This window comes from Pinus tabuliformis, chromosome X (assembly GCF_031772625.1).
Source record: "Pinus tabuliformis cultivar Carrire ecotype Pingquan chromosome X, CPIR1, whole genome shotgun sequence".
NCBI classification, from domain to species: domain Eukaryota; kingdom Viridiplantae; phylum Streptophyta; class Pinopsida; order Pinales; family Pinaceae; genus Pinus; species Pinus tabuliformis.
The window spans coordinates 1,702,746,159-1,702,890,337 of record NC_142308.1 but is presented as its reverse complement, the minus strand read 5'-3'; positions in this window follow the sequence as shown (position 1 = coordinate 1,702,890,337).

The following is a 144,179-nucleotide window of genomic DNA, read 5'->3' as shown; positions in this document are numbered from 1 at the left end:
AGAACAACGTCTCTTGAACATATAACGACACTGATGTGATGGATCGGTAGCATTACCCCAAATGTGGATGGTGTGGCGAGGACCATGGTGATGAGACCGGTGAATGAAACAACCCAACCCGATGTGATACGGAGGACAAAGTGTCATGTTCAAGAGCGACTTGCTACCATTAAAGCTGTGAGGTTCTCCCAATTTTTTTTTTTTTTCCCAGTCATTGCTGACCAGTACCTCTTTATTTTTGTTAAGCTTGAGGAGGATAACATATGCTTGTTCTATAACCTGCCCTTCGGGCAAGCCCATCGCTATGTTTTAACGAGCCTAGCGATAGGGAAACTCGTTCTCGTCTAAAGACAAGTTTGTCGCTATTTAATGAATTTAACGAGTCTAACGACAAGGATAACTCGGTCCTTTTCATTTTTAGAGAGTCTGAAAAGGTACATAAAGTCAACTCCAGAATTCCTTTTTCGTCATCTAATCCCTTAAGTCCGAAAAAGTATAAAACAATACAGAAGGGATGAATTTTCGATTGCTTTAACGAGCCGACCAAAACAAGCGCTCGATCTTTTTGTGCAATAATCCCTCAGGTCCAAAAAGATTAAAATCTAGAGGAGGGATAGCTCTTCCGGTCGTTTAACGAGCTGGAAGGCCAAAACTCGGCAAAATTTTCATATTTTACGAGTCAGAAGAAAAGAGCTCAAAGAAGACTCGTCTTTTGAGGAACGAGTGATAAACAGGGATAGCAGCAGATTCCAGGTACAGGTTGGAATATTCCAATCACGGCAGTGTCACAAGGATGGCTAAGTGAAATCACTCTTCGCAGCTGTTCCTCAAAATGGGTAAACAAACATATGGAGATGAACGATTGGCCAAATGAACGGATGGAGGTGAGACTGCAAGAACACGACCAAGGGCTTTAATATGGCTGTCAAAGGTTACATTTACCAAGGTTATTTACCGGTTCATTTTTTCTGGGTGAGCTTGAACTCTAGGGGAAGATTGCTCACAACTTATGTTTATTTTTTAACGAGCATGAACTATGTGCTAAAACTGCTCGGATCTTGCGTTTATTTTTTAACGAGCATGAACTGTGTGCTAAAACTGCTCGATTATACCAGTCTTAATACAAGGAACGCCTCAGGTGAGGTAGCCATATTTAAGGAGCTATACCTCACTAGTTACTCCAATTTGGCAAGTTTTAACTTTTGCCCCACATCCTTTCTTTATGCAAGCTGGAAACGGCTAATTCTACGAGTTTAACGGGTTAGACCTACAGGTTTAAAGGGAGGACCTAAAAATTTAAAAAATAAATAGTCGTCTCGTGCTTGCACTCCAAAAGGTTCGCATGCCCCCAGGTATAAAGTATAATTTCAAGGCTACCCCTCCTCTGTCCCACCTCTGTTTTTCTACTTGTCGTCTTGCTATATTTTTAACGATACTTGTCTTCTCATTATTTTTCAGTGCCGACGGTACTTGTCTTCCCATCAGTTCACTTTTCGATTTTTGCAAGATCGCAACAGATAAAACATTGGCGTTACGGAGGGAGGTTTGCCTCTTACTTATTATCCGAAAAATGGTTTTGTTCGCTGCCGCAAACTAAACTCTTTTTCCGGCGATGTCTATTACTAGGTTACTAAAGATGGTGACCACTTGTTGCAGCAATTTCATCTCTTTCTTTGGAGGCTGCCCCTACTTATCCTTCAAAACATATGTTTTAATGGGTGAGGCTTGCCTTCAAAGATGGTGGCTACTTGCCACCACAAATGGATCTCCTCCCTCGGCATCCTACTTACCTAGACAAGGGGAGCGAGAAGCTGATTATCTCACTCACATAACTTTGACAAAAGAACTTTATCCTAGAACAACCCTTTCTTCCATGCCGGACGGGGTACGGACTAGTCATATTCTTTTGCGGAAATTAACTTTATACCCAAGGTTTTCTCTGCCCAAGGCAGGCCAGGGTGCATGCCCCCTGGGTCCCAGTTCTTTCTTCCGAATCACTTGCATTCATCGGGAAGTAGAACCGGGGGTGGAGGCATTCCTTGAGTGAATAAACCGTTAAGGGATGGTATTTGACTATTTGCGATGTGTGATCCTGGAAATGAAAGTTGGTCTACGAGCTTGACCATTCTTCCTTCGTGCGGAAAACACATAACTCTGAAGAGTGAGGACACTATCGCCTCCATGCAATATATATAGTCTTGTCCAAGGAGTAAGTTATACACCAAGGGTCCCTGGATGACCATGACGTTCATATGAACTGTCTTCCCCTTCAATGTAACGGGAACATTGGGGAGAATCCCTAACGGGCGACTGGTTCCTTTATCAAAACCTGATAGATTTCTCATCTCAGGTAAAAGCGCCGGGGAACCCAGTGCTTTCCAAGCAATAGAGGAAAGGATACTCACAGATGCCCCTTCATCAATGATAGTTCCAGCCATCACCATTCTATAGATTTGGACAATGATTCTGAATGGTATATTGGCTGGTAACCGGGGTCTGCCTAGTTGGTTCCAATCAAAGGACACAACCAGGTTGCTTGGTGGTGGGACCGAATACACGGCCCGATACGACCCTGATGATGTTCCTTCCTGCGATAAAGGAATGGGCGCATTGCCCTGATGCTCATCAGAGTCTGTGTTGATGAAAAGAATCTGGATGGTGTCATCCTTGTTCTCTTCAGTGAGGGTGTCATTTGAAGATGAATCTTCAACGACGGTGTCATTTGAGGATGAAACCTCTGAAGGAAGAACCGGGTCAACTGCCGTTTCGACCTTTAGACTTTCGTCTGGTCTGGATTCAGTAGGTTCATTCTCAATGACCGACACTTTAGCTGACCACTTGATCGGGCCAGCTGGATTTTCAACTATCGAGGGACTTGGCATGAGTTTTTGGTATCCAGGAGGAAGTCGTAATGGTGAAACCAGACGATCTTCCAAAACTCTCTTTGCCTCATCTAAGAATGGACAACGGTGGATGGCGTGATCGCCTTCACACAGTCTGCAGGGTGATCTTGGTCTCCCTCTTTGTCCTTCACTCTCGCTAGTTGACGGAATGCAATCAACATGTCTATCAGAGGTTGATGCTACCGGATTGTGCAACCTGGGGGACCAGTCCCTTAGTATCCGGGGAATACAAGGACAGTCACGGTGGAAGTGGGTCCTTTTGCAAATGACACATGGCGATTTAGGCCTGGTCGGTGTAGTGTGTGGATTTTTGTCAGATGTCTTTTGCTTGCCCCCAGTCGCCTTCTGAGAAGACACAGGGTTTGACATTTTTGTTGAACTGAGCCTTGACTTGTTTCTTATGGGCTTCGTTAGCCAAAGCGGCATCACGACGGGTTTCATCCAACTGGATTAATTCCAAGAAACGAGCCTCTTCTTCCGAAGTTCCGGGGAGGAGATCAATTGCGAGTTTAAGCGACGAAATTTCACACTGGATCGGTAAGACTGCTTCTAGACCGTACACCAATTGGAAAGGTGTGAATCCGGTTGCGTTTCTTACCGAAGTTCGGTAGGCCCACAAGGCTGCATACAGGATTAGGTGCCATCTTCTTTTATGAACTCCGATCATCCTTTGCAACATACACTTCAGGACCTTGTTGATTGCTTCAACTTGTCCGTTGTCTTGTGGATAATACGGAGTAGAGCTGTCGTGAGATAGCCCTAGTTTGGCAGCTAATTAAACCATCATGTGATTGCGGAAATGTGATCCATGATCTGTAACTATAGCCTGGGGTACGCCGAACCTGGCGACTACATGATTGAAAAAGAAAAGGGCAGCTGTTTCACCAGTATTGTCCAATGTAGGCATCGCCTCGGCCCATTTGGTAAAATAGTCAACTGCGACTATAATATACCCATGCCCCCCGGTCGAGGTGGGGTTACATTGCATGAAATCGATGCCCCATTTGGCGAAAGGCCCAACTGCAACTATTGGTTGCAGTGGTGCGGGTGGTCTTCTGGTTTTGCTATCAAATATTTGGCAGGAATGACAACTTCGGACTGCGATTATGCAATCTTTAACATGGTTGGCCAAAAATATCCTACTCTTAATATCCTTTGGGCTGTAGCAAAACCAGATTGATGCCCTCCACACGCACCTGAATGACACTCATTCAGGGCTTTTTCGGCCTCTTCATGGGTGAGACACCTCCTCAGAACTGTATCGATACCACGACGGTAAAGGGTATCACCGACGATCACGTAGTCTTTTGCTTGGTATCGTATACGTTTCTGTTCAGAGTGTGAGGTGTCTGGCAGAAACTTTTGGGTTTGGAGATAGATAATTATATCTCCATACCATTCATCGCTTGCAGATATCAAAAATAAAGTCTCGTTCACGATTGATTCCTTGGAAGTTTCATCGTTGGACGACGATGGGAGATCGCATAATAATTCTGCGAATACCAGAGCTTTCTTTGACTTGGATTTCACAAATTCCAGATCAAACTCTTGAAGAATCGCTATCCATTTGGAATACTTGCCCCCCAACAACTGTCGCGACAGTATATAAGTCATGGGGTTGCAATCTGACAGAATGGTAGTTTTCCTAAAGAGGATATAATGTCGAAATCTCTGTACTGCTTGAACAGCAGCAAGTGCTAGCTTTTCAACGTAAGAATATTTACTTTCTGTATCATTTAAGTTTTTACTTAAATAATATACAGGATGTTCAACTCCACCGACTTCTTGAACTAAAACCATCGCAATGGTTGTATCTGCTGCAGCTAGATACAGGTTAAAATCCCTAAGATAATCTGGGGCGTACATTAATGATGATTTTACTAGAGATTCTTTCAAAGCGTCAAAGGAAGCTTGCGCAACCTGGTCCCAGTCGAAGGGTACATCTTTTTTCAAAAGACGTGTATAACCTTTAGCAAGTTCTGCGTAATTTGGAATGAACCTCCTCAGAAAGTTTGCTTTCCCTTGGAGTTTCTGAATCTGAAGCAAATTCGAAGGTGGAGGCAAATTGATGATTGCCTGAACCTTACAAGGGTCAAGACGAATCCCATCTTTAGAGACTACAAAGCCAAGTAAACGACCAGAACCGACGCAAAACACACACTTGTGTGGGTTGAGTCTTATCTTGTAGTGTCGGCAACGTAGAAATATCGCTCTTAAATGCTGCGGATGATCAGTCCGCTTTCGCGAATGAGCCGGAAGATCGTCGAGATATGGTTGAACAATGCTCTTGATGTCATGGAAGGCATAATTCATAGCCCTCTGAAAAGTCGCCCCTGCATTCTTCAAGCCAAAGGGTAATTTTCGATAAGCGAATGTGCCCCACGGACATATAAATGCAGTCTTTGACTGGTCCTGTGGGCGGATATTAATTTGATTATACCCGGAGAATCCGTCCATAAAGGAAAAGATTTCACATCTGGCGCATTCATCAATTATCTGGTCGATGAAGGGTGTAGGGTAGTTGTCCTTCGGACAAGCTTGATTTACATCTCTATAATCGACGCACACTCGTATTGTTCCTTGTTTTTTCATAACAGGTACAATATTCGATACCTAATCGGTTAGAGGAACCGGGTAGATGAATCCAGCATGGAGAATTTTCTCAACTTCTGCCTTAATGGCAGCGGCTTTCTTAGGGTGAACCTGTCGAAGCCGTTGTCTTACTGGTTTGACATCAGGATACATTTTAATTTCATGTTCAACGATACTCGAGTCGATGCCTGGCATTTTATCATACGACCAAGCAAAGACATCTCTAAATTCGCGAAAGAGAGCGTTATATATTTCCAGTTCTGAAGGGGAACAACCTTTGCCAACATGAATATTCTCTACAATACCTGTTTTGGACGAGATATTTATGGCTATAGTCTCTTCAATATTGGATAAGTTTCGCTCAGAATCCACCGTGTTTACAGTATTTGTTAGGAATTCAAAGACTGAAGGGTGGTAAAGATCTTTCTTAGTATCTTCTTCGTATTCCGGAAGAAGGGAACGATGGTGGTGATCATTCCATGGTGCCCCCTCAATCATCATTGATTGCAAGATTCCTTCGTCAGTCCCATGTACTTTCGACCAAGGATCTAATGGGGTACCATATTCTCTAGATCTATCTACCCAAACGCTCGAAGAGTGCTGATTGGGATTCGCCTCCCAGGCATGAAACATTGATTGCTACAATATTTCAATGGGACTTGGTGGAAAAACCATTGCATGATCCATAGCGGCTTTGCCTTCTGTGTCTTTCAAGGTGGATACCATATTGCATGTTGCTACAAATGGTACATTTCCTATGCAACTAGGAGGTGGTAGCGCGAAAGTTCCCATCATAGTGGGATCTTTCAACAGACCTACTCCAATATCTTGAATTGACCGGTCGCTGCCATGGATCATGGGAACGCTTCCTGTAACTTGTGAACCATTAGGGAGGAAGTTTTGTTGATCGACGACCGTAATCCCTCCTTCAAAGGGGAATGCGATCTTCCTAAAATAAGTCGACACAACAGCTTGCATGGCATAAATCCATGGCCTTCCCAGTAGGATGTTATAGTCAAGATTGCCATCAATGACTTCAACATCTATTTCTACTGTTTTGCCCCCTAGTTCAACTTTCAGGTTACTAAGGATACCGTAAGGGGTATATATCCTTCCGTCGAATGCTTTTAATGTTGTCGATGATCGCGACAAGGTTGGAGATCCTAAAGTTTTCCAGCAACTCATCGACATAATACATGTCGATGCCCCCTCATCAATAATCGTTCGATGAACTGTTTTGTTGAGGGCTTTCACTTGGACGAGGAAAGCTAGTTGAGCTGGTAACTGAGGATCATACCCTTTGTGATCAAAGGATACCAGATTGGAATCTTTAGGATCTACCCCACCAATTGCTGATAACAATGCCTGCCTTTGGGATGGGCAATGTTGTAGTACCTCAAGAGTCGACATAGCAGATGGCGATTGCGCCAAATCTTCCACTATGTTATAATGTTGTGCTGCTCTGGCACGAGGATTAAATGTCGACTTGTGTACTACTCCCTTTGGCGGTTTTATCGTTAATTCATGCGTGATGGGGGGAACAACTTCTGCCGAAGTTGTTGTCGAGCTGCTAGGTTGATCTTTACCTTTATCGTTCGACACCTGTGGATTCCCGTAATCTTTGTTCCTTGTCGAAATCAAAGCATCATTCTGCTGTTTTGAAACCGACAACATAAGCACTTGAGATGGGGAAGCGTTTCCGCTATCAACCAGATTTTGACCTGGGTTAGGAAATGGATCATTTGACACAGTTGAGGTATGAGGACTCTTAAAGAACCTCTTCAGCTCAGCTTTGAATGGGCAATTCTTAGTGGTATGATCCTTCTCATCGCATATTTGACATGGATTAGGTTTCCTATTCCCAGGAGGGTTCGAAGAATTTTTCTTAGGGGATGACTCACCTTGTTTATTCTTCTTCCCTTTGTTTTGTTTCTTCTTGCTTCCTGGTTGATTGGTTTCTTTGCCCTTATCTGTCGATACGGCATTTACTTCCGAAGCAAGAATTTCTTCATGCGCATTTTGATTCGAATCCTTACGGGCCTTCTTTTGATTGGCCCTTTTTGGATTCGTGTTTGCCGTGCCAATCACGCCATCGCCGGCATGAGAGTCATTATTTGATTTAGGAGGAGGAGGGATTGAAAACTCTGGTCTAGGGGCGTCTGGTATTTTGTCATAGAGCGTGCCGGACTGAGTATATACTAAGTCCAAATATTGCGCACGAGCAATAACCTGCTCTTCTGTTACGACTCCCCCCTTCGCCACATCTTCCGTTATGGCCGGAAGTAACGACTTTATAAACCACTCAGCTAAAAGCTGATAAGGAACGTATGTTTTAACCATTCTTCGTCGACGTCGCCACTCATGTATATGATCTGATATATGAGTTGCGGTTGTCTGCTTGAAGTTGGTCAATATCTCTGTTCCCATTTCATACCTTATTGGTAATTGAAAGTGGGTTAAGAATGTCGTGGCAAGGGAGCTAAAATTGTCGAACGAAGCTCTTGGCAGTTCTATATACCATTTCGCCGCTGGACCTGCCAATGTCCTCTGAAAGAGGCGAAGCCTTATCGAATCATCGTTTAAAGTGTTCGACGAACACCATAGATGAAATGTCATCACATGATTCGACGGGTCTTCACCTGGATTTCCATTGAATTTAGGAATGTCGGATGGAAGTTTGTGCGGGATTACTGGCCACCATGGGGCGTAAGCAATTGGATCATTGGTTAACCGATGTAAATCAGGCAACTCTAAAGTCGCCACGAATGGTAACTGTTGATTCAAGTTAGGGGAAGCGTAGCCAGGGTACGATGGAATTGCCTGAACAGTTGGTCTTTGCATACCAGCATAATGGAGTTGATGTTGGTATGATTGATACGGTTGATGGACTTGACCACTATAAAGTGGTTGATTTTGACCATTTTGGATATATGGTTGTCCAGTATTCGCAAAGATTTGCTGTTCAGAACCTTGGTACACTTGTTGGAATTGTGGCTGTTGGTATTGCACTATCCACGGTTGCGATACCATGGGTTGTTGTGCTACACTAACCATTGGACCAAGATGTGGGGTAATTGTACCCGATTGTACTTGTGTCGCCCCACCAGTAGGCGATTGTGGTTGGGCCGTAGGGTCAAGGGGCTGTTGCATGAGAACCTGAGAAATCTGAGGTTGACATACAACAGGCATCGTTTGAACTTGCGACACGGTTACAATAGCCGGTGTAGTTGGGATGTTCGTTACAGGTACACACTGTTGCATAGAATATACAACTCTTGGTGGTTGGGATAGCATAGGTACTCAACTACTTGTTGCAATTCCACCATAACTTGAATAAGGTTGAGAACTCCCGTATGGGTACCCTCCCGGATGGGGTAATGAAAGGGCATACTGCCCCCCATACGGTGGTAATCCTGGAGGACTGGATGGCCTAAATTGATTCCCAAAAGGGTCAATTTGATGAGTCTCACCATAAGAGTTATCAGACATTACTCCGGAACAAACAGGAACAGACCATACTGCCGAGATAGTCCCTTGGTGGACTCCTTCTAGCGATTGAGAGCTAGTTGGGACAGATGGTATGCCGGCGAACATTGTTGGATTTGCAGCAGGTAGTTCTGTCGTCGCCGTGTCATTTGACACAGTCCTAGATGTCGACGGTTGTTCAGACATTTTGAGTCTATCCAATTGATTGCCTAGTGATTCTACAGGAACTTCCACTGGTGATGGACAAACTTCTGTTGTAGCAGGAAATAAAGTGACCCCTACCCCAAAATGAGTTGGAGTGGATACTTGCGGTTCCTCTATAATTTCTTCTATCGCAATCAGACCAGGTGGAAGAGGAAGACCGTCAGGTCCGTAAAATATTTCCGGTGTCGAAGGAGGGGTTGTATCGACAGCGACAAATGTTTGAGGAACAAAACTCTCTGGACCGGTTACAGATGGAACTGGTTCAGTTATACAAGTATTTGCCCCGAGACTAGGATCAGTATTACTGTCCTTCTGTGGCGGTTGAACTTCTTCTATAGAGGCAGGGTTTCCGGAAATGTTTGGAGTAACCAAAATCTCAGATGTTGTTGGAACACTTGTTCTAACTTTTAAAGGAGATTTTGAACTGGTTCGACGAGCTCGCTTTGTCCGGACTGTTTTCGATTCCGGAGACAAAGACGGTTGACTCGCAAGCCTCCGAGAACGACGGATATTCAATTGACTTTCTTCCACGATTGCGGATTACTCGATCAACTAAAATATAAAGGGGAAAATTTGTGTTTCCGATTTGAATGAATTTTATTAGACGCTTTTAAACATAACTTTGCTTTTTCATGTTTTAAGAGTCGAGAAAAAGCTAAAGATGACTCTAGTCTCCTTCGATGTATTAACGAGCCCGAAGTGACAAATGCTCGGTTGGACCTTTTCAGTTATAGAGTTTGAAAAAGGCCAAAAGAAACTGCTCTGGAGATCTAGGCAGAGGGTGTGCCGAACCTTTCGCGAAACCACAGAATACGTTTTACGGTACGGGTGGTCGATCTTTGTGAATGCTGTGTTCACTGCATCGCGATCAGTAGGGCGGCCGACACGGCTTCCTATGGATAAAGGATAAATGCCTATAGGGGTCTCCCAATATATACGCGACGGTACGTGGGAGCACAAGTCCGTATTAGTGCTATCGTCCCTCAGGAGGAATCACCCACCTTCGTAGAGATCGACAGTCACTACGTTTAATGACGCCGGAACACGTCTCTAGCTTAGACCTCTATGTGTTTGCATTATGTTTCAATGCGTTGTTAGGTTCATTCAGTATATTTTAAGTTGATCTTTTTAAAGTTTGCCTTTCAAGGTTCACCACGAGATGTATATGAAAAATTCCTAAATGCAGCCTAAGATGAGAAGCAAGCTTTTTCAAATCTTTTTGACTGATGAAAATCTTAACTACTGAGGGAGAAGAAAGGCATATCTTTTCACACAGTTCATATAGCACAAACTAATGCACTTTCTCCTAAATCATCATGCAAACTTTTTTCAAATGCAAAATGCCCAGTGCATGTATTTTCTTTTCCCTTTCTTAATGTTGATGTATTACAAAAAGAAAGTTGTTATTTAACTTTGATTTCGATTTAAAGCGAAAACCAACAAGCTTGTCCAAAATCAAAAGACACCTTAAGATTTACTTGTTTAATCACTGGAAATACATGAAATCAAACCATAATGACGAAAGTAAAAAAGACTAATCAGCTATGGACAGCAAACAAGCTAACTCTTTAGACCAGCAAAATGCCTAACACAGGTTCGGATCTAAGAGGCCAAAGCAAGACTAGTTCACTTTCGTTATGGGAAATTGTAAATGATGTAAGAAATACAAAAGAACAAGTACAATTTCGTTATATAACAGAGGCGGAATGATGGCAAGTAAGGTTGGTTTCAGAACAGGTACAAGACTGGTAACTGGCTGCAAAATCTATAGTGAAAACAGGCAAGAAAAAGGGAGGAAACCCCAAATGCACAAGGCAAAATTGGGCCAACGTAGGTGCTGCACAGCCAGTCTAGCTCTCAGTGTAGGTAGCCCCTTCGGGACCTGCGTTGCAAAGCAGGTAGCCTGTGTACTACCTGCTTTGGAAAACGAAAGTTGCGTTTTCTCAGTTTCCGGGTCACAATTTTCTCAAAAATTCACAGTTTTTGCTCAAATCAGAAGCTATCAGTCAAGTACACACTAAGGGATGACAAGGAAGATGAAAAGCTATCACTAAGAGCTTACAAGGATCCTTGTAGGTCAGCTCTTAAAATCATGAACCTGCTCAGAAATGAGCTAGAGTAGCTGCCCTCTACTTCGCTTTTGATATAGTCAAAAGCTTTTCGATTTGGTACTCTTTTGTTCAGGAAATGAATAGCAAAATACTACAAACAATAAAACAGATACGATCCCCAGTGGAGTCGCCAGTTTGTTGTAGGGAAAAGTATCCGACTCGGATGACCCTATCCCACTCTAAGGGTGATAGTACCTCAGCAACAACTGTAAAGAAAACTACTTAAGGTTTACTTCTTTATGAAATCAAGAGAGAATGAAGGAATGCACTAACCGTTGCCTTGCGCTTAATGTCGAATCCAAACTCTTCTCTTTGCTGCTTGCTCCCAGCTCCTTGCTCTTTTGTTGGCCCAGCTACAATGAGATCCTGTAAAATAACAAAGAAGGAAACTACAAGAAGCATGCAATCATAACTGATTCAAGGATTAGCATAAATCAAATATACAATTATCACAATACATCATTGAAACAAGTGCATATAGAAGAACCTCAATAGCTTTTATTAATGGAAGAAGTAAAGTTCTGAGAAGGTTACAACCATTGAAGGCCCCAATCCAACAACACCTCTCAGCAGAAAGAATTTCTCCTCTTCACCTCCTTCAAGCAATCACCCAATAGTTCTATGGCGAAACCAACAACATATCATTACTTTGCACAAAATTCCAGCCTCCTGAGCTCATAGGAGAGAGCTCAATATACAGGTGAATTGAGAAAGGATGAGTCAGCTTGCAACTGATGTGTAGCTGCCTTGTGTCCTCTCTCTCTTCAGTTGATCTTCAGTTCTTGAGTCCACTTGGAGAACCTTGCTTCCACTTGGAGAAACAGAGCCTCTGACTCATCACAAGGCGAAATCCCTGATCCAAGTGTCATTTTTGGAAGATTCCAGAGTAATGACTCAGTGTGCCACTTGTCCCATCTCGCTCAGCGCAGGTGGCCTTTGTTCTACCTGCTTTGCAACGTAGGTACACCATGGAGGAGTTGAGTTTCAGCGCAGAAGCCTAGTGGAGCACCTGCTTTGATTTCAGGATTGCTTGTTTTTGAGTGTTTTCAGGTGGAGAACTGATCTGAGAGCTGTTGGTTTGCTGACCTTGTTCCTCTAGGGGTAGGAACATCATGTTTAGGGACTTTGGATCCCTTGGATTATTGACAATTCATGCCTGATGCTGCCAGGCACAAAATTGTCTATAACACGGTGGTTAACGCCATGATCGGTGGTCGACTGAGGCAATCTGCAACATTATTGGTGCTGCCCTTCTTATACTTGATATTCAAATGGAACTGTTGCAGGTATGTAGACCACTTCTGATGGCGATCATTCTGCAATTTCCCTTGGGTCTGTATGAACTGCAGGGGTTGGTGGTCTGTGTGGATGACCGTTTCCTTCCCCAAAATGTAATGCTTCCATTGTCGGCAGGCCTGTACAATGGAATACATCTCTTTATCATAAGTGGGGTACTTCCGGACTGTGTCTGAAAGTGTTTCACTGTGATATGCCACTGGATGTCCATGTTGAGTAAGGACTTCCCCAATAGCATAGTCAGAGGCATTTGTCTCGACCTCAAATGGTTGTTGTAAATCTGGTAACGCAAGCACTGGTGCCGTGCAGAGGCGATCCTTTAGTTCCATGAATGCCTTCTGTTGAGATTCAGACCAAAAGAATTTTGCTTTAGCCCCTCCCTTGGTGACTTTACTCAAGGGCCAAGAAATATGAGAAAACCCTAACACAAACCTGCGGTAGAAGTTGGCAAGACCTAGAAAGCTGCGGAGCTCTGTTAGAGTGGGTGGAGAGGGCCAATCCCGAATGACTTGGATCTTGGCTGGATCGACGTGCACCCCCTGTTCATCAATGATGTATCCCAGATACTGAACCTCAGTCATGCCAAAAGTAAATTTCTCCAAATTGGCACATAGCTTGTGTTGCCGCAGTGTTTGGTGAACCTGTCGGATGTGGTGGAGGTGCTCTTCCCAACTCTGGCTGAAGATCAGAATTCATCCAAGTATACTACTACAAAGGAGTTGGTGAATGGCCGCAAGATGTCATCCATTAGCCTCATAAAGGTTGCAGGAGCATTCGTCAATCCGAAAGGAATGACCAACCATTCGAAGAGGCCCTCCTTGGATTTGAAGGCAGTCTTCCACACATCAGAGGGTTCGATTGGTACCTGGTGATATCCTGACTTCAGATCGATCTTGCTGAAATATTTCGCCCCCTTTAGTTGGTCTAGGAGGTCATCAATCCGCGAGATCGGGTACCTATTACGGACAGTGATCTTGTTCAGCGCCCGATAGTCAATACAGAGTCTCCACGTCCCGTCCTTCTTCTGTACCAACACGATCGGGCTCCCACAGGGCGATGAACTCGGACGGATGTGACCTTTCTGCAGGAGCTCCTGAATCTGCCTCTTGATTTCATCGTTCTCCAGAACGGAGCACCGATAAATTGGTCCATTGGGTAGCGGTGCCCCTGGGGTCAGATCGATGGAGTGCTTGACTTGACAGTGCAGAGGAACCCCTGCCGGGGAGGTGAAGATGTCCTCGTACTCCTCCACAATATTGTCCATCTGTAGTTGTTGTGCAGAGGGACCCCGTCTGGAGGCTGCGGCCACTGTCTTCTTCTTTCCTTAAGGGCGTATCATCAGGAAAACAAATTTCCTGGTTTTGGAAATGATGTTACTGCATTGTTTTGCAGTAATCAAAGAGATGGCGGCAGGTGGTGCTACCTCTGGTATCCTAAACAACTTATTTCGCAATGTAATAATAACAGCACGGGGCCTTGATTCATACACAGCATGTCGCTTCCACAAGTATGGTTGTCCTAGTAATACATCACAAACTTCAAGGGGAGCAATGTCACATAGTACCTCATCCGTGAAGGGCTTGATGTTGTATGGAAGGCGAAACTGCTGGCTCACGCGAAGATCTCGTCCTTGGTGAAGCCACCCAATGGTGTATGGTTGTGGATGTGCGGTGGTCGGTAAGCCCAACCACTTCACGACCTCTGCCGAAATGAGGTTCTTTTGACTCCCGCTATCAACAATGAACTGTATCGGGGAAACCTTTACCCACATCTGGGAGTGGAAGAGTCGCTCCTCCTCCTCTGGATCTTCGGGTTCATTTTTCTGGATCTTTGCGGTAGCAACAGTGGCACTGGGATCCGCATCAATGATCTGCTTCCCTTTTTCATACCCCTTATCGGGTTCTGACTCAGAGTCGGAACATGCATCTGATTCTGAAACCTTTAGCTCAGCCACCAGTGACTGCTTGGCCCGACACTCACTTGTGTTGTGAGTGGAGCTCTTATGGAATTCGCACCATTTTCCAGTGTCCTTTCTCGGCTTCGCGGCGCTATTCTTTGCTTGCAGCTTCGGATGGTTGTCTTGGGCTGTCCCACCTTGGCTTTGTCCTTTGTTCTGTGGTTTAGGGGCACCTTTCCCCTGCTTTGGATTCGTAGATCCAAAGTCTCGCTTCTTTTGTTTAAACTTCTACTCGACCTTGACGGCATATCGGTATGCTGCGCCGAGCGAGGGGATGTTTAGGAATTGTATTTCTTCCTGGATGTACCTGTGCAGGCAGCCACGATATTTGAGTATCAAATGTTGCTCTGAATCCTCGATACCCAACTTTGTGCGAAGGGTATGGAAAAGATTGGTGAACTTCGGCACGTCTTGGTCCCTTCCCTGCCGCAGCGTGGTCCACTTTATGTATTCATCCTCATAGCTTCCAAGAGGGTAGTACTGCTCCTTGATGGCATCCCGGAATGAATCCCAGGTGGGTGCGGCTGAAAATAGTGAGCCAGTACTTTCATCCTTCTGCTCACAGTAGGTTTCCCACCAGTCCTTGACGTGGGGGGCTACTTTGAGAAGAGAAAAAACAATATTTTCCCGACTCGAAAATTCATGAACAGAAAAATAACCCTCTAGCAGATTTAACCATTTATCTACGGCATCTGCGTCTATCTGACCCTCGAATATGGGGATTTCAAAATTAACTTGTACCTTAAAGGGTGTGGCGTTTCCAGAGTAGCTGTTGGAAGCCGATGGGTTGCTTCTGGGTAGCCGCTGAAGGATCTGGGCAAAGCTGTCCATCATCGCGTTCCGTTGTCGCTCGAGGGCTTCTTCGAGCAAGATTTTGATGGGATCTCCTGCCCCCTCATCTTTCTTCTCGTCCGCCATGGGAGGCTGTCGGGATTTGCGAGGCTGGTCTTGCAAAGGTTCAACCAGTTCAAGCCCTAACTCCTTATATCCCGACCTTGTTGGGGACATGCAAAGAAAAACAGAGAAAAAGCAGACCGCTCTGATACCACTGATCCAGATTTAAACAGGAACGCAACAAATTACAAAGATAACCATATACACAAAGATGCAGCGGAAATAATACTTCATTTCATTAATGGAAAATACTGAAATATGCTTACAACCAGAAATGGAAATAAACCAGCTAGGGCGATGGTAGCTTATCTCTGAGAAGAGATGTGATGGCTACATGCCTCTGAACTGTCTTACAATGAGGCTCGAAGGCCTATTTATTGTTGAGAAACAATGAAAAACCCTTAACATTCCAAAACCTAACCCTAGGAGATGAAACGCCAAACTGTGGGCCCCGTTTGGGGTAAATTGGTACATCAACTTCCCGGGGTCGTAACTTTGGCATATGATCTCCGTTTGACGCATACAATAGCTCGTTAGAAAGATCTATCCGAGTACTACCATTGTCGGAACGGGAAACATCGGTCCATTCCATGGACCCATGTTGCCCCCGGATTCCCCAAAAAACGTCGTTTAGGGCCTCAAAACGGCTCCGGAAGTTCAGGACCCGAAAACTGCTAAAAATAGTAAGTTGTGCTACAATTAAGGAAATTGAAAATGCTGAGAAAGACAATGGTGGGGGTCCAAGTGGACTTGGCAGGTGGCCACCAATATCCACCTGGATCAAGGGGGAAGTATTCTTTGAGAGTGGCTTTATTTAATTATCTGTAATCAATGCAAATGCACCATCTCCCATATTTCTTTGGGACTAACACTAATGGAGAGACCCACTGGCTATCAAAAATGGGATAGATAAAATCAGCATCTAAGAGATTTTGTAGTTCTTCCTTTACAACATCTCTTAGAGTTGGTTTCATTCACCTTTGGGGTTGTCGGACAGGTCGTGCTCCATCCTTAATAGAGATATGGTGTGTACAAGTTTCAGGAGGGATGCCTTTCATATCTTCATAACCCCATGCAAAGGCATCGAGATGGTTTCGTAACAAATTCACAAGCTGCTCTCCTTGAGAAGGGTCCAAGTCTAAACTGATATACAAGGATTTACCTAGACTAATCTCGAAAAGAGTAGTTTCAAGCTCAAGAGTACAGAAAGGTGTCGCTAGAGATGGAGGTAGAGAGTCATATCCTTCATGAAAATCTAGACTAAAAATTTGACTCAATGACTTAAAATTAGGCATGGTATCTTGATTGTTTAGGAAGTCTTGAATGTCACCCTACTGTGAGGAATCAACCTTCTGATGTATCACGGAAATAGGTTGGGTCTCCCCATCACTACTGTAGTCTAACCATAAAGTGTCTCAGAGCTCTTGAATAGATCTAGTAGGTGGATATAAAGTGACTCTCTTTCTAGAATCTCCATGGGAAATATACATATCACAAGAATGATATCCAATATAAGCATCAGCCGTAGCAAGCCATGGTCGTCCCAAGATCAAGGGATGCCCTACCACATGATTCTTTGGCTGAAGCACAATGAAATCTGTGGGATATTCCCAAGAATCTAAGGAAATGACCACATCATCAAATACTCCTTCTGGCTTGATTTTAGATCTATCTTCTAGCTCAAAAACATTGGCAGTAGGATGAATATGGACCAATCTAAGTTGAACCATGGTTTTCTTGGTCATAACATTAATGGTTACCCCTAGGTCTATAAGTACATTGGAGATAAGGACATCACCTATCTAAAGAGAGACAACTGGGTTTCTGGGGTCGGTATATTTTTCCATGTTCATACATCTCATCATCAACACTACTGCTCTACCAACAAATTGAATTATTGGTTCCAATCTTCTCCTTCCTGGCTTGTTGAGGTAGAGTTCCCTAATCAGTTTTGTATAGATGGGTATCTCTTTGATAGCTTGGAGCAAGGGTACCTTTATGAAAAATTCCTAGGCTCAGAAGCTAGGCTAGACTCAGGAATGGGGCCTTTCTTCTCCACAACTAACCTCTCTCAATAGGGAGGTCAGTTGGAGGAAGATGACGAGGGCTCAAAATGTATAGGGATAGGCTAAATGGTGTCATCTTTCCCAGAATGCTCAGCAGTTTCCTCCTCTCCTTTCTCATAAATTATCACCATGGGCTGCTTTTGATTTTCTAAGGTTACTACCTTCCCTAATCTCAATTGAATATCGCTAACTCCAAATGGCATGGTCTAAAATCTAGATGAAGAAAGTGGGGTCATAGAATGGATCAGTTGTACTACTTTATTATTGGGGTTGGGTAAAGGTTGAGCAGGCAACTGAGAAGGTCGAAACGATGGAGGTAAAGGTAATGGTGGCATAGGTTGACTCAGCTGAGGCAATGATGGTTGAGGCATTGGGTAAGGTGCATATGTAGGAGGATATGATTGCATCAGTGCATGATAGGAATTATGTGAATGATGTGAATGGTTTGGCCCTCTCCATCCTTGTTGCTAAGATTGGTAGGTTTGTCTATATTGATATTGATTCCCATGTTTCCAATGCGGAGAGTGACCAGTGTTAGGATAGGAATATGAGTGTGCATTATAACCTAAAAAATGTCGTGGAGGTTTAGGAACCATACCTGCACTTACCTGAGGCCAACTTCTTCATGCTCCCGTTGCATGCAATTATTCAGCTTCATGTTGTCCCCCTTAAAATACAGCTTTCAACCTGTTATTACTCATATTTTCCTTGAAGTTGTTAGAAGAAGGAAAGGGGTCTGAGGTAACCACAAACCAACTTTTAAGTACAAAATCTAGCCAATTTGTACTCAGAGAGGGCTCTCTCTTTATAATTTAGCTTTGTTTGAAAGATATTAGGCTAGTTATGAAAGCTTGGGTGGTTTTGATTTTGTTTGGTGGTGGAATTCAAGAGCAAATGGATAGAACAAGGTATTTTAGGCCATTGGGCTATGGAGTCAATAGAGGATGGCTTAACTAGATTAGGTTGATTCAACAAAAGAGGGCTTCACAAGGCAAGATAGCTAAACAAGAGACAAATGATAACTTGAAAGGATGAAATGGTATTGAGAAGGAGGAAGGGAAATTAAGAATCCTTCAACAAAAATCAAGATGAGGGAAAGTGAGTGCTCATTAACAAAAAGCAATTAAGAATTCTTTGTTAAATGATCACAATGGCAAACTAAAAGCAGGGAGAAATTAAGAATTCCATACCTATGATAGCTTGGAAGAAAACATTAAGAATATAAACGATTTTAAAGACAGAATGCAGTAAAGCTTTTTCTGAAATATATTTTTTTGTTTATCATTCAAATATGAAACACATATGAATATTTAAACAACAAAACTGTAAAAACATAAGATATTGAATACTTATTTGTTTCTCGTTTGACACAGGTATCCTGTAAAAGTCCTTTGCTTTATTACTTTGTCCAGCCAGCCATACAAAAGTTGTTCAACAACCTTCTTTTCCAAAATAAAGTGTCGATAGAAATGTCTAAGAATCCACACTCAATACTTCGAATGAGTAAGTACTTATACAAAATTTACATTAAAATATCTCCTAACTAAGAGAGATATATTCTAGGAAAACTAATCATCTTTAACATGAATGTAGAGACAAATGGTCTTGAAAGTAGAAACTGAATGTGAACTACTTGTTTTTTGTCCCTATTTTTGTTGAAGGAGCTAGAGGCAGGTCCTATGAATATGCATATTGTTGTCTTGCTCATAATTCTATGTTGGCTAAATGATTTTAGCTTTTCACTGATACTCTTTTACCTGTGACTAATACTCTTTTACTTATGACTGATACTCTTTACCTGTTTTACCAACTTTCATCCTTTTTTACCAAAATTCACTATGGTAAATCCTTAAATTTTCTTCACTTTTTACCATGCTAAATCATAAGATGTCTATCATATCAATCCACCAACCATCTCTCGGTATTCTTGTCCTTGTCAATTTTCAGAATATTTCATCTGCTTCTGTGTATTTTAAAAAATTTGGTTGCACTGGAAACAAGTGCCTCACTTCATGCTCAATATAAAAAAGGTTCTCCAAACTATCATAGAGAACTCTCCCTGTAGGTAATGCCTTAGGTGCAGATGAAGTGGCAGACGAACTAGCTTGACTATTAGCTAGCGTTTATAATTTGTTGGCATAATCATCTTGCCTCATTAGCTTGTCATTGATGACTAAAGGACTTGGAAGTCCTTTATTCTGTAAGATGCCAAATTTCCTCATAAATTCATCCATGTCTTCCTGCATATTTTGACATTTGCATTCCAGGTTTTGCATTAGAGTCCTTTTGGTCAATACTTTCTTTATTTCAAGGATGGTTCCAGTCCTATCCTCAATATTTAGTTGTTCCAACTGATACCTGTTTCTGCTGTTTAGAAAATTTATTAACCTGATAGCTTCTTCAGGTTTCCCTCCTAGTTCTTCCTTGGTTTTTTCAATCTCTTGAAGAGCAACTTTCACTAAGTCAATTTGTTCAAAAATGATTTGAATTGATGACCAAACATCATTGATTGATTCAATGATGTTGGTCCATAATATCTTTCTGATATCAGTCAAAGGCTTTTCAAATGTAAGATCTTTTTCCAGTGTTTTAACCTGTTGAGTCAAGCCTTTGTTTTTCCTCACCTCTTCAGCAAAATTGAATTTTGACACATCATAATTTTGCTCTAAAGTAATGAATTTCTCTTTTACCTTTTGCAATTCAGTGACCTGGAGCTTCATTTCCTCCATGGATTTGATTAACTCTTTTGTTCTCTGATTAGAGGTTCCCACCTGTGATGTACCTGTACTTGTTACTTCTATAGTCTCCGTTGTTACCAAAGGGACATTTGGTTCTAGAGCAGTTGCCAATGTAGAAGGGACTATTGTAGAAACCACTGGCACTACATTTTGAGGCTGAGAGGTCGACTCACTCTACCTGCTTTGTAGTGTTTTCTCTAATTCTTGTTCTGTTTCTTTTAGTTGCTCATTTAGATTAAGGACTAAGTCCATAAGCTCTTCTTCATTATTCTTCCCAATCACTTCAACAGTTTGTGGGTGCAAATGATGGATTGGAGCGGTGCCGAACTGCAAGTTTGAGGGTGGTGAGCTGGTTGACTTCAATATTCAAGTTGCATGCATGCGCTTTCAGAATAAGGACGAAAAACTGTTTAACTTTGTTTTTAGGCAAAGTCAAGGCTTTTGGTGGGTTCAAGATTTGGACAAATGGAGTCAGCGAGGTGGTGATTTGATGTTTTGTCTTTAGCGAGAGGCGATAAGAAGATTTCATCGCACCGCTAGTGGGAGGTAAGTGGTATTTGGGCGAGACCACGCGATTCCATACACTGTGTGACACGTAGCATATGTACTATTTATGAAACCTCTCTCCATCACATGCTAAATGTCGATCTCGGAGGCTCGTACGATATGCGTGATGACCATCGACTCTGTGGGATCCGATCGGACAGCTGTTGGGGATGTGAAGTGGTGGAAGGTTAATGGAGAGCGGGCCCAATATTAATTAAAGTGTTAATCATATCGGGGGTAAAGCGATTTGTCATCGATTTGTTACTTAATCGTGGGGATTAATTAATCCTCATTATATGGTGGCAGGGTTTGGGTTCTTAATTTACTACATATTAGTTAATTAATCCCATTTTATTGTTTGATTTATGGTTATATTTAACCATTGGGGCGGGATATGTACAAATTTGGGGTTTTTATATAATATAATAATACGGGAGTGGGTAATGTTGTTATATGGGGGAATTATATAATAAACGTTAGTGGTTAATATGACAAAAGTGAATGGTAAAGCGCTAAGTTTAAAACATTTTCATCATACACATTTAAAACTTAGGCTAAGTGAACATGAGGGTTTATGTGGAAAGTGGTTTATTTTCGCCAAGTAAAATAGGATTTTACTTAGGAAAATATTTATTAGGGAAATGAATAACTTATGAAGGGGGGTGAATATTGATGAAAGGGCTTAACCACTTAGGCATTATAAATTATTGGGCCGAGGGTCTGGTCCCTCCAGAAGTCAGAGAAATGCTCTGAGCGCCTTTAACTTTGGTAATTACCTTTAACACTTAGGAAATTAGTGAAGTTTTTAAGGGGAATGAGTAGGGAAGTTAATTATTTTGACTTTGAATGTTGAAGTGCCCTTCCATGTGATATATGCCTTTGCTCAGTGATGAAAGTAAAAGATTTAAACATTTAAACTTATCATTGACCATATATTTATTCTGCAACCATCATCTACTTACCCTACCTACTTTATCCTAGCATTTTCACTTCTTTATTAGGGTGCACTTGGACTGACAAACCCTTATCAAACTTTCTTTTATTTTACATAGTGATATCTATCTAAATCTACACTTATTACATCCAAGGGCTCAGATTAAACTGTTGAGCTCCTTTTTCACTCTACCTATCTACTTATCTGCCAAGATTAAACTGTTTGGTCAGATCTTTATTCTCTATTTCTACAACATGAAATTGAAAATATGAATTAGTCAAGTTTAAACTATTTGACTATTCATGAATTGTGGCATAAGTGACAAGCTACACATAATCTTTATTATACAAAGTACAAAGTAGTGGCATTTAGACTTTCACACTTTCCTAGTCTTTTCTTTTTGTTGGGGTTCATTTTCTTTCCTTTTTTGACCACTTTTTTATTCTTTTCACCCTTTTATTTTTCTTTTAGGGTATACCCTCTTTACATTTTTTAATTTTTTTGGTTTTTTTATTTTTTACAAATGTGGAAAACCTTTGCAACAAGTAAAGGTATGAACATATTTCGAAGCTAAACCAAGTCAATCATGATATATGACACCTATTGGTATAGGGGCATAACACAACCCAGGTAGGGCGGGACATTTTTTTGTAGCGTGGTTATATGCACAAATTGCACTTTTATTATTTTCTTTAATATCTAGAGGACATTCTCTTAGATGATTCTTTCTTCTACATCTTGAACATAAAATAGACAATGTTTCTTGCTCTTCTAAAAGTTTTTACTGAAACTTCAAAGAGTCTATTTGTTTACTAACAATATTCATTATTTCAATTTTCATATTGTCCATTTTGTTTTCTAATCCAATAATCATAGCATTAGTAGATTAGGTTTTCCTGTTTTTATTCCGAATTCCTTTACCGCATCTATATTGGTTCCTAAAGAATTTCTTGGATAAGTCATAGGTCTAATCAAAAGGTTTTTGAGCAATATCCCCTTGTCCTAACAAATTTAGATTATTCCTAGAATCATCAGTAAGCCCAAGTAATAACAAGGTTCTAATAGCACTTAGATCCAATTTGTGCTTTCACCTTTGGAGGATGTACATGAATCTCTCCAAATAGTCCTCTAGCATTTCATCATCATTTTGCACAATGATAAGGATTTCATCTTAGATATCTCTAGTTTTAAAATATACCTGATATTTTGATAAAAACACTTTCTTAATTTGCTCCCAATAATTTAGAGTGTCTCCTCCTAGTCCCATGAACCACCAAAGTGTTGCGTCCTTGAGAATTGCAGGAAAAAACTTTAACTTCTGGGCATCAAATAAGTAATCATAACTTCTACACAAAATATCAAACTCAAATAAGAAAGAGTTAGGATCTTCATGTACCTTACCATAGAAATGAGGAAGAACTGATGGTGAAATATATTTCATTTGTGCTTGTATATTAGGATTCACAATAGGGAACTTGAAAGTAGATTGTTCCTCATTTACCGGATTTTCACCACTTCTTTCTGCATGGTCTTCCATACCTACCATTGTTTTTCTTCGACACGAACCACTCTTAATAGGCTGAGAAGGCTAACTATGGATTCCAACTGTCCCCTTCTTCCCCTTTATGAGTTGTGTCACACCTGAACTACTGCTACTAGAGCCTAGGTGGAATGTTCCTACGTAATGAGTCTGATATTGTTTGGACTTTCTGCCTGCAAAAGAAGGCCCAATATGACTTTTGTTTCAAATTTGTCAGTATTTCTTTGGATCCTAGTGGGCTTCGAACCCCTACTTCTTTTAGGAATTCATTCGAGAAAAAAAGACAAACGAAATTCGAAATAAAAACTGCAAGTTTTAAAAATAAATCGGCACCTATAAACTTCTTCCAACAATTGAAGCACAATGAGGGAAAAAATAATAGTAGACTTACCCCTATTGCAAAAAAAAATTGAAAATTATTACCAATACAAATCGCCTCCCCAGAAACGGAACAAAAATGATGGGTGTGGGAATTGTGCTTGAGCAAACTCCTCAACACTTAATTGTCAACCAGAGTGTTTCGTAAACTTAGAGACGAAGCACAGGAAATACCTCAAATGGTATGAAATTTTCCTATTTCTAATCCTACTTCCTTAAGGAAATGCTTTGTAGAATCAGATAGAAAAAAATTGGAAAGGCAATTAACACCAAGGCAACTCTAGTGCTGGAATGTAAAAGACAATTTGCAAGTAAATCAAGTAAAGAAATTCCAGACAACAGAAACAATCTTAAATGTTGGAATGAAATGCTATGTTCATCTTCAGATGGATGGCAAGCAGTCTGATAAGTGGGCACTTGCAAAATTCTGGCTTCCTTCTAATATTTCTCCCACACAAAAAACCTATCCTTGCACGGTTGTAATTTGCTTGCACTAGTGCAGGTACATTATTTCTGTGTAAGAGTATATTCAATCTTCTTTACTGAAGACTTATGTTTGAGTGAAGGTGGTCTAAGCCTCAGGGCTTGGAGCAATTTTTTCTTGTGTCAAGAGACTTTCTCTTACATCGAAGAAGAGTCCCCTTTACTCAGTTTCCAAATTACTTTCGAAAGCTTAAAGATGTGTTGAAAAGGAATTGGAACTGTAAATGAAATTCTAAAGTAAACTAGCTGCGAAAAAGAAAATACTTCAACTCATTAAACATTGTAAGGGAAATAAACTTCATGAGATAAAAACACTTACAAAAGAATCAATCAATAGCCTAAGTACTTTGCATGTGTCAACCACTTTTGGTACTTCACTGACAATAATGAAATAATTTGCAAGTATAGTATGGTAGTTTAATATAGCTACTTCCAGATCTTTTAGAGATGAAATTTTAATACCAAAAACAGTTACTTGATTAATCAATCCATTCACTTGCGAAATGATGGGAAATAAGATGCAGGAAAGTGATTCATTGTTTGCTGCAAAGAATGAATAAGCCAAGGTGCAAGCAACAACATGCACTGGTGTAGGAAAAAGTTCCTTGCACGATCTGCTTTAGAAATGAATTAAGACAGAAAACAAGAGTAAAGTAAATGAGAAAAAAAAATCTTATAAACAAAAGTAAACACAACTACTATGCAAACCACAGATCCATTCCACACACAGGCTAAAAAAGGTAATTTAATCCAGAACTTAAAGATTAGTGATTAAACTATTACATCACAAAGCTGCAAAGAAATAACCACAACGTCTTTCCAAATGACGAAAGTGAGAGGGGTCAATAAGCTGGGTTGGCTAGGCCCTGGCCAACCATCTCTTTCCCCTTCTAAGGAACAAAAGCGGTCAACACTTCAAATAATACATCAAAGACAAAATTAAAGACTACATGTGCAAACCATAGCAATTACATTACATTACATTACAAAGCAGTCTAGCCCTAGAGCGAGGGAATAACCAGATTACATAAACCAAAATAATAATCGATGGTTTATAACTTCCTATCTAGTATCTACATTATATTTATCCTTCGTCTACAGGCCGTTTACACTAATTACAGATAATTCTTGTTCAGGCCTTTCGGCTGAATAGACTTAGAACACTGAATTACAACTTGGCCAATGGTTATAACATACACGAGCTTCGCTGGGCTGTAATCTATCTTTGGAGAAAAATCCCTGGATGCATGCCACCTGCTTCAATTCATCAGCAGTTAGACTCAGAGTCGAAGATCGAGATCGGTCCTCGTGGAAGATAGCTCTCAGACATCTCGAATAGTGGCGGTGCAGGAATCTTCTTGCACTAGTCAACTCATACATTATTAACACTACGTTCCATGATTACTTGTAGGAAATCAATATGAGTTGCAAGAAATATGTAAATTACACAAAATATATATAAAAGGATTAATAGAATGTTGTAACAGATCTTAATATAAACTATGAGCATGTGTAGGAAAAGGGTAACCATCTTGTACTAGTGCAGGAAAGAAGGGTCTTATATTAACGTAAAATAGAGGTTGATATTGATGGAAATGGGGTAAATGATAGGGCAATTTAGGATACCAACAACCATTGCACAGATTTCTTACATTTGTGGTTGCTGCAAGGGGACACCCTCTTCAAGACATGAGGTTTCTCGTGATCTGGAAGAGTCAAGGAAGAAGGAAAATCAGAATGTTCACCATTTCAGGAGACATGAACCAAGTGTTTCAACTCATGGCTCATGAAGTCAAGGTGCACAAATTGTTCAGGAATTTCATGACATAGGTGAAGGATGCGGGTAGAAAAGTCCTCAACTGATTTGCGAGGCTTCATTCTTAAATGAGAGATTCTTTCATAGACATCTTGGTGGTCACACTCATTGAAGGCTTGATGGAGATCCTTGAATAAAGTGAGAAGGGAATGGATGGAAGGAGGTAGCAAGATAAGACACCACTGATTAGCATGACCTTCAAGGGTGAGGAAGAAGAGTACCCAAACAAGCTCATCACTATCAATTTCATGAGATTCATAGAAATGAAGAAAATCATAAATGTCCTACGTTACAGATGTTATGTCCTCACTGTCAAACTTTAACAAGGAGAAGTGATCGAGAAGCTCATTGGGGATTGATAACTAATTAAGGGATAAATGAGAGAAACATCACAAGAGCATGCATTGTGTATTATTCATTGGGTAAGATATTCAACCCAGATGTACATGCTCAGATTGTCCTCTGGCCCTCCTTCTACCGCCAAAATGTTGACGGTGTTGGAACCGCCAACATTCAGGGGATCACCCTGGTACGAAGTCCCAACTAGACCTCACACCATTTGTTGTGAGAGTCCCATCCGATATGATGCCCCTGTTGCCATTATCTTAAATATTTTCCTCAACTCTTACTTGTCAGCACAGGAGAGTGGTTTGATTTGTCTTTCGAGTAGTGAGGTTTGCGTGCCCAGTGATTATAAATGTTGCTTGTGCCAATGGTTCTTTCACCATAGAGGGAGAGGGTGGGAGTGAGTCCCAAGTCGGTTGGGAGTAGTCCCAACTCTTCTAGGAGCACACAACATAATGAGACATGCAAAAATTATAATGGAACAATCAACATGGATGTGACAGTCACAACACACACAAGGGAAGTGTTAGGTGTAGGAATTGCACTTGAGCAAACTCCTCAACACTTAGTTGTCAACCTGGGGGTTTCGTAAACTTAGAGATGAAGCACAGGCAATGCCATAAATGGTATGAACATTTCCTATTTCTAATCCTACTTCTTAAATGAAATGCTTTGTAGAACCAGATAGAAAACAATTGGAAAGGCAATTAACACCAAGGCAACTCTAGTGCTAGAATGTAAAAGACAATTTGCAAGTAAATCAATTAAAGAAATTCCACACAACAGAAATAATATTAAATGCAGAAAGAAATTCTATGTTCATCGTCAGATGGATGGTAAGAAGTCTGGAAAGTGGGCCCTTGCAGAATTATGGCTTCCTTCTAATATTTCTCCCACACAAACAACCTATCATTGCATGGTTGCAATCTGCTTGCACTAGTGTAGGTACAGTATTTCTGTGTAAGAATATATTCAATATTCCTTACTGAAGACTTATGTCTGAGTAAAGGATCTCTAAGCCTCAGGGCTTGGAGCACTTTGTTTCTGTGTCAAGAGACTTGCTCTTGTACCAAAGCAGAGTCCCCTTTACTCAGTTCCCTAATTACTTTCGAAAGCCAAAAGATGTGCTGAAAAGGAATTGCAACTATAAATGGAATTTTGAAGTAATATAGCTGCGAAAAAGAAAATGCTTCAACTCATTAAACTTCGTAAGGGAAATAAACTTCATGAGATAAAAACACTTACAAAAGAATCAATCAATAGCCTAAGTACTTTGCACGTGTCAACCAGTGTTGGCACTTCACCCACAATAATGATATTCTTTGCAAGTGTAATATGGTAGTTTCATATAACTGCATCCAGATCTTTTAGAGATGAAATTTTAATACCAAAAATAGTTACTTGATTAATCAATCCATTCACTTGCGAAATAATGGGAAATAAGATGCAGGTAAGTGATTCATTGTTTGCTGCAACGAATGACTACTCCGAGGTGCAAGCAACAACATGCACTGATGCAGGAAAGAGTTCCTTGCACGATCTGCTTCGAAATGAATTAAGACATAAAACAAGAGTAAAGTAAATGCGTGAAAGATATCTTATAGGAAAAATTAAACACAATTACTTTGCAAACAATGGATCTGTTCCAAACATAGGCTACAAAAGATAATTTAATCCAGAACTTAAAGATTAGCGATTAAACTATTACATCACATAGCTGCAAAGAAATAACTGCACCAACTTTCCAAATGTCAAAAGAAAGAGGGGTCAATGAGATGGGTTGACCAGGCCCTAGCCAGCTAGCTCGTTCCCCTTCTAAGGAACAAAAGGGATCAACACTCCAAATAATACATCAAAGATGAACTTAAACACTATGTGTGCAAACCATAACAATTCTCTTGTATTACTTGATTCAAAAAACTAAATTACAGAGTAGTCCAGCCCTAGAGCGAGGCGATAACTAGATTACATAAATCAAATAATAACCGATGGTTCGCTAGCTTCCTATCTATGACCTACGTCATATATATCCTTCAGCTGTAGGCCGTTTACACTAATTATAGATAATTTTCGTTCAGGCCTCTCGGCTGAACAGAGTTAGAAAACTGAATTACAAACTTGGCCAATGGTTATAACACACACAAGTTTCACTCGGCTATAATCTATCTTTGGAGAAAAATCCCTGGATGCGTGCCACCTAGTTCAGTTCATCAGCAGTTAGACTCAGAGTTGGAGATCGAGACCCGTCCTCATGGAAGATAGCTCTCGGAAATCTCGAACAGTGGTGGTGCAAGAATCTTCCTGCATTAGTCAACTCATACATTATTAACACTACGTTCCATGATTACTTCTATGAAATCAATATGAGTTGCAAGAAATATGTAAATAACATGAAATATATATAAAAGTATTAATAAAGTGTTGTAACAAATATTAATATAAACTATGAGCATGTGTAGGAAGAGGGTAACCATCTTGTACTAGTGTAGGAAAGAAGGGTCTTATATTAAGGTAAAATAGAGGTTGATATTGATGGAAATTTGATAAAAAAATAGGGCAATTTTGGATACCAACATCCTCCCATCCCTAGTTTGTTGTGTGTCCTCACACAACATTTTACCTCTGCAAAAAAACCTTCAAAAAATTGAGTGGCCGCTCCTTAGTTCTGCACTTCAATGTTTACTCCTATCTTTACTATATTTGGCTTCTTGTATCGGGCTTTTCACAGCTGCTTAGTTACCTTCTTCAGGCGTCTATAGCATCTGGAAGCCCATTATTTTCACACCTTTCCCTGCTGCTTATGGTTTTTTACTTCTGCCAGTAATTTCACCTCACTCTGTTTCTGCCAACTCTGCTCTTTCTTGACTTGGTTTCTTCCAAGTCATACACTTGTTGCTCCAAGTCCACTATTCTGCTATTAAGGAAGAGAGTGGACAGTGTTGTACTGAGATCTTTGGGTGTGAATGCATTTTTTGCCACGGACTCAACATCAAGGTCAAGACTATCAAAGGTCTTCCTTAAGACATCGTTGAGGGTTTCTATTTTCTGGGTTTTTCAGTCACTAAGGGTTTGGATACCCTCACCAATCTCTGTGCCAAGGGTTTCAGTACCCTATGCACCTAATTCCTTCGGGCTCTTAACAGCTTGCTCTCCCAGTTTCTCAGGGAATTCCACACACTGTCATTCCAAATCAATAGGGGTTTCGATTCCCCATTCTTCTACCACCATAGGCACTTCAGTACCCTGTCCTTCGAACACTGCATCACCTTCAACGCCTTGATCTTCAGAAATCGCAGGGTCTCCACTACCTTGATATTCACAATCCGCAAGGTCTTCAATGCCCTAGCCTTTAAAAACCATAGGGTCTTCAATGTCGTCGTCCTCGAAATCATTAAGGGTCTCCACATCCGATTCACTAAAATTGTGAGGAGGCTCTTCATGTTGTTCTTCTTTGTCCTCCTCTACTTGGACTTAGTCGGTGTTTAGTGTCGACATTGTTTTCCTACTCCTTAGCCTGCTAACAAACATTGACAACAACATGTCATCTTTTGCATTCTCCTCATCCTCGACGGTCTATGCTACTGTGTCTGTGAGCACCGAGAGATTATCCACTGTGGGGGGAGACTTGGGGTGAGTCATCAATTACAATTTGAGAACCCTTGGCCGACAACTTTCCTCCTCGCTAAGTTCCTAACTTTCCTTTTCTTTGCTACAGGTGGAGTGTTTTCAACGACCCTCTTCTCTACTTGCACTGGTGAGCCTTTACTTTGCTGCTTGGCATGATACAATGTCTCTGCCATTCTCTTTTTACTTGCACTTGTGCTAGCAGGTTCTTCTGCACCCCTTGCTTGGAATCCTTTCATAAACGCGTCCTATACTATTCCCTTTTTCTCTAACTTCTTCTTGACCAGCATCGTAACGAGTCCATGATGGCAGCGTTTGGTTGCAACCTGGCTTGCACTTATGCTCTACACTCTTTTCGCCATCCTTTCGAGGCTCCTCAGCAAGAAGTTAGGGAAATTAATCAGTTTCCATGCCTTGAAATGTGACAACAATTGAAGGTGGTATATGAATTCCAAGGTATAGTGTCCTTCGTCTATGACAAACTTTTGTAATATAAGCAGTAAATCTCACCATTTCTTGACCATGGCGATCTGTGGCAGTCCCTTTTTCCAATCAACCTCAATCTTCTTATCAACCATGAACAGCTACCAATGCTTCTTTGTCAACAACTCTTTCTTAAACCAGCACTCACCTGTAAGTGGAAAGCATGTGGCCTATGAAATGAACTCTTCAGTGATTTTAAATTTTAAGGAATCGACCCTAACTCAGCCTTCCTTGAACGTTCTTGCAAACTATAGCACTACGCCCATATTGAATCCATCAAATTTTTGGAGAAATGGGAGGAACCCATATTCCTTCAAGTGGAATATTGTTCGCGTATTCGGTGGTTTGTTCAATCTCTTGTAGCGACAGTGGTTCACTCCTCACGGGTGCCATTTCGAACCTCTTCCACTTCACTGATCACACCCTCAAAACAATTTCAGGGTAACTCTAACATTCAACGAGAATTCTATGCTGAAGGTTCCCCACCTTTGTAGACCTACTTACCAGACTATGATGGAATAGTCCCTTCAACTTTGGGTGTAGATTCCTGTCAGTTCATTATAGGTGAATCATGATGATTGCATGCAATGGTGGTATAGGTGGTGGTGATACAATGAATAGAATGATTGGATCACAGGTAGGTTATTGATGGTCAGGTAGTGCAGAATGATTGCAAAGAGGGTGAGTGCTAGTTATCGGACGGAGTACCCTTCCACAGTCAACATCATAATTCAATCAGACTATTTTTCAGAATTTATTAAGAAATATTAGATTTCAGCCTTACACATATTGCACTTTAAATATTTGTCCCTAGATTAGAAATTAATGAAACAACGCATCAATTAAAACATGGAATGAGTTATCATATCGACACATGTACAAAAATACAGGCCCATAAATCTTTGATAAAAAATTTCAGGGCTGTGTAAATTGATTCCGTAGTCAATTGTATTTTTGTACCAGACTTGCTTGCACTACTGTGCTTGCATCAGAGATTTTTACCAAATAGAATTTCTAATAGGACATACTTCTGTAGCTGGACTTTAAAATTTTCCCCTCATTATACAAGAAAAATTTATTCGCCATCCTTTGGTGCTTCTCGACATGCCTTTTGAATGACTGCATCAAATTCTGCAATCAACTTATGAGGGAATAAAGAAGTGGGAAAGGGGTAAAAAAAAAATTAGAATGGGAAGGAATATTACAGTAGGGATTTCAGAACAATATCACCAAGGGGGATAAACGAAATGGGATGTGGGAAAAAATTCAAGGGAAAAGAGGGATTTTACGAATCGGGTAAGGGTAGTTTCTTGGAAGAGAGAAGAAGATAATTCATTAGGGAATTTAGGATAGAACTAGTGGGAAATTTCAAAACGGGAAGTAGAAGAAGATTTTTACCTTGAAATCTGCCTGCACTGGTGCAGGAAAACTAATTGCAACAGGAATTAAGTGTTTACTTGGATAAAAATGTCCATTCTATTTACCCCAAACTTGGGTAAGTGCTCAGTTTCGTGAACCTGATTCTTCTTGGTGGCAGCCAACATATCTAAAAATCAAGTAACATGCCCTTTTTATGAAAATTTTGATCTTCCTACCAGCATGATGGTTTTCAGGTTGATCCTTCTGCAATTATGTTAATCAACTGATTTTCACAATTATAGGAAAAATAAAAAAAATCTTTTCACACTTGTTATTTTTTTTTCATTTTTGTCATTTTTTTTTTCTTTGATTATTATTATTATTATTAGTTTTTTTTTTTTTTTTTTTTTTTTTTAACATAAGGACAAGAAGGAATCAATTCTTCAACAGGTCGGTGCTATCACCTACCAACTCCTTTTCAAATGGTTGTTGGACTTGCTACATAAAATCTCTTTTAGTAAGGGGCTGAAATATACCTTCAATCTATGCCCGTTTACCAGGAACACATAATTTCGTCCATCAATAGTTTTGATTTCTACTACTCCATTTTTCAAACACTTTGACCACCTCATAGTGTCCCATCCAACGTGTATGGAATTTTCCTTTAAAATGTTTGAATCTTGAATCGTAAAGGAGCACCCAATCACCTTGTTGGAATTGCTTTTTTTTAATAGACTTGTCATGCCACTTCTTGCGCTGTTGTTGAACCAAGATGTTCTGCTGGAAAACATCCCTTCGGATTTCATCTAACTCGTTCAATTGTAGAAGGCATTTCTGTTGTGCCTAAGAGAGATCTAGCCACAATTGGACTGTAGTCAAGAAAGTCTTGATATGGAATTCTATCGGCAAGAGGACTTGTTTCCCATACACAAGTTCATATGGTGTGTGTCCCGTGTTGTTTATCCAAGTGGTCTGATAGGCCCACAATGCTTCCGGTAAGTTGTCAGCCCAATCCTTTATGTTCATATTTACTGTCTTGGTGAGGATAAAATCAATCACCTTATTTGTGGATTCTACCTGGCCTTGTGCTTGCGGGTGATATGGTGTGGGTTTTCATGCTGAATTTTGTACTGCACCATTACACCCTGTACCAGATTGAAAATAAAGTGTGATCCATTGTCAAAAACAATTTCTCTATGTATACCAAATCTAGTAAATATTTCAGTAAAAAGAAAATCAACAACAACTCTTTCAATAGCAAAAGAAACACTTTAGCTTCTACCCATTTTGTAACAAAATCTGTACAAACCAAGATATTCTTTTTATTTGATTATGAGGGATTTATTGGTCCTATAAAATAAATAGACCATTTTTCAAAAAGCTCAATCATAACTTGAGGACATAAAGGCATCTCATTGGTTTGGTAAGGTTGGCCAATTCGCTGACAACTATCACACCGCTTGACATATTTTTTGGCATCCTTGAACAAGGAAGGCCAAAAATAGCCAGCTCGTAACACTTTGCATGCAGTTCGCTTATCGGTGAAGTGACCTCCACACAGTTCATCATGGGCAGATTTTAAGATATCAAACACCTTTTCCTCTCTTACACATCTATGGATAATGAGATCTGCTCCAGTGTAAAAGAGGTCTCCTTGGATCCAGTTATATGCAGCACTTTTCTGAATGATATTTCACTTTTCACGAGCGAATAAGTGAGGTAGTAATTTTCCAGTAACTAAATAGTTAGCTATGTCAGCAAACGATGGAGATTTTGTTGAAAATGCAAAAACAAGTTCGTCAGGAAAATCATCATTAATAGGAATTGCTTCACCAGGATTAATTTGAAAGATAATCTATTACTACATTCAATTTCCCTGGTCTATCAACAATAGTAATATTAAATTCATGTAATAATAGCAACCACCTAGTTACCCTACCACTAGTTAATGGTTTATTCATCAAATATTTTATAGTAGAATGACCAGTATGTACAAAAACTTCATATCTACTAATATAATGTTTGAATTTATTAATAGAAAATATTACAGCTAAAAACTCTTTCTCAGTAATAGTATAATTGATTCAGCGGGTGACAAGTTTTTACTAATGAAACAAATAGCATAAGATTGTTTGTCTTCTTCTTGTCCTAAATATGTGCCAATAGTAGTATCTGAGGCATCAGAGGAAATATGGAATGGAAGGGAGTAGTTTGGTCGTGTCAAAACTGGTGCTTGAACTAATTTTTCCTTCAATATCTCAAAGGACTATTGGCAACATGTAGACCAAGAAAACTCACTATTTTTAGCCAAAAGTTAGAAAAGGGGGGTAGCTATCCTTGAGAAATTCTCAATGAATCTCCTATAGTAGCCCACATTTCCTAGAAAGCCTGTCACTTCCCTTTGAGTTTTGGGTATAGGAAGACTCGAAATGAATTCTATCTTTGCAGGGTCAACCTGTCTACCTTTGTTAGAAATAAGATGGCAAAGAACTACTCTCGCCTTGCACATTAATCTGCATTTCTTGTCACTAAATGTGAGATGAGCTTCTTAGCAGCGGAGAAGCAATTTTTCTAGATTCTTAAGGGCTTCCTGAAATGAATCACCAAACATAGAGAAGTCATCCATATAGATTTCTACGCATTCAAGGTCAGCAAAAATAGCCAAGACTACCCTTTGAAAGGTAGTCAGGGCATTACATAGCCCAAAGGGAAGCACTCAGTAAGAAAAGTACCCCATGGACATGTAAAAGTGGGATTTTCTTGATCCTCGGTTGTTATTGGTATCTGGTTATATCCACAAAAGCTATCTAGAAAAGAAAAGTACTTCATACCAGCAAGGGTATCGAGTACCTGATAGATCAAAGGAAGGGGGAAGTAATCTTTGAGAGTGGATTTATTTAATTCTCTGTAATCAATGCAAATGTGCCATCTCCCATCTATCTCCGAGACTAGAACTAATGGAGAGACACACTGGCTATCAGAAATGGGATAGATAAAATCAACATCTCAGAGTTTTTGCAACTCTTCCTTTACAACATCTCTTAGAGCTGGGTTCATTCGCCTTTGGGGTTGTCAGATAGGTTGGGCTCCATCCTAAATTTAGATATGGTGTGTACAAGTTTGAAGAGGGATTCCATTCATATCTTCATAACCCCATGCAAAGGCATCGATATGGTTTCGCAACAAATTCACAACCTTCTCGCGTTGAGAAGGGTCCAAGTCTTAACTGATATACAAGGATTTACCTGGACTAATCTCAACAAGAGTAGTGTCAGGCTCAAGAGTACAGAAAGGTGTCGCTAGAGATGGGGATGATGGAGGTAGAGAGTCATATCCTTCCTAAAAATATAGACTAAAAATCTATCTCATTGACTCAAAATTAGGCATGGTGTCTAGATTGTTTAGGAAGTCTTGAATCTCACCCTACTTTGAGGACTCAACATTCTTATGTATCAAGGAAACAGGCTAGGTCACCTCATCACTACTGTAGTCTAACCATAAAGTGTCTCAGAACTCCTGAATAGATCTAATAGGTAGATATAAGGTTACTTTATTTCTAGAATCTCTATGGGAAATATACATATCACCATAACGAAATCCAATATAAGCATCAACTGTAGCAAGCCATGGTCATCCCCAGATCAAGGGATGCCCTCCCATAGGATTCTTTGGCTGAAGCACAATGAAATCTACGAGATATTCCTAAGAATATAAGGAAATGACCACATCATCCAATACTCCTTCTGGCTTGATTTTAGATCTATCTGCCAGTTCAAGCACAGTGGGAGTAGGGTGAATATGGACCAATCCAAGCTGATCCTTTGTTTGCTTGGTCATAACATTAATGGCTGCCCCTAGGTCTATAAGTACATTGGAGACAAGGACATCACCTATCTGAGCAGAGACAACAGGGTTTCCGAGATTGCTATATTTTTCCATGTTCATACATCCCATCATCAACTCTGTTGTTGTACCAAAAAATTGAATGGTTTGGGGTTCCAATCTTCTCCTTCCTGGCTTCTTGAGGCAGAGTTCCCTAATGATTTTTGTACATATGGAGATCTCTTTGATAGCTTGGAGCAAGGGTACCTTTATGAAAAGGTTCCTTAGCTCAGAAGTGAGGCTAGACTCAGGAATGGGGCCTTTCTTCTCCACAACTAACCTCTCTGGATAGGGAGGTCGGATGGAGGAAGATGACAAGGGCTCAGAATGTACAGGGATAGGCTGAATGGTTTCATATTTCCCAGAATGGTTAGGATTTTCCTCCTTTCCTTTATCATCGATAATCACCATGGGTTGCTTTTGACTTTCTGAGGTTACTACTTTCCCTGATCTCAATTGAAGGTAGTTGACTCCAACTGGCATGGTCTGAAATCTGGATGAAGAAAGTGGGTTGATAGAATGGAAAATTTGTACCTCTTTATTATTGGGGTTGGGTAAAGGTTGAGCAGGCAATTGAGAAGGTCAAAACAGTGGAGGTAAAGTTAATGGTGGCATAGGTTGACTTAGCTAAGGTAATGATGGTTGAGGCATTAGCTAAGGTGCATATGTAGGAGGATATGATTTCATCGGTGCATGATAGGAATTATGTGAATAATTTGAATGGTTTTGCCCTCTCCATCCTTGTTGCCAAGATTGGGAGGGCTATCCATATTGATATTGATTCCCATGTTGCCAATGCTAAGAGTGACCAGTGTTAGGATAGGAATATGGGTGTCCATTATAACCAAAAAAATGTGGTGGAGGTTCAGGAACCATACCTGCACTTACTTGAGGCCAATTTCTTCATGCTCCCGTTGCATCCATTGATTCAGCTTTAGGCTATCCCCCTTCAAATACAGCTTTCAGCCCAGGTAGGGAGGGAAATTTTTCTGTAGCATGGTTATCTGCACAAATTGCACATTTATTAGTTTCTTTAATATCTAGAGGAAATTTTCTTAGAGTATGCTTTCTTCTACATCTTGAATAGAAAATAGACAATGTTTCTTGCTCTTCTACAAGTTTTTGCTAAAACATCAAAGAGTCTATTTGTATGCTAACAGTATTCATTATTTAAATTTTCATATTGTCCATTTTGTTTTCTAATACAATAATCATAGCATTAGTATATTCAGTTTTCTTGTTTTTATTCCAAATTCCTTTACTGCATCTATATTGATTACTCGAGAATTTCCTGCACAAGTTACAGATCTAATCAAAAGACTTTTGAGCAATATCCCCTTGTCCTAACAGATTTAGGTTATTCCTAGAATCATCAGTAAGCCCACGTAATAACAAGATTCTAATAGTATTTAGATCAAATTTGTGCTTTGACCTTTGGAGGATGTACATGAATCTCTCTGAATAGTCCTCTAGCATTTCATCATCATTTTGCACAATAGTAAAGATTTCATCTTGGATATATCTAGTTTTACAATATTCCTAATATTTTGATAAAAATAGTTTCTTCATTTTCTCCCAAGAATTTATAGTGTTTCCTCCTAGTCCCACGAACCAGTGGAGAGTTGTGTCCTTGAGAGTTGCAGGAAACAAATTTAACTTTTTGGCATCAGATAAGTAATCATAACTTCTACACAAAATATCAAACTCAAATAAGAAAGAGCCTAGATCTTCATGTACCTTATCATAGAAATGAGGAAGAACTGATGGTGAAATATTTTTCATTTGTGCTTGTATATTAGGATTCACAATAGGGAATCTGAAAGTAGATTGTTCCTCATTTACCTGATTTTCACCACTTCCTTCTGCGTGGTCTTCCATATCTACCATTGTTGTTCTTCCACACGAAGCTCTCTTAATAGGCTGTGAAGGCTGACTATGGATTCCAACAATCCCCTTCTTCCCCTTTATGGGTTGTGTCACACCTGAACTACTACTACTAGAGCCTAGGTGAACTATTCCTGCGTAATGAGTCTGAGTTTCTTTGGACTTTCGGCCTACAAACGAAGTCCCAATATGAGTTTTGGTTTCATATTTGTTAGTGTTTCTTTGGCCCCTAGTGGGCTTCAGACCCCTACCTCTTTTAGGCATTTATTTCAGAAAAATGACAAATAGAATTCGAAATAATAACTGCAAGTTTTACAAATAAATCGACACCTATAAACTCCTTTAAAAAATAGAAGCACACTGAGGGAGAAATAAAAGTAGACTTACACCTACTGCAAAAAAAAAATGGAAAATTCTTACCAATTCAAATCGCTTCCCTAGAAACAACACCAAAATGTTGGGTGCAAGAATTGTGCTGGAGCAAACTCCTCAACACTTAATTATCAACCCGAGGGTTTCGTAAACTTAGAGATGAAGCACAGGTAATTCCATAAATGGTATGAACTTTTCCTATTTCTAATCCTACTTCTTAAAATAAATTCTTTGTAGAATCAGATAGAAAACAATTGGAAAGGCAATTAACACCAAGGCAACTCTAGTGATAGAATGTAAAAGACAATTTGCAAGTAAATCAAGTAAAGAAATTCCACACAACAGAAACAATCTTAAATGCTGGAACGAAATGCTATGTTCATATTTATATGGATGGTAAGTAGTCTAACAAGTGGGCCCTTGCAGAATTTTTCCTTCCTTCTGATCTTTGTCCCACACAAACAACCTATCCTTGCACAGTTGCAATATGCTTGCACTAGTGCAGGTACAATATTTTTGTGTAAGAGTATATTCAATCTTCCCTACTGAAGACTTATGTCTGAGTGAAGGTGCTCTAAGCCTCAGGGCTTGGAGCACTCTGTTCCTGTGTCAAGGGACTTGCTCTTGCACCGAAGAAAAGTCCCCTTTACTCAATTTCCAAATTACTTTCAAAAGATGAAAGATGTGTTGAAAAGGAATTGCAACTGTAAATGGAATTCTGAAGTAAAATAGCAGCAAGAAAGAAAATGCTTCAACACATTAAACTTCGTAAGGGAAATAAACTTCATGAGATAAAAACACTTACAAAAGAATCAATCAATAGCCTAATTACTTTGCATGTGTCAACCAATTTTGGTAGTTCACCCACAATAATGATATTCTTTGCAAGTATAAAATGGTAGTTTAATATAACTGCTTCCAGATCTTTTAGAGATGAGATTTTAATACCAAAAACAATTACTTGATTAATCGATCCATTCACTTGATAAATAATGGTAAATAAGATGCAGGTAAGTGGTTCACTGTTTGCTGCAACGAATGACTACGCCAAGGTGCAAGAAACATCATGCACTAGTGCAGGAAAGAGTTCCTTGCACGATCCGCTTCGAAAATGAATTAAGACAGAAAACAAGAGTAAATTAAATGTGTGAAAGATATCTTATAAACAAAAGTAAACGCAATTAATCTGCAAACGACAGATCCGTTCCACACATAGGCTACAGAAGATAATTGAATCCAGAACTTAAGGATTAGCAATTAAACTATTACATCACACAACTGTAAAGAAATAACCACACCGTCTTTCCAAATGACGAAAGTGAGAGGGGTCAACAAGGAGGGTTGGCCGGGCCTTGGCCAACCAGCTCGTTCCCCTTTTAAGGAATGAAAATGGTCAACACTTCAAATAATACATCAAAGACGAAATTAAACATTGCGTGTGCAAACCATAGCAATTCTCTTGTATTACTTGATTCGGAAAATTACATTACAAAGTAGTCCAACCCCCGAGAAAGGCGATAACCAGATTACATAAACCAAAATAATAATTGATTCTTCGCTAACTTCCTATCTACGATCTACGTCATATATATCCTTCAACTCTAGGTAATTTACACTAATTACAGATATTTCTCGTTCAGGCCTCTCGGCTGAACAAACTTAGAAAACCGAATTACAAGCTTGGCCAATGGTTATAACACACACGAGCTTTGCTAGGCCATAATCTATCTTTGGAGAAAAAAAACTTGGATGCATGCCACTTTCTTCAGTTCATCAGTAGTTATACTCAGAGTCGAAGATCGAGACCCGTCCTCGTGGAAGATTGCTCTAAGAAATCTCAGACAGTGGCGGTGCAGGAATCTTCCTACACTAGTCAACTCATACATTATTAACACTACGTTCCATGATTACTTCTATGAAATCAATATGAGTTGCAAGAAATATGTAAATAACATGAAATCTATATAAAAATATTAATAAGGTATTGTAACAAATTTTAATATAAACTATGAGCATATGTAGGAAAAGGGTAACCATATTGTACTAGTGTAAGAAAGAAGGGTCTTATATTAAGGTAAAATAGAGGTTGATATTGATGGAAATGGGGTAAAAAATGGGGAAATTTAGGATACCAACAGGAAGGTAACACATATAAAACTCAGTGGATTAATCTACATGAGTACAACGATTGTTATAGAGAGTTTTGTGTGAAAGGTCTGTCTGATGTCTGGGAGCGTAGTTTACACGGGCGAGACAATGTTAACAGCATATACAACACATTTTAATTAACATATATGTATTACAACAAGTCAATTAGTTCAAGTGTTAAACACAGGTTAAGGAAACATGCATTACAAGTGTTAAATATTAGTCTTACAACAGTTACAATACATGTGTGAAAATGTACTGGCCTGTGAGTAGTCTTCTGAATTAAGCGCAAGTTCCAAGACACATCATTACACCATACATCACTAACCCTGTGTGTGGGACATTGGAGCCACTACTTACTGCTCAAAGAAAATATGACAGACTCTCAAGGCTATGTGCAAGGAGCTAAGGTGAAAAAGTCATTCTCATGTACAAATGAGGGGGTATTTATAGCGAAGTGTGAAACTGACCCTTATGGTTGTTCAACTACCCTCATGCATGTTTGACTTCCATGACTTCTCAAGTTTACATGACTCTTCTTACAATAAGTGGGTCTCTTGGACTTCCATGTTACATTACATTGACTGATAGTATGGCCCACAGTAGAGATGTGGACGGCATGACTCTTGACACGACTCGACATGACAGTGCTAGTACATTCATGCTATTGCTAGTGTGCATGTCGAGTTGCAGTGTTGTTGGGTGATGGGTGTCCTCATGATGTGTCACAACTTCCCCTTTGTATGGTAAAGTGCGCGGAGTCTTCGATGGTCATGGTTCACTTGACGCTGCATTCACACATTGCTCCTTGCTTGTATGTTGGTAAGCGTGAAAGGTTTGTCCATTCGGGAAAGGTGCATGTTCATCTGTCCATCCGCAAACACATCTTCCACGTTTTCTCATCTGTCCATCTGCGAACACATCTTTGCATGATCATCCGTTCGCGAGCACATCTCTTTCTATGCATCGTTTATTCATTTGTTGGTGAACTTTTCCTTTTGTATGTGCTCACTTTTTTCATCCCATCCATCATCACACCATGTTTTTTTGTGTACCTGTATATGCAATCACTATTTACGAGATGACATCAAATCCAAAAAACTCCTAGTCTACCATGATGCATGATCATTTCGGATGCAGGTGACCAGGAGAGGAGGCAAGGTTGTGAGCTGGGATGTAGGCTCTGGGCAATGCTGATGAAAACTATGTAACAGTCACTGGGTGATGAAGATGTGAAATCCGGATCAAAAGTGACTGTCCACCGGATCTAGCACAACTTGAGGACAAAACTACATATTTTTTTAGAGGAACAATCTGGGCTACAAGAAGGCTAGAAATGGGCGAGCAGTGGGATCTTGGCAGCCAAAACTGCACAATTCTTAAGGGGAACTGACAGTCAGTTGTTGGGTCACTGGCAACAAAAATTATGTAATTCCTGAGGGGAACTGGCAGTCAGTTGTTGGGAGCTTGGCAGCAAAAACTACACAATTCCTTAAGGGAACCGATAGTCTGCTACTGGAGCCTTGGAGCAAAAATTACACAATTCCTAGAGGAAAATGGCAGTCAGCTGCCAGGAGTTGCTGGTAGGAAAAACTTTGCTGATGCTGGGAGGCGGGCCTGCTAATCACCTCTACGCAGTTTCTGAGATGAGCGGACAGCTTGGCAGTAGAGGGCTTGCTCATAAAAACTGCACAATTTTCCAAGTGGGAAGCCGGTCGACTCACTAGAGGGCTGACTGGAAAAACTGTGCAATTTCTTAGGGGGATAGGGACGGGCACTCGGTGTCTTTCTTTCCTGTATACGTATTTTTCTTAGTGAACAGAGTGGGGAAGATGTGCAGCCTCTACGCAATTGTTTAGGGGAGCTCCTCCCAGTGTGGATGTCGGGTCAAACTCTCTGGTTGAACAACATGAAGGTTGATTTATCTACTTGTGGGAAACGCAGCTTGAAATGGCTTGCTTGGTGCTTCTGTGCTGTTTTTTATGACAGTCGATCGAGTCGATGGCAAGGTGATGGTCCAGCTGATAGAGGGGAATCTGGTCATCAGAACTTTAGCAAAGTGACTAAGTGTGTGAACGAGTGAAATATGCATACATGATCTTCAAAACACACACTTACATGACTTAACGATGAGACGACGAGACTGACCGATGGTGTGAGCGATAAGTGGGACACTTGTGATTGATCATTATTTGACCGTGACGATGCTTGCACGACAGTGTGTGTGACTCCATGTGTGAGTGAAACGGATGTTTTCATAGAGAACACAACATGTACATAGGAAGCGAATACCTTGAGTATGACTAGAACATTCTCGCAAGCATGACTTTGACATGAACATGCAAAATCTATCGGTGAAATGATTAAGCAAGGTGGGTGCGAGGACTCACACGATCTCAAGGAGTGAACCCAAGTGCGTGCAGTCATCAAGTAAAACTCTCAAAGGAGGCTCTGAAATTCGATGCAGGCCAAAATTTTGGAGGGTGGTTATAGCCGCTACAACATTAAGCTAGGAGATTTATGGATATGATGTCATCTCGTCATGAGTGATTGCAAATACATGTACATGGATGAGACATTTTGTGACGATGAAGGGGATTAACAAGGAGCACATGCTAGAAGAGTTTCTCACACTTGGACGAACACACAAAGCATACCTAGTAGTAAGCAAAGGAGACACATGCGCATGTTCCCCCTCCATTGCACCCTCGTGGAAGCCATATACAACACATGTACATGTATATATTAAAAATTTAAAATTTCACATGAAAATACATGAACTCGTAATATTAAAAAAATTGTAACAACTTTTTAAAAGTGCGTAGATGATCTAATCCCCGTAGCTAACTCAAGTTTAAAATTCCATGAAGTAGATCATGGAATTCACCTTGCGTTGCACCTTTATGAATACCCTGTACAATACATGTACATGTATATATTACAAATTTAAAATTGCACATGAAAATGCATAAACTCGCAAGATAAAAAAAAAATTGTAGTTTAACTTTTTCAAATTCCCTAGGCGATCCAATCCCCATAATTGGCTCAAGTTTGAAATTCCATGCAATACCTCCTATTTCCCCCCCTACATTGCGCCCTCATGGATTCCCTATACAATACATGTACGTGTATATATATTAAAAATTTAAAATTGCACATGAAAATGCATAAACTCGCAATATTAAAAAAATTGTAACAACTTTTTCAAATTGTCTAGATGATCCTATACACATAGCTAACTCCATCACTAATGTCACTCGAGAAGGGAAACTATCTCCACAAACCTAAATTTCAAAAAATTTAAACATTTAAGATAGATATCCCATTTTTTAACGAAACTTGCTTCAATTTATAACAAAACAAGAGTGAAATATTCAATACTTATGACAAGAAAATGTTTGAAACATCTCCTAATAAGGAGGAAGAGATTGGTGATGAGTTGAAAATGTTGGAAGCAATGGGAATCTATTAACATTTAATTATATGTAATTATTTTGTTTACAAATATTTATTTACAATACTGATATAATACAAATAAATTAATAGTATAACATGTTATTCAAATGAAGCTAACATCTTGTAACAAATATTCATTGGAACCTGAACCTAGCACCACGATATTATCAAATTTTTCGTTCAAAAGATGACCTAACTGCAAATGGTGAACATATGATACATTCATGTGAGATTATATCTAAATTTTTTTACAAAATGTATGTGAATCAACATTTTAACAAATACATTACATTCCATTAAAACCCTAAACATTAACACATATTGATCCCATGCCTTCTTCCCCATGAAAAATTAGGCCTTTCCAACCATCATGAAAAAAATTTGCATACACTTTCACCTATTTAATATTCATATTATCTATCTCCACCCCTGATTTATATACAAAATTGTCATATGCATCATCTCATTCTCTTTGTCAATTTAGACCGACATCAATTCCATTCAACGTAGTCTTTATGTTTTCTGGGAAGTGACATCCATCCATGACCGCAAATTTACTAGACATGGAGGTTGACGTACCAAAGGAGGCGGAGGGCAAGGAAATTAAATATCCCTATATGCACCCTTATGAACATATATCAGACCTTTTCCAGTACCATAATATTTCAATGGAAGGTTAGCATAATCGGGTTTCATACCGAAAAAAACTTGGAATAAAATAATTGAGAAACATAATTTGGAACCTCGTCATTCCATGGCAGCATTCCATATGCTGCAAGGAACCTATCATAAGAATGGTGGACTATTTAAGGGTGCTTCAAATATTTCACCTTCAATATAGAAGAAACCACTTAGCCATATTAAAACCGACACAACAAATTAACACACAATAACATCAAACTAGCAACACACAAAAAACAAACTAACCGAAAAGGGAGAGAGCCCTCCTGTGGTCTCTCATGCTCACAGAAATCTCTCTTATTCAAATAATTTAATAATACATTTAAATACATGAGCAAGTGGTCTTAAGATAGTGCGTCTACCTTAGACTCACTTGGTTGAGACATTTTCTCAACTTACACACTAATTTAGGAGAGCTAGTTGGAGATAATCTCTCATCCAAAACTAGAATCCTTAGTTTGAGGAGTTCTCATGATTTTATTAATTTAATTTACTATTTGGATTTATTAATTCATTATTAAGAGAGTGAGGCTAACATTCCCCCCCTCAATGATAAATCCAAAACGAACAAGGAACCATCTTCCAAGTTCTCAGGTCGATCCTCAAAAGTCATTTGCCTGAAAAACTGCCAAATCTAGATGCTAAAAAACTCAAATATGAAGAGAACATGAATCAACTGCATGACTGATTCATCTCTGAATGTCTCTTGACAACTCCATCATGTGCCAAGCCACAAAACGATCCAACTGTCCTTTTCTTGAAAGCAACATCTAGTGTCCACTGACATAATTTGATGAAAGCCCACTGGCGTATCTATTGATGATGATTGCCCACTGGCTGATGACTTTGAAAAACAACTCACTCTTGCTTTTGCCATGTTTGAAAAACTATTCACTGCAGCTTTTGTTGTTGATGCCCACTCGCTGATTTGAAGATGCCCACTGGCTACTTTGTTGATGTTGTCGAGACTTTTAGTCTGACAACCACTTGTCAATTTCATTGACATGTTCCCCCCTTTGTCAACTGAAAGGAGAGACAATCATCTGCATTTGATATCTAAACTCCCCCCCTTCAGGTGTAGGATAGTTTCACTGTTGTACTCCCCCGTTAAACTGCATGAGAGTACCATCGTCATTTCACTGTTGGCTGCAATATGTGTGAGTGAATTCGGTTGTAAAACTTGTGCAATCGTCTGGCTGTGGATGACCATTCCCAGGGATCAATCCATGAATAATTTATCTTCAATCTGGCAGGTTGGTCGTGTTTGCAGCATTTCTCTAATAAATGATTCGACTTACCACAATGGTGACAGGGATGGAGATCAAAAGATCTGCTAGATGACCAGTTCTTTGACAATGAGAACATTACAGTTTGTCTGCAACTTGAGTTTGTGTGCATTTATTTTTGTTTGCAACTTCAGTTTGTGTGCATTGACACCGGTTTGCAAGTTGCTGAGAACTTACTGAGGTGATTTGTTCAAGTAATCCGGCATGATGAACTGAATGGGCTTTGAATAATCAGGGGTATGTAAGTTTTCGTTATCTTTGACATATCCTACGATGCATCGATTTTGATTACTTTGAATTTCTTCCCATGGCTTGATGATGGGTTTGAAAGAAAGTTTAACTGGAAAAACTTCAACACTTGAAGCTGGTTGGATGAATGAAGTTGAATGATTAGCTATCTTTGGATTGGTCAAAGACTTAGAAGCAACACGCTTCTCTTGCAACTCATTTCTCTGCAGTTGCGACTCCAGTTGAAGGAACTCAATCGTTTCATGTGCATGTTGAATATGCACTTGAATGTCAGCAAGAGTTGTTTTGTTGATGTTCACCATGTCGCCAATTGATGATAAAATCAAATTGGTAAGAATTTGGGACAGTTGAATGGGTGTCGCCATGTTAGCTTGCTCACTTTAAATTTAGGCTCGCTTGTACTGTTGCTTATTGTTGATGCTTTACTTGCTAGAGTTTTATAACTTGTTTGCTTGAACTCTTGATTTCACACTCGCTTGATGACGATTGCTTTGCTTGAATGCTTCACTGACACTTTGTGAATGCTTCAATCAACTTCACACTGGCTCGTTTGTTGTAGATGTCGTGCTTTGAACTTTCACACTTGATTTCGACATGCTCGCTTGCTTGGTTGTTTGAATGACATGCTCGCTTTCTTTGTTGTTTAAATGACACACTCGCTTGCTTTGATTTAATGATACACTCACTTTAAAAAATGGCTTGATTTGATGCTCACTTGAACTTGCTTGATTGATTACTAACACTTGTGATTTCTTGAATGTACTCACTGAATGTGATGATTTGTAAAAAAGGACAGGGTGTCGAACACTGTCAAAAACGCACCCAAGATACAAATGAAAATTTCAATCTTGATGACTCAGTTGAAGACTTACTTGACTTAATTTATTCACCTTAACAATTCAAATTAGGGTGTTGGTTACAACCGAGAATGCACCTGCACAATTCAGTTAAAAAATGTTTATCTGCAAGTGATACAAAAAGTGTTGATGATTTTGATGTCATCTTGGCTTGAAATGCTTGATTTTGTAGCGTCCTTCACTTGATGGTGTGAATTAGCTGTTGTGAAATGTTGTTGCAGAATATTACTTTTATCAAGTCAATGATGTGATCCTTTGTGCTTATGAACTTAATTGATTATGGGAACTTTGATTTTAGTGGCTTGATCGATGACCTGTATATGTAAACTTTCTTATGTGCATGTAGTTTTTTTGTTTAAGCATAATAAAGAGAGTGTTTTACAAATTCGACTCAAATCATGCAAGCGCATTCACGACACAGAGTGTACCTATGATCCCCTTATTCAATTTCGGGCAGATCTAGGACAAAATCACCACAAAAGATATGTTTTTATTAACCTTCAAGATACATCATCATGACAATTTCTTCAGTGAGGCGTCGTCTCAAGCATAGAGTGAGAACTCCTTGAAACAATTTGTCTTCAAAAATGACTCACTAGATTTCTTGAACAAAATATGAAAATGACCTGCTTAACAAATACACCTTATCACTCCATTACAAAAAAATGATCTTTTACTTTATAAAAAAATCTCACTTGTCACTCCACACTTAAACAAATTGCTCCAAAATGACAAATCTCACACCTTACTAATTTTTTTTAAAAACATCAACCTTATCACTCCATTACAAAAAAAATGATCCTTTACTTTATAAAAAAATCTCACTTGTCACTCCACACTTAAACAAATTGCTCCAAAATGACAAAACTCACACCTTACTAATTTTTTTTAAAAACATCAACCTTATTAGAAAATTAATCCCAATCTTTCACCCTTATTACTCCCAAAAATAAAAAATAATTTATCCCCTCCTTATCTCTCCCAAAATATCTTCTTATTGCTCCCATGCATATTATCGCTCCATTACAAATCTTTGCTTTTAAAAATGTTTTTACATAAATCCCATTAAAATATTTTTAAAACTTTATGAAATCACTTAAAAGTGATCTAACCTTGTCTTTCAAACAGTTTTATAATTTATGCATGTAAAAGCATAAAGCAAAATACCCACCATAAAAAATAATTTGTTGAAGACGTTTCAACGACATTATTTATTTAATTATTTTAGCTTTGACTTGGACGTAGGCCACTCCCACATTGCATTGCGACCTTCCACACAATCTTTCGATGCAACGTATTACGGTCTTCAACGCAGGTCTTCACGCTGCATAGGTTCTCATGCAGATCAGAATATAATGCAGTCACATATTTGAAGGGATCATATGGCGCCGTGTTGTATATTATTTATTTGATGGAAGTGACATTGAAGACAACGACGATGAAACACTGACTTTCCTGGTTATCTTCCTGACGATGGACGACTCATATTGCGCTCCAACACAACATTGGAAGGGCCAGAGTATTTTGGTCAAAAGAGCAATAGGAAAGAAGCAAAGAGCAATAGGAAAGAAGCATTTGGTGAAGATGGCAGGAAATCGAAGTTGATTATGGATAAAACGGCTAGGAAAAGGCACCACAACAAACATTCAGATTCTGAAAACATCTCTGTATTTGTCCCTCAGTGCCCGAAATGCCGTGGGTTTTATTGCTCTTATAAGTGCTAAATCGGTCAAATTCTACTATTTAAGCCATTTCAAGCTAAATTTGCAAAGCATATCTGCCATTCGAGGACTTCAAATTCACGCCTTTAATCTAATGGCACAGCTGCTGCAAAACCCATTTTTGGTCAACAAATCCCCACTCCAGGTTCAGATCCCCACAATTTCCTCTGTTAAAACCCTTCAATGGCGGCCACCAAAGCCGAGTCAAAAGCTACGCAATTCAATCAAATGACGATGACAACTCCGATTCAAATGATTCTAGTGAGCCCGCTCGCTCTTCTCCTCCTATAAATCATTTCGATCTGCTCTTGGAGAGATTAAATGTTACAGGGACTGAATGTACTTTTGATCATGACTTTTTGGATGCCCATTCAGGAAAAACAACACCTCATACAGACAGTGGTGCATACCTCAATTTCCATTGTTTCACAATGAAGATCAGATGCTGTGTCATTTAGATGTTATAGGTCCATGCCCTCAACCCAAGCGATGTAGCTTTCCTGAATGTTGCAAACCAACCCATGGATTCGATTCTCAACGAAACTTTATTGGAGTCTTCACCCACAATTCCACACTTTTGCTGTCAGATCTCCAAGCGTGTAATTTCATAGGCTTGCGATAGAACTGTATTGACACAAGGCTTTTGACCCATGGTGGTTCAACCTGCATTCAATGAGCTGTGAATTTCACAGGTTGATATGGAACCTTATGTTTGGGGATTTTTCTGGTAAAATCCCAAAAACAAAAAAAAAACTAAACACACAGCTCTGTTTCCTTCTCTCCACAGGATCTTTTGCACAGGGAATTTTAAAAAATAAAATTCTGAGAACAGAGTATTACACTTCCACACAAATATTTGTATTCATTAAAAACATAATGACTGATACAAACTTCATCCTCTTTCACTCAGAGGGATTTACCAAAAATACATTCAACCAACAAAATATTTACTCTGTCTCCTCTTGAGAGTTTACACTGCTGGTGTGTAAAAACCCATTTTCATTTACTGCTGTAAAACCCCTTTTACATTCACTGATGTAAAACTATTTTTACACATACTGCTGTAAAATTATTTTTACATACGCAAGAAAATTTTACATTACATTCACAAAATAAACTTTACTCACACCATACGCTCTTGCTTCTTTCCCTTCGTTTGGGCAACCAACAAAAATTACATTTCAACCTCTGTTCACTGCTGTGAGTTTTATAAAATACAAAATCATTCACCAAACAAAACTCTTGTGCTTCTTCACTTATGCACTTCTTTGCAATCTTTACCTTGATTCATGCTGGTACAAAAAAATCCATCGCACATATGCGCTCCCCCTTTGTTTGTCTTTATGCACTGCTGTGGAAAACTTAAGTTTCCTTACATTACTTCAAAAATATTACCCACGGCCTTGTTCTTTTCCTTCTACACACTACTGTGTGTTTCATTGCATATTCAATGAACAACCCCATCACGTTTTTGCTGCTGTGTAAATCTTTTTCATATATTGCACGCATCAAAAACATAACCATACATTCTGACTTGCCATGCTCCCGTAGACAAATAAGAAAAAACATCAAAATTAAATTTTCACCAACTATTTTCGAATGCCATTTAATTCTTAGCATGGCGGTCAATTCATTCACTGACGGTCAACCAAACTTGTTTTTACTCCACGCAAATATTTAATGTTGGCTCGTATGCAGGTTTGAAACAATCAACGGCGGAGAATGATGAAGCGGATCGGACGGTGATGGAGGATTTCGGGAGGCATTTTTATGCTGAACTTTAGGCTCCGAAATGTCAGTTCTGCATACGTAATAGAGGACCACGTGGTTGAGGATAATTGGATCGGGCTCGTGTGTACGGAAACTACTCTCACCACAAAAGCGGTCCGAAATGCATCAGGCGGTTTGCTGGTTTTGCTGAGCGGTTTCGGGTGCTGCGTGCTTGCTGAGTTGATGGCGGATTTGGCTTGCCGTCGCTGTCCACGATTTTGCCATCGCTGTCCACAACGCCTGCAGTTGGAATTAATATTCCAACACTCCCCTTTAATTTCAACTGCTGGGCATTCAATCATACCCAAACACTTCCTCACATAGAGGGATTCACCAACACTGCTGTTACAAAGACATCTTCCTCACATAGAGGGATTCACCAACACTGCTTCTGATGCAGTTCCACAAACAACAAAATAGTCTTCCTCTTAACAGAGGGATTCACCTGAGACTATGCTGAAGAGCACATTCCTCTTGACAGAGGGATTCCCCAGTGTATGCTAAAAAGCATCTTCCTCTTGACAGAGGGATTTACCACACTATGCTGAAAAGCATCTTCCTCTTGACAGAGGGATTCACCAAAAGACAACAGATCTTCCTCTTAACAGAGGGATTCTCCAACATGCCTTCTTCAGAGGCACTTCAATCTGTCTCTTACATTCATTTAGCACATACGCGCTGCAGCGTATTGCCTTTTGTTTTCTCAACAGAACAACTGCAAAGATTTCACGCTGTTGTGTTTTCTTTGCATTACATTTCACTTGCGCTATTGCGCATTCCCTTCCTGTTGTTTTCACAATGAACAACAACCAAAACTTCACGCTGCTGCTTGCTCCCCTTCATTGACTACAATCGCACTGTTGCTGTGTCTCACTTGCATTTCAGATGTAAACAACAAAAACTGCATTCATATGCGTTGTGCGCTTCTACCTTCTCTCTCAAAAGACAACCACAAAACTTACATTACTCTTTTCACTGCTGTGTGAAAAATTTCATTGCATTCTCAAACACTGGGCATTTACGCTCTACTGCGTTTTGCCCTCTTCTCATTTTCCTCTCACTGCTTTGCGCTTTCATTGCCAATACAAAACATTTCCATCTGCTGTGTATTACACTCACTCTGTTGTGAGTATATTCTCTCACATTACATAAAAGGAAAAACTACGTTCCATTGCTATGCATTTCAATGCATGTGCTCCACAAAAAAAAATTTCCATGCTGCTCGTGTTCTATGTTCTGCCTTCGCACTGCTGTGCGGGTCTCCTTGCTTTGCATTACAATGCATATACAATGCATATGATTCACATCGAATTCATCTTCATCTTCACTCACACACTGTTGTGCTTCTCATTTTTCTTATCGCGCTGCTGCACTTCACATTTCAACGCTGCCCTTTTTTCTTCTCCGCACTTCTGTGCATATTGCATTGCATATGTAAAAAAATTACATTTTTCAACACCGCTGTGTATTACATTTCAGAGGGATTAACAAAAAAATTTCATTTGCGCTCTGCTGCGCTGCAATACATCCTCCACGCAATCTCCATGCCCTGCAGACTTTTCTTCTCTGCTTTTATGGCAGATTTAATTCCATATCTCTCCCCTATAACAAGATCTTCATCAAAGAATGATTGTTAAAACAATTCAGCAATAATGATCAATAATTACAGGGTCCCCCTTAACTGTATGCATTGTTTTATTTCAGCAAAGTTTTCTTAAAAGAAACTTAGATCAACTAGAGAGCTCAAGGGACTTTCAGACTGTATTTCCTTCCTTCTACATACTTGTGTAACTTTCTTCTTTTGCATGGGTCTAGCTTGCGTAGGAGCCCATGTTAAGTTACAATCACGTGCCATATGCCCAATGTTATGACACTTGAAACATTCTACATTGTTCATGAATAAGAATTCATGATTTCTTCTTGTAAAATTATTTCTTGGAGATTGTCGGAGACTACAACATCTATCTCTATGAAATGCTCTACAGTCTTTTGCCATATGACCAAAGTTTGAACAAGAGTAACAATAGCCATAAAATGAACTTTGGTACCTGGGAGATGGAGGTTTCCTTGATGTACTTCTGAAGCCTTGCTGCCTTGAGATCCTTTGATGATAACCATTGCATCTTGCCTCTTTGACATCAGCTACATTTCTTCTTGGAGCTGGTTTTCTACTTGGAGTAGGATTTCTTCTATTGTAGCCTTGATCTTTCTCCTTGCCTTTGCTGGAACTAGGAGCATCACAATTTCTTTTTGGCTTCTTCACATCTCCTTTGCTTAAAGCATTTTCATTCTTGTTTGAGGGTTCACCTACATACCCGAGTCCTGATTTATCAGATGAAGATCTGTGATAGTTGAGCATGTCATCCAAGGCTTGAGAGCTCTTCATGATTTTGTTCATTCCTTCAACCTTTTTCCTGAGGAGGACAATCTCTTCTTCCAATCTTTCACACTCATTATTTTTCTTTGCAAGTTGTTCCTCAGTTTCTTCCTTGCTACGAGTAGCTTCAGCTGCTACTATTTTAAGGGAGATAATATCAGACTTCATTTTAGAGATTTCTGCTTGACTGCTTTCCATTTTCTTTTTAGATCCTTGTGCCTGCTTCCTGGCTTCTTGTAGTTCAGACTTAAGGGAGGAAACCTCTGCCTTGTACTGTCCAATCTCTTCTACAAGTTTGTTCACTCTCTTGTACCTTTGTTCAAGTTGACTTGACAAGGCGTCTTCCTGCTTCTTTGCTCTATTCAACTGATTTGTCATGGATATGACTTCTTCATGATGTTTCCTCTTGCATTGATCAAGCTCCTTCTTAAGCTTGACTAGCTCTTCATCCCTCTCTTTTACTTGAAGTTTGATGAGGTCAACCTTCTCACATTCAACTTCTATGATGGGTTCATAATTTTCTTCTTCACTGATGGTCATGGTGAGTGCTCCCTTTGCATGAAGGTCATGAAGTCTGTCCCATATCTCCTTTGCTGATGAATATTTTCCTAGATTCTTCTTTATAGAATCAGGGAGTCCATCCAAGATAGTCTTTGCTGCCTTTGCATTGTACTCCTTGGATTCTTTATCCTTCTTGCTATCATCAATCACTAATTCCCAAATTTCAATCCCTTCAGACTTTAAGAAAGTCCTCATTTTTATTTCCCATATATCAAAGTTCCCATCGAACCTTGGAGCCTCAAATAGAATGCTTTCAAATAGATTGTTTTCTATTTTAGTAAAGGAGGGAGACACAACCTTAGGAGGATTGGAGGCTTTCTTCTTTGACCTTGCCATTCTTAACTATGTTTAAAATACCTGATTGTGTTTTTAAAATAACTCACTGTTTCTTCAACAGCAACACACAAAAAAAACTTTGAGGAATACCTGGGTTCTTTTGCGTGAGACTTCACTCTGCTGGAGAAGCTTTTTCTACTGCAACATGAATCTTTCCTTCAGCTTCTTTGACACCTTCAAAGAGCCTGAACCTGTTCTGTCACCGTCAAAGAGTCTGGACCAGCTCTGATACCACTGTTTGGGGATTTTTCTCATAAAATCCCAAAAACAAAAAAAAAACTAAACACACAGAGGCAATGCTCTGTTTCCTTCTCTCCACAGGATCTTTTGCACAGGGAAGTTTAAAAAATAAAATTCTGAGAACAGAGTATTACACTTCCACACAAATATTTGTATTCATTAAAAACATAATGCCTGATACAAACTTCATCCTCTTTCACTCAGAGGGATTTACCAAAAATACATTCAACCAACAAAATCTTTACTCTGTCTCCTCTTGAGAATTTACACTGCTGGTGTGTAAAAACCCATTTTCATTTACTGCTGTAAAACCCCTTTTACATTCACTGGTGTAAAATTATTTTTACACATATTGCTGTAAAATTATTTTTACATACGCAAGAAAATTTTACATTACATTCACAAAATAAACTTTACTCACACCATACGCTCTTGCTTCTTTCACTTCATTTGGGCAACCAACAAAAATTACATTTCAACCTCTGTTCACTACTGTGAGTTTTATAAAATACAAAATCATTCACCAAACAAAACTCCCGTGCTTCTTCACTTATGCACTGTTGTGCAATCTTTACCTTGATTCACGCTGGTACAAAAAAATCCATCGCACATATGCGCTTCCCCTTTGTTTGTCTTTATGCACTGCTGTGGAAAACTTCAGTTTCCTTACATTACTTCAAAAATATTACCCACGACCCTGTTCTTTTCCTTCTACACACTACTGTGTGTTTCATTGCGTATTCAATGAACAACCCCATCACGTTTTTGCTGCTGTGTAAATCTTTTTCATATATTGCACGCATCAAAAACATAACCATACATTCTGACTTGCCATGCTCCCGTAGACAAATAAAAAACATCAAAATTAAAATTTCACCAACTATTTTCGAATGCCATTTAATTCTTAGCATGGCGGTCAATTCATTCACTGACAATTAGGCGGTCAACCAAACTTGTTTTTACTCCACGCAAATATTTAATGTTGGCTCGTATGCAGGTTGAAACAATCAATGGCGGAGAACGATGAAGCAGATCGGACGGCGATGGAGGATTTCGGGAGGCATTTTTATGCTGAACTTTAGGCTCCGAAATGTCAGTTCTGCATACGTAACAGAGGACCACGTGGCTAAGGATAATTGGATTGGGCTCGTGTGTACGGAAACTGCTCTCACCGCAAAAGCGGTCCGAAATGCATCAGGCGGTTTGCTGGTTTCGCTGAGCGGTTTCGGGTGCTGCGTGCTTGCTGAGTTGATGGCGGATTTGGCCTGCCGTCGCTGTCCACGATTTTGCCTTCGTTGTCCACAACGCCTGCAGTTGGAATTAATATTCCAACACCTTAGGCTACACACACTTCTTTTAATCCCCAATTCGAATGCGATGTCGACTCAGGGTCGCATCCTCCACAAAGTCTTTGTGCTAGAACAATCACCACTTCTCCCTACAATAGAAGCAAAGTGGGATTGATGTGATTTATTTTCAGGTATACTTTCCAACTCGATTTTCCCTGTATACTTGCAACAACTTGAAGGTGGCGCAGCATTCAACAATAGTTGAACAACATCTCACATCTCTAATAAAGATATACCTGTCACTTCTCTATAGGCCGCAGCCCATACCGCTCTGATACCACATGAAGGAAACTCACACAGCCATATTAAACACATATGCAAATTAACACAATAATATCAAACCTGCAACACACAAAAAACAAACTAGCGGAAAAGGCAGAGAGCCATCATGCGGTCTCTCATGCGCATGTAAATCTCTCTTATTCAAATAATTTAATAATACATTTAAATACATGAACAAGTGGTCTTAAGATAGTGATTCTATCTTAGAGTCACTTGGTTGAGACATTTTCTCAACTTACACACTAATTTAGGAGAGCTAGTTGGATAGAATCTATCATCCAAAACTAGACTCCTTAGTTTGAAGAGTTCTCATAATTTTGTTAATTTAATTTAATATTTGGATTTATTAATTGATTTTTAAGAGAGTGAGGCTAACAAATATATTTCTTTTCAACCCTTCTTTGAAATTAAACATAGTTTTTCCTTGTGTTTTTGTAACCCTCCTATTTACCTTGACCCATTTATTGGGACGCATCACTCTTTCCTTTCTAGACCTTATCGTATATATAAATCCATCGGTTGTTGCCCCAAGGTTGTAAATATTAAATAAATGAACTTAGAGATTGAAAAACTATTTCTAAGTTTTTCTGACTCTCTGTAGGAATCTCCAAGCACTGAAGATCATTTTGCAATATTGAATAATGAGTTGTGCACCTATGTAACGTACACTATTGAACATTTGCTTCCTAAGGAAGTTCATCAAGCATATCGGATAGATAGGTGGTAATTGGCGTATGTTCTTGTTCTTGAATCATTGTCCTTAGCCTGTGTTGACATTGGTCAACATTTTGACCCCGTGCTCCAATATAATTACATAAATATTAAAACATGTCAATATATTTATACACATAGAAAATAGATGTACATGTATATAACACACAATTTATTTACATACAAATTTGTTTCAACATAAAATAAAATAAAAATATATAATTTACCAAAGTGAGGATCATGATGATGTGGTGGAGATTCACAACCCCTTCATGCAACGACCTAGTGAGAGATACACCTTTAAAAAGATAGAAATTATAAATTAATTAAGTTAAATTGGGAAAAATCTATTCAATATGTATGTTCATATGATTCTACCAAATTACCATTTAGGTAAATGCACATACACACACACACACACAAAACCATATATATATATATATATATATATATATATATATATATACCATACAATAATGTTGTGAATGATGGTCCTCCATTGATTGGTCTCATACTCTCATCAACCTAGGGAGAGATGTTCCTAAAAATATGGAATTTATTATAAATTAATATTAAGCTAAATTGACAAAAATCCATTCAATATGTATGTACATATGATTTTACTAATCTCATTTAAATAAATGCACATAAACATATACATCATGATCATGATGTACCAAACAATGGCCCTCTCCTTATTCATCTGATACTTTCCTAGATCCATGACCAATCTCGTCAGCATGCATATAAATTTGCCCTCTACTCACTTCTCGAGTTGAGGCCCTATGTCATTTACACCTTGAACAATGAGGTGGTGACTGATCATGTGATAATCCATACCCTTGATCCATATATATATATATGATATTTGAAAAAACAAAAGTTACCTCATGCATTAAAAAGTCTTTAAAAATACTACTTAGAAAGATCAAGAATATAAACATAACTATAAGGGTCTCTTCAAAATTATTTGGTGTAAATTCTTCATTTAAAATATACTCAAGGCTAAAATCACAAAATTAAATACAAATTTTTCCAAAGCATGTGAGTCCCAATAATTCACTAAGTCCCAGTTAGGGCACATTTAGTATAGTATTGAAAGAAACACATGGTCATTAAAGACACCACCTTTATAACTAAAAAATACACACATATCAAAGATATCTTACAATGTCCATCAATAAAATTTGGTGGAGTGCTTCTTGACACCAATTCATCTTTCACACACAAATCCTGAATTGGCATTACCCCATACAATAGATCACTAGACATCCTACTGACATTTTGGACAATTACATATGTTAAATGATTGAAATTTACTATAAATAATTTTTTCTTCTCTATGTAGTTGTTTTAAATTTTCCTTTTTGACTTGGTTCATGCCTTTTATATGGTTGCACACAAGTTCAAAATTGGTGTAGACTACAATTCCATTGGATCCATAATCTTAGCTATTCCTAAGCCTTTTTTAAAACAATATAATATGCTTCATTTTTTTGTCCTTCTAGGTACATTCCTTTTCCTTTGGAGGATTTTTTTCACATAAGTAATCATTGCTTGTCCTGGATTGGGATAACAAGAAACTTCTATGCATAATGCCCACTTTTCAACCATGTTTAATGGGTTTTCTGATGTGTGTAAACAAAAATTCAGTAAAATGAATAATATATTTCTTTATTGAAAATTCCTTATATTATGGGAGAATGGTGAAAAATAAATATCTATTGTGATTCAATGATGGAAAATTACAATATCTATTGTCATGAACTTCCCCATCGGAAGTCCACATGGGGTAGCTCAAGCGGCAATGGCCGTGAAAATGAAGTCTCACCGAACCGGAAGTCTTGGGTTCAAATCTTGGGCTACCCTTCCCCCGTAGTGGGGTATGTAATGGACATGAAAATAGGAGAGTCCTACCAAAGCTTACAAAAAAAAAAAACTTCCCCATCGGAATAATAATGGTAGTTTACAAATCAAGGCCTTTTGGGAAAAAGTCTTAACAAATGGTCTCATGTTGGAATAGTTAGGAATATAATCCAAAATGTTCAACTGCTTTGGTTAATTTCATCATTCTAATAAATCTCAACCTCTAATTGTGCACAAATTCTAAACATAATTTTATATTCTAAGTTTAATATTGAACATAATTTTATGTTCTAAGTTTCATATTGCAACACATTAATGTAAGTGGATGGTGTTAAGGTTTTAGTTAGTGGTGATAATGGTTCTTATCAAAGTGGGATTTAATGACACTTCATAATTCTCTATTTTATTCCTCTTCCTTGCATTCTTTGTAGAACATAATCTTCTCATATAAGTATGTAATATAAAATTTCCAGGTTGTATTACTAGGTGACTTTAAGAGGTAGTACTCCCTATCCCCTTCATACATAACACTCTATAGAGTATCTAAATGGGAAAAGAGGTGAATATATAATATTAAATTGAATTAAGCTTGAGCTCATTATGGGGCCCTCCTCTAGTCCTTCCCTTGTCTAAAGAATACCTAAATGAAATAATGAAATGGGTGTGTTAGATGAATGAACACTTGGATAAATGAAAATAGGAGGTAATTAAATGATATTGAGGAATGTAAGCTCAATGCTCTAATATCCCTCTTAATATTATATGGAAAGAAAATACTAACTATAAAATATCTCGGTTAAAAGTAACAAAGACTTATATGCATCTATTGTCCTCAAGGATCATGCAACTAATGATCCATTTTCATTTTCTATCTGTGAGAATTCAATAACAAAACATATGTTTTTTTAGCCCCATGGAAAGCATGTCTTGGTTTACAATTTGACTATGTGTAAAGGCTAGTGATTCTCTTCCCTAGTACACCTAGGCAATTTAATAAGCTAAAATTTACTATGTTGTGTTAGTGGGGCCATTAGTTTTACACCACCTAGAAAATGATGAAAAGGTTCATACTATAGTTTAATGTGAAGATACATTTGTTCCATTGTAAAGAGGGATGCCACATCACGTATCTACCTTGGACACCTTAGTTCAATTCAACAAATATTGAGAGGAATTGTTGAAGGCATTTTCCTTAACTCTATTTGCATATATGGCTATTGAATTTGTGATTTGAGGAAGAATATGCTCCTAATGCAACTGAGATTCAATGTAAACCCTTTTAAGATAACTTTTATTATGATATTGTAAAAAAATCCCTTTCATGAGCATTTTGAGGGAGATATTGTCATTAATGTAGTATTTGTCATAGATTGTGTAAGTGGTTTTAAGTAGTCATGGTTTTGAGCCCACTTATTGTAACTCATTATAAGAAATGAGGACTCTATTTTATATAATATGGGATTCTCCTCATTTAGGATGATCAAAGAACCATAAATACCTTGTTTTAGTTATTTTCGGTGCAATCTTTGCTTCTTTATAGTTACTAATATTATGTAAGGGCTTTATGATTACTAGTATTATATGCAAGAGATAGAATAGGTTCTTTTTAATAGGATTCATGATCACTACATAGAAGAACAAAACCAAATTAAAATATAAGACAAAAATAAATAAAAAATTATCTCTTTACTACAAGCCTAATCTAATAACCAAATAAAATAAAATAAAAATCTCTTTTCACTATAAGCATAATCTAATAACCAAATTCCATATTCAAGTCAATAATGTAAACCATTTATTATTCAGAGCATTGAACTAGCAAATATAGACTAGAAGGTGAGTCCTCCAATACCTTTCACCACATCTCTCAATTACATTAATACCACAGACATGGAATCAAAACCCATAAAATATAGATCTACAACACACCATTTCAACTTTTCTTCTTTCAAAAATTTGCACACATGATGATAAAAATTTAGATTAATTTACCCAAGTGTTCTTGTGTATATAGAGATATACAATTTTGACCTAGATTGATTAGGGATGGAATCATTTAAATAGATGATTTCTTTTAGATTGATTAGGGATGGAATCATTTAAATAGATGATTTCTTTTAGGGGGGACCTTGGGCTAATACAAAACCTGTCAAACTACTTTGTCTGGTCCTAAACAAACTAATTTTGATTATGTTTGTCCTGAACTGACCAGTTAGGGACAAAAAGTTTCAAAATTCGATTGGTAGACCAGTTCTAATGCTTTATTTGTATATGCTGCAAGATTGCACGAAAACTTCTAGGAATGATGGAAAATGAAATAAAGAGCTACTGGAGAACACATAAAAAAAGAGATTCAGAAAGCTCAGTGTGATGCTAACCTTAGAGAGTTAGAAAACTCATTGAGGTATTCATGGTTATCGATATTATTACAATCAAAAGACATGGAAGATAGCAACCAATCTGCACAAGCAACTTCCTCATCAGAAATAATCGAACCATATAAGCTTGATTACATTCTTGGCCAATGCAAATGCATGAGATGCCTGGAAATTGAAAATGCAGGAATTAATGAATTTCGAGATAGCCTAGATCTGATAAGCCTTTGGACTAGCCAAGGCTCCTTACCTAGTAGAGAATATTTACCATTTTGTTATATAGCAATGTTGGCCAGAAGGGATTAGAACACTTACCGCAATACCTAAATGCAATGGCTAAATAGAAATCACTTCCATAGGCACCTATAATAGTGATTGGAAACTAAATCAAATTGACTCCTCTTATATTAAAAAGCATCGAATTCAATCACCTGGAGTCGAGCGAGGAATGCATAGTGCCTGCAGCTTGGGAGCAGTGACAAAGCCGATTTGAGATGCATAGTATAACCATATAGATATCATCTTATCTAATTATAATCTATCATCACGCACTATCACCATTGTATATAGGCAATATAATCATTGTATTATGTACAGAAGCAGAATCAAAACATTGGAATAACTTTCTAGGATGTCCATGATATGCATCAATCAACATCTAAAAAAATTATTACCATCGCTAATCTATATTTGGATTTTGAAATGTATATTCACTTAGCTGGTAGATTTCTTAAGCTATTTTACCATAAGATTTAGGAATAGAAATGCATATGAGCACTCCCTATAATAGGGTGGCTTTAGTGCAATCAATTATGATATCTAAATTTGAACAAATCAAATACATTGATGAACCGACAAAAGGCTTTGGAATTCAATATGTTAACTCAAAGTCATAGACTTCGTCCTGTAATAATCAAGTTATTTATCAAGGTGCCTTCTTAGGGATATTCTTTAGCGGGCACCCACCTTGGAATCGAAATTACCATTAGGTGGTTTTTATTGGATACAATATCCCTATGGATGGATCTTTTGGGTATATTGCAAATAAGACGAGCGTTGAATAGAGTTTCAAGACATACCTAGGTTGACATAGCAGCACCGAACAAAGAAGCAATGAACTCCTCCAAATTCAAGCAGTGAAATGATGAACTCCTCCAGAGCTACGCAATGCAGCATTGTACTCCTGCAACCCAACACACTTAAAAAAACAAAGAAAAAAATTAATGAATTTATAATAAGAAAAACTTCAAAAAAAATTCCTTTTAACAATATCCAAATTGAAACAACGAGGCCCTTTTGGAAATAATGAGAGGGGGTGAATCAGTATTTCTTTTTTTTTTAATTGTTCTTTTTATCACCAAAACATTTATATATGGGACACATAAATAGATAGCTGGAATAAATGCTTTTATTAACACAAACAGTGCAATGAAATAGATAAAATATATAAATGGTTGCAATCAATTGCCAAGCACCAACTTGGACTTTTGTGACCCTCCAACCTCTAGACCACCATCTCTCTTTTACCAAGGCAACAGTTCTAGACTTAGGAGCACCAACTCCCAAGGATTCCAATCCTTTTAGTTTTGAGGCTCCAACCCCCGGGGCTCCAACCCTTTATGATCAACTCTTATAAATTGTTTTGCTGTAGTTATTTGCTCCCAAGCGTGAGCTTATGCTTCACTCCTATTCTCCTACTTCTCCTGCCTTTGCCTGAACTTCGGCTTTCTCTTGCTCTAATTATTCACACTAACTCACACTTTCCTTGTTTTTCCTATTTTAAGTATGCCTCTCACTGTTGGTTTCCGCTTTTTGCTGGCTCTTCAGCTTCCTCAACGCTCGCTTCAGCATCCTCCGCGCTTGCTTGCCTCTTCAGCTTCCCAATTCTTCATGTCGCTTTGGCTTCCTCTGGAGTGGCTTGTCCTTTGGCTTCCTGGCTTTCCGCAACATATATCGCAATCGGCGCTTTCAAAGCGACAAGGCCTTAATCACTTGTGATATGTGAGATGCAACATAGCATTAAGTCATATTGTAGTGTTTAAGCAGTCCACATGCTTTATCGCAATCGATACTTCAATGTGGCATCCCATTAAGACTTATGATATGATAGTTCCAATGAGGCGGACGCGATATGATATTAAACGGTTGTTAATACATCTGTTGGGTCCATAGTATATCGCATTCGGCAGTTTTCCCTTTAATTCTATTACAACCCTCATATATTGGAAATATACACAAACACATGGGAACTTGCATTTTCTGCTTATCTATAACCTTGGGGCGTTTATCGATGCTTACCCTTTTTCACATCAATCCTCCACCATGGATCCTACCATCCCATCCGATGGTTGATATTGCACCCGACCAACAAAGCTACTCAATGATCCAGCACCATAGATGAAAACCGTATTTGATCCAACGCTCGACAACAATATCAGGTGAGCTATATGCATGTGGATTACCCGCCCGATACGGCAGTTTCCTCTCTCCCTCTCGTGCCATGTGTCAGTCGATGAATGGTATCGGGCGATTAGCCCTAAATACCACTTACAGCCTTGAGTCTGCTTGAAAACCGCTACCATTGTTACAAACCCGCCAGTTAGCTGTTGAACACAATACAATGTCATATTGAGGATTGTTTCTATAACCTGTTTGGGTCCATGTTATTATATCGCATCTATACATATATATCCTCCTCCGCTCTTTGTACTCCTTCATTATACTTTTGGCATATGCGATACTCTCGATAGTTCTTCCTTTGGCATAAATTGCTCCCGATACTCCTGATATACCTCTGATAGCTCTGTTTTCCTCCTCCGATAGCTCTGTTTTTCCCCTCCCAGTTTTTCTCCTCCGATAGCTCTGTTTTTCCCCTCCCAGTTTTTCTCCTCCGATAGCTCTGTTTTCTCCTTTGATAGCTCTATTTTGCCTCCTCTAGCTCCTTGAATATTGCCATATTGACATCAATGACAATCTATGTCAACAATCTCCTCCTTTGTTATTAATGGGAATATTCTTCTTCTCTCCCCTTTGACATCAATGGCAAAGGAATGTATACTGACTCCCCCTGTCGAACTGTTCCCCCTGTAGAACTACACCCCCTGTCCTGCAAGATTTATATGAATGAATTTTAGTGATGCTAAAGAGATAACCCCCATCTTTTAACGAAGATGTTCAAATGCTTCTCGAGGAAGAGGTTTTGTGAAAATATCATCTATCTGTTCCTTGATATTGATATATTCCAAGATGATGTTTTGTTCAGCTACTTGTTCACGAAGGAAATGATACTTGATTGGTATATGTTTGGTCTTTGAGTGCATCACTGTATTTTTGTTGAGACTTATAGCACTTGTGTTATCACAATAGATGGTAATTGGTTGATCTGTACCTATGTTGACATCTTTTAGAGCTTCCTTCATCCATAGTATTTGAGTACAACAGTCTGCAGCAGCTATATACTTGGCTTCGACTGTGGATAATGATATAGATGTCTGTTTTTTGCTGAGCCAATATACTAAACAATCTCGCATGAAGAATGCATTTCCACTAGTAATTTTTTGATCATCTACACTTCCGGCCCAATCAGGATCGGCGTATGCAGTTATAGTCAGTGTTGAGCTCTTAGGGTACCAAAGACTGAAATCAGGATTTCCTTTCAGATATCTAAGAATTATTTTTACATCTAAAAAATGGGATTGTTTAGGAGTAGATTGAAATCTTCCCACCATTCCTACTGCCTGCATTATGTCGGGTCTCATAGCAGTTAAGTATAGAAGGGCTCCAATTATTGACTTGTAATGAGTTGCATCTACTGGAGGGGAGTCATCATTTTTGCTCAATTTGCAATTTGTGGTCATAGGTGTGCTCATGGGTGCACAATCTTCCATTCCATATCTTTTGAGCATGTCTTTAAGATATTTCGCTTGAGATATAAAAAATCTTTCTTTGGTTTAAGATAGTTGTAGTCCAAGCAAGTGAGATAACTCTCCTATCATTAACTTCTCAAACTCTTTTGACATGTTTCAAGAAAAATCATGGCTCATCTCATCATTATTTCTAGCAAAAATCAGATCATCAACATAAACAAGTGTGACTAGTAACTTACCTTCATCTATCTTTATGTAAAGATTACTTCCTGCCACTCCGTTCTTGAAGCCTTGTTGTTGTAGATAGTGATCCAATCTTGCATACGAAGCTCTGGGAGCTTGTTTCAACACATATAATGCCTTTTTCAACTTATGGACTAACTCTTTTCCTTCTATTAGATCAAACCCTTCGCGTTTCTCCATGTAGACTTCTTCCTTGAGTTCCCCATTCAGAAATGTTGATTTTACATCCATTTGATAGATTTTGAATCCTTTTGAAAAAGCAAATGCCAACAACATCCTGATAGCTTCCATACGAGCTAATGGTGCAAATGTTTCTTCAAATTCAATTCCTTCAATTTGTGAATAGCCTTTGCAAACAAGCCTTGCCTTGTTTCTGATGATTTGTCCATCTTCATTCATTTTGTTTTTGAATACCCACTTGGTTCCTATAACGTTTTTGTCCTTTGGATGAGGTGCCAGCTCCCATGTCTCATTCTTCTCAATTTGGGACATTTCTTCTTCCATGGCTTTTACCCAGTGAGGATCCTTACTTGCTTGAGTATATGTTTCTGGTTCTATCATGGATAGAAGAACAATATCATTTTTCTTTGGTGTACTTATCATCCTTCTTTGGGTTTGCATCCCTTCATCTCTATTACCAATAATCTGCTCTTCTCGATGATATTTCTGGAGAAACTTCATCTTTGAAGGGATATGAGGTGGTTCTTTTTTCTTGGCTTCTTCTTGATCTATTTCTTCTTTTTTAGGTTCTTCTTCTTCAATGAAATGATCAACTTCATTTTCTTCAATTTCTTCTTCTGGAAGATCTTCATCAATATTTACATCAATGCTTTCCACTATTTTCCTTAGTCGATTATTGTAGCACTTGTAGGCTTTGCTCCATGTAGAGTATCCGAGGAAGATCTCTTCATCTACCCGAGAATCAAACTTTCTTGGTGAGCAATCATTGATTTTTATGAAGCACTTGCTTCCTAAGATCTTGAAGTACTTTACTGAAGCAGGTCTTCCTTTCCACAGTTCATAAGGATTTTTTTCATAATTTGGTCTTAATTGAGTTCGATTCAAGGTATAGATAGCTGTCTCGACTACTTCTCTCCATAATTTTGGCTGCAAATTTGCTTCTAATAGCATTGTTCTTGCCATTTCTTAAACTCTTCAGTTTCTTCTTTCAACTACCCCATTCTGCTAGGGTGTTTTGGCAACAGAGAATTCTCTTTTAATTCCATGTATTTTACAGAACTCATTAAATTCTTTTGATGTGAATTCTCCCCCTCTATCTGTTTTGAGGCACTTAATCTTTGTGTCCTTTTCATTTTCTACAAGAGCTTTAAGATTCTTAAAACACTCAAATGCTTCAGATTTATATTTTATAAAAAATATCCACATCATTCTAGTATAGTCATCAAAAAATAAAACAAAGTACCTTTCTCCTTGGAATGCCTGATTTCTAGTTGGTCCACATAAATCAACATGGATGATCTCCAAAGGCTTTGATGTAGAGAACTCCTTGGTCTTGTGGCTGGTTCTGGTTTGCTTTCCATGTTGACATGGACCACATATTCCTTTTTTTGGTTTGAATAACTTTGGAATGTCTCGTACAACTTTAATCTTGCTGATATTGATCAAGTTCTTGAAGCTTGTATGTCCAAGTTGCTTGTGCCACAACCAAATTTCATCTGTTTGACTTAAGTAGCACTTATCTTCTTGAATCTTTTTTAGAATGTAAATGTTGTCTGGTGTTCTAACCCCTTTCGCCACAAGTTCCCTTGAGGAAGAGTTCCTTATTTCACAATATTTGGTGCCAAAGACAACATTATGTCCTTGACCACAGATTTGGCTAACACGTAGGAGGTTGTGTTTGAGCCTGTTTACTAGCAGAGGATTTTGGGCTTTTCCTTTTCCATTGATAAGAGTAACAGTTCCTTTTCTAGTAATTTTGGTAGATCCACTTCCAAAGGATACATTTCCTTCCATTTTTCTCAATGAGACAAAATTCCTTTTGTCTGCTGTCATGTGTCTGGAGCACCCACTATCCACGAACCAATGATTTTCATTATTTTGAGCATATAGAGCTAGGCCACATTTATTTGTGTTGGGATTCTCACTACTTGGTTTCCTCTTTTGAGTGGGCAATATTGTTCATAGTGTCCATTATTGTAGCAGAATAAGCAAATTAGATCAAATTTGGTCAAGGGATCAAACAAATTGTAGGTCTTGATTTGTCCCTGCCTTTTGGGGCCATATGGTTTGATTACTTGATCCTTTATTTTTGGAGTTTCATTCTTGCAAGCCATGCAATGTCTCGCTTGATGGCCAAAGCTTTTACAATGGAAACAATGTCCAAGAGAGATAGTTTTGTATCTGTTGTAGTAGCCACGGTTTGAATCAACTTCCTTCCTTGGAATTACTCTTGCTTCATTATTTGGATTTGAGATGGGCCTTTGACAGAATACTAGTTTGTATCTATTGTAATATCCATGATTCGAATCCACATTATTCTTTGGAGTGATTCTCTCTTCATTCTTTGGATCTGGGATGCACCTTTGATGAGATACTCTTTCTTCTTTTGGGTTGCTGGAAAGTGCATCGGTATAGCTTTTCTCACTATTCTTAGTGCTTGATGATTCTCCTTTAAAACCTATTCCAGATTTGTCATGTTGAGGTTTTTGACTTTTTAGGATAGTCTCAAGTATTTGAGAGCTTTTCCAACCCTTTTTAACTTGCTCCAATTCCTTCCTCAGAGACACTATTTTGGCTTCATGTTCTTCGCAAGTTTCTTCTTTTTCTTTTAGCTTTGTTTCCAAGAGATCTTCCCTTCTCTTTGTTTCCTCGTTTTCTAGCTTGAGAGAAATGATTGTATTCCATAATTTCTCATTTTCCTCAATGGCACTTATTAAAAACTCATATAGATTTCCTTCTAGCCCTGAGTCATCATCATTTTTGAATGCCATGAATAATGTTTCTTGGCTTTCAGCATGGTCACTTTCTTCATCTGATTTCTTTTTAATGACTACAAATTCATCTTCATGAGACTCATCTTGCTTAGAGAAGAGGTTCTTCTTATTGATCCCTTTCTTTTTGTATACCATTCTTTTAGAATTTTCTTCATCATCACTATCATGCTTATGAGGACATTTTGTAGCATAATGACCTATTTTTCCACATTTGAAGTAGATAAGAGGGTACTTACCTTTTAGCTTAGATCCTTTCTTCAGCTTTCGTACAAATTGTGCCAATTCATATTCCACATCGGAGTCATCACTACAATCATTCCTTTCTTTCCCCTTCTTTGATTTTGAAGCCTTGAATGCTGCATCTTTGGAGCTTGGGCCACCTTTTCTCATCTCATAGGTAGTGAGGATTCCATGGAGTTCATCCATCTTGAGACTATCTAGATCCTTTATTTCATCTATTGCACAAATTTTGGAGTCAAATTTGTCTGGAAGAGATGTTAAGGCCTTTTGAACATTGGTACTTTCTTCAATCTTTTCGTCCAATCCTTTAAGAGAGTTGACCACTTCAGCTACTCGGAGAAAGTATGATGAAATATCTTCTTCATCTTCCATTTTTAGACTTTCAAATTGCCTTCTATGAGTTTGAAGTTTTTCCTTCTTGACTTTTGAGTCCCCATCACATAAGCCAATTAGCTTATCTCACATTTCTTTGGCACAGTTACAATTCATGACTTTTGTAAACTTGGAATCAGTGATTCCACTAGTGATGGAGTTCAAGGCTTTTACATTTCCAGTGTAGGCTTTCCTCCGTCTTGATCTGTTGGAAGAGTGGGAGGAATTGGGTACTCGTTTAGAATGAAATGCCAGACTTCAGGTCCAAGGGACATTAAGTAGTAGGTCATTCTCTCTTTCGAGAAACAAAAATTGGTGCCATCGAATAGAGGAGGTTTTCCTAACACTTCATGATTTCTCATCATGACCACGAATCCTTTTTCAATCTTATAAGCTAATATGAAGAAGCCCGATCTAATACCAATTGTTGGAAACACTTATAGGGGGGGTGAATTAGTATTTCTTTTTGTTTAATTGTTCTTCTTATCACCAAAACATCTATATATGGAACACAGAAATAGATAGCTGGAATAAATTCTTTTATTAACAAAAACAGTGTAATGAAATAGATACAATATATAAATGCTTGCAATCAGTTTCCAAGCACCAACTTGGACTTTTGGGAGGCTTCAACCTCCAGAGCACCAACTTTATTTTTCCAAGGCAACAATCCTGGACTTAGGAGCACCAACTCCCAAGGATTCCAATCCTTTTAGTTTTGACGCTCCAACCCCGCAGGATCCAACCCTTTATGATCAACTGTTATAAACTGTTTTTCTATAGTTATCTGGTCCCAAGCCTACTGAGCTTATGCTTCACTCCTATTCTCCTGCTTCTCCTGCCTCTGTCTGAACTTCAGCTTTCTCTTGCTCTGACTATTCACACTAACTCACACTTTCCTTATTTTTCCTGTTTTATGTATTCCTAATGCCTCTCACTGTTGGTTTCCACTTTCCATTGGTTCTTCGACTTCCTCAATGCTCGCTTCAACTTCCTCCACGCTTTCTTGCCTCTTCGGCTTCCTGATTCTTCATTGGCTTCCTCTGCGCTCGCTTGTCCTTTGGCTTCCCAACTTTTGGCTTTCTCTCTCATGTCACCATCGCAGTCGCAATCGCCATCATTTAGGCTTGCTGAACTATCGGAACTGTTATTTGTGAATTTTGGCCTTCAAACACTGTGCAATACAATTATTTGAAATACACAGGAGCATATGGAAAAAACCTAATCGAATGCTTAAGGCCAGACTTCAAATTGATTACACCGACATCTATAACTTCATCGGGTCCCCTATGTAATTGCAATTGGCAGTCACAGCTTCTGGAGGTCCTTTATAAGTTGAGTCCATAACATCGCCGATTTCCAATGGGCCTACTGGACGTGATATAGTATTAAAATGTGTTACAATCGTACCATCGGGTTTGCAACATATATCACAATCAACGCTTTCAAAGCGGCAAGGCCTTAAGCACTTGTGATATGTTGGATGCAACATAGCATTAAGTCATATTGTAGTGTTTAAGTAGGTCTGCATGCTTTATCGCAATCAACGCTTCAATGTGGCATCTCGTTAAGACTTATGATATGATAATTCCAATGAGGTGGATGCAATATGATATTAAACGGTTGTTAATGCATCTGTTGGGTCTATAGTATATCGTATTCGGTAGTTTTCCCTTTAATTCTATTACAACCCTCGTATATTGGAAATATACACAAACACACAGGAACTTGCATTTTCCACTTATCCATAGCCTTGATGCGTTTATTGATGCTTACCTTTTTTCGGATCAATCCTCCACCGTAGATCCTACCATCCCATCCGACGGTTGATATTGCACCCAACTAACAAAGCTGCTCGGTGATCTTGCACCATAGATCAAAAATGTATTTGATCCAACGCTCGAAAATGATATCGGGTGAGCTACACGCACGAGGATTACCCGCCTGATAAGTCGGTTTTCTCTCTCTTTCTCTTGCCACGCGTTAGTCGATGAATGGTATCGGGTGATCAGCCTTAAATACCACTTACAACCTTAAGTCCACCCAAAAACCACTGCCACTGTTACAAACCCGCCAATTAGCTCTTGAATGCGGATACGATCTCATATTGAGGATTGTTACTATAACCTATTTGGGTCTGTGTTATTTATCGCATCTATACATATATATCCTCCTCCGCTCTTTCTACTCCTTCGTTATACTCTTGGCATATGTGATACTCCTGATAGTTGTTCCTTTGGCATATATTCCTTCCGATACTCCTGATATACCTTCGATAGCTCTGTTTTGCCTCCTCTGTCTCCTTGAATATTTCCATATTGACATGAATGACAATCTATGTCAACACAACCTACCTGCTGAATAGCATCAACAACATTCAACCTACAAGAAACATTCAAAATTATAAATGTTCAAGTGTAGAAACAAAAACATAGAGCCAAAGCTCACGGCTCCTCCAACCCAACAAACCTGCAAAGAAAACTAAAAAAAAAAAAAAAAACAGTTGAAACAAGTCACCTAGAATAAAAATAGCCAAAAGAAATAACCTGCAACAACAATAGTTGACTTGGAACAGTGCAATGTTCAACAATTGCAACATTCAATAGTCTAAACAATGCAACATTCAACAACTGCAACATTAAACAAAAAAAAAGAAAACACAACCAAAACTTTAATATGGGCTTATGGCCCAGATATATATAAAAGAATTTTTGCTGAAGTATTTATTTCGATTGAAAATCTTTTTTATTTTGGCTGAAAAAATAGTTCGACCTAATAATTTTTTAGTCACTAGATTTTCACCCCACCTGCCAAAAAGAAGTCGTAGTTAACTTTAACATTGAACTTTTTAGCTGAAAAGATTTTTTGACTATTGAGCCAGAAAAAAGAAATACTTCGGCCAAAAAAATAGAATAATTGAACTGAAAAAGTGAATAGTTAGGTCGAAAAGGCCCAATTATGAATCTTGCTCGATCAATTTTCACAAAATTGTAACCCAAATTCACATTTCTCGCTGAATCTCAAGAATTTCACTCAAAAACAAGATTAAATTTAGATCTCCCTTAGAGAATCAAACCATAATATTATTTTGCACAAAACATCACTTGCATTCACTACTCTTCGACCTCGCTCTAATGTCATGTTGATATTTGTAGGGCATCGACTAGAATTTTTTTCCTTCATAGATAACTACTTCCAATGATTCAATTAGCATTCATTTCTCATATCTTTCATCCAATATCATTAAACAGTTATACAAAAGAAAATTCAACCATTAAACATGAAAGAGTAATAAATAAGCATAAGACTATGAAACAAGAGACACAAAAATTAGGATAGAGGCCAAGAAAAACCTAGAAAGGTATGTGATTTTGTGAGTAAGAGAGATAGTTCAATTCATATTTAAAACATAAACAAACATATCGATATAATAACCAAACTAGTAATGAAGGAAAAGTTGTTGTTCCAACAAAAATGCCAATCCCTCCATATTTTGGGCCCCCTACTTTTTATTTGAACTTCGCTTGATCATAGATAACCAATCTGAAAATCAATGTACGAATGAGGAGAGGACGTCTCCTTTATATAGACTTTGAAGTGGTGTCAAATGGGTGATTCTTGGGAGCTAGTCAACCGAAAATAGTAAGAGATCGATTTGAATTATTTGGAGGAAAAAAATTAAATTCAAAATTTAAATTTTTCCATATAACGAAAATACCACCCACTGCTACCATATTTCCTACAAAATTTAATATGATATACCAACTGAAAGTTATAATAACGTTTCTAAAATTTTTTTTTTTTTTTTGCTTTTTCCATGAGAAAAATTGTATAGTGTTCCACATGTCCACTTATTGACATATAATTTTAGCACCTATACCCGAGGTACTTATATGTGTCTCCTAAAATTATTGAATATTTCAAAGTCTCGAAATTTCTAGACAAGAATATATAACCAAAATAGAAAACTCATCTATTTAAAATTTATTTTATGATTGTTCACAAACCATAGCTTCCATAACATATAACTCCCATAGTGTTACTAGAAAAATTCAGAAAATGGAACCAAATATTCCCCTTGACTTATCCATAATAAGGTCCAAGTTTCACTTTATGAAACCTTAAAAAAAATAAAAAATAAATAAATAAATAAGAAAGATTGAAAAAAATTTCAAACTCACCTATTTGAGACTGAATTTTGGAGCATTTGGAAACCCTAAATTTTTTGGAACATAACTCTAAAGTTATAGAGAAACAAGATATTATACCTGGACCATATATTAACCATGATGTTGCTTAAATGTGGGTAAAGTTTCACAATCTGAACTCTCATTGAAAAATGTTAGAGAAAAACTTCTTGACTCACCTGTTTGATATGGAATTTAGAGGCATTCCAAAACCCTAATGTCCTTGTACAATATCTCCAAAAAATATAGTGAGCCAAGATATAGAAATTGCACCAAACATTTATGAGGATTGTGTGACAATATTCTCCAAGTTGCACCATCTGAATCCTCATAGAAAAAAAGCTATATTGGAAATTCCATGATGACCTATTTGAAGCAACATAACCTTAGGATCTAGAGCTCTGATATCAATTGTTATGATCATTGAGCCTTAAAATTGATAAGAAATAAATAATTACAGACCATCTCAAGGGGGAAACCTACTTATAAAATAAATACAATGATTATGATAGTTTTTTATGATCCTAAGACTAGGCCTTCTTAGTATATATATGGGAGACAGACTATAAAATTATAATAAAATGGGACCATGGGGATTCTAGCCTACATAACAATATAACAATAGGAACTTAATCACTCAATGTAGGTGTCTTAATAAGAAGGGAAAATTTTAGGGTCTAATATTCACAAGTGGGTCATTTTTCAATGGATTTTCCCCAAAAAAGATTCACCAATTTCCATTTTTCCTAAAAAATATTGGCCCAAATTTTATAATATAAAATTATTTTACCTCAAATATAGCCAAAATTTTGTAGAGGCTATACATAAAATCACTAGAAATTTGAATTTTTTTACAAGGATATCATCAAATATTTTACATTTTGTATATTAAGGAATAGTAAGATTTGCCAAGGTTTCTATACTTTAAGATGAATTTCCATCTTTAAAATTTTAGTGTTAATAAGGGGATTTTTATTTAACTTGGGGCTTATATAAAGATTAAATGTTTTACAATAATTTAAGGCCATGGACACTGAGCTGGTGCGTGCTTAAACTAAGCAGCAAAGTGGCTTGGTGCTATGCATGAGGGCCTACAAGCTATCCATATATCAAAATAAATGGATTAATGTGCTTTTCTTAAAATCATGGGATGTTGTAATGTGCTTTTCTTAAAATCATGTTATGTTGGGGTTAAATAGATAGATTGACAATGAATGAAAATAGTTTTGTCATATTATCTTATTAAGTGATGGATATTGGTGCATAACTATAGATTTTACAGGTTACAATTACATTTTATTATTTTCTAATATTTTGGACATTTTTTCCTCTCACATGACTCCAATCTCAATTCACCCCTCATACTTAATTTTTTTCCAAATCTCTTCATTATTTCTTCTTTATCATCCAAGTTCCTTACACATATTTTCACACTCCTTTTCTGCTTATATATATGCATTACCATAGATCACATTATTTCATTTGATACTCTCTCATACACTCAATAATCGTATTATTTATAGAAATTTGTTGCAAACCTTTACTTGGATAACTTAATATGTGCTCCCCTCAACATGCTAGGTCTGAAAATAAAGAAGGGTCTCCCCTTAAATATGACATTGATGGTGACGTTATTCATAACATGCTTCACATCGTCAACCATTTTCCATGATTATCTCATCAAGATAAGTCTTTTGATTATTATATTTCTATGTTATGCACATTATGAAAATAAATGATAATTTGCTTAATTGATAGTTTGCATTTAAAAATGTGAATTTTCCTATGGTGTTTTCTTCAGTATTCTTGACATAAAGAATTATTACATTATATAACATCACATTAATAATAGTTCACCATACTTAATTTTAATTGGTACAAGAGGAAATTCTAATCATCCTTGCACCCTAACAATGTGGAAGGGTACTAGGAAATTATGTTACAAAAGCATGTATCCTTGTATAGGGTGGAGGATAAATTATTGGTATCCATTTTGTGGGTATAATAGTTTATAGGATAGATATAGAGACAAATAAGCTTCCGTCCTTTAAAAATTAGATCACCACTTAAGTATTTCCCTCTTGTTTGAGACGAGCAGTATGGAATACATGAGTCATAATCATTATGCCTGCAAAAATATTAGGTTTTTAATATAATACAAAATACATGAAGACTATATGTCAAATGAAACACGACGAAAACAAAATGTACAGTGAAGTGAGGAATATGAAGGTGAATAATAGGGAAATAGGGGAAGGACATTAAAACCATAAGAGAGCATTTGGGGACAAAAAATAATGTCAAAGGAAATGCATAAGTGATCCCAACATATTATTTTTGAGATGACTTCATGTCCATTTGAAAGCACACCTATCCTTAAGGGAGATATTAAGCTCGAATAAATGAAAATAGGATTTCCTTCTTCCCTTAAATGAGTGAATACCATCCTTATACTTACCAAATTTGAAAGCCTTTTGTGATAAGAAAGAAGCCAAGAATATGAAAAGCTAAATGAAGCAGAAGATAAATACCATGAGGAATTAGAAAAGGAAGAGAAAGTAACGAGGCTTAAGAAACCAAATCATAGGGGAGTTCTTAATAAAAATATAATGAAAATTGTCAAGCAAGGAAAGCTCTAGCTAGTCACCACTTAACTTTTATAAGAATACCTCAAAGCCCAAATTTGTAGGCATACTTGTGATTCCAAGGAAAAATGTCAAGCTTGACCAAATAAATTTTGGGTGTTTTTCTTCCTTGAGATGAGTGGCATGAAATATGGTATGGGGTTTCCATGATAATTGATAGGAGAACAAGACTAAAAAACTAATGAAACATAAAGGTAAGTCTGAAATTGGAGCACCCACCCCATGTATAAGGAAGAAGTGGGATATTTCTAAAAGAAATTGGTCCTTTATTTTTCCTTAAGATGAGTGGCATGGAATAGATGATCTACCATTTATTCATCTACGTAATGTTGGAAATAATACTTGCGGGGGAGGAGGGGGGGTGGTGGGTGAATCAGTATTATCAAATCACTAACTTTTTCATTTCCATACTTAGATTCATATACGCTACTTCAGTTAGGGGAACCTGCGTGTACACGCAACTGTGTTTAATGCAACTAGTGTATATCCAGTAAACTTATGATTCAGTTAGTTGATCTTTAATGATGCATCATAACACTATTAACCATATGAACAGTAAGCAGGTGCAGTAAAACAGAACAAATCATCACACATAAGAAGCACACATGAACACCATGATATAAGGTTGAAACCCAATGTGGGTGAAAACCACCTGCTGCAATACGTCTCTATCTTCTTTTAATAAGAAACTTATTTTTACAATATTTTTGTACTGGTGCAGTCTTATACCAGTACGCAGGCTTCTACCTGCAGAAAGCTACAACCTTCTCTCGTTCTCCAGTTTCTCCTAGAAGGGAGCTACAACCCCCTTAGCTCTTGTACTAGCTGATGTACTAGTACGTAGGTGCCGACCTACAAAGGGCTACAACCTTCTCTCGTTCTCCAACTTCTCCTGAAAGGGAGCTATGACCCCCTTAGCTCCTGTACTATTTGATGTACTAGTACGTAGGTGCTGACCTACAGAAGGCTACAACCTTCTCTTTCTTCCTCTAGGTACCACGTTTCATAAATTTTCAGACTAGATACTCATGGAACACAACATCATAATCTGAAGGCCATGGTTCATCCAATTTTCATACTGGACCCATCAATATTATTGAAGCACAAAATCAATCACCACTTGCATCGTCAATATTTGAATCACCCAATACTGAATCACTGAAACCCTGTGAACAAAAACACAGTCACTAGAACACAGAGTAGAACACAGAACTCTGCAACAATATTTAGATCCAATGGTATCATCAAAAATCATGCATCAGAGTGCATACGCTACTTGGAAGAGCCGAACGAGCATGTATACACAACTTCACCAAAGCAAATCAACATATATATCATCAAATATTTACTTATAACTTCGTTACACTTCCTGACTTCAGAAATACCCAGATGATTACATAAAAGAGGATAATACGTGTGTCAGCAATCATATCTAGTCCATAAGATCACATAAAGATAAGACATTATGATCCTAATCCATTATTATATCTCATCCATCAACTCTAAAGCTAATCACAATCAACCAATCTGAATGTGCAGAATACTGACACCAGTAAACAGTCACCAGAACTCAGAACTTTGCATCAACAACCAGAACCACATGTAACTTCAAACATCATAGTTCATATGGTATATGCTACTTAGATGTATCTAACCTGCGTATATATGCACTTTTATCAATGTCAACCCGCGTATACATCTGTAAATATTCATTCATAATTGGCAGTTATTCCAGACTTGAGTTATACCTAGATCATAATATTTACAGAACATTACATGCATCAGTATATAGATCTAGAATAAGGATGATCAAACCATATAGAGATGATTCATTCCAAGCCATAAGATCTCGATCCATCATTAGATCTTTTCCTCCATCAACCGTTGAAATTCCTCCTTAGCTCAGATCAAGCAAAGCATCATGAACCCATAACCTGCATACTGGATCTCATACTTCATCAGATATTCGAGACTTACCGAGTGATCTTGCCTAATGATCTTCTGCTCTTTTTATAGTCTTAGGCCTTACTCAATACCATAGTCCAAAACCACTTAGAACTAATACCTTGGACCACATACCTGGGGTTAATACGTTGGACAAGATACCTTGGACCAATACCATGGATTACAATACCATGGTCCAAATACCACGGACCAAAACCACTTGTACGCACCTTTCCTTGCATGAAAGTGCATGTATATGCATATGCGCCTTTTGTACTGCTAATGCGCGTGTATACACGTCTTGGTCAATATGAACCTGCGTATATATATTTTTCTTCATTCTAAGAGCCTGAACTGTGATCTGTCATCTTAGTAAGTTGCCATCAAGGACAACACCTATATCATAATGCCAACAAGTGGAAATGTTAACTTGCTACGCTATAAATTGTCATGAGTTGTCATTGTGCATTACATCTGAACAGATTCCTTGTAACTGTCCTACATCCCATGTATTTTGTCACATCAAATATATCTTATGTAGATTCATCTAGTTATATATAAGTGAGTTGTTCTGCTACAAGTGGGTTTCCATCAAGTACAACACATGCATCAGAATGCCAACAGTCTCCTCCTTTGGACTTGATGGCAACAACACCAACACCAAATTACTCTCCCCCTTTGACATTAAGGGCAAAGGGTCATACTCTGTTGGGTCCCTATAATACTAGTGATTACCCCATTACTATTGTATTTATACCCCTTATCTATATGGTTGTGCCCCTATTACCCCCATATTGTTATTTCTGTGCCCCATAGAATCCCTCTATTGTTATTTTTGTGGCTTTTTTTATTATTGTTAGGTCGGCTGGATTATATTGTGACTCCTTAGACTCCTATATATATAAAGGAGGTTTTGTCATTTGTATCATCCAAGAATTATTCATTTATGTAATCTAAAGGAGGTTGCCCCCTTGAAGAGGCTGAATTCTAAGGCGTTGATATTTCTTTTCTATCTTTTCTTGAGCTGGTTTCATAACATTTGGTATTAGAGCTTTGGATTCTAGGGTTTCGCTGCTCCAAACAGGTCATCGTCGCATTTTCACTATAAATTTTTTTCTGTGACGTTTCAGAAGTCACAAAAAAAACCCATTTGAGAAGAAATCGCGCTGAACCTTGGGTCCAAATTTTAGATCGTTTCGCGCAATATTTGCGGAGATATGATCGGAGGAAGTTGGTCCTTTTGTAGACTCCTGATTTACATTCAAAACAGGTGACCTAGGGAAAATTGTCATAACTTTCTCTCCGGGGATCGGATTGAAATTTCGTAAGAAGGTACAGAAAGAGGACGGACTGTAGTTTCTTGTATATCTTTTTCAGAACTAAAGGTCAAAAATTGTACACGTGGCACTTCATACAATTTCACTCTTCTGTAAAGGTCTATAATCAGGTCATCGTGGGAGATTGTGCATAACTCTTTCTTGGAGAATCCAATTCGGATCAGACTGGTGGCATTGGAAAGAGGACACAGAGAGCTACTACAGGTCGCAATTTCAGAACTAGATGATTGGAAAGTACAGAGATACATCAGAGGCAATATCAAGCTCCTACAAAGTGAAAAAAGGTGTGTAGATTTTTTTAAATTTTTGCTTAAGCTTGGTTTGAAAATTTATTTTGAAGGAATTGAAAGGGCATAGTAGAGCATTATTATCAGTAACTGATGCCCCGAGGAAAGAAAATGCAAACACCTAGTAAGTAACCTGAAAGCTCTAGCATGACTCATGAAGAAGAGGAAGAAATGCAACATGATATATCAAAATTACAAGACCAAGTGCAACAACTGTCCCTTGCACAAAAAGGAACAGAAGCTAAGATGGATGGTTTAAAGAAAGGTGTAGAAGCTAAGATGTACTGTTTAAAGAAAGGCGTAGAAGCTAAGATGGATGGCATGGAAGCTAAGGTGAAGGGCATGGACGCTAAAATTGATGGCATGGATGATAAGATGGAAGAATTGAAGATAAATATGAATAAGTTGCTACAAGAAATGGTCACTAAGGGTGAAAGACTACTAAAGGAAACTCATGATGAGAACAAAAGAAATGTTAATCATGATTCCATAGACTCTAATGTTGGATCAAAGACTCACCATGTTCCAAAAATCGATATGAGGAAGTTTGATGGCAAGGATCCCGCCACATGGATATTACAGATGGAGCAATTCTTCGATCTCAATAATGTGAAAAACACACAAAAGGTACGTATGACAACTTTATATTTGGAACCAAATCAGTTTGTATGGTATCAATGGCTTTGTTCTCGTAAAAAATTTATCACTTGGGCAATTTTTACGGAAGAATTGATAGCACATTATGAGGATACAAAAAGCAACACTTTTTTTAGCCAATTGATAAGTCTCAAACAAAAGGGTTCAATAATGGAGCACATTGAGGAGTTCCAAAAATTGAACATAAGGGTAAAAGATATTCCAGAGGAGCATAGGATTGATGTGTTCATAGGGTCTTTAAAGGATAATATCCAACATGATGTGCGCCTTTGGGAACCTGATTCATTAGAGAAGGCATTCAGGTTAGCAAGAAAAATGGAAAGCAAAATTATGGCAACTAGGAAGCATACCATTCACAACTATAAAGACGGAAGTGTTGTTGCCCATAGTCTTCCACAACCTACAAGGTTGACACCACAACAATTGGAAGAAAAAAGAGCAAAAGGGCTTTGTTACAAAGTGTGATAGAAAATACACAAAAGGTCATAAGTGTGCTGAGAAGAAATTATTCTACATAGATTGTGAAGAGGAAGAAGAAAAGGAGCAAGGAAGGTCAAAAGAAGAGGATATATTCCAGGAACAAAGCCTAGATGAAGAAAAAATAAATCCTACCATATCTTGTAATGCATTGGCGGGAATTACCACTCCTCAAACCATGAAGATAGAAGGACAAATCAAGAAGAAAAAGGTAATAGTGTTGATTGATTCAGGAAGCACCCACAATTTTATTCATTGTAGGGTAGCAAAAGAATTGAATTGCTTCCTATATCCAGCACCAGAGTGTCAAGTGATGATTGCAAATGGAGGAACAATAAATTGTTCTGGAAAGTGCCATAATATCAAGCTATCCATGGGAGAATATGTATTGACTAGCCCAATGCTTTCCATTCCAATGGGAGGTGCTGATGTTGTACTAGGAGTCCAATGGCTACAATCCTTGGGTACAATAGCTTTTAATTTTCAAGAACTTTTCATGAAATTTTCTGTGGAAGGAAAGGAAGTTGAATTAAGGGGTATTGCAGGGAAACCAGGAAAGATAATCAGCTCTAATGGCATGACAAAGCTTCTAAAAAAGGAGCAAAGAGGTGTAATTGCACAATTATGTTCGCTAGATGTTTCCACATTGGAATCATCTATTTCTCCAGATCTCCAAAAAGTCCTGGACAATCATTCCAAGGTATTTGAGACTCCCAAAGGTCTCCCACCTATGCGTGATCATGATCATGCTATTCATCTGATTCCAGGAAGTGTTCCTCCAAACATCAGGCCGTACAGATATCCATATGTCCAAAAAAGTGAAATTGAACGTATGGTTGCAGAAATGCTAGAGGCTGGTATAATTCAACCGAGTCAAAGTTCTTTCTCAGCTCCAGTAGTATTGGTGCACAAGAAGGATGGATCATGGCGCATGTGTCCAGATTATAGGGAGCTCAACAAGCTCACTATTAAAGATAAGTTCCCCATTCCTGTCATTGATGAATTACTGGATGAATTGCATGGATCAATTTACTTCACCAAGTTGGATCTTCGTTCTGGATATCATCAAATCAGAATGAAGATTGAAGACATTCCGAAAACAGCATTTAGAACTCATGAGGGTCATTATGAATTTTTGGTCATGCCTTTTGGCCTTACCAATGCACCTTCAACATTTCAAGGTTTGATGAATTCAATTTTCAAACCATTCCTTAGAAAATTTGTGTTAGTATTTTTTGATGATATACTAATCTACAGCAAGTCTTGGAAGGATCATGTTGAACATGTTGACAAGGTGCTACAACTATTGGAGGAGAAACAATTATATGCAAAAAGATCCAAATGTTTCTTTGGAGTCCAGGAGGTGGAATATTTGGGTCATATTGTATCTCATGAAGGAGTTAAGGTAGACCCTAGCAAAATTAAAGCCATTAAGGAATGGAAAATCCCCACATCCATAAAGCATCTGCGAGGATTTCTTGGGTTGACAGGGTATTATCGCAAGTTTGTTAAGAATTATGGGAGAATAGCAGCACCTCTAACAACATTATTGAAGAAAGATTCATTTTCATGGACTCCGGAAGCAACAAAGGCCTTTAAACATCTTAAAGAGGCAATGTGCCAAGCACCGGTCTTAGCTACACCGGACTTCACAAAAACCTTTATTGTGGAATGTGATGCTTCAGGAAATGGAATTGGTGCTGTTCTAATGCAAGATGAAAGACCCATTGCTTTTGAAAGTCGTCCAATCAAGGGAAAGTTTTTAAGCAAAGCTATTTATGAGAAGGAAATGTTGGCAATACTCCATGCACTTAAGAAATGGCGACCCTACCTAATGGGAAGACACTTCAAGGTAAAAACGGATCATGATAGCCTTAAATACTTTTTAGAACAAAGATTATCCTCTGAAGAGCAACAAAAGTGGGTCACAAAGATGTTGGGTTATGACTTTGAAATCATCTACAAAAAAGGGAAGCAAAATGTGGTGGCAGATGCACTCTCAAGAAAGGATGAGGATGTGGAAGCATTGTTGTGTGCCATTTCTATTATCCAACCAGATTGGATAAACGAAGCAAAGGAGGAATGGAAGAATGACGAAGAAGTGTGGGCACTTATTCGAAAGCTACAACAAGATTCCAGTACTTCTGATACATTTAGCTGGCAAAATGATTCGTTATGGTACAAAGATCGCTTATACCTCTGTAAGAATTCCCAGCTAAAACAAAAGATTCTTATGGAATTGCACACTTCTCCCTTAGGAGGGCACTCAGGATTTTTAAAAACTTACCACAGGGTTAAGAAGGAATTTTTTTGGGATGGCCTTAAATCAGATATTCAAAAGTTTGTGGCGGAATGTTTGGTTTGCCAACAAAATAAAGTTGAAACAATTAAGACACCGGGTCTATTACAACCTTTATCCATTCCAAGCCAACGTTGGGAGGAGGTTTCAATGGATTTTATCACAGGTTTACCCAAGTCTGAGGGAAAGAGTGTCATCATGGTGGTAGTTGACAGACTTACCAAGTATGCACACTTTTGTGCATTATCACATCCATTTAAAGCCAGTACAGTTTCTACTGCATTTATGGAAACAGTTCAAAAGCTACATGGAAACCCAAAGATTATTGTAAGTGACAGAGATCCCATTTTCACTGGAAATTTTTGGACAGAATTATTTTCTTGTCTTGGTACTCAGTTAGCTCATAGCTCATCTTATCATCCTCAATCTGATGGGCAAACTGAGATAGTAAACAAATGTTTGGAAGGATATCTTCGTTGCTTTGTATCTGATAAACAGACACAATGGGTCAAATGGTTGCCTCTGGCTGAATGGTGGTATAACACTTCCTTCCATACAGCAACAAAAATGACCCCATTTATGGCACTTTATGGGTACCAACCACCATCAATCACATCATATTTAAGAGAAAATTCTAAGGTTCAGGCAGTGGAACATCACATCGAACATCAACAACAAGTCCTCCAACTCTTAAAGGATAACCTCGTGTTGGCACAAAATAGAATGAAACAACAGGCAGATCAACATCGCAGTGAAAGAAGTTTTGATGTAGGTGATTGGGTATTCCTACGGCTACAACCATATAAGCAAATGTCCCTAAAGCAAGCTAAGAAGGATAATAAATTATCACCAAATTATTATGGTTCGTACAAGGTGTTGGAAAAGATTGGTACTATGGCATACAAATTGGAGCTTCCTATAGCTTCTCGATTGCACCCAGTTTTCCATGTTTCATGTTTAAAGAAGGTTATAGGCGACAAGCTCCCAGTTCAAACAATATTGCCAGAACTTGACGAGGAAGGAAAAATTATATTGGAACCAGAAGCAGTCACAGAAACAAGAACTCGACAGCTACGAAATCGATCAATTTCAGAGTATCTTATCAAGTGGAAGAACTTATCCGCTGAAGATTCCACATGGGAGGATGAGAATTTTATGCAGAAGTATCCAGAACTGCTCAAGCGTTGAGGACAACACTTTTTTGAAGGAGAGGGGCATGTTGGGTCCCTATAATACTAGTGATTACCCCATTACTATTGTAGTTATACCCCTTATTTATATGGTTGTGCCCCTATTACCCCCATATTGTTATTTCTGTGCCCCATAGAATCCCTCTATTGTTATTTTTGTGGCTTTATATTATTATTGTTAGGTCGGCTGGATTATATTGTGACTCCTTAGACTCCTATATATAGAAAGGAGGTTTTTTCATTTGTATCATCCAAGAATTGTTCATTTATGTAATCTAAAGGAGGTTGCCCCCTCGAAGAGGCTGAATTCTAAGGCGTTGATCTTTCTTTTCTATCTTTTCTTGAGCTGGTTTCATAACATACTCCCCCTAAGTGCATGCTGAAATCTCTGATTGAGCTCCCCCTTTGTTCATGTTGAGATGTACTGTATCATCCATACTCCCCCTGAGTACATGCAGAGTCTGTAAATATTTTCAAGAAAATAACATGACTCTATAACTCAACTATGTGAGTTTGACCTTCCTATCACCAATGACTCATACATACATTCATTCTCCCAACCAAGTGGGGATAAACTTGACTCATCCACCCAACCAAGTGGGGATATACCATATACCAATTGTTTATACATGACTGAAATATTACATCATCCTTCCCATGCATAGTGGGGGTACAAATTACATCATATGACCAAAAGGGATTCATCAAATGACTACAATAGATAGAGACAAACTATTACATCATGGGTCTTGATATGACCTTTACATTGAATGATATACATGACATTTATAACAGAGACCAAATATCTAAACAAGACCATGATAGTCATCAACAACTATCATACACAATGTATGATCTGCTCCATAGGCATCTGTCAATAACATCCAGACCAACAACCTGTATATGTCCGTTAGTGTAGAAGTCATCACTTGTAACAAGGTATGTCTGCATATAGATATCAACTCATCCTTTTGAATATTATCATAGCCTTCCATGAATGAATTCTTCTTATGACATACAAAATCATTCACATTATATCATATGTGAAAAACACCATAGTCATCTCATCATCATCAAGATCTACATGATCTTATATACCATCCATGTATCATCACTCGAGAACATCCCTCATCTGATAAGAATCAATCAACATATGTAAGTATCAACCTATCGTCATATAGGTAAGAACTCATCATCATCATGTCTCCAACAATGCAACCTTGAGTAATCATCCATGTATCCAGCATACTGTATATAGCACTATGTATCTTGAGATCAAGATCTTTTGTCAAGACTTCTTTATATCATCAACAGTAATAATCCTCATCCATGTGAGAGCCAAGAACTATAGGAGTCCTGCATCATAACTGTATTATATGATCTTTATGCATATGTTGACAGCAGCATATGAGTGACTCATCATCAAGTAATGAAGATGTGTATTCAAGCTTTGTACTTCTCGTTATCATTATGAAGATCACCATGTAAGAAACATATATGCATCATCAGAGAATCAACCACAAATCTGATCTGAACACCAACTATGTAACCCCAAGAATCATATGAGATTTTGTCATGGGAAACTCATAACCATATCATAGCAAGATGTATCTTTTAGCCATATAAGCATCATCACCAAGGAATTCTAACCATAATTCCCACAATGCATTATTCAAAGCATATGCTCCCACTGAACCTTTTTCTTGAGTCTGTCCCACTGCTTTTCCTCAAACTAACATATACGTGACTGTGCATTGTCTAACTCGCGTATATACTCGAATTTTCTTTATGAAACTTGCATATGAGATTTAGAACACTGGAATTTTACACTTTTAGCTTCCACTGAGTCTGTTATGTCTGTACATTGTGCTGTGCCACATCTTTCTGACTGTACTTCCTTCTTCTTCCATATCTTCAAGTGTGATGATGTTTCCTCCTTTTGGTATGGTGCCCGTACTTTGTTCCTGCATTCCTTTGCTATATGTCCAAGCTTGTTACATGCATAACATCCTACATGTTTCATGTTCCTTTTGTAGCAATCAACAGCTTTGTGATCAAACATATTGTAAGAAAAAAATATCCCTTAAAGTACCTGGAACGCGATGATCTTTTAGTGTGATGGTCTTGAACCATTCTACTTCTGCATCTGGCTACAACATGTCCAAAATTATGACATACATAACATTCAACATTATTCATCGGAGGAAATAACTCATTATCACTTCCATAGTTAAGAGTAAAAGATTTTCTTTGAAGAATTTCTTTCCTTGGCTGTTGATGGGATTGACCTCTAATCACCTTGTTGAGCATTTCAGATTTTGCATTAGAGTTCCGTGTCTTACTTTGTGAACTAGATTCAACTTTAATAGTTTCATGAAAACCAAGACCAATTTTGATAGCAGGAGACCTTTGACTACGAAGAATATCATCCAAGATCTTAGTACTATCTTGAAATCGCAAGAGCTTATCCTTTTCTTCTAATTTATCTTTTAGAATATTTACCTCAACCTGATGTTGCTCTTCCTTTTCAAGATACTACTTCTTCATGATTCCTTCAGCTTTTCCTCCTTCTTCCAACTGATTTCTTAATTAAAGAACTTTGTTTTCTTGTTTTTCAAGAGCATGGAGTAGTTCTTTATTCTTCTTATTTGATTCTTCAAGATCTTCTTTTAGCAAGAGGATCTTAGCTTCAAGACTTTCATATTAACTGGATCTTTCTCTGAGTTTCTTGATTGTTGTGCTCCTTTCATTTACTTCATTTCTTAATGATGTCACTTCATCTTGTACCTTTTGACATTGATCTTCCTTTTCCTTGAATAGCTTCCTTACCTTGCTTCCTTCCTCTCGTTGAGCTTTTATTTTGGTAGCTTCTTCTTTGGAGGCACATTCCCTTTTGTCCAATATATCGTGTTGATCATTAATTTTGTCTGTGAGCCTTTTAAATTATGTCTCTATTTGGTATCTTTCATCCTCACCCATAAGAGCAAGTTCATTTGTTTCGATATCACTTTCATCATATTAAATTGGATGGAGAAATGTATCACCAAAGGATAACAAACTCATACCTGATAGTTATTTTTCTTATTCATCTTCATTCTGAGGTGATTCTGAATCTGAAGTGTTTCTTCCACATATTCCCCAATCAATTCTCCCACTGTCATAGTTCCTTTGAGATGTCTTCTTCTTCTGAGGTGCTTTCATCTTTAGCTTCCTTCCCATTGTTATATGGATCTCCTTCAAGTGATCAAGCTTCTACCAAAGGACCTGCTCTGATTCCAATTGTTGGAAATAGTACTGAGAGAGGGGGGTGAATCAGTATTATCAAATCACTAACTTTTTCATTTCCATACTTAGATTCATATACGCTACTTCAGTTAAGGGAACCCGCGTGTACATGCAACTATGTTTAATGCAACTAGCGTATATCCAGTAAACTTATGATTCAGTTAGTTGATCTTTAATGAGTGCATCAGAACATTATTAACCATATGAACAGTAAACAGGTGCAGCAAAATAGAACGGATCATCACACATAAGAAGCACACATGAACACCATGATATAAGGTGGAAACCTAATGTGGGTGAAAACCACCTACTATAATTCCTCTCTATGTTCTTTTAATAAGAAACTTATTTTTACAATATTTCCGTACTGGTGCAGTCTTATACTAGTACGTAGGCTTCTACCTGGAGAAAGCTACAACCTTCTCTCGTTCTCCAGCTTCTCCTGGAAGGGAACTACAAAACCCTTAGCTCTTGTACTAGCTGATGTACTAGTACGTAGGTGCCGACCTACAGAAGGCTACAACCTTCTCTCATTCTCCAGCTTCTCCTGAAAGGGAGCTACAACCCCCTTAGCTCTTGTACTAGTTGATGTACTAGTACATAGGTGCTAACCTACAGAAGGCTACAACCTTCTCTTTCTTCCTCCAGGTACCATGTTTCATAAATTTTCAGACTCGATACTCATGGAACACAACATCATAATCTGAAGTCCGTGTTTCATCCAATTTTCATACTAGACCCATCAATATCATTGAACCACAAAATCAATCACCACTTGCATCATCAATCTCTGAATCACCAAATACTGAATCACTGAAACCCTGTCAACAAAAACACAGTCACCAGAACATAGAGCAGAACAAAGAACTCTGCAACAATATTCAGATCCAACTGTATCATCAAAAATCATGCATCAGAGTGCATATGCTACTTGGAAGAGTCGAACCAGCATGTATACGCAACTTCACCAAAGCGAATCGGCGTATATATAATCAAATACTTACTTATAACTTTGTTGCACTTCCTAACTTCAAACATACCCAGATCATTACATAAAAAAGGATAATACATGTGTCAACATTCAGATCTAGTCCATAAGATCACATAAAGATAAGACATTATGATCCTGATCCATTATTAGATCTCATCCATCAACTCTAAAGCTAATCACAATCAACCAATCTGAATGTGCAGAATACTGACACCAGTAAACAGTCACCAGAACTCAGAACTTTGCATCAACAACCAAAACCACCTGTAACTTCAAACATCATAGTTCATATGGTATACACTACTTAGATGTATCTAACATGCATATATACGCACTTTTATCAAAGTCAACCCGCATATACATCTGTAAATATTCATTCATAATTTGTAGCTATTCGAGACTTGAGTTATACCCAGATCATAATATTTACAAAACATTACATGCATCAGTATACAGATCTAAAATAAGCACGATCAAACCATATAAAGATGATTCATTCCAAGCCATAAGATCCCGATCCGTCATTAGATCTTGTCCTCCATCAACCGCTGAGATTCCTCCTTAGCTCAGATCAAGCAAAGCATCATGAACCCATAACCTGCATACTGGATCTCATACTTCATCAGATATTCGAGACTTACTGAGTGCTCTTGCCTAATGATCTTCTCCTCCTTTTATAGTCTTAGGCCTTACTCAATACCATGGTCCAAAACCACTTAGAACTAATACCTTGGACCACATACCTGGGGTCAATACGTCGGACAAGATACCTTGGACCAATACCATGGATCACAATACCATGGTCCAAATACCACAGACCAAAACCACTTGTACGCGCCTTTCCTTGCATGAAAGTGCGTGTATACACATACGCGCCTTTTGTACTGCTAATCTGCATGTATACGCGTCTTGGTCAAGATGAACCTGTGTATATATCTTTTTCTTCATTCTGAGAGCCTGAACTATGATCTGTCATCTTAGTGAGTTGCCATCAAGGACAACACCTGTATCATAATGCCAACACCTAAAATATTAGGATTCCAAGATAGGTGATGGGGAAAGAACAAACACTAGAAGGGAAAATAGGGAAAATGCATAAGGAAAATACTTTGTCGAAGGATAGGAGAAAGAAAAGGTTGAAAATAGGGTGAAGAAAATGGATTCCTTATTTCTTTGAGATGAGGCGAAACCATGACAAACCATGAGGTGAAAAGACCAAAAAATAAATGAAACACAAGGAAAATAATAGGGAGAATGAGAAGATAAGGATGAATATGAGTAGCAACATAGAGGAAATCAAAACATGGGGGATCACTTGGTAAAGTGACAAAAATATTCTAAGGAGAGGTTTAGGTTGCCAACACTTATCTTTTCTAAAGAGAACTTGCAATCCTAAATTTACAAGCATACCCTTGTAGAGGGAAGAAGTGAGGAGATGGAATAAAATTCGGTTTCCCTCTTGTTGAGATGAGTGACCATGTCGTTATTTAATGTATTAATTACTATCTTGATGCCATGATATTGTGAATGTCTTATTTACTATATGGTGGTCAATGTCAAGATTATTATTCTTTTAATGGCTACACTATATTATAATTTTGATTTTTTTTCTTCATGTGAACAATAATGATAAACAAGTTAATGGTCGAATTAATTAAACATTTAACTAATAACAATCAATAGGAATTTTTTATTTTTATTTTTAAGTATATCTCTAATCAGCTAAATGAGTTATATCAATTCTTTATTCATGACTAAATAATTAAAAAAATCCCAACATTTTACTTACCAATACATAATTATAAAAGAAAAATAATAATATATATACTAATAATTAAATATTCAAAACTATACAAACTTTTTAAAAATAAACATTGTTCATATAGCCAGTTTTATCTTATATCAATCCAACAACATTGAAAAAAAATCCAACAATTTTATCTTATATCAATAATATAAATGATTTCATTAATAGAACTTTAACAATATAATTACTGCATATTAATAAAACATAAATAAAATAATAATATATCAATGGCCTAATATTTAAAATTTAAATTAAATATTTAAAAATAAAATAAAAAACTAAACATAACTTGTATATTTCTCGGATAGCAGGTGTCAATCAGACGCGAAGGGATGAGTGGTCAAAGGCTGCTGAAGGTTATTCGTGGATCGATCAACTATTTTGTGATAAAAGTGAAGAAAGAAACTCACGGGCTTATTTTTCGTTTAATAGAAAAATAGAGTACTTGTTCAAGGTACACACATTGAGCTCTTAGGTTTTTTTTACAAGATAAAAGAAAAAGGAACAGAAACCAAACAAATAAAAGAGAGATTTTCTCATTTTATAAAATATAAAAATATTTTAATCAAATATAGTTTTTTTTGCGCTAATCTTTAATATAAGACACACTTATATCTAAAATCTTTACCAAACTCATTTATGAACCTTGCTACACTAATATTAAAATTATCTATAATAATTTACTTTTCAAACTACTTAGAACATTAATATTAAAATTATCTATGATAACTTACTTTTCAAACTACTTATCTAAAATAAATTAATATAAAAATTATATATGATAATTTACCTGTCAAACTATTTATGTCAAATAAAGTAGTGTAAAGTAATTCTTTCTATTATTTAAATTTGAAATTATGTTTTCAAAAATTTGTATACAATACTGTTATATTTAATTAAATCAAAATATTTTATGGGTTGATTAAATTTATGTGTGAAGTTTTATGGATAGGAATAGTTTTATTTTGGTACAAACTAAATTGATATATAAAGAGGATAAATTAATTATTTACTTACACATAAAGATTTTTATAAATTTTGGTGTGTTGTAATCATTAATAAATATGCACCTTTACAACAATATTTCTATTTATTAAAGAATTAAAAACATATAAATAATGGTGAGTGGTACTTCTTAGATCATCCATATAAATTAAATGATTGGTAAATTCCCAGATTTAAAAATTGTGATCTTGCATTTCTGGAATAGTCACATTGAAGCTTTTGTGGTCCACTTTTTCAGCCATCAAATATGGCTCATAATGAGGACAAAGATATGAAATGAGCCTCATAGAGAGAAATAAATAGGTGAAAGATGAATAGAGAAAAGAGTCATTAGGTAAATTTCATCTCATAGTATTGGGTAGTATTGAGGATGTGCGAGAATAAGGCACACTTATGGCTCGAATAGGTTATTGAAACCATATATAAAAGGTAATTATGGTGACAATAATAATGGTAAATATGTTATTTACATGAATGGGTTATTTCAAAACTTGACAATAAAAAATCTTTGTACAAATACCTAAGAAGAAAGACACTAATATTGTAAATGTATGAAAAAATTATGGCACAAAATGAATGTGGCATTAATCCACATAGCACTGTAATGTCCAATGGTTGCAATAATATACTCAAGTTATAGGTCAATCAAATGTTCAATTTTTGTAGTGATATTGAAAAGTAATTATTTATTTTTGTTTGAAACTTTCAAATATGAACTTTCTGTAGATGTTTTTCGTGTCCAACATTTAGGTTGGACACTCCACCCATCTTGAGGACTAGAAATGGGATAGATCCTAAGGGTGAAGTTTTTGTGTCCAAAGTTTCGGGTGAGCACTCCACCCATCTTCATGCAATAGAAACGAGGTAGATACTAAGTGTGAGAGTTGATCAACATTATAAATAATGAAAGCATGAAGACCGAAATAACTATCATTAAGATGAAAATATTAAATTATGAACTATAATTAAAAAAAAATAGATGAATGTTAAATTAGAATAGTATATTTGATTGATAATTATTAGTAAATGTTAAAAGTTTTTAAAACATGATTACTATTATTCGAGGAAGTGTATAGAAATTTTAATTTTAATTCCTTAAAAATTAAGTCAATAATAAAATAATATGTTTAATTGATTATTTTCTAATTTTAATAATTAAAAAGAATTCTTTTATTTTAAATATTATTATATAGTTAATTGTTTAGAGTTTATGTAGATAAATTGTTATAAATAGACTAAAAGATAAAGCACTAAAGAGAAAGTCTTATTTTAATATAAATAAATTTATTTATAGTTAATGTAAAAATATGTATTTAGATTAATGGTTTAAATTATTAGGGTATAAAGTTATAATATTTTAAATTTTAGTACTCGAATTTATATATATAAATGAATGAGAGGATTGGGTCAAGGTTTAAAAAACACATAATTTTAATTTAAGAAAAAAATTAATTAATTTTATTTTATTTTTAGAATTTTGCTATTAGTATATATAAACAATTTTTTCTCACTATAATTATCAAGATATTATGTAAAAAATATTTATATTATTTATAGGATTAATATCATTTATTTTAGGAATAATGCTATATTATTTAATAATAAATTTATTTAGTAATGGAATAAGTGAAGATGGTCATTCTTATATATGAATTCTTAAAGATTTTAAGGATTTTAAAGAAAGAGGGAAGAAAAGAAACTTTGGAAAAGAAAGGAAGGAAGAGGGGGGAGGGGAAGGGATTATGAAGTAATTTGATGGATTATAGGTTTCACGAGGGGCTATGGTTATAGCCATATTCCTTCTTGAAATTAGTGGTATGCTTTTCAATTAATTCTAAAGCTTCTCCAATGATACGAGTGTTATGAAAATGGATATATGCTAGGGTACAAGCCTCGTCAATGAAAGTGAGGTTCTTAGTATTATGAGAGATCTGAGCTATAGCATGTAAATCCACTCTTTGAAGGGTGTTGATTTCTATGTGCTCCATAAGGAGGGTAGTGATTGAGGGACTACTTTGGTCAATGTAAGACTTCCCACATGAACAAGGAATCGATAGTCACGAGATCCTTGCATGGGGTTTGAAGACAGTCCTAATGTTCATTTTGGATAGAATCTTGGCAATGACATCGATGGTTAATTTTATGTAAGGGAGAGAGTCTTGGCTTATATGCACGAAGGGGTCAAAGGGGTTGAATTTAGGGTGAGAGGGAGCATTGAAAACCTTATGAATTTAAGAGGCCGAATAGCCATTAACTTTGAAAGCTTGGATTAGGTGGGCCTTTTCCAAGGGAAGGAATTTGTGAGCTAAGATTTTAAGGGCACTAGAGGTAAGGGTCTTGAGGACACCAAACTTTTGGGGAGGGTTGTGGTGAGAGCGAACATGCAGATAACAGTCAATATAGGTTTTCTTTCGATAAACTAGTGAGAAAAGGTACTATCAAGCAGTCGAGAAACAAGAAACATAAGGAAAGGAAGATAATTATTGGATCCTATTTCCACAGTGAATTCAATATGGGGCATAATGCTATTGAGATGGTTAAGAAAGGCATAAAGGACTTGCAGATTATGTTTCCATATAAATAAAGTTTCGTCAACAAGTCAAAGCCAACATCTAGGCTTGAGATGCCATGAGTTTAGGGCTCTAGCTTCAAAATGTTTCATAAAGATACTAGCCACAACTAGAGGTAGGGGATAACCCATAGTTATTTCTTCGGTTTTCTCAAAGATGATGCCTTTGTAAGAAAAGAAGGTTCAAGAGAGGGAGATATTGATAAGGTCAAGGGTTTCTTCATCTACGAGATTACAGATTATGTTTAAAGCTTCATGGATAGGAATTTTTGTGAGCACGAAGACCCCATCAAAACTAACCCAAAGGTCAGTGTCTTCAAGGAAAAAGTTTTTGGTTTTATGAATGAAGTGAGTATAATCTTCGATATAAGAGGGGGTAGAGCCTACAAATTGTTGAAGCTTTGTCACTAAATACCCATTAAGCACGTGGGTGGGGGCTCCAATGGCACTAACAATAAGTAAATTGGACCATGTGTTTATGAATTTTGGGTTCACCATATATTTTAGGGGTTTGAGTGGCATGAGAGATGAGGCTCTTGTAAATAGAAGAATCAATGGATAAGGATTTATGGCTTTACTAAGACATTGAGTGATTAAATTAATGAGATTTTTGGAAAGAATTTTATAAGAGTAAAAAAAAACATCAAAAAATTTGGAATCATAATCTTGAGAGTTCATTACTAAGGTGGTACTGCGTTTATCTATCCTAATATTAAATATTATACTTTATATGGATTAATGGTTAATTAAATTAATAAGCACAGACTAAAATAATGTTTAATTATTGAGAAAAAGTTTATTCAAAATAACTATGGTTAATTTAATGAAAATTAACCCAAAATATACTCAGAAAATGAATAAAACATTAAAAAATCCTTAAAATAAGGCTGTCAAATATTAAAATATAAAAAATTCAAACCAAGGCCGTCAAATAATAAAGAAAATAAATATTTTGTCCGTGTATCATGACTGAAGATGGCAAATCCGCTGTACTACAATTCACAGGACGGATACCTTTTAGGGTTCATGCTTTGGATATTGGTTACATGCATGTTCGCGTATCGTCAAAGGATTGTATCGCGCATTGATTGATGTCGGAATTTTTTAGGGTTCTTCATTTCGATATTGTTTCCCTGCATGCCCTCAACGATTTGATCCCACATTGATTGATGTTGGGTGACATTGACAACAGAAAATCATCCTGTTTGTCATTATCGCGTTCTAAGTAATCAATACGTCTCGGATTGACGTGACGAGACCATTTAAGATTTTTTTTTTTTTTATTGATTCATGATTGCATCTATCTGCACAGTGTCATTTAGTTATCAATATTTTTGGAGTTATTCATTCATTAATGCATCGGCAGTATATTTTACTAGTTACATTTAATCAAGTACAAAATTTAACTAGTGATATATATTGTTTATAGCTCCAGGTATATTAGTTACAGGGTCATTCTAACCCGAAATAGCATGAAAATTCATGCCAAAATTCTGGTTTAACTAGTGATATATATTGTTTATAACTCCAGAAATATTAGTTACAGGGTCATTCTAACCCGAAATAGCATGAAAATTCATGCCAAAATTCTGGTTTAACTAGTGATATATATTATTTATAGCTCCAGAAATATTAGTTACAGGGTCATTCTAACCCGAAATAGCATGAAAATTCATGCCAAAATTCTGGTTTTGTATAGATTAAAGAAATGAATATATTCTATTAGATAGCAACTGAATGTACTGATATAACTAAGTGGGGTTTCCTATTATACGACGCAGAGAAAAAATGCGAAAGAATATGTACTAAAAAATTATTGATGTCAGTTCAGCGTTTGACGACCAACTATACCAGGGCATGCGCCCTAGAGTAGAGTTTTTGTTGCGCTCGTGATCTGTAAAATACTATTCGAGCTTTAGAATATACAAAGCACAGAGCACGCGTGAAGTATTCTTTAACATTTGTCTATTGTATACGAATCAAATATTATCCTCTATATATTTTTTGACGTGCTGTGCCCATATCTGCAAATGGGCACCACAGTCCTTACTGTTTTATTCCCCGGACGATATTCATTGGATATTCTAAGTAGAATTGTCCCATTTATTGGATATTTTAATTAGAATTGTCCCATTTATTGGCAATTTTAATGAGAATTATCCCCCACCTGGGTGTCTTGTCCTTTTCCATTTTTGTTTGCAACATGATTTACTTTGCCATAATATAATATAGATAACTGGATTCCAATTTGATTTCAATGTACAGAGCAACCCCATGTTTACATCATAGTTTAATCCGGACGACAGCGACCTTCAAGAATGCTCTTATCCTTTGTCTCTTTAGTATATTGGATTTGATAGCATTACTTTTTAAATATTATACAAACTGCAGAAGTTTGAATTTGATGGTTCTTTCTATCTGTTATAGAACTTATATGATATTATCAAACAAATATGTAAAAAATTGAGTGTGAAAGACGAATATAATGAAATACTCAACTGCAAATGTCTGTATCTTTCAAACGAACAAAGCCTCTCAGTTTTTAAAAAGAAAAGCTAAAACCAAAAGGACGCAGTTGGATATATCTCATTGCCTTAATTCCAATACAAATGAAAATTTTAATAAATAAAAAATAGTAAGAGAGATTGCACACACAACAAATTACATACATTTGTCTATTGATCACATAAAGCAGTTACATATATAAGAACTAGATCAAAGAAGGTAGATTTATGACTCACAGAAAATTCACACACATAAGGAAATAACAACTTCTAGATTGACTCCTTGGGATTCACAATTACAACTCATACACATGGGAAACAACCACATCTATAATAACACCTCAGAATACTCACTGACAACTTGTAATACACATGGAACACATGACATGGAAGCATTACTTCCAACACCCTCCCTTAATGCTTACATGGAAAACATATTACAACAATAAATAAATACATGTATGCACCCACATCCACTCTGGAATATAGAAAACACTACTCTTTCATCACCACATCTTCGACCTGTCATTTGAACTCCATTAATAGCCTCTCACCATCTTTGATGAAGTTTGCACGATCAACAATATTGACAACTCAGCTCTTAGGGGCTTCCGCTATAAAAACTATCAAGTAATGGACCAACCACCATTAGTTGGATATTTAGCTTTAGGCTATCATTAAGTTCATAAGATGGAGGTGTAGAATGTGCTCAAGAGTTGACCAAACAACTTGACCTTATACTATAATTGATGTTTAGGACACAAGGGCTTCCATTTGAAGAACCACCAAATCTTTTTAAAACCAGAATTGGAAGAAAAAAAACTGCTTGACAAGGGCATCTCACAACTACAAACCCAATAATCATCAAACTATTAGTTGTCATCCAAACATAGAATTTAACTCTTTGGGCAAATAAGAACAAACAGAACTTTACATATAGCAAGAGAATAGAAGAAGCTGCAAACAAACAAACATTCTAGGCACATAGGATCACAAAAAAAATTCACTAAAAATAAAACTTTGACACTTCTATACTAATATATAAAGTCAGGATATCTCACATATTCCTAGCTCTCCCTTGAGGGAGTCAAGCTAGTATTGGCTCTGATACCATGTTAGAAAAAATAGAAAGAGCCAACAAATCACATACACTTATCTATTGATCACATAAAGCAGTTACATATATAAGAACTAGATCACCTACTTCTAGATGTTAAGATCTGAAGAAGGTAGATCTATGACTCATAGACAACTCACACACATAAGGAAATAACAACTTCTAGATTGACTACATGTGATTCATAATTACAACTCATACACATGGGAAATAACCACATTTAGAATAACACCTCTGAATATTCACTAACAACTTATAATACACATGAAACAAGACATATAAACATTACTTCCAACACTGAATCCACACTGTAAAATCTATCCTATGTAGTTGAGCGACTCGTGATTCTCTCCTCCTGTCCTTGTATTATGAATTTTGAATTAACGGATCTCATTCTTTTGCATATATTTTTGCTCTTGGTGAGTAATATTATAATTATATACGTGAAAGAAAGTTTTATGTGTTGCAGTGTTATTCAATACAACCTACATGCATTTGCACAATTGTTTAGTAAATGAATGGGGTGGACATCAGAAGGGTTAAACGTGTGTGACAAATTTCAACCATAGCTCTGTTTTATTATTTGAAAAGGTGAGTAGGAACGCTTGCAGAATGGCTAACATATAACTTACTAGCTGCACAATATTTTGTAACATATAATTTTGATTGTAAAAGATTTTCGATAAATTGCAATTACATGATTGTCATGATAACAAAAAATTTGATTTATGGTTTCTTTATATGGCGGGAGTATACTATGTAAAAGTTTCATTTTAATTTTTCTCAACACCCCTTCTTAATTTCAAGTGTTACAATTATTGGCATTTACAATGCCCATGTTGGTTCTTTAAAATTCAAATACAGTTTTTCCCAACAGTTTTGTAGAATTGTGTGCAAGTTGATTGTGTGATCCACATAAATAAAGAAATATATCTCCATTATTGAAAAACTCTCTATTAAATTGAAAGGTTGTGTCAATATGTTTACTTTTTTTTTGTGAAACAAGTGATTTTTGGATAAACCAATGAAGTGTTATAAAAGAAAATATGAGTAGGCTTCTTTTGAACATGTGAAAGATCATTCAATAGTAGAGAAGTTGCAACTACATACTTCGCAGAATATATCGAAACAATCTGTTGTTTCCTCGATGCCCATGATATCATATTTCCTTTGAAGTGAAAATTTTATCTTGATGTGCTTTTCAGATCATCTAAGTTATTTGTATAGTTTCTATTAGTGTTAAAATTATTTGACGCAGGAGCATTCAGGCCTAGTCAGCAATGTGATAGCATGATCACTTGTTGTGACTAGCAAGGAGGTTGGGAGACAAAGAGTTTAGTTAATTTTACTTATTTAAATGTATGAGAGTGTTTATTTATTGTCAAAATGATTAAAAAGGGGCATAGTGGCTTATTAATCCTCCCTTTGTGGAGATGAGGCCAAACTGTTAGATTTAATTGGTTTGGATAGAAAATGAGGAAACTAAAAGCTTGATTTAGCATTTGTTTAAAAAAGAGTGGAGTTGAAGAGACTTTTTAGGAGAGGGTGAGAGATTTCTGGTTAGGTTCATGAATCCATTTTTTGTATAAATTGTGATTTTCTTGTATAATTCAGGGGTTGGATAGGTTAGATAGGCCGATGTTTTCAGAGAGGTTAGATATTTGGAGTGGTTTTCAACCTACGGGTGAATTCGTAATCAAAAGGCCACTGTAAGAATCAGGCCTAAGGAACAGAGGTTCCATTCTGTAATTATTCATTTGTATTTATACTGTATAAATTTGTGATTGAGTGTCGAATGATAGATCGAATGCATCATAGGATTGCATATATATATTTATGCAGACGGAGTGTGTGAATGCAGAGAAGTGGAGTTCGACGAATACACAGAGAGGAACGTGTCAAGGAGGATTCTAATGGATTGTCTGAAGCCAATAGAAGGATCAACTCCAAGCTCGGGAGGGAGTGCGCAGTTAAAAACCCTGAAAGACCAAGCGGAACCCATAGAAACAGTGAAGAAATAGTGTAAATTCACAGTGAAGAGATAAGCGAAGAATTGAAGAGTTGATACACAGTAACCGTCGGATCTTGAAGATCGACGGTCCAGATTAAAGGATCATGTCGCAACCAAGTCTTGGAGAATTACAATGACTGTGCGTGATTAATCGTGGACCATTGGATCATGGCCAGATCAATGGTCACAATTTAAATCGCATATCGAGAGAGGGTAGCGATAATAAACACAACGATTTGTGACAGTGTGATATCGCCGATAGCGATAATTTGCAATCAGATATCGTGATTATCAGTGATCGAAGGAATTGGAAGTTGGGATTTGGAGATGAGAGGGATAGTGCAAAGAGGATACAGACTCGATGGCATTATAGCGAAGGGTCTATAATACTTGAAATCCGGCTATGTTTGTCAAAGCGGGTTTTAACCATTAATCCATTATATTGGTGTTTGAATGATGCGGGGCAATTCAAAAGGAAATCGCATATCAGAAAGAGTATGGGTTAATGTGAATGTGGAAGGCCAATAGTCGATTGCGATAAAGTAAATCCTCTTATATGAATTTGATTTAAGATAAACAATTAAGGTATTACAGACTCATGTGCATGGGTGTGCCTATGTTATTTTATGCAATAGATCAATAAGATTGCGAAATACATAGGCACTGAATTAGTTAGAGAAAACATAATAGGTAAACATATAAACACAACAAGTCTAATAAGAAGTTCACCCAACACTCCTAGGCTACGTCTCCTGGTCCAGCCTACAGTGGTGGCCTCTCTATTATGTTTTCAAAAGCAGAGTTTTTACAATAGTGAGCTCAATTTGAGTCTCACACAGCAGATACAATTCAGTAGGACTGTACTTGGATCCCCCAAGTCTTTAGAGTACATAGACTCTCCTTACTAAAACTCGACCTCTATTGTTCACCGAAGTATGAGCCCAATCTGAGACACATACATGGCAGGCATATACAGAGGAGTTCGCTTGAACCTCTCAAGCCTTCTCTAGAGCACAAAGACTCTCTGGCTCTCTCTGTATCTATCTGGCTTGATGCTGCCCTTGCTTCGACAGGTCAAATTGGCTTCTCATCTCTGCTTCTCACTTGCTAACTCGCTTCTAACTTACTTGCTTCCTTCTCTGTTAGTTCGTGATTTTAAAGCCAATCTACTTTCTGACTGTTCATTTCTGCTTCTTGCTTTCCTGATTCCCCGCCTCTGTTTGCCTGAATCCCTTATTTCGTCGTTTACAGTCACTGCATAACGCTTCATAGGGAGGTGGCCACCTATTCAGTAATGGATGAGTGCATCAGCTCTCTTGGACATGTTTGAACAATCACTATTTCTCTTTGGTCCAAGAATGTCTGTGAAACTGAATCTTTTGCCAGCTCATCGTCCCTGTCGGACTTTAAATCCCATGTGATCTTGCTCTATAACCTCGTCAAATCCGATCACCCATCGGGACACGTCTATACCGTTGATTTGGGCCCCCCAAATCCTAGGGTTGTTGCTCATATTGGGTGGTTGAGTAGCTCGATGCTTACCCACCCGATGTAGGCGGTTTTCTCTCTCTTCTGCTGGACACATGTCAATCGATGTGTGGCATCGGGTGGGACTTGGTTGGAACCACTTACTGCCTCGAGCTGTTTCGATATCCTATCAGTTTTGTGGAATCCTGCCCCCGATGGAATTGATGCGATATCCTTTACATTTCATAACCTTTTGGGTCCGAGCACTTAGGGCTTTTCCTTCTTTGAGGGGTTTGCCTGGCGATATGCGATTAATGACTTGTCGCTAATCGCATATCAGAAACCACCCCCATTTCTCGAAAAGGCCTCCTGTTTTGCTAGTTCGTGACAATGTGCATTACCATGGGCTGATGGTCTGCGTGCTTGACCGTGGGTCCTCATTTCTCCGCGTTGATCACAAATTGCAACTATTATGAGGATATCTCTAATAAGCTTGATCTTTTAAGGCTTTGAATTTTTGGCATAATTTTAAGAGTTCATGAAAACTTAGAGAGTGTTTTAGGATCCAATTCAAATCACGGCCTTCCCACTGAAAAACCTTTTGGACCACCAAAAGTTGGTTTTTTTTTTTTTTTTTCTAAGCGTCAATCAAATGAGGATATAGTTTCCTTGCCTGCTCAATCCATCTTGCACTGCTTGGTTTTGAACCTTTGAGTCCAATCCTAAGGTACTCAACATCCCATCTACACGTAGTTCTCACCTTTCTGTCCAGAACTATATTTTCCTGCAATTCATTGAGATATTCAGGTGACAGATCATCAATAGAAGGCAATTGAATCTACTCTTCAGGATCTTCGTTCAATGAAGGTTCAAACAGTCTCAAGCTTTCTGCATTAACTACTAAATAGATGTGCATGTAAGCTGGAAAATCAAGACGAAAAGCATTCTCACCGATTTTCTCAAGTATCTTTAAAGGTCCATTCCTTATCGGCTTCAACTTCTTACCTTCACCTTGCATTCTGTCCTTGCTAATATACAGCCAGACTTGATCACTAACTTGGAAACTATGCTTAGTCCGATGCTTATCATGCCTTGCCTTGTACATGGCTTGGCTCTTTTCGAGTTGTTCTTGTATTGCCTGGTGAATCTCTTGGATTTGTTTAATGAACTTGGTTGCCTTGTCCACATCAATGTGTCCATCAGCCACTATGACTTTACCAAAGACAAAATCCAAGGGAGACCTCGGTATGAAACCAAAACAGGTCTCAAACGGAGATCTCTATGTAGAAGAATGTTTTGCTTGGTTGTAAGCATGATGCACATAACACAGATGTTCATCCCAAAGCTTGGGATGCTTGCTGCAATAGCCTCTGAGTAACTGGATCACTATCCTATTGACCATCTCTGTTTGGTCATCTATTTGTGGATGAAAGGTTGTGCTCTTCTTTAGTCTGGTGTCCATTAATTCCCATAGACTTGACCAAAATTTACCAACAAATCGGGTATCTTGATCGGATAAAATGGAAGTGGGAAATCCAAAATGAACCCATATATTCTGAAAGAACAACTTTGTTGTTTGTTCAACTGTAATTTGTTTGTTACAAGGTATTAAAATACACATTTTGCTGAACCTATCCACAATAACATATAAATATTCATGACCTTTTCTAGATTTAGGCAGTCCTCCAACAAAGACCATGGAAATGCGTTCCCAAGGATGAGAAGGAACTAGTAATGGAGTGTACAAGCCTAGTTTTCTATTGCTGGGCTTGCTTTTAGCACACATAGTACACCCTCTTACATATTTAGAAACTGTCTCATTCATTTTTGGCCAATAACAAAATCTTTGCAGCTGTGCAACTGTTTTACTTACACCAAAGTGACCTAATATTAGAGAAGTGTGTGCTTCTCGAATTATCTTTACTCTTTCGGTTTGAGGGATGCATAAATTTCCCAAATGATACAAGAGTTGGTCCTTAACATGATAATCCAATTCTTCTACTTATTTGCCATGACTTAAAGTTGCGTATACATCTTTAAAATCTACATCTTGAGCATATTGTTCAATGTAGCTTTCATGCAATACTGAATTATGCTTAAGTATAGTAGATGCATTTATGATTGGTCTCGACAACATCTCTACAACTTTATTGTGTATGCCCTTTTTATATCTGATGACAAGATGAAACTGTTGTAGAAACCCATCAACCTATAGTGTCTTGATTGCTACAACTTAGTTTCTGAGTGCAAATATTGAAGTGGTTGATGATCAGTATGTCTAACTGTCTCTTTGGCCATTAGATAATGTTTCCACTTTTTCACACTATGTACTAATGCATACAATTCTTTATCATATGTGGGATAATTAACTACTGCAAAATTAAATGTCTCAGAATGATAACATATGGGTTTACCGTGCTGCATCAACACCGCTCCCATGGCATAGTGTTTCCGAGAAAACTAGTGTCTTTTTGATTTGCTAGTTCCACTAAGACAGGTAGCTATCTTAGAAACAAACAATTCAAAGCGCTTCAATATTTCCTTTATGTATGATAGATAAGAGAGAAGCAGAGAGCACCAACCTGTATCTTTCGCTTGGCTCCTTGCTTGTTTCCTCTCTCCCTTGATAGAGCTTGCCACTCTTCTCCTACTTGTCCTGATTTAGAGAATATTTGTCGAGGCGAAGCAACAACACACCATCAAAGCATCAAGATCTATGATATCATAAACAATGCAGAATAAAAAATACATTAACCATACAATTGCATCCACAAATAACAAGATTTACAAATACACAATTATATGGAGGAAAACTCAAAGAACTTTATTGATAGTAGAAGTAGAAGAGAGGATTACAACCCATCCATCTAATCCAGCATCATCCTCCCAGCATGAAAGCCCTCTTCACCTCATGAAAAGAAAGATCACCCAACAATACAATGTTTCTTCTCAAAGAGAAACCAACAACACTTCCTTACAAATTACAAAATTCCAGCCTCTAGATCTCTCAGATGAGGGATCCATTTATATATATTTGCAGAGGGGTGAGTCAGCTTCTTGGTTTTTTATTAGTGTCATTTCACTGATAGTTCTTGGATCCACTTGGAGATTTCATGATCTCTTACTCATCCCTGGGCGAATTCAGAGAGGCAAGTGTCATATGAGAAGTTTCTAGAAGATTCTCTGGGTTTCCACTTAGCAAATTGTCTCTGCCATTTGTCTACTCTCGCCCATCACACCCCACAGAAGGCTCTTTCAGTATGCATCACACCTGGCTAGTGTAGTAGCTAGTATGCATCACACCCTAAGCATGGAGCAGTCTGTATGGTCTAGTTTTTGCTAGTTCTGAGTGATTTTTCAAGTGGAACTTCTGGGAAATGATGTAATCAGTTGACCATGATCCTTTAGGGTGTGAAAAAAAACTTTTAGGGGTTTAAGAGGGCTTGGTTTATCAACATATGTGATTGGGGTTGCAGTTCCCAAATATGTCTATAACAGTTGCCCCCTAAAGCATGAGGTCGTAAATCTTCTGATGTCGGGTGAAATTCTTTATCATGAGGATCCGAGGTTTTTCGAACTGGAAGGTTACCTATATAAAATACAATACAATACATTATCTTCATATTACTTTCATGATCTAGCTGAGGCGGCCATTCCCATGCTCAGCTTTATAAATTCATTTTCATGTACATAGGACAGATAATCATCCGCTGTTGCAGACTGGTGATTCTCGTAGAGCCATCATCCTTTAGCTTGGATGATCATCTATGTAGCTACTGTGTACATTTGATGTCCTTATCTTCCTGAATATATCGCAACCCGTATGGATAGATGTCGGGTCTTCAAACTCGTTCAATCTTCGCCTAATGTACAAGTTGATCCATGTGAAAAGATATTCTAAAGTCGAACATGGAAAGACATTGCTTGATTACGAGCCAATGATGTAAGTTGTTAATAGGTGCGAGAGGAATCACCGATAATGATAATGACCCTCAAGGTACCACAATATAATTCACATGGTGTGAATATAGGATCTGATGTCAAACACCACTCAAAATATTTTAGTCGAAGGCCATTGCTGTAAACCTGTCGCCAAAAGTGAGAAACTTACCATTGAGGCATGCAAGCTTCAAAGTACTGAAAGGGTTGTTCCTAAGTCAACTTCTTGGATAATGAGCTGATGTCGACAAGAAGTGACCCATCGTAGGAGGGCCTTAATGAATCCCACATCTACGACACGAAATGAAGCAAATGATTTTCTAGAGGTGAAAACGATGTGATGATACAAGGTTCAGGAATGACGGTCATGAAAAATGGAGGGTGAAGGTATTGCAATGGATGAGGCATTAGCTGGGTTGGTGAATTCTCTGAATGACTTCTCTTGAACATATCAGTGACACTGAGATGGATTGGTAGCGTTAACCCCAAAAATGGATGGTATGGAGGACCAATGGTGATGTGACCAGTGAATAGAATAACCCAACCCGACTCAATCATGGTGATGGAGTGAAAGTGTCATGTTCAAGAGCGACCTGCTACCAATGAAATTCTTCAAGTTTTCTTCCCTTTTCCCTAGTCATTGCTGACTAGTACCTCTTTATTTTTGTCATGCTTGAGGAGGATAACATATTATTGTTGTATAATTTGCCCTTCGGGCAAACCTATCATTATGTTTTAGTGAGCCTAGCGACAGTGAAACTCACTCTTGTCGGGATGGACAAGTTTGTTGCTATTGTTTTAACGAGTTTAAGATAAAGATAACTCGGTCCTTTTCATGTTTAGAGAGTTTGAAAAGAGATGGAAAGGAAACTCCAATAGTCTTTTTTCATGGCATAATCCCTTAAGTCCGAAAAAGTATAAAATAGTATGAAAGGGATGACTTTCGATAGCTTTAGCGAGCCAAGAAAGACAAGCGCTCGATCTTTTTATGGAGTGATCCCTCGGGTCCAAAAAGATTAAAATTTAGAGGAGGGATGGCGCTTCCCTTTACTTTAACGAGTTGGAAAGGCTAGTAGCTCGGCAATCTTTTCATATTTTATGAGTCTAAAAAGAGCTTAAAAGAGACTCGTTTTTTAGGAATGAGTGATTTTTTTGGGTAGCAACTGGTTCCAGGTAAGTTTGGAACTTCTCAAACAGGGCAGTGTATCGAGGGTGGCTAATAGAATCACTCGTCACAGCTGTTCCTCAAAAGGGTAAACAATCAAGTGGAGGCGTATGATCAGCCAAAAGAATGGAGGTGATGGTAAGAACACAACCAAGGCTCAAAAAGCTGATAGCAATGCAATCACAAAGGTTATTTACCAAGGGTGGATTCATTTTTTAATGAGCTTGAATCTTTAGAAACTATGCTCAGTGGCAGGTTTATTTTTTAACGAGCTTGAACCCTGCGGTAACATTGCTCATGCCAGTCGTCTTTAAAGATGTCTCTTATTAGTAGGTTCATTTTTTAGTGAGATGATCCCATGCGAAACATTTCTCATTTCCTTTTTTATGCAGCTTGGAAACGACCAAACTACAGAACTAACTACACTAAGAGTTAATGAACTACTAAGGTTAGGTAGGATAGTTTAGATAAAACATTTCCTTTGCTTTGCCTGCACACCGCCGAAAAAGGTGAATGGTGGGTCAGACCATTCACCTAACCTAAGCAGTTGAACTAAAAGTTAGGCTAAAACACTACGAGGTTAGAGTTAAACTGGTCGCTTTTCACTTGCATAAAAAAGGTTTGCATGCCCCCAGGTGTTGAGAAAACAAGAATTTCCAAGTTACCTTATTGAAGTTCCTACATCTAAGTAGGATTGTTTCGTCTGCAGAGCAAAAAAAACACTTCCTTGGCTCTGTCCATCAAAATAGACAAAGGTGAATGGTGTGAGCTTCCAATCACATAACGTGCGAGGAGATAAATGTTTCAGACTGATCCCATATCCTACACAGAGATGGCGTTTCAGACCGGTCATATAACCTACAAGGAAATTTGTTTTTTCAGTTGGGTTCACCTGCTGAAGCAGACTAGGGTGCATGCCCCCTGAGCTTTGTTGCATTCACCGAATTACTCATGGTAATTAGGTGGATGAACTGGAGTTTGTAGAGACATTCTTGACGCAAAGAGACCATTTAGGGATGGCATTTGTCTCATATCTGTTTTCGAACTGAGAAATGAACTCTGGTCGACAAGTTGTACCATTCTTCCTTCATGCGGGAAACACATCACTCGAAAGAGTGTGGAAACAATAGCTCCCATGCTGTAAACGTAGTCACGCCCAAGGAGTAGATTGTAATCTAGTTGGCCTTGGACTACCATCACATTCAAGTGAACGTTTTTCCTTCTCAAAGTTATAGGTAAATTTGGAAGGATCCCTAATGGTTGACTAGATCCTTTGTTGAAGCCTGACAAATTTCGATTCTCAGGCAGAAGCGATGTCAAACCAAGCACTTTCCAAGAAGTTGAGGAAAGGATACTCACGGAAGCCCCTTCATCTATGATAGTGCTAGAGATGATCATTTTGTAAACTTGTACTCTAATTCGGAATTGTACATTATATGGAAGGCAGGGACCCGCTAGTAGATTCCAATCGAAGGAAACAACTAGGTTGCTTGGAGGGGGGACCAAATTAATAGCCGGATGAATCTCTAGAAATGGGGAACTTCCCTCCTATCATAAAGGAATGGGTAGATTTCCCTTATGTTGATTAGACTCTATGTTAACAAAAAGAATTTGAATCGTGTTATTCTCATTCTCTTTGGAAATTGTATCATCTGAAGGTGGACCTTCTGAAGGCAGGACTGGGTCGACTGCCATCTCGACTTGTTGACTTTGGTTCAGTATGAACTCAGAGGGTTTATCTTCAATGATAGGTGTTTCAACCGACAATTGAGGTATGTTAGTCAGATTTTCAACTAGTGATGGACTTGGCAAGAGTTTCTTGTATCCAGGCGGAAAACGCTGTAGTGAAGCAGGACGGTTATCCAAGACACTTTTAGCTTCATCTAGAAAAGGAAAATGGTGAAGGGCATGATCGCCTTCACACAACCTACAAGGAAATCTAAATCTTCCTTTTTGTCATTTGACTTCATTTTCACTAGTCAATGGTGTGTTCTCAACACGATCGACAGAGGAAATCTGAGTCTTCCTTTTTGTCGATTGACTTCATTTTCACTAGTCGATGGTGTGTTCTCAACATGATCAAAAGAAGAGTAGGATTCTTTCAACAGAGAGCAGAGAGCACACACTAAATTCACTTTTCCTAAATCATTTTCCGCATGCAGTCTAAATGCAAATGCACATGCATGTATTTTTTTTTCCCGTTTCCTTAATGTGAGAATGCCAAAAAGGAAAACTAAGTACAGATCTGAATTATTTTCTTTAGAGCGACACTTCAATAATTTCTTTTCAAAACGAAAGGAAGACTATGAGACACTTTCAATTTGGAATGGAAAACTGCTTTTGACACTTCAAATATTTATGATTCAAATCAAATACCATGGAAAAAGTACAATTTACTATCTAGAAGAGGAAGACTTTACGAGACTCTTCTTTTCGACTCAAAATAACAGTTATGACACTTCTTTTCATAAAAAATGACGACTCGATTAGGCTACTTTTGACAAAGGAGGACTGCAAATGATGAAAAATACATTAAAAACATTCACAAATCCTGATCAATGGAGGCTGGGTAATGTAAAGGAAGATGGCTTCAGCAATGATATATTGATCATAAGCAGAAAAACTACTGAATATAGCTGAAAACAAGGAGGAAAAAACCAAATTCCAGAGAGAGAAACAATATCATTCAGTCATCACACCTATCCTTAAGGGAAACAAGGATGCATCTCACCTGCAACACATGGGAGGTGCGATGCATCCAGGCTGTCAGTTAGAGACAGTGCCATGGACCAGGGAACCAAACTGAGCTTGGTTTTTGCTCAAAATTTGCAGCTAAGTTCAGTGATTTAGGTTGAGCTATGATAGACAATAAACACAAAGTATAGGGGTATGATCTTATGAGGTTATTGAGCTACCACAAGCGCACTTAGGATGTTTGCAAGTCAGATGTTCAGTTCATAAACCAACTCGGAGATTGACTGAAGTAGCGTTGACCTACTTTGCACTTTCATAGCAAGAGAAGTTCGAAGGCTAGCTGGCTTAACTTCAGGCTCCGTCTATAGTCTATAAAGAAAACAGCAGTAACAAACAAACAAACTATTTTCTCCCTAGTGGAGTCGCCATTTTGTTTATGGGAAAACTAGTGTCATTTTGATCTGCTAGTCCCACTAAGATGGGTAGCTATCTTAGAAACAAACAATTCAAAGCACTTCAAGATTTCCTTTATGTATGATAGATAAGAGAGAAGTAGAGAGCACCAATCTGTATCTTCTGCTTGGCTCCTTGCTTGTTTCCTCTCTCCCTTGATAGAGCTTGTCACTCTTTTCCTACTTGTCCCGCTTTAGAGAATATCTGTAGAGGTAAAGCAACAACACACCATGAAAGCATCGAGATCTATGATATCGTAAACAATGCAGAATCAGAAATACATTAACCATACAATTGCATCCACAAATAACAAGATTTACAAATACACAATTATATGGAGGAAAACTCAAAGAACTTTATTGATAGTAGAAGTAGAAGAGAGGATTACAACCCAGTTGTCTGATCCAGCATCATCCTCCCAGCATGAAAGCCCTCTTCACCTCATGAAAAGCAAGATCACCCAACAATACAATGTTTCTTCTCAAAGAGAAACCAACAACACTTCCTTACAAATTACAAAATTCCAGCCTCTAGATCTCTCAGCTGAGGGATCCATTTATAGATATTTGTAGAGGAGTGAGTCAGCTTCTGGGTTTTTGATTAGTGCCATTTCACTGATAACTCTTGGTTACAATCGGAGATTTCACGATCTCTTACTCATCCCTGGGCAAATTCAAAGAGGCAAGTGTCATATGAGAAGTTTCTAGAAGATTCTATGGGTTTCCACTTAGCAAACTATCTCTGCCATTTGTCTACTCTCGCCCATCGTACCCCACAGAAGGCTCTTTCAGTATGCATTGCACCTGGCTAGTGTAGCAGCCAGTATGCATTGCACCCTAAGCATGGAGCAGTCTGTATGGTCCAGTTTTGGCAAGTTCTGAGTGGTTTTTTAGGTGGAACTTCTAGGAAATGATGTAATCAGTTGACCATGATCCTTTACGGTGTGAAACAACACTTTTAGGGGTTTAAGAGCCCTTGGTTTATCGACATATGTGATTGGGGTTGCAGTGCCCAAATATGTCTATAGCACATAGTCACTGGCATCTGTTTCAATCTCAAAGGGTCTTTGAATATCGAGCAGTGCTAGTACTGGTGTTGTACTAATCTTTTCTTTTAAGGTGTCAAAGGCTTTCTGCTATTTGCCTCCCCAGTGGAACACCTTATTCAATCCTATTGAAGCATGTAAGGGAGCTACAATCAAGGAAAAGTTAGAAATAAACTTTCTCCAATACTGTGCTGCTCCTAGGAAGCTTCTAACTTTTGTAGCAAATTTGGGTTTAGGCCAGTTTACAATGATTGCAACCTTAGAGGGATCTATCTTCAATTCACCACCCCCTACAATATGACCCAAATAATTAAAATATTTTTTGCCAAATTCACATTTTGATAGCTTAACACAAAGATTTTCTCGTTTCAAAACATCTAGAGTCTACTTTACATGCTTCAAATGTTCTTCCCATGTTTTACTAAATATAAGAATGTCATCTAAATATACAATGACAAAATCATCAATAAAATACCTGAGTACATCATTCATTACTCTCATGAGAGTAGCAGGAGCATTAGTTAAGCCAAAAGGCATAACCAACCACTCATACAATCCTTGCTTCGTTTTGAAAGCAGTCTTCCATGCATCTTGCTTTGCAACTCTAACTTGATGGTAGCCACTATGAAAATCCAACTTGGAAAAGTAAACAACTTCTTTCAACTGATCTAATAGATCATCTATGTGAGGAAGGGGATAACGATTTTTATCTTTATCTTATACAGTGTTCGGTAATCAATGCACATTCTCCATGAGCCATCTTTCTTTCTCACCAAGACAATTGGAGACCCACAAGGTGATGTTCTAGGTCTTATGAACCCTTTCTCGAGTAGCTCCTATATCTACTTCTTGATTTCTACATTCTCTAAAGCGAACAACCTGTACATTTCGATGTTAGGCAATGGAGCATCTTGCTGCAAATTAATATCATGTACTATTTCCTTTTTGGGTGGAAGACCTTTAGGTTCTTGAAATAGTATATCATATTCTGAAACAAATTTTTCTAAATCAACTTGCTGTTTAGCATTACAGCCTTCAAATACATTGGTTTTATCAAGTTTCCTTTCCTTTACAACCATCAGAAAAATTTCTTGCACAAATTTACAATTCTTTTCATCTGCCCTGAGTTTATGAGAGTGTAATTATTCTTAGTTTATGAGCTCTTACAGTATATTCAATTACATCTTTAACAAGTTGATACTTGTTTTTGGCTCTATAGAAAATGGCTTTTCTATCATACAAGTAAGGACTTCCTAAAACAATTCCACATATATCCAAGGGAACAATATCTAACTCAACCTCATCTACAAATGCTGACCCAAAAGAAAACTTAGGTTTACATTGTCTAGTCACTTGTAGCTTTGCTTTATCACATAACCAACCTAATGGATATGGATTTTTGTGAGGTGTGGTTAGTAATCCCAGTTTCTTTACAATTTCTTCAGAAATTAAGTTTACTTGTGAGCCATTATCAAACAAAGTATCAATCTTTTGATGCTTGGAAATAACTCTAATATGAAAAATCTCATGTCTTTTCCTCTCATTTTCTTCATTATCAGTAGATTGTGCAGAATTATGAGTAGATGCTTCAGAATTTTTACCTTTTATACCTGTGGTTGTGATTGTTGTTTCATCCCCTGAGTCTGACCCCAAATCCTTCTGAACAGCTGCAGCAGTCGTCTTCTTTTTGCCATCGTACTTCTTGGGTTTCAACTCCGGATGCAGAATCCGGCAGTGTTCATCGCCATGCCCATCCTTTTTGCAATGAGTGCATGAAGGTTTGGTCCTTTGTACAACATTTGCCTTCCTCTCTTTCCATTACTATTTTTTCTTTTCCTTGTTCTTATTTGTAGTGGGTTTTGATGATCCCCCAATTTCTGGGTTCACATTCTTGCCTCTAGCCTCTAAATGTGTAGCCTGAGCAGGTACCTCATCTATGCTAGTGGGATTAAACATGAGAATGGTATGTCTTAAATAACTATGTAGACCACCTATATACTTCAGCAAAGTTTCAGGTGAGTCCAAAGAAATGCCTAGAATCAAAGCTTTTTTCCTAACTTCTTGGGTGTAACTTTATACACTTTGCCCTTTCAATTGGTGAAGAGTTTTCCAACTCATCATAGCTTGCTACATATAAGCTAGTGGATAGAATTTTTTTTTAATTGTAGAAACAAATTCATTCCAGTTAGAACGAATTTGACCATGTTTCTTCAAATCAGCTTGTGTCCTGCCTTCCCACCATACCAGGGAGGTGCCCCCAAGGCATAGGCTAGCCAACTGAATCTTTCTCCTTTATGAATTGATGTTTTGCACTCTGAAATATACATCAATTTGTCTAATCCAGCTATCTAGCTTTTCTGCATTCAATTCTCCATCATAAACTAGCAAATCAAACTTCACATCTAATTTAATTAAAGAAGATTTCTTCTTTTTCTTTTTAGGTCTTTCTTTGTGTGAAGAAGATGATGATGAAGGTGATGATGGGGGAGATGGTGGAGAGGGCTTCTCTTCTTTTCCTTTGCCTTTCGAGTAGGCAACTAGAAGAGGTTCTTCTACTCCTTTATCTTGTTTGGAGGTTGATGACTCTTCACCTCTACCTTTCTTAAATTCTCTATACATTTCTTCTACCATCGCTCTCATGGTCATGAAACTCTCCATGAACTGGGAGTCTGATTCCAAGGGATTTTCTTCTGACATTTTCCTCTTAGGATAGACTCTTCTGATTTCTAGGTTAGCTTCAACCAACTCTCCTTCTCCTAATTTAAGCTTTGGTCTAGTTATCATTCAACAAAAGAATCCATCGCAAGCTTGTCTAACCTTAGTAACCTAGAGATCTGATACCACTTGATCTGAATTTGATCTAAGACAAACAATTAAGGTATTATAGACTCGTGCATGGATGTGCCTATGTTATTTTATGCAACGGATTGATAAGATTGTGAAATACAGAGGCATTGAAGCAGTTAGAGAAAACATAACATGCAAACATATAAACACAAGAAGTTTAATAAGGAGTTCACCCAACACTCCTGGGCTACATCTCCCGGTCTAGCCTTCAGTGGTGGCCTCTCTATTATGTTTTCAAAAGCAGATTTTTTACAATAGTGAGCTCAACTTGAGTCTCACACAGCAAATACAATTTAGTAGGACTGTACTTGGATCCCCCAAGTCCCTAGAGTACACAGACTCTCCTTACTACAAATATACCTTTATTGGTCACCATAGTATGAGCCCAATCTGAGACACATACATGACATGCATATACAGAGGAGTTTGCTTGAACCTCTCAAGCCTTCTTTGGAGCACACAGACTCTCTGACTCTCTCTGTCTTTGTCTAGCTCGATGTTGCCCTTGCATGGGCAGGTCATCTGGGCTTCTCGTCTCTGCTTCTCACTTGCTAACTCGCTTCTAACTCACTTTCTTCCTTCTATGTCAGTTCGTGGCTTTAAAGCCAATCTGCTTTATCACTGTTCGTTTCCACCTCTCAGCTTCCTAATTCCCCACCTCTATCCATTCAAATCCCTTCTTTCATCTTTTACAGTCACTACATAACGCTTCGCAAGGAGGTGGCCACCTATTTTGTAACAGATGAGTGCATCAGCTCTCTTGGACATGTTTGAACGGTCGTTATTTCCGTTTGCTCCAAGAATGACCGCAAAATGGAATCTTTTGCCAGCTCATCGTCCCTGTTGGACTTCAAATCCCATGTGATCTTGCTCTATAACCTTGTCAAATCCGGTCGCCCATCGGAATGCATCTCCGCCATTGATCTAGGCCCCCAAAATACTATGGTTGTTGCTCATATCGGGTGGTTGAGTAGCTCAATGGTTACCCACCCGATGTAAGCGGTTTTCTCTCTCTTCTGCTGGACACGTGTCAATCGATGTGTGGCATAAGGAGGGACTTGGTTGAAACCACTTACTGCCTTAAGTCATTCCTATATCCTACCAGTTTTGTGGAATCCTACCCCCGACGAAATCGGCGTGATATCATTTACATTTCATAACCTTTCGAGTCCATGCACTTGTGGTTTTTCCTTCTTTGAGGGGTTTGCCCGACGATATGCGATTAGCGACTTGTCGCTGATTGCATATCAGAAACCAACCCCGTTTCTCAAAAATGCCTCCTATTTTGCTATTTCGTGATAGCGCGCGTTACCATGGGCTGACAATCTGCGTGCTTGATTGAGGGTCCTCATTGCTCCGCACTGATCACAAACTGCAACTGTTACGAGGATATCTCTGATAAGCTTGATCTTTTAAGGCTTTGATTTTTCAGCATAATTTTAAGAGTTCATGAAAACTTAGAGAGTGTTCAAGGATCCAATTCAGATCATCCTTGGGAAGTGTGTAGAAGTGTATGAAAGGTGGAAAGGTAAGGTTTTGTGTGTATTTCCCTTTGGAAATGGATCTTTTCCTTTGTAATTGATATATAAAGGAATTAAGTGCCGATTGAAGGTTGTGTTAGAGTTGGTCTGGTCAGCCCTCTGTCAGAGATCAAAGCTCTTTGTGCCTTTCAATTTTAGGTGTCCCACTCCATACACTCAGTTGCATTTTGTTAGGTACATGTCATGATCTGACAGAGAAAGTCATGCTACTCATTTTCCCTCATGTCTGGCCCCTGCTAGCTCAGATCTTTGTCCATAATCATGTAAAGTTCATGATAGTCAAGTTCTGGTCATATTACAGGACACAGTCCTTTTTATTGCTGGGTCTAGGAAATCATCAGTGTGGTCTTTGAAAAAACATGTCCAGAACAAGTCATGCAGGCTAGAGGGAGGTCTTATACAATTATGGTTCAAAAGGCTTCATCATCACCTGAAGAGACATCGACTCTTCTTCAAAAATCAGTTTTGAAGAAAAGTCAAACAAGGTCAACTATGACAAAATTTTCCCAAAAATTGCCAGTTGACTTTTTCAGATGCAGTCAGGGTTTTCATGGCCAGGTGCCCAGTCATAGTCCCCGCAAAGAAATGCCGAAAATTTCATCATGAGAGCTAAAATTTCAAATAAAAAATGAAAATTAGAGTGTTTTAAAGTCAATGAAAAGTGCAAAACTCAAACATTAGAAAGTGGGTCTTCAAAGAAGAAAAAATTAAACCCAACTCTCCCAAAGCCTATATATACTTGTTTTTGCCCAAAACAAAAACCATTTGTGCTTTGGCAAGCTTGGAGAGAATTTACAAAGGTGAGAGAGCAAATTCATGAGGGTTTGAGTGAAGGAGCGCCGGTTTCCAAAGGGCGCAGCGCATACACTAGGGAGCACGGCGCACACAGAGGGCACGATGCACTAGCAGCCATCCCACAGTGCAAAATCAACAAGGGCGCGACGCACTCAGGGTGCGCGGCGCACTGGGCTTGGCGCGCGACGCACACAACCAGGGAGCTCAAAACACTTGCAAATTGGTTTTATATCCCGGTTGAAGGCTAGCAAGCAAGAGGTAGGCTCAAATGAAACCTCTTCTTTGTCAATTTGGTCAATGACTGGTGTTTCTAAGATGTTGAATGATATCCAAAGCACATTGGCCATCCATGAAAATAATCATCAAAGCAAAATGATAAACGAGGTTTGCAAATTTGTGAAGACGCCACCATTGTTGCTCCCATCCCCTTGTCCCCTCACTCCTCATCATTTGTCACCTCCATTCCACCTTGTCTCCTAAGGAAACCCCCTGGAAATCTCCACTAAGACCTGCCCCCGGAGTTCCAAGCAAATTTGTGTCATTTGATCATGTGCGGCACACACACAAGGTGGCGCGGCGCATTGGGAACCCGACCACAGTGTCAACATTGCACTGGCGCGACGCATACCCCGCGAGCAGCGCACTGGGCAAAGCACGCGACGCACAGGCTTGTGAACCAAAAAAAGCACCGAATTGCCCAAATTTTTATAAATGGCTCTCAAAATTGCAAAGGTGGCCCTAGATCCTTTCACCATCGATCCTTAACTCAAAGAAAAAGACAATTTTGGTGACCATGAAATGAAAGGAAAAACTTTTATCAAGCAAACACAAAAATGACACAAAAAAGTGTAAAAAGCTAGGGTTTTGCTACAGTAACATGATTGCTAAATATGCTCCTATCGTACCTCTATTAGCTAATTCCCCTGGAGCAATTTCCCCTAATAGTTACCCTAGCTACATTACAATCATATCCATTCGTCCCCTTTATTCCCATAGCTCAAAATATCCCAAACCCTACCCCATAAAAACCATACCCCAAACACTCCCAAATCCTTGATAAATTTCTCCTTTAAACCCCTATTCCCCTTTTCATCATTCCCCTCCTAACACTCCCCTATTTTATTGTCCCCTTGGTGACATATTTTCAGAGCATCTATCAGTTTCATTGGATTCATAGGGCAGCATAAAACTCAGGGTACAAGTGTATAGACATTTTTGGGCACTGCAACCCCAAGCATAAATGTCCATAAACCAAGGGCTCCTAAGTCCCTAAAAGTGTTGTTCCAACCCCTAAAAGAACAAGGTCAACTGATTACAGCATCTCCCAGAAGTTCTCCATGAAAAACCACTCAGAACTGGTCAAAACTGGACCATTTCACCTACTCCATAGGCAAAGTGCGTTGCATCCCACCTAAATACACACAGTAGGTGCGTTGCATGTCAAAAATCCCTTCTATGGGGTGCGATGGGCAAGAAGGGAAAAATGGCAGGGTCAATCCACGAGGTGGAGAAGCATGGAATCTTCCAGAAACTTCTCCTATGACACTTGCCTCTTTGAATTTGACCACGGATGAGTAAGAGATCATCAATCTCCAAGTGGAATCGAGAACTATCAGAGGGGAGACACTAATCAAATCTCAAAAGCTGACTCACCTCCCTTGCAGACATCTATATATGGATCCCTTATCCCAGAGATTTGAAGGCTAGAATTTTGTATCTTGTAAGGAAGTGTTGCTGGTTTATTGGTGCAACATCATAGTGTTGGGTGATCTAAGCTTTTCATGAGGTGAAGAAGGGATTCTTGCTGAGAGGATGATGCTGGGTCAGAACAATCGGTTGTAATTCTCTTGGCTCTTTCTTGATTATCAATAAATCTATTCAAGCTTTCCTCCATACCCATGTATGATTTATGTTTTATGCATTTGTATGGTTAATATACATCTGATCCTATATTTCTTATGATAATAGATCTATGTTCTCGTATAGTGTTATGCTGCTCTGATTCTATAAGTACTCTGTGATGCTGGGTATACAAGAAAGCAAGTAGCAAAGGACTATCAGAAGAGAGAGGAATCGAGCAAGGAACCAAGCGCAAGACAGAGGTTGGTCTCCTTTATTCTTCTCTCATCTATCTCTCATAAAGGAAAATGAAAGTAGTTTTAAGTTTGTTTGTTTCTAGGGTAGCTACCAGCCTTAGTGGGATTAGCAGCTGTGCATAGACACTATTCTCGGTAAGAAAATGGCGACTCCACTGGGGAGCGAGTAGATTGTTTGTTCATCTACATTTGTTTACTTTATAAACTTACAGACGAAGCCCGAAGTCAAGCCAGCTAGCCTTCGAATTGCATTTGCTATGCAAGCGCAAAGTAGATCAATGCTGCTTCAGTCAATCTCCGGGTTTTGTTTATGAATTAAACAATTGATTTACAAGCTCTCTAATTGACCTTGTGGTTGCTATAGTAACCTCCTTAGATCTACCCTTGTGATTGATTTACTGATTACCACTTGCTCGGCCAAAATCCCTAAACTGAACTGCAAACTATGACCCGGAACCCAATTAAAGTCTCGTCCCTGGTCCAGTGCACTGTCTGTTCTGTGAACCTCAAATTCAGTGCACTTCTCGAGTGTAGTAGGTGCATTGCATATTAGTTTCACTGTGTTGCAAGTGTGCTGATCAGACAAGGCCTTATTCCTAAATTTTGGTTTTTGTGTTCACTCTTTTCAGATCTATTTAGGAGTTTTGCTGCCCATAGTCAATACACCTCTGTTTTAAACCCATTTCCTTGCTGTTATTCCGCCTCCATTGTGCAAAGAAATGTAAATGTTTTTATGTATTTTTTGAGTCATTTTCAGTTCTCCTTTACAAAGAAGTAGTGTAATTGTATTGTCGTTTCTTTATTTGAAAGTGTCACAAGTGTCGTTTTCAGTCATAGAAGAGAATTTAATTGTTCTTGATAGTCGATTACCCTGTTACTCTTGTATTTGATCTGAATTAGTAGTTTTTCTAGTGTCGAAAGCAAGTTTTCAATTCCAAATCGCAAAGTGTTGTCATTTTCCTCATTTTGTTTTGAAAAGAAGCTTGTTAGTAATTCTCGCTTTGAAAAATAATTCAGATTTGCGCATTAGCTTGCTTTTTATCATTTACACATTAAGAAGGCTGAAAACAAATACATGCATGTGAATTTGCATTTAGACTGTTTGTTGGTTTTATTTAGGACAGTACATATAGTTTGTGCTCTATGCTCTTTGTTGAAAGAACGCCATCTCTCTTTCCTTAGTAGCTAGGATTTTCATTTGCAGAAAAGAAGATTAAACGACTGTTTATCATCTTAGATTTCATTTTAGGAATTGTACATCTACACTACGCGATGAACCTGAAAGGCAAATTTCTTAAAAAAGATCAACTATAAAATAAATTTAATGAATCTAACAACCCTTTGGAACCTAACTCACAACATCTATAAGTCTAGGATAGAGACGTATTCCGGCGTCGTAAAGCCTGGTAACTATTGTTTTCATTGTTGGTTGGGTGATTCCTCCACTTTGAGACGATAAGTGCCAGTACGGACTTGTGCTCCCACGTACCGTCGAGTATATTTTGGGAGACCACAATAGGCTTAATCCTTTATCCATAGGAAGCCGTGTCTGCCGCCCTATCGATCGCAATGCATTGAACACATCATTCGGGAAGATTGATTGTCGTACCGTAAAAAGTATTCTGCAGTTTTTCGATTAGTTTGGTAATCCCTCTGTCTAGATTTCCAGAGCAGTCCCTTTCGTTCCTTTTTAGACTCCTTAACGAAAAAGGTCCATCTAAGCACTTGTCACTTCAGGCTCATTAAAAATCAAAGGTGACTAGATTCATCTTTTGTTTTTTCTCGACTCTTAAAAATTGAAAAAACAAGTTGTGTCAAAGTGTCTAAAATTCATCTAATTCGGAAACATACTTCCCCTTGATTTTTAGTTGATCGAGTAATCTGCAATCGTGGTAGAAAGTCAATTGAAACCCCATCGTTCGCAGAGGCTTATGAGTCAACCGTCTTTGTCTTCGGAATCGAAACTATTACGGATAAAGCGAACTCATTTAACCAGTTCCAAATCTCCTAGTAAAGTTAGAACAAGTGTTCCAACACCATTAGAGACTCTGGTTACTCCAAACATTTCTGGTATCCCTCCCTTTACAGAAGAAGTTTAGCAGCCACCGAAGGGCAGTAGCACTGATCCTCGTCTGAGGGTAAATACTTGTATTACTGAACCAGTTCCATCTATAGCTGATTCAGAAGGTGTTATTCCCCAAACATCTGTCGCTGTAGATTCTATACCTTCTTCAGCACCAGAAATATTTTACAGACTTGACGGTCTACCTCTTCCACCTGGTCTGATTGCTATAGAAGAGATTGTGCAGGATCCTCCATCTAGTACTCCATCGGAATTTGGAGTCGGGATCACTCTATATCCTTCTTCATCAGAAATTAGTATACCACCATCGGAAGCTCCTGTAGAATCGCTAGGCAATCTTTTGGATAGACTAGAAATGTTTGAACAACCATCGACATCTAGGACTGTGTCATCCGACACAGCGACGGCAAAACTTCCTGCTGTCACTCCAACGAAGTTCGCTGGTATACCATCTGTCCCAACTAGCTCTCAATCGCTAGAAGGGGCCCACTAAGGGGCTATTTTGACAGTATGGTCCATTCCTGTTTTTTCATCGGAATAGCATCCGGAAACTCTTATGTTGAGTCTCAGCAAATTGATCCTTCAGGGTGTCAATTTTGGCAGTCTGGTCCTCAAGGGAAAACAATTCCTGTAAGTATCGGATTACCGCCATATGGGGGGCAATATACCCTTTCATTGTCTCCTCCGGGAGGACAACCATACGGGAGTTCACAACAAAATTCAGGTTATGCTGGAATTACATCTAGCGGTTGGGTGCCAATACTACCTCAACAACCAAGAGTTGTGTACTCAATGCAACAATTTTTACCTATGTCAAATATACCAACTACGCCAACTATTGTGACGGTGTCGCAAGTGTTATAGACATTTTTGTGCCTTACAGCATGAAGCATGAAATGTCAATAATATAAGGGTTCCAAAGTCCCTAAACATGTTGTTCCTACCCCTAGAGGAACAAGGTCAGCAAACCATAGCACTGAATATCAGTTCTCCACCTGAAAACACTCAAAAACAAGCTAATTCTGGATCATGTCAACTGCTACACTGGCTACCTGCACTGAATGTCAACTGCTACACTGGCTACCTGCGTTGAATGTCAACTCCAACATTAACTACCTGCGCTGAATGAGTTTGGAAATGTGGTAGACTCATTCCTCAAGGTGTCAGAGCCCAGGAAGCTTCCAAAGTGACACTTGCATCAAGGAATTCGACTGGTGATGAGTAAGAGGGTCTAGATCTCCAAGTGAAAGCAAGAACCTCTAAGTGGACTCAAGAACTGAAGAATAACTGAAGTGAGAGAGGACACTAGTCAGCTTCATGCCAAGCTCAAGCTGACTCATCCTTTCTCCAAAAATCCTATATATAGATCTCTCTCATGAGGTCTAGGGGGCTGGAATCTTGTGAATGTAAGGAAGTGCTGTTGGTTTGAGTATAGAACTATTGGGTGATTTGCTTGAAGGAGGTGAAGAGGAGATTTCTTTCTGCTGGGAGGTGATGCTGGATTGGGCCTTTTATGGTTGTATCACTTCCTGAACTTTACTTCTTCCATTAATAAAGCATTTGAGGTTCTTCTATATGCATGTGTCTCAATGGCGTATTGATACTTGTATATTTGATTTATTCTAATCCTTGAATCAATTATGAATGTATGCTTCTTGTAGTTTCCCTTTCTTGTTATTTTGCAGGATCTTGGTGTAGCTAGGCCAGTGAAAGAGCAAGGAGCCGGGAACAAGCAGCAAAGAGAGAAGATTGGATCAATCATTAGCGGAAGACATCGGTTAGTGGATCTCTTTCTCCCCTCTCTTACATCTCATAAAGAAGTAATCTCGAATAGCTTTGCTTTGATTGTTGCTGAGGTACTATCACCCTTAGAGTGGGATAGGGTCATTCCGTATTGGATACTTTTCCCAACAACAAATTGGCGACTCCACTGGGGACCGTATCTTGTTGGTTGTTTGTGTTTTTTCTATTCATTTCATAAACACAGGGAGTACCGAATCGAACTGCATTTGGATCTTTCGAATGCAAAGTAGAGGGTAGCTACTCTAGCTCAGTTTCTGGGCATGTTTATGATTTGAAGAGCTGATCCACAAGGACTCTGAACATCTCTTAGTGATAGCTTTTCATCCTCCTTTTCATCCCTTAGTGTGTACTTGATTGATAGCTTCTGATTTGGCCAAAAACTGTGAATTTTTTAGCAATCTGTGACCCAGAAACTGAGAAAAACGAAAGTTTATCTCTTCAGTGCAGGCACTGTGAAGGCAGTCTGCATTTCAGCGTAGATCCCGAAGGGGCTACCTGCGCTGAATGTCGAACTGACAGTGTACCACCTGCGTTGAACCAGTTTTGCCTTGTGCTACTGGGGTTCCTTGCTGTTCATTGCCCTGTTTTCATCCTTGTTTTTGCAGCCTGTTATCAGTCAATGTACCTATCTGAAACCAACTTTCCTTGCCACTATTCCGCCTCGGTTGTATAAAGAAACTATATTTGTTCTTTGTGTATTTCTTATATCATTTGCAGTTTCCCATAACGAAAGTGAACTAGTCTTGTTGTGACCTCTTAGATCTAGACCTGTGATAAAGTGTCGTTTTGATCTTAAGAGTTAGTTTGTTTGCTGTTCATAGCTGATTGAGCTTTTTCTTTCGTCATATGGTTTGAATTTATATATTTCTAGTATCGAAACAAGTAAATCTTAAGGTGTCTTTTGATTTTTGGACAAGCTTGTTTTCTTTCACTTGAAATTGAATTCAAAGTTGTACATCAGCTTTCTTTTTTGTATTACATCAACATTAAGAAAGAGAAAAGAAATACCTGCATTGTGCATGTGCATTTTGATAGTTTGCATGTTGATTTAGGAAAAAGTGCATTAGTGTGTGCTCTATGATCTGTGTGAAAAGATGATGTCTTTCCTTTCCCTCAGTAGTTAAGATTTTCAAAGTTGAAAGATTGAAAAGCTTGCTTATCATCTTAGACTGCATTTAGGAGTGTTACTATACATCTCGTGGTGATCCATAAAGGCAAACTGCTAAACAATATCAACCTTAAAATAAATTGAATTTACATAACAATGCATTGAAACATAACGCAAACACATAGAGGTCTAAGCTAGAGACGTGTTTCAGCGTCGTTAAATGTGATATCTTAGCGTTGAGTGGTTGGGTGATTCCTCCACGGTGAAGCGATAAGTATCAATACGAACTTGTGCTCCCACGTACCGTCGTGTATATATTGGGAGACCCCTATAGGAACAAAGCCTTTATCCATAGGAAGCCGTGTCGGCCGCCCTACTGATCGCAATGCAGTGAACACAGCATTCACGAAGATCGACCACCCGTACCGTAAAACGTATTCTGTGGTTTTGCGAAAAGTTTGGCACACCCTCTGCCTAGATCTCCAGAGTAGTTTCTTTTGGCCTTTCTCAAACTCTATAACTGAAAAAGTCCATCCGAGCATTTGTCACTTCGGGCTCGTTAAAACATCGAAGGAGACTAGAGTCATCTTTAGCTTTTTCTCGACTCTTTAAAACTGAAAAAGCAAGTTGTGTCTAAAGCGTCGTTAACAATTTATTTTAAACGGAACAATCACCCTTTATTCCCTCGTTGATCTTCGAAGTTAGTCTTTTGGCATCATAAGTTCTTGTAGAATCGCTAAGAAATCTTTTGGATAGACTAGATATGTCTGAACAACCGTCGACATCTAGGACTGTGTCGTCCGACACAGCAGCAGCAGAGCCTCCTGTTGCTACTCCAACGATGTTCGCTGGTATACCATCTGTCTCGGCAAATTGTCAACAACAAGCCGGAGTCCAATCAGGGACGAAGACATGGTTAGTTCCTCTTTCTTCATCCGGATTATCATCTGGTATTTCTTATGTTGAAACTCAACAAATTGATCCAATGTGTCTTCAAAGGCCAATTTACCCTTTAAGTACTGGATTTCCACCATATGGAGGGCAGTATGCTCTTTCATTGTTCCCTCCCAGAGAACAACCATATGGGAGTTTACAACAAAGTTCAGGTCAAACTGGAATTACATCCAGCGGTTGGGTACCAATACTGCCTCAACAACCAGGGGTTGTATATTCAATGCAACCAGTACACCCTGTGTCGAATATTCCCACCATACCTGCTATAATGAATGCGTCGCAAGTACAAGCTCCACCTGTTGTATGTCAACCCCAAGTTTCTCAGGTTGCAATACAACAGCCTCTTGTCCCGACGACCCAATCACAATCTCAGGTTAGTGCCTCCTTATCTGGAGCGACTCAGGCTCAAATAAGTACTGTGACTCCTCATCCTGGTCAATCATCCAGTATTGGTCAACAGCAAATGGTCCAACAACCAGAGCTGGTTCAATCTCAACAACTGCCATTCCAGCAATCATATCAAGGACCTGAGCAACAAGTCTTTGTAAGTAATGGGCAACCATATTGTAATGGTTATACCCATCAACCTTGTCAAAGTTGCCAGCATTATGCTGGTTTGCAAAGACCCATTGCTCAGTCGATCCCATCTTATCCTGGATATGCTTCGCCTAACCTGAATCAACAGTTGCCCTTTGTAGCAACTCTAGAATTACCAGATCTAAACCGGCTGACGAATGATCCAATTGCTTATGCCCCTTGGTGGCCAGCGATTCCACATAAACTTCCGTCAGATATTCCTAAATTTAATGGAAATCCAGGTGAAGACCCGTCGAATCATGTGATGACATTCCATCTATGGTCTTCATCGAACACCCTGAATGATGATTCGATAAGACTTCGCCTCTTTCAGAGGACGTTAACGGGTCCAGCGGCAAAATGGTACATTGAATTGCCTAGAGTTTCGTTCGACAACTTCAGTACCTTAGCCACAACCTTTTTAACCCATTTTCAATTACCAATAAGGTATGAAACGGGAACAAAACTCCTTACCAACTTCAAACAGACGAATGCCACCCACATATCTGATCATATACATGAGTGGCGACGTCGTCGTAGGATGGTAAAAACGTACGTTCCTGATCAGCTATTAGTTGAATGGTTTATCAAGTCATTACTTCCTGCCATCACGGAAGATGTGGCAAAGGGGGGAGTCGTAACGGAAGAGCAGGTTATCGCTCGTGCACAATATCTGGACTTGGTCTATACTCAGTCTGGCACGCTCTACGACAAAATACCTGACGCCCCTAGATCGGAATTCTCAATTCCTCCTCCTAAATCAAACAATGACTCTCACGCCGGCGATGGCGTGATTAGAAAACAAAAAATTTCTGGTCAAAATGCAAATGAAGAACTTCTTGCCTCAGAAGTAAATGCCATGTCGACCGACAAGGGCAAACAACCGAAGCAACCAGGGGGCAAGAAGAAAAAGAAAGGGAGAAAAAGGAAACCCCCGGCAGGGTGTCATATATGCGATGAGGATCATTGGACGAAAAATTGTCCACATATAGCTGAAGTTAAGAAACTCTTTAAGAGTTCAAAAACCCCAGCAGTATTGACTGATCCGTTTCCCAACCCAGGTCAAAATCTGGTTGCTAATCAAAATGCTTCCCGATCCCAAGTGCTTATGTTGTCTGTCTCGAAGCAGCAAAATGATGCTTTGACAAGGAATAAAGATTACGGGAATCCACGGCTGTCGAATAATAATGAACAACCAAGTAGTTCGACGACAACTTTAACCAAAGTTGTGCCACCTAACTTTCCTGAACCAATGATAAAGTCGCCAAAGGGAGTAGTACACAAATCGACATTTAATCCTCGTGCCAAAATAGCACAGGATTATAATATGATAGAGGACCTGGCTCAATCGTCGTCCGCTATGTCGACACTTGAGGTATCGCAAAATTGCTCCTCCCAAGAGCAAGCTTTATTATCAGCAATAGGTGGGATTGGCCCAATGGATTCCAATCTTGTGGCCTTTGATCATAAAGGATATGACCCTCAGTTACCAGCTCAACCAGCTTTCCTTATTCAAGTGAAAGCCCTCAACAAAACTGTTCATCGCACAATTATTGATGAGGGGGCATCTACATGTCTTATGTCGATGAGTTGCTGGAAAAATTTAGGCTCACCACCCTTGTCGAAATCATCAACTACGTTAAAAGCATTTGATGGATGATCATACACTCCATACGGGATTTTAAGTAACTTGCAAGTTGAACTGGGGGGCAAAACAGTAGGAATTGATGTTGAAGTAATTGATGGAAACCTCGATTACAACATCCTACTGGGAAGGCCCTGGATATATGCCATGGCCGCAGTTGTGTCGACCTACTTCAAGAAGATTGCATTTCCCTTTCAAGGAAGAATTACAGTCGTCGACCAACAAACTTTCCTCCCCGACAGTTCACAAGTTACGGGAAGCATTCCAATGATCCATGGAAGCGATCATTCGCTTCAAAATATTGGGGTAGGCCTCCTAAAAGACCCTGCCTTAATGGGTACTTTCGCCCTACCGCAGGAGTGGTCACGGTGGAAACCTACAAAATGAAATCTTCTGTATCTAATGGATTCGGAAGATTCCTAAATATTTTGTCGGTATGGATCATCGCCCTAATATAAATACTGTAAATACAGTGGGCTCTGAGGACGGTTCTTATCTCGTGTCAACCTCGTTAAAAAATGAAACAAGGAGTCATGAGGATAGTTCTTTTACTGTGTCAACCTCATTAAAAAATGAAACAACCCCCCTTTCCAAATCTTAAAGGTAAACCTTCATTCCAACCACCGAGTTGAATGCAATGAATCTTGGGGGGCATGCACCTCGATTTGCGTTATTATACTGGGGGCATGCAAACTTATCAATCGAGCAGTTTTAGCATAAAGTTCATGCTCGTTAAAAAATAAACGCAAGATCCAAGCAGTTTTAACGCGGTCTTCATGCTCGTTAAAAAATAAATATAAGCAGTAAGCAATGTTCCCTCCAGAGTTTAAGCTCATTTTTAAATAAAAAATGAACCTATCCCGGTAAATAACCGCTGTGATCGTAACTTTATCAGCCATAAAGCCTTGGTCGTGTTTGCACCTGCCACCTCCACCTTCATTTGGCCGATCGTTCACCTCCATATGATTGTTTACATATTTTGAGGAACAGCTGCGAAGAGTGATTTCACCTAGCCATCCTTGTGACACTGCCGTGATTGGAAAATTCCAACCTGTACTTGCAATCAGTTGCTATCCCTGTTTATCACTCGTTCCTCAAAAGACGAGTCTTCTTTGAGCTCTTTTCAACTGACTCGTAAAATATGAAAAGTTTGCCAAGTTTTGGCCTTCCAGCTCGTTAAAAGGACCGGAAGAGCTATCCCTCCTCTAGATTTTAATCTTTTTGGACCTGAGGGATTATTGCACAAAAAGGTCGAGCGCTTGTTTTATTCGGCTCGTTAAAATTATCGAAAACTCATCCCTTCTGTATTGTTTTATACTTTTTCGGACTTAAGGGACTAGATGACGAAAAAGGAATTTTGGAGTTAACTTTCTGTACCTTTTCGGACTCTCTAAAAATGAAAAGGACCGAGTTTTCCTTGTCGTTAGACTCGTTAAAATGATTAAATAGCGACAAACTTGTCTTTAGATGAGAACGAGTTTCCCTATCGCTAGGCTCGTTAAAACATAGCGATGGGCTTGCCCGAAGGGCAGGTCATAGAACAAGCATATGTCATCCTCCTCAAGCTTGACAAAAATAAAGAGGTACTGGTTAGAAATGACTGGGGAAAAATTGGGAGAACCTCAAAGCTTTAATGGTAGCAAGTCGCTCTTGAACATGACACTTTTCCTCCGTATCACATCGGGTTGGGTTGTTTCATTCACCGGTCTCATCACCATGGTCTCGCCAAACCATGCACATTTGGGGTAATGCTACTGATATATCGTATCAGTGTCGTTATATGTTCAAGAGATGTTGTTCAGAAAGAGTCAACCGTGTCCCATCCACTGCCATACATTATCCTTCATCCACCCATGATCGCCACCCTGAATCATATTTCATAGATTGTTTCCACCTCCACTAAAATCATTATCTCCGTTCCGTGTCACTGATGTGGGATTCATTAAGGCCCTCCTTTGACGGATCGCTTCTTGTCGACTTCAGCTCATTATCCAAGAAGTTGATCTAGGAACACCCCCCTCAGTACTTTGAAGCCTGCATGCCTCAATGGCAAGTTTCTCACTTCCGGCGACAGGTATACATCAATGACCTTCGACCAGAAGATTTTGCGTGGTGTTCGACACCAAGTCCTTTATTCACACCACGTGAATTGTACTGCAGTACCTTGAGGGTCATTATCATTATCGGTGATTCCTCTCGCGCTTGTTAACGGTTTACATCATTGACCGGTAATCAAGCGATGTCTTTCCATGTTCGACTTCAGCGCAATTCTCACATGGATCGACTTGTACTTAGAGTGAAGATCGAACGAGTTTGAAGACCCCGGATCTAGTTTCATCCATCCGGGCTGCGATATATATTCAGGAAATATAAAGACATTTGACATGTACATCATTGCAGCAGATGATCATCCTACTCAAAGGATGATAATTTCAGCAGAGAATTATCAGTCTACCATCAGACGATCGTCTGTTCTATGTACCAAAATGAATTTATAAAGCTGAGCATGGGAATGCCCGCCTCAGCTAGATCATGAAAGCAGAATGAAAAATAATGTATTGTATTGTATTTTATTACAGGTCACCTCTCAACGATTGAATGAACTTTGGATCCTCCTGATAAAGCATTTCACTCGATAAACGACCTCATACTTTAGGGGGCAACTGTTATAGACATTTTTGTGCCTTACAGCATGAAGCATGAAATGTCAATAATATAAGGGTTCCAAAGTCCCTAAACATGTTGTTCTTACCCCTAGAGGAACAAGGTCAGCAAACCACAGCACTGAATATCAGTTCTCCACCTGAAAACACTCAAAAACAAGCTAATTCTGGATCATGTCAACTGCTACACTGGCTACCTGCACTGAATGTCAACTGCTACACTGGCTACCTGCGCTGAATGTCAACTCCAACACTAGCTACCTGCGCTGAACGAGTTTGGACATGTGGCAGACTCATTCCTCAAGGTGTCAGAGCCCAGGAAGCTTCCAAAGTGACACTTGCATCAAGGAATTCGACTGGTGATGAGTAAGAGGGTCTAGATCTCCAAGTGAAAGCAAGAACCTCCAAGTGGACTCAAGAACTGAAGAATAACTAAAGTGAGAGAGGACACTAGTCAGCTTCATGCCAAGCTCAAGCTGACTCATCCTTTCTCCAAAAATCCTATATATAGATCTCTCTCATGAGGTCTAGGGGGCTGGAATCTTGTGAATGTAAGGAAGTGCTGTTGGTTTGAGTATAGAACTATTGGGTGATTTGCTTGAAGGAGGTGAAGAGGAGATTTCTTTCTGCTGGGAGGTGATGCTGGATTGGGCCTTTTATGGTTGTATCACTTCCTGAACTTTACTTCTTCCATTAATAAAGCATTTGAGGTTCTTCTATATGCATGTGTCTCAATGGCGTATTGATACTTGTATATTTGATTTATTCTAATCCTTGAATCAATTATGAATGTATGCTTCTTGTAGTTTCCCTTTCTTGTTATTTTGCAGGATCTTGGTGTAGCTAGGCCAGTGAAAGAGCAAGGAGCCGGGAACAAGCAGCAAAGAGAGAAGATTGGATCAATCATTAGCGGAAGACATCGGTTAGTGGATCTCTTTCTCCCCTCTCTTACATCTCATAAAGAAGTAATCTCGAATAGCTTTGCTTTGATTGTTGCCGAGGTACTATCACCCTTAGAGTGGGATAGGGTCATTCCGTATTGGATACTTTTCCCAACAACAGCAAGTACAAGCGTTGCCTGTTGTATGTCAACCTCAGGTTTCTCAGGTTGCAATGAAACAGCCCCTTGTCCCTGCGACTCAACCACAATCGCCAACTAGTGGAATGACACAGGCCCAAATGGGTATAATTACCCCTCATCTTGGTCAAACAGTTAGTATCGGGCAACAGCACATGGCTTCGCAACCATGGCTGCTGCAATACCAACAACCACAATTCCAACAGGTATACCAAGGATCTGAGCAAGAAATCTTCGCAAATAGTGGGCAACCGTATATTCGAAATGGTCAAAATCAACCATTCTACAATGGTTATGCCCACCAACCTTACCAAAGTTACCAGCATCAAATGCATTATGCTGGTATGCAGAGACCAACTGCTCAGGTGATTTCATCTTATCCTGGGTATGCTTCACCTAACTTGGATCAACAGTTACCCTTTGTGGCGACTTTAGAGTTACCGGATCTAAATCGGTTAATAAACGATCCAATTGCCTATGCCCCTTGGTGGCCAGCGATTCCGCATAAACTTCCGTCAGATATTCCTAAATTTAATGGAAATCCGGGTGAAGACCCGTCGAATCATGTGATGACCTTTCATCTGTGGTGTTCATCAAACACTCTAAACGATGATTCGATTAGGCTTCTGTTGGCATTATGACTCTGGTATGGCTCTATGTTACAGATGTTGTACTTGATGGCAACACCCCCAAGTGGCAATGCTCTGATCAAGTTCTCAAAATGTTGAAAATTAAGGAGTACGCAGGAGAACAGTTCAGAAGATCCGTACACGCAGGTACACTGTGAAGGGATCGTGGCCAGACATGCAGGTCACCCGTTCAGAAGGTGCGTACCCCCAGTTTCACTTACTTCAAGGCAGAGAAGCGCATTCACCTGGGGTTTCCTATGTTTGGCCCGTGTTATTTAGCCCGCCACTCTTGATTCTATGGTTTTGGCCCTTGGTATTGTTTTATATTATTATTATTATTGAGCCCCATGTTTTTGGGCCCCTGGTATTGGTTATCTATGGTATTGATCCATGATTTTAGGAGGAGCTTGCCTATATAAAGCAAAGGAGATCACTTGGCTAAGTATCTTTTGCAAATTGAATATCTTAAGATCTGAAATATTGGGTTATTGTCTTAAAAGCTTGATCTATATGAAAGTGAAGTTGAAAGCGAATCTGTGAAGCGTGATCTCTCGAGCGCATGATCAAATCTGGGCATCCGACTAACTGTGACACACTGGTGAACTGTCAATTCGGCCCTAATCAGAAGTACGCAGGTGATTATCGGTGCAAGTGCATGGGTACGTAGAGCAGAAACAGGAGAGCCGCGTGGGTATGCAGAGCAGAAGAAGAGGCACTGCGTGGGTACGCAGATCAGAAGAAGGAGAACTGCGTGGGTACGCAGCGCGACAGAAGTTCAGGTGCGTACGCACAGTAAAAGTACGTGGCGCGACAGTATCTATGTGTGCGTGGTTTCAGTAGCAGTACGCGGCGCGATAGTGTCTCTGGGTGCATACCTACAATAACAGTATGCAGCGCGATTGAAGAAGTAGTGCGTGGGTATGCGGTGCAGCAGAAGGCTCTCTGCGGGTATACACAGGGAAGAAGAAGGTGAAGTGCGTAGCGATGCAGGCCAGAGAAAGAAAAACTGTGTATCTGTCCTAAGATCTTCTATTGACTGAACTTTTCTGTTGATAAGGTGTTCTGGGTTTAGTTCTGTTATTGTTGATCTGGTTACTGTAGTTGACTGTGTAATTTACATGTACTTGATGATCATTTGATGTTTTTGGATCCAGTTCGAAAATTTGTGAAATTGGTCCTTGTAAGAAAAGAAGTAGGGGTTTGTAGCTCCATTCCAGGAGAGACTGGAAAATGAGAGAGAGTTGTAGCTCTCTGCAGGTTGCAACCTGTGTACTGGTAAAGGACTGCACCAGTACAAAATCATTGTAAAAGGAGTTTCTAATTTGAAAGAAGATAGGGACATATTGCAGCAGGTGGTTTTCACCCACATTGGGTTTCCACCTTATATCTAGTGTTCTTTGGTGTGACTATCTGTTTTTCTTATTTTATGGTACTGATATGCAAAAATAATTCAAAGTATAAATAAGGAAGATTTGTTAAAAGAACTTGATAATACTGATTCACCCCCCCACTCAGTATTATTTCCAACAATTGGTATCAGAGCAGGTCCTTCAGAGGAGCTTGATCGCTTGAAGGAAGGTCATTCATCATGAGCTACTACGAGAGGGAAGTATCAATCAGGCCACCAATTTTTGATGGGAAACTTCAATTATTGGAAGGTAAGAGTTACTGCCTATCTTCAATCTCTTGGTACAGAAGTTTGGGATATCATAGATACATGCTACACTTTTCCTTCAGCTACTCCTACATATACGGCCGAAAAGAAGAAATATGAAACAAATGATAAAGCAGTCAACACTTTGCTGGGATGCTTATCTCAAACAGAATTCGTAAAGGTTATGCAATATAAATCCACAAAATAAATATGGGACAAGATTGTCTTGAGCTACGAAGGAGATGAACAAGTAAAGCGTGCTAAACTTCAAACTCTCAGGATTCAGTATGAGAATCTCAGGATGTATAATGATGAAAGTGTGGCTAACTATTTTCTTCGGGTAGGTGAGATTGTTAATTGCATGAAAAACTTTGGTGAAGAAATAAAAGAGGCTATTGTGGTTGAAAAAGTTCTAAGATCATTGTCCCCCAAGTTTGAATCTAAAGTGTCTGCAATAGAAGAAAAGGAAAATCTACGAATTCTTACTATGTCTCAGCTACATGGAATTCTAACTGCTTATGAAATGAGAAAAGGAGGTCCATCAGATATAAGAGAAGCTGCTTTCAAGGCTTCAGGCAAAGGAGATTATTATGAAGCAAGTCACGTGCCAGAAGAAGAAGAAGAAGAATCAAATTTTGTCAGAAATCTTCAAAGGGGTTCTGGAAGGTTCAGAGGTAAGTTACCTTTTAAATGCTTTGCTTGTGGAAGAGTAGGTCATTATGCTGCAAAATGTCCTTATAAGGACAAAGGAAAGGAACCTGCTAGATGGAACAAGAAACAGAGTGCAAATAAGAAAAGCTACTACACTCATGAAGATAGTGATGGTCTATCAAATAGTGATGAAGATGAACGAGGTAATGACTATAAATTGTTAATGGCATTTGAAGGTGATGATTATATGGATGCTATAGATGTGGATAGCCTTTATGAAGAAATTACTAGACTCAAGAGATGTATAGAAGAAAAGAATATGATCATTGATACTTTACAATTTCAAATTGATGAAAAGGAAAAACATCTTGAAAAATTAGAAGGTGAAATTGTTGGTCTTAGAAAAGATATTGAGAAAACAAAAGCTATTAATCTTAAGTTTGTCAAAGGATCTGAAACTTTGGATGAGATTATCAATGTACAACGTTCTCCACTAAACAAGACAGGTCTGGGCTATAATGGAGAAACTTCTCAAGTATCCACCTCAAAAAGTTATCTTGATGCAGCAAGAAGGAATGAGCAAAAGCACAATGGAGACCATCAGGTAAAGCAGGGACGAATTGCAAACAGAGACTATCAGGGGCAATCCGTCTTAAGGGTGAAAAAAAGCTACAACCAGCCACAGGTAAAATCTTCTCAATTTGGCTCAAGAATGGATGACAATAGAAATTACAGTCATTTGGCAGGTAGATTTGATAACCGCAGAAGTTTCTTCAATGGACAATGTTTCTCTTGCCATAACTTTGGTCACAAAGCAGCTCAATGTGTTGCATATAAAACAATCATGACTAGAGAAGCTCAAAAACAAAGAAGTATGACCGGGATTACAAAAAGGACCTATAACAACTTTTCGGCTCTTGAAAATGAAGTTGAATGTTCTATTTGCAATAACTTTGGTCATGAAGATTCTGAATGCAGGAGCAGGTTTCAGCAGACAAAGGAACAAGCCTCAAGCACCAAAACATGGAGAATAAAGGAACCACAAACAGAAAGATGTGGGATAGCATTTTATGTAGAGGGACAAGAAAATCTATGGTACATTGACAGTGGATGTTCGAAGCATATGACAGGTGATAAAGAAAAACTTGAGTCATATTCTGCTCTAGAAAAGGGAAAGAAAGTTTCTTTTGGAAATGATACTCCTGCAACTATAAAAGGAAAAGGCATTTCTCAGTTAAAAGAAAAGGTCAAGGTTGGAAATGTTTTGTATGTTGATGGATTGAAACATAATCTTCTAAGTGTCAGCCAGATGTGTGATCAAGGAACCGAGGTGATATTTAGAACAAATGGATGTTTTGTTCGTGATCTTGATACAGGTAAAACGGTGATCAAAGGTAAAAGAACTCCAAATAATCTATACATATTTGAAGAAGGACAAAAACAATGCTATCTAAGCAAGGATGATGAACACTGGTTATGGCATTGGAGGTTGGGGCATCTAAGTTTTTGACAAATAAGGAAAGCATGCAAATATGAGGCAGTTTGCGATCTTCCAGATATCAAAATTCCAGACAACACCATATGCAAATCATGTCAGTTTGGAAAGAAAACCAGAACTAACTTTCCAGGGAAGGAAGGATCAGCTAGCATGCCTCTTGAGCTAGTACATATAGATACGTGTGGTCCATTCAGGAAAAGGACACCTCGAGGAGAAGAATACTTGATATTATTCATTGACGATTTCTCCAGGTTTGTCTGGTTAGGACTTATGAAGCACAAAGATGAAGCATTCGAAAAATTCAAATCCTTCAAAGCCTTGGTTGAAAATGAATCAGGATACAAAATCAAGTGCCTCAGATCCGACAGAGGTGGGGAGTTTACCTCAAATGAATTTTTCAATTTCTGTGAAGAACATGGGATAAGAAGAGAATTCTCTACAGCTAGAACTCCTCAGCAAAATGGAGTTGTGGAAAGAATGAACAGAACAGTCCAACAAATGGCTCGTGCTATGCTTGATGAGTCGGGAACTCCCGCAACTTTCTGGGGTGAAGCTGCACATGCTGCGGTTGTTATTCTCAACAAAACAAATGTCCAGGTGAACAGCACTCAAACCCCTCATGAGCTCTGGTGTGGTGAGACTCCTTCGGTAAAGCACTTCAAAATCTTTGGGAGCAAATGTTATATTAAGAATACTGATGAGCAACTTGGAAAACTTGAACCTAGAGCAGATGAAGGCATTCTTCTTGGTTATTCTCCACATAGCAAAGCATACAAGTGCTACAATAAAAGACTTGGCAGAATTGTTGACAGCATTGATGTAGTGGTTGATGAGAAGGGATACATTCCTAGGCAAGTACATCATGAAGACATCGAAGAAGATGAAGGCTACCCTCAAAGACAGAATGATGAAGAAGAAGAACCTCAAGAAGAACCAGAGGAGTAGACAAGAATAGAAGAGAAGACTCCATCCAGATATGTTCAGAAGAATCATCCAGAATCTCAGATTGTGGGGCAGAAAGAAGCAGGTGTACAAACAAGAAGAACAGTTTCAGAAGCTTTGAGCTATTTGGCATTACTCTCCTCCGCTGAACCACAAAATGTGAAAGAGGCATGCAAAGATGAATGTTGGGTGAAAGCAATGGATGAAGAACTTGAGCAGATCGAAAAGAACAACACTTGGGAGTTGGTTCCTAGACCAAAGGATAAGAATGTTATCGGAACAAAATGGGTCTTCAAAAATAAATTGAATGAAAATGGAGAAGTAATTAGAAACAAGGCCAGACTTGTTTGTAAAGGGTATGCACAGCAAGAAGGAATAGACTTTGAAGAAACCTTTGCTCCTGTTGCAAGACTTGAGGCCATCTGAATGTTCCTTGCTCTCTCAAGCTTTCAAAAATTCAAAGTATTTCAAATGGACGTGAAATCAGCCTTTCTGAATGGAGACTTGGAAGAAGAAGTATACATTGAGCAGCTAGATGGGTTCATTCTTGGAAATGATCCAAATCTTGTATGCAGATTGAAAATGGCTCTCTATGGTCTCAAACAAGCTCCAAGGGCTTGGTACTATCGTTTGGAAAAATATCTTCATCAACAAGGTTTTTCAAAAGGATCAGCAGATAGCAATCTTTATATAAAAGTAAAAATGACAAATTGCTAATACTTGTTGTGTATGTAGATGACATTATCTTTGGCAGCAATGAAGAAGATATGAGTCAAAGCTTTGCCTTAGTGATGCAGAAAGAATTCGAAATGTCCTTGCTGGGAGAATTGACATATTTTCTTGGTTTGCAAATCCAACAAAAAGAAGGAGGGATCTTTTTGTCTCAAACCAAGTATCTCAAACAGATTTTGAAGAAATATGGCATGGAAGATGCAAAACCAGTATGTACACCCATGGTCACAGGATGTAGCCTCAGTGCAAATGATCAATCTGCAGCAGTGCATCAACCAACCTACAGATCTATGATTGGAAGTTTACTTTATTTGACAGGTACCCGACCGGACATCATGCATGCAGTTGGAATAGTTGGAAGATTTCAGGCAAATCCGAAGGAGACTCATCTTCAGGCAGTGAAGAGAATTTTCAAATATCTTCAAGGGACTCAAAATTATGGCTTATGGTATCCTAGAGATACAGATCTCACACTTCATGCTTATACAGATGCAGATTGGGCTGGAAGCGTGGATGACAGGAAGAGCACAAGTGGTGGTGCATTATTTATGGGTTCCAGACTAGTATCTTGGTTCAGTAAGAAACAGAGTTCGATTGCCTTGTCTACAGCTGAAGCGGAATATGTTACTGTTGCATCTTGCTGCACTCAACTCCTTTGGATGATGCATACCTTGCAGGATTTTCAAATCACTTGTACTCCACCTATTGCCATCTTATGTGATAACACAAGTGCAATCAGCATCTCAAAGAACCCAGTCATGCATTCAAAAACCAAGCACATACCAATAAAGTATCATTTTCTCTGGGAACAAGTACTTGAACAGAAGGTCAAGTTGGAGTATGTTCCTTCTAAGGAACAAGTTGCTGATATACTCACCAAACCATTGCCCAGGGAGACTTTTGAATACCTCAGGCAAAATCTGGGGGTTGTTGATGCATCATCTTATTGTTGAAACTCTTCTGATTGATGGTTGTACGCATGGTTCATATGGGGTATATGTGTACATGTGCTGGGTTGCGGATTGGTTGAAGATTGAATGGCACAGGTTCAGGGGGAGCATATAATGCATTGTTGGCATTATGGAGGATGTAGAGAAGGAGATCATGGATGCTGGTCTAAATATAGCTGCAATATGTCTCTATCTCTTTCATGGTCATTTATGGTGTTTGGTAGATTATGGTTCTTCTTTGCAGATCTGGTTCATATTTAGGGGGAGCATGTTCTTAGGGGGAGCATAACCCTTTGCCCTTGATGTCAAAGGGGGAGAATGAAGCTGAAGATTTTGAGGTTGCCATCAAGTCCAAAGGGGGAGATTGTTGGCATTATGTTACAGATGTTGTACTTGATGGCAACACCCCCAAGTGGCAATGCTCTGATTAGGTTCTCAAAATGTTGAAAATTAAGGAGTACGCAGGAGAACAGTTCAGAAGATGCGTACACGCAGGTACACCGTGAAGGGATCGTGGCCAGACACGTAGGTCACCCATTCAGAAGGTGCGTACCCCCAGTTTCACTTACTTCAAGGCAGAGAAGCGCGTTCACGTGGGGTTTCCTATGTTTGGCCCGTGGTATTTAGCCCGCCGCTCTTGATTCTATGATTTTGGCCCTTGGTATTGTTTTATATTATTATTATTATTGAGCCCCATGTTTTTTGGCCCCTGGTATTGGTTATCTATGGTATTGATCCATGATTTTAGGAGGAGCTTGCCTATATAAAGCAAAGGAGATCACTTGGCTAAGTATCTTTTGCAAATTGAATATCTTAAGATCTGAAATATTGGGTTATTGTCTTAAAAGCTTGATCTATATGAAAGTGAAGTTGAAAGCGAATCTGTGAAGGGTGATCTCTCGAGCGCATGATCAGATCTGGGCATCCGACTAACTGTGACACACTGGTGAACTGTCAATTCAGCCCTAATCAGAAGTACGCAGGTGATTATCGGTGCAAGTGCGTGGGTACCCAGAGCAAAAACTGGAGAGCCGCGTGGGTACGCAAAGCAGAAGAAGGGGCACTATGTGGGTACGTAGATCAGAAGAAGGAGAACTGCGTGGGTACGCAGCGCGACAGAAGTTCAGGTGCGTACGCACAGTAAAAGTACGTGGCGCGATAGTATCTATGAGTGCGTGGTTTCAGTAGCAGTACGCAGCGCGATAGTGTCTCTGGGTGCGTACCTATAGTAACAGTATGCAGTGCGATTGAAGAAGCAATGCGTGGGTATGCGGTGCAGCAGAAGGCTCTCTGCGGGTATACGCAGGGAAGAAGAAGGTGAAGTGCGTAGCGACGCAGGCCAGAGAAAGAGAAACTGTGTATCTATCCTAAGATCTTTTGTTGACTGAATTTTTCTATTGATAAGGTGTTCTGGGTTTAGTTCTGTTATTGTTGATTTGGTTACTGCAGTTGACTATGTAATTTACATGTACTTGATGATCATTTGATGTTTTTGGATCTAGTTTGAAAATTTGTGAAAAGTGGTCCTTGTAAGAAAAGAAGTAGGGGGTTGTAGCTCCCTTCCAGGAGAGACTGGAAAACGAGAGAGAGTTGTAGCTCTTTGCAGGTTGCAGCCTGTGTACTGGTAAAGGACTGCACCAGTACAAAATCATTGTAAAAGGAGTTTCTAATTTGAAAGAAGATAGAGACATATTGCAGCAGGTGGTTTTCACCCACATTGGGTTTCCACCTTATATCTGGTGTTCTTTGGTGTGACTATCTGTTTTTCTTATTTTATGGTACTGATATGCAAAAATAACTCAAAGTATAAATAAGGAAGATTTGTTAAAATAACTTGATAATACTGATTCACCCCCCCTCTCAGTATTATTTCCAACAGCTTCGCCTTTTTCAAAGGACGTTAACTGGTCCAAAAACAAAATGGTATATCGAATTACCAGAGCTTCGTTTGATAACTTTAGTACCCTAGCCACAACCTTTTTAACCCATTTTCAGTTATCGATAAGGTACGAAATGGAAATGGAACTTCTTACCAATTTCAAGCAAACAACGTCTACTCACATATCCGATCATATTCATGAGTGGCGACGTCTTCGTAGAATGGTAAAAACGTATGTTCCTGATCAGATTCTAGCTGAAGGGTTTATTAAGTCATTATTTCCTTCCATCACGGAAGATGTGGCAAAAGGAGGAGTCGTCACCGAAGAGCAAGTTATAGCTCATGCGCAATATTTAGACTTGATTTACACTCAATCTGGCACGCTCTATGATAAAATACCTGACACTCCCAGACCGGAATTTTTCGTCCCCCCTCCTCCTAAATCAAACAATGACTCTCATGCCCGCCATGGCATGATTGGCACGACAGACACGAAATCGACAAAGGCTACATCTAAAATGGCCCGTAAGATTTCCAGTCAAAATTCAAAAGAAGAACTTCTTGCCTCGGAAGTAAATTCTGCCTCGACAGATAAAGGCAAAGAAACCAAGCAACCGGGAGGCAAGAAGAAAAACAAAGGGAAGAAGAAGAAACAGGAGGAATCGTCACCTGAAAAATCTTCTACAAACCCTACTGGAAATAGGAAACCAAAAAATCCATGCTTTATATGTGATGAGGATCATTGGACATCAGATTGTCCGTATAAAGCTAAGCTTAGAAAATTCTTCAAGAATTCAAAAACCTCATCAGTATTAACTGATCCATTTCCGAATCTAGGAACAAATCTGGTTGATAGTGGAAATGCTTCCTCGTCCCAAGTGCTGATTTTGTCGGTTTCAAAACAACAAAATGATGCTTTGATATCGACAAGGAACAAAGATTACGGGAATCCACAACTATCAAACAACAAGGATAAAGATCAACCTAGTAGTTCGACAACAACTTCGACAGAAGTTGCGCCGCCCATCATTCCTAAGCTAACAATAAAACCGCCAAAGGGAGTAGTACATAAGTTGACATTTAATCCTCGTGCCAGAGCAGCACAACATTATAATATAGAGGAAGATCTGGCCCAATCGCCATCCGCTATGTCGACACTTGAGGTACTACAAAATTTCCCATCCCAAAGGCAGGCTTTATTATCAGCTATATGTGGGATAGACCCAAAGGATTCTAATCTTTTGTCCTTTAATCATAAAGGATACGATCCTCAGTTACCAGCTCAACTAGCTTTCCTCATTCAAGTGAAAGCACTCAACAAAACTGTTCATCGAACAATTATTGATGAGGGGGAATTTACATGTATTATGTCGATGAGTTGCTGGAAAACTTTAGGATCTCCAACCTTGTCGTGATCTTCGACAACATTAAAATCATTCGACGGACGAACGTATACCTCGTATGGTATTCTAAGTAACTTTCAAGTTGAACTAGGGGGGAAAACAATAGAAATAGATGTCGAAGTAATCGATGAAAACCTCGATTACAAAATCCTACTGGGAAGACGATGGATATATGCTATGGCTGCTATTGTGCTGATCTATTTTAGGAAGATTGCATTTCCCTTTCAAGGAGGGATTACAATCGTTGATCAACAAACTTTCCTACCCAATGGTTTCCAAGTTACGAGAAGCATTCTGATGATCCACGGAAGCCCCCATTGGGCTTCAAAATATTGGAGTAGGCCTACTAAAAGACCCTATATTAATGGGGACTTTTTCCCTTCCACCTCCAATCAATCTGGCAGAAGTAGCGTTGGTAGGAACCTGCAATATGATATCTTTGATTGAAAAGATCTCAGAAAACGATATAAACATGGATCATACGCAGGTATTGCCTCCAAGCCCAATAGCAATATTGTAGCAATAAATGTTTCTAGCATGGGAGGCAAACCCAAATCAACACTCATCAAGCGTTTGGATAGATAGGTCTAAGGAATATGGCACCCCTTCAGATCCTTGGTCACAAGTACATTACACCAACGAAGGAATTGTTCAATCAATGGTAATTGAAGGGGCGCCATGGGAAGGTTACCACATCATTCCCATCTTCCGGATTATAAAGAAGATACTCCTGATGACCTTCATCATCCTTCAGTTTTTGATTTCCTATCAAATACTACAAACACGGTGGATTCTGAGCGAAACTTGTCCAATATTGAAGAGACTATCGCCATAAATATCTCGACCAAAACAGATGTTGTAGAGAATATTTATGTTGGCAAATGTTGTTCTCCTTCAGAACTAGAAATATATAACGCTCTTTTTCATGAATTTAGAGATGTCTTTGCTTGGTCATATGATGAAATGCCAGGCATTAACTCGAGTATAGTTGAACACGAAATTAATATGTATCCAGATGTCAAACCAGTACGACAACGACTACAGCAGGTGCACCCCAAGAAAGACGCTGCCATCAAGGTAGAAGTTGAAAAACTTCTCCATGCTGGTTTCATTTACCCGGTTCCTCTAATTGATTGGGTATCGAACATTGTTCCTGTCATGAAAAAACGAGGAACAATTAGAGTGTGCGTTGATTATAGGGATGTAAATCAAGCTTGTCCAAAAGACTACTACCCTACACCCTTTATTGACCAGATAATTGATGAATGCGCCAGATGCGAAATCTTTTCATTCATTGATGGATTCTCCGAGTATAATCGAATAAATATCCACCCACAGGACCAGTCAAAGACTGCATTTATTTGTCCGTGGGGCACATTCGCATATCGCAAATTACCCTTTGGTTTAAAGAATGCAGGGGCAACATTTCAAAGGGCAATGAATTATGCCTTCCATGACATCAAAAACATCGTTCAACCATATCGCGACGACCTTCCGGCTCATTTGCGAAAGCAGACTGATCATCCGCAGCATTTAAGAGCGATATTTCTATGTTGCCGACACTACAAGATATGACTCAATCCACACAAATGTGTGTTATGTGTCAGTTCTGGTTGTTTACTTGGCTTTGTAGTCTCAAAGGACGGGATTCGTCTCGACCCATGTAAGGTTCAGGCAACCATAAATTTGCCTCCACCTTCGAATTTGCTTCAAATTTAGAAACTCCAAGGGAAAGCAAACTTTTTGAGGAGGTTCATTCCAAATTATGCAGAACTTGCTAAAGGTTATACACGTCTATTGAAAAAGGAAGTGCCCTTCGTCTGGGATCAGGCCGTGCAAGCTTCCTTTGATGCTTTAAAGGAATCCCTAATGAAAGCATCATTAATGTACACTCCTGATTATCAAAAAGACTTTAACCTATATCTGGCTCCAGCGGATACAACCATCACAATGGTTTTAGTTCAAGAAGACAACAGAATTGAACATCCTATATATTATTTAAGTAGGAACTTAAATGATATAGAAAGCAAATATTCTTATGTTGAAAAGATACCACTCGCAGTTTTTCAAGCGATACAGAGATTTCGACACAATGTCCTCTTTCGAAAAACTACCATTCTGTCAGATTGCAACCCAATGACTTATATATTGTCGCGACAGTTGCTGGGGGGAAATATTCAAAATGGATAGCAATTCTACAAGAGTTTGATCTGGAATTTGTAAAATCCAAGTCAAAGAAAGCCCTGGTTTTCGCAGAATTATTATGCGATCTCCCATCGTCGTCCAACGATGAAACATCCGAAGAAACAATCGTGGATGAATCTTTGTTTCTGATATCTTCAAGCAATCCATGGTATGGAGATATAATCATCTATCTCCAAACCCAAAAATATAGGCCTAACACCTCCCGCTCCGAACAAAAACGTATTTGATACCAATCAAAAGACTACATGATCATCGGTGACACGCTTTACCATCGTGGTGTCGATACAGTTCTAAGGAGGTGCCTCACACATGAGGAAGCCGAAAATGTCCTAAATGATTGCCATTCAAGCACGTGTGGGGGGAATCTATCCGGTTACGCTACGGCACAAATTTTTTTACAAGCAGGATACTTCTGGCCAACAATGTTCAAAGATTGCATAACCACAGTCAGAAGTTGCCATGCCTGTCAAATTTTTGATAGCAAAACCAGAAGACCACCCACACCTCTGCAGCCAATAGTTGTTGTTGGGCGATTCACCAAATGGGGCATCGACTTCATGACATGTAACCCCACCTCGACCGGGGGGCATGGGCATATCATAGTCACAGTGGACTATTTTTCATAGTCGCAGTGGACTGTTTTACATTAGATAACACTGGTGAAACAGTTGCCCTTTTCTTTTTCAATCATGTAGTCACCAGGTGTTCCACAGGCTATAGTCATGGATCATGGATTGAATTTTCGCAATCACATGATGGTCGAATTAGCTGCCAAATTAGGGTTGTCTCATGACAGCTCTACTCCATACTACCCACAGGCCAACGGATAAGTTGAAGCAATCAACAAAGTCTTGAAGCGCATGCTGCAAAGGATGATTGGAGTCCACAAAAGGAATTGGCACCTGATACTGTACTCAGCCTTGTGGCCATACCAAACATCGGTAAGGAATGCAACTGGGTTTACACCTTTCCAACTGGTGTATGGCCTAGAAGCAATCTTACCAGTTCAGTGTGAAATCTTGTCCCTCAAACTCGCAATCGACCTTCTCCCCGAAACTTCAGAAGAGGAGGCTCGTTTCTTGGAACTAATCCAATTGGATGAAACCTGTCGTGATGCCGCTTTGGCTAACGAAGCCCATAAGGAACGAGTCAAGGCGCAGTTCGACAAAAATATCAAACCCCGTGTCTTCTCAGAATGTGACTTGGTCTTGCTTTATGACCAAGAATCCGATAAATTGGGAGCAGGTAAATTCAAGTCTTTATGGATGGGCCCCTATATTGTTAAGTGAGTGTTAGCAAAAGGAGCCTACGAGTTAATGGATTATGACGAGATTCCACTGGCACAACCTCGTAACGGGTTGTACCTTAAGCGTTACTACGCATGATTCAGTGTGGTAACCAATACGCTTTTGTTACATTTTTGTTTTTGCTAAAGTATATGTTTTGGTCAAGTAAATCCATTTTTTGCATTTGTCGTAGATGTCGAACCTATTGGAATCGTTTGTTGGATATGCCGACGGAGCAAGTCGTAGTTCGCGGAACCTATCTTCTGTGGCATGGGCCATTTTTGATCCAAGCGACGAGTTAGTAAGTTTCAGAGGGGTATGTATTGGTCAATCAACGAATAACATCGCTGAATATAGCGCGTTGATAGAACTTCTCTCTGATGCCATCACACATGGAATACGCCGACTGGTCATCAGGCTAGACTCACAGCTCATCATACTACAACTCACTGGTATCTACTCCGTCTGAAATCTAGCTATCTATCGCATGTTCCTAAGGGTCAAGATTTTGGAAAGGCAATTTGATTTTATTCAATATCAACATATTTCCAGAAGCTTAAACATATTAACTGACTCATTGGCAAATTATGTGTTAGATAGACATTTGCAACATTTATAAAAAGAATCATCTCATCAATATTTGCATTCGGATCATGTAACTTAACCAAAATAAAACTCTTAAAATAATATATATATATATATATATATATATATATAACTGTTTATGGTTTACACATAATGTTCTGTAACCAAGACAAACTTGGTCAAATGACCCAAAACTCAGAACGCTAAGGGGCACCCTAGTCTAATGATGCTGGTGATAACAAGTCACCACCTGTGCAATCATGCGTAAAAGCCTAGTCCATCGACTTGGCACGCCAGTAGTATGTCGCTGCAACCTCAAAGGCAGCTCGTCAGTCCTCACATCTGGAATACCGAGAGTGAGGCCCTCGACCTAATCCTGTAATGCTGAAAGATTCTCGGCCACATCAAGGTCGCGAAGGATAGCCCTTCCCACAGCCTCTCCTGCTGGAGTGGCAGCTAGCACTCTCAGGCGTACTACTGGCCGAACGGGACCAACATCTGCATGAGCACATGAGTTATGATTAGTCTTGATAGAATAAAGCACAAGGACATTATAAAAGAGAAACGATAAACAGAAATATGGTCAAGAATTTACCAATGGAACCCCACTGCTTGCCAGCCGGCAGTACCAAATCCAGGTCACCCCGGAAGTCCATACCAGCATATGGGTACTCGGAAAAAACCATCTCCTGACGATCAAACCACCCGAAGAAGGTATCAGAAAAGGAAATCTAAGACTGACTAGCATGCCTGGACATATGGTCGACCCATCTCTGCATCCGTGGTTCGGTCGGTGGAGGTAAACCAAGTGCATTATACTGCGGCTGCATCAGTGGTATCTTTTCCAAGGCGAAGGCGGTCAAAATAGAACCATATCCAAAGTTCTTCAATCTTCCATTTTTCACCTTGGTCAACTGTTATTTCATCACAAGGAGTAATGCATCACACCAGTTGAACACCTTTGGTTCGAGACATTCTAAGGCGTACTGCATATAAGACCGGTTGGCCACATGAAGAGCCGCACCACCAACCATCCTGCTAAAGGTGAATAGAATGGTCCTCAAAGACCTGTCAGTGACATCTTGGATGATGATCTTTCCGTCTTTACTCGGCTGAGATCCCTCTTTGAAATACTTGCAAACATAATCTCTCACAGATTCGCCTCCACGGGCCTAACCTGATTGTTACACAGCAATTTGTCACTGTTTGTCACCGTCCCTGTCACCCCTCTCCCGCATACTGGAGGACTGATTTCGGGACCTGTGAGAAGTGACAAGGCTTGAAACCACTTGCATCATTCCCCTCTGAATATGAGCTTCATATGCCCTGAAGACATCTCCTGCAAAATACCCATGAAAACAGCTCTTTTTGCATTAGCGCAGGTCTACAGTTCACTGCCCGCGCCAATGAGGGAAATCCTCTTAAAAGGGCGCGCCATTGGCGCTCTGTCTCAGAGTCGCACTCGCGCCAACCGAATTGAGTAAAGTTTTTAACAAACAAGCTCCCGAAGGTTCTCTTCAACCCATTCACCAACTGAATCTATGTTGAGCTAGGATGGTTTGGCTTCGAATCTCCATAGAAGGGAAAGTGGTTTGCCACCTTTCATGGAAGTTTCCAAGTGATAAAGCCAATCCCATGAATAATGTGGTTGATCCTATCTCTTTCTTC